A 112565-nucleotide genomic window follows, 5' to 3' on the forward strand; every position below is an offset into this window, starting at 1 on the left:
TTCAATAGTAACCCGGATACCAGGGTTGATGGGGTTGGTAATCCACCTCATAAATATATATAAATACACACATATATTTACACATACACATAGCCTATAGAATATAATACATATAAGGAAAATAAGAAAAACACTTTCCAAGTTAAGCCTGCAGGAAAATCGCCTTCATTCTTATTTTTATTGTTGTTGAAATACTCATTTAAATCATAAAATTCCCGACTTCGTAACTCTGTTTTCGAAGTAAGTTCTTCGAATAATTACCTATATTTTCCAAAGTGAAAACTCATGTTCACAATTCGTGGCCAGCCAAGGGCGTAAAATAGCGCCCAGCCCTTACGTCAAATTAGGCGCTAATAAAAATTAAAAATAGAGTCACGACCCCAGGCGTGATTCTGTCAAGGGCAAAAAATTGAGGTAGGTAAAGTAGGTCACATTGATATTCGTAAGCTCACCCTCTTCATCCCTAATGGTGTGGACAGAGCCGAAAGTAATCAAAAGATAACTTGGTAATGAAGTTCGAAGTCAATTGGCCTATTAGACCATGGGTGGAGAATTTACCTTTGAACAGTTTTAAGACAGTAATTAAACAGAAACTTTGTAAAAAAGGTTAGTGATTATCTAAATTCTAGAAGATAAGAATGCATGGGATTAACTGTCTGAGAACTGAGACTAGGCAGCCAAATTACTAAATTGTATTTATAACCATATTTTATGTACAGTCATGAGCAATATAATGTACCCACTTTAGGACTCTGTCGCACTAACATTTGACATTTAGTGAGATTTACAGTTCAATTTGTCAAAAAAGTTAATGTGACATGGTACCAAAGTGTATACATATTAATGCTCGTTACCGTATATTTTTAAAAGAACGTCTAGGGCCCTGTGCCGAGGTTTTTCTTGCAGCTTCTTTTCCCCGGCTAAATACAGGTTGTGAGAAGCTGCAGTAGTTTTAGGCGGATGAGACGTTCGTTATGTAAAAAATGAAATTCAAAGTGTAACTATGTTACCTATTGAATTTTGAATTCGATTCTCAATTTGGTGATGTTGGATTGAACGCATCGTTTTTAACCAGTTTTTAACTGACAAAATGAGGACATGCTATTCGATAGTGTTTTTATTATCTTTAATTTTTTGAATAAGTACCTAATTTATCAAAGTAAATTTTATTTTCCCAGTAATAATTCTTCATAAGCTGTTTTATGTATCGACACGCATAACATTAATTAGTTGAAGAATGCGATATGGGTCACGTCGCATCAGCCATGCAACAGGTGTGGTATACCGCCATCTATGGGCTAGTAGTGCAATTAACTACGTAAAGTTACTACGTTTACATGAGTTATTGAAGTTCAGCTAATCGACGCTAGATGGCGCTGCTAATAATTTCCATCTCGCTCCTTTTTATAAGGAAAACGAGGCGAAGATATATGTGTTGTCCTTTTCTGTTTACATTTGTAAAAAAGAGATAGCGGATGTTAAAGGCTTGTGTTTTTCCTTCCCCCTTCAATCATCCTATTGTTTTGGTTTGAAGAAAATCGTGTTTCAAAGTGTATTGTCTTAAATATTGTGTTAAAATATTAATATCTTCGTTTACACATTATGGATTTATTGAATACAATGAACTTTATGTTCGTTTGCAGCCACAAAAGTGTGAAATGTGTTATTTTGTGTGAATTATTGATTTCTTCGTAAAGTGTTTGTGTTTTTTCGGTTACAAGCGATAATTTGTAAGTATCAGCGGTTTTATGTATCAATTTACTTTTGTAGCTTCGTAGATGACGAATAAATGAGTAATTTTGTATTTAATAAGTCAAAGTTGTTATGTAAAGCCTTTGTAAAACATTTTGTAAAGTTACCTAACTTAAGGTACCTAGCTACCTAATTTTATTTAAGTATGTTTAAAAAAATACACATCCAAAACTAGATCTGACGTACCTCCGTACATAAAAGGTACCTACTAACTATTGTTTATTCTGGGCCATAAAGCAACACAAGTGAATCTAGGCTAGGTACCTATATAGGTTACCTATTTTAAAAGAAAGTGTTTTTTTTATTACGAATTATTAAAAAAAAATGTCCCGACCGCGCGACGAAAAGGAGAGTAATGTGTTTATTATCGTAGAGCTGCTCTAACTCTATATTCTCATAGGTAGATCATAACTTTTCATAATTTAGGTATAATAGGTAATTTGTCAGAAATGCGGTAGGTAGGTACTACCTACTACCTACCTTGGTATTATAAATAAAAAAAATTGAGTTATAAAAGTAATACATACATAAACTCACGCCCGTAATCTTGCAACCACTGTTGATAGGTACGAATGTACGATGTCGTAAGATCAACCTATCGCCCATACCAGTAGGCCCTCATGTTAGTAAGGACAGAATTAGGGAATTCAATCCCGACTCGAGATCGCAAATTCGAGATTCCGCGGGATTGGAACTACCTATCAATCCCGCGAGATCCCGAAAATTCCGGGATCTCGTCTAGTTCATAAAAAATGTAAAGTTAGGTTCGCTGAAAACAATGAAAACTGCTTCTTTGTGATAGTGAGGTTAATGAAACCAGTGTTTTTTGAAAGAAAACAAATACGTACCTTTATTTTTCAATATTACTAACTAAATAATTTCATTTTCTTTGGAAATCAGCATAATCAAAACAAAAAGTATAACTCAAGGAGATTAGAAAGTAGTTACGGGTGATTTTGAAAGTTGCTCATCATCATCATCATCAGCCCATTAACGTCCCCACTGCTGGGGCACGGGCCTTCCCTATGGATGGATAGGGAGATCGGGTCTTAAACCACCACGCGGGCCCAGTGCGGATTGATGGTTATTAACGACTGCTAATGCAGCCGGGACCAACGGCTTAACGTGCCTTCCGAAGCACGGAGGAGCTCGAGATGAAAACTTTTTTTTTGTGGTCACCCATCCTATGACCGGGCTTTGCGAAAGTTGCTTAACTTCAACAATCGCAGACCGAGCGCGTTTACCGCTGCGCTACCGAGCTCCTCAAAGTGAAAGTAGGTAGCTACCTACGTAAAAAACAAAGCTAGGTATCTACCTAAAAAGACTACTGCCGCCCAATACCGTCAATCTCGAACGGGATCTCGTCATATTGTGCTTCGGGATTGATCCCGAAATATTAGACGAGATCCCGGATCCCGATCCCGAGATCGGGATTGCATTCCCTAGACACGATCCCTCTGTCGAATTTTACGACACATTATTCGCTCCCAGAATAGCATAAAAGTAAAAAATATATAATTATATAAAATCGTCTCATCGGGGCTGCGGGGGATGCTAGGGCTGGTAGTTATTTCTGTCAGAGAATTAGCCTGGCGATTCAGAGGGGTAATGCTGCCAGCCTGTTGGGCTCCTTGCCTCGTTGTGACGCATTGGAGGAGGTGTTTTATTTATAAGATGTGTTTGTTATGCTTTTAATTGTGCAATAAAGAATTATAGATTATATAAAATATAAAAAGTTCAATAGTTTCGGATATCCAGCGCTCCCCATTTGCCCGGCCGTCTAGTTGATGCGGCAAATCTACAACATGTCACGACACAAGCTGCTTATGAAGGGATACACTTCCTCTGTCTTGTCCCTGAAGAGACATACCGTGATGGTGTTACGTAATATTTTTTAAAGTTTTTTATCTTTTCAATTGTTATTTTAAGTTAGGTAGCAGAGACGCCGTTTCCGGGAATGTTACCAAAGTGGGAATGTTCTTACAAAGAGAAGAAATAGTTTACACGCTCGTCTCGGCTTTACAAGCTGCGGGTTCAAGTCCCGCCCGAGTCAGAACTTTTTTGATCAAAATTTTCTCATTATCAAATCAAATCATCATTTATTTCAGACATGATGGTCCATATTACATTAATTAATTACACACTTAAAAAAAAATAAAAAAATAATAATAATAATATATAAATAATTGTGAGTTTCCCTAAGCAAGGGTAAGTGTTATAAAAACAAAGAATATTTGGAAATGTTCTTGTTATAAAAACTCTTTCGTAGTAAGACACTGGCTGGATTTTCTTTGCAAATTGTTCCTTCTTGTATTCTGGTTTTATCTGCATCATCATCATCAATAGTAGTTGGTATAGTTGTGTGTTACTCTGTGTTTTATATTATATATTTGTTATTTGTTTTGTATTTGTTACTGTGGTGTCCCTTTATAATAAACGTTTCTTTCTTTCTTTCTTTCTTTCAATATAAGAGCCACGCTCTTGTCGGTGCAGCATTTCACATGCTACTTTTTTAGGTAAAAATAGGGCAGTGGTTTCCCTTTTGCCTTCCGCCCCGCAGTACTCTGTCTGACGCGAGTGGGATGGCGGCCAGAGTAGAAAAAAAAGCTCTCCAAAAAAAAAACTGCCTAAAGGTTAGGTAATAAAGCTCTTTTTATATACTTTTGCACCTTTTTATTGCCGAACACATTCCCAAAGTCGGAACGTTCACGAGAAGGGCACTCCACTATTAAGTTGGTAAGCAGGTTGAGGTATTGTGTGTAAGTTAATATTTGCTCGCTAATTCGCGCTTTTTACGTCAAGGCTACAAAGTATCGTTAGCTAAGAGCTCTGGCCAAGAGAATCTGTTTATTATTGTAAGTTTACAATCATCGCCTCCCTAGCATTGTCCCGTTTTTCACAGAGTCCGCTTACCAAACCTGAAGATTTGACAGGTCCGGTTTTTATAGAAGCGACTGCCTGTCTGACCTTCCAACCCGTAAAGGGAAAAACAAACCGAAAATGCATTCCTCGGGAATGTGGGTTTCCTCACGATGTTATCCTTCACCGCTGAGCAAGTTATAATCTTTTTTGAACATGAATTCGAAAACAAATTCGACTGTCATTGATTTAGGCCTGTGCTGGATTCGAACCTGCGACCTCAAAGTGAGAGGTAAGCGTTCTACCAACTGGGCTACCACGGCTCATTGTAAGTTTATAATACGATTCAATAATAATATTGAGGAGCTCGGTGGCGCAGCGGTTAATGCGCTCTGCGAAAGTTGCTTGACTTCAACAATTGTTGAAGCCAAGCAACTTTCGCAAAGGCCGGTCATAGGATGGGTGACCACAAAAAAAAGTTTTCATCTCGAGCTCCTCCGTGCTTCGGAAGGCACGTTAAGCCGTTGGTCCCGACTGCAGTAGCAGTCGTTAATAACCATCAATCCGCACTGGGCCCGCGTGATGGTTTAAGGCCCGATCTCCCTATCCATCCATAGGGAAGGCCCGTGCCCCAGCAGTGGGGACGTTAATGGGCTGATGATGATGATGAATAATATTACATTTATAAGACGCAGTAAGATATAAATTGGTGCTGTTTCCAGTATGCTCACGAGCATTAATACTATGTATACACTTTGGTACCATGTCATATTAACTTTTTTGACTAATTGAACTGTAAGTCTCACTAAATGTCAAATATGTTAGTGCGACAGAGTCCTAAAGTGGGTACATTATATTGCTCATGACTGTACACACCGTCCAATTTTATTTTAAGTTATACCTGTCTTTTTCTTATCCGCCGAAAGGGAAAGGAACAGGTAATCCACATGCATAAAAATGGAACACACGTCAATTTTATGCAGAAATTTAAAAGCCCCAATAAATTATATTGACCAAATAACCCGGCAGAATTAAGTTGACAGCACACGTCAAACGGGTTGCATATCGGCGAGATGCCTATTTTATTCGCCCGGATTACTCACTCATTCATTTAAAAATTAACTGTTGCCAATCTTCCGTCTCTTGCATCATTGTGTATTTATTGTGGAATAAATATTTTCTTTCTTTTCCTTTCCTTTACGGCAGATAAGAAAATGACGGGTATCATAACTTAAAATACTTCCGAGCCGGGGTTTCGGTTAATACTTACTGACGTACGTAGCCATTACATAAGCCATGCCAGGGGGCCTTTGGCGGCTCAACAGTAACCCTGATATTTGAGTTGATGGGGTTGATATACAACCCACACGATAGAAGAAGAATGTTTCTAATCGTGACGTCTTTCTTCCAGCAGCACCCATCCATCATGAAGACCAAGTTGACTTCTGTGACCTACCTGGGCTTCACGGCTATGGACAAACGCTTCTCCAATGCCATGCTGCCCTGGTTGCTGAAGGAGATTCGAGCCACTGGAACTCGGGATAAGGTAAGTTTTCGCTTAAAAGCCCTGAATAAGGGGGAATCGTTGACCACGCCGGCAAGGTCGGTATGGGGACGTCCACTTACTGACATCTTTTTTGTGGCATCCTGAGAAATGTGTTTCGAAAGTATATGGTCTAACCAGTATTGGGCTGGTTTTCCCTTCGCGGGTTGGAAGGTCAGACAGGCAGTCGCTTCTGTAAAAAAACAGGACCTGTCAAATCTTCAGGTTAGGTGAGTGGACCCTGTGAACACAGGATAAAGCTAGGAAGATGATGATGAGTTGTGGCGTCCTATTTTCTGGTGCTGATTCACACCATCTAATTTTAAGTTATACCTCTCATTTTCTTATCCACCGAAAAGGTAAGGGACGGGTAATCGTCACTCATAAAATTTATGGAACACCCGCTACACGTCAATTTTCAGAAGAAATTTCAAAAACCCTCTCGAGATTTTATATTGGCCAAATAACCCGACAGAATTAACTTGGTAGCACACGTCAAACGGGTTGCATACCGGCGAGATGACTATCTTATTCGCCCGGGTTATTATTCACTCATTCATTCTAAACTTAACTGCAGTCAATTATTTTTCTATCGTGTGGGTTGTGAGGTGGATTACCAACCTCGTCAACCCTGGTGTCAAGGTTAGTATTGAGCCGCCAAAGACCTGACATTGCTCATATAACGATCACGTACTTATATCAGTAAGTAGTAACGGGGACCAACGGCTTAACGTGCCTAGCACGGATCATCTTACTTTCGAACTATCAGGTGATTAGCCTGTAATGTCCTAACCAAACAAGGGATCACATAGTGATTTTTGTGATATATCCCCACCGGGATTCGACAGTTGTCAATCATCCGTCCCTTTCTTTTTTGGCGGGTAAGAAAATGACGGGTATAACTTAAAATAAAATTAGGAGGTGTCTACAGGAATCGGGGCCTCTTTCTTTCTTAATAATATGTCTATCGATATTATTTCTTGTCAACAGCTAAGCGTAGCCGTAGAAGAAGGCTGCTTCAAGGCATATAACGAAAACTTTGAACCAACAATAGTGCACCGATTAGTCGATATTGTAAGGTAATTTTGTATATACTTTTTATTGATGATTTTGTATAATTTTAGCCCAATTGGTAGATCGCCACCAATCCGCACTGGGCCCGCGTGGTGGTTTAAGGCCCGATCTCCCTATCCATCCATAGAGAAGGCCCGTGCCCCAGCAGTGGGGACGTTAATGGGCTGGTGATGATGGTAGATCGCTTGCCTCTCACTTCGAGGTCGCAGTTTCGAAACCAGCACAGGCCTAAACCAATGATTGTCGAATTTCTTTTCGAATTCATGTTTGGATCATAAATGATTATCACGTGCTCAGCGGTGAAGGAAAACATCGTGAGGAAACCCACATACCCGAGAAATGCATTTTCGGAGGTATGTGACCTAACCGGTATTGGGCTGGTTTTCCCATCGCGGGTAGGAAGGTCAGACAGGCAGTCGCTTGTGTAAAAAACCAGACCTGTCAAATCTTCAGGGTAGGTAAGCGGACCCTGTGAAAAACGGGATAATGCTAAGATGACTTTCTTATTCTCTCCAGGGCCAGTCAAGTCCCCGGCAAACCTGAAGAGTTGTTCTATATACTACTCAATGAGAAGGAGGGTTTGCTGAACTGCTACCTGTTTCGAGCCGGGAGTGACGTTGAGGTGAGTGCGCTAAGATTAAGGAATGCAATCCCGACTCGAGATCGCAAATTCGAGATCTCGCGGGATTGGTAATATCAATCCCGCGAGATCCCGTAATTTTCGGGAAAACGTGAAACGTCACGAAACGTCGAAACGAAAGTTCTCTTTAAAGTTTGTATGGAAATACTGCCCTGTAACGTAACGGTCAATAAAAACGGTCAAACGTCGTACTCTTCATCCATAAATAAAATTCGAAAATACATTGCTTATATTTCTAAATTGGCGTTTTATAATTTATCTTTAATCCCGTCAAATGCTCGATTGACATAATTTTGTACCGGGTAGGAAGCCCTCGGTGCTCCCCATTTGCCCGGCCAAGTAGTTAATGCCATCCATGCCATAGATGTACCTCTGACTACCCCAATTACGATATAGTTTGAGCTTATGTTATTTCTCAAAATGTATACAATATGTCGCCTCCGAAAAATATTTTCTAACTTTTTTCTAGTGAAACTCAGTTTGCGAGTGGTTTATGTTAGCGTTGATAATTATGATAATTTATCATTGTCATCTTGTGATAACAGAATGTGGATTAGACAAATATTTTGAACATTGTTACGTTATAGCACAATGTTACGCATTGTTTTAAGTCTTTTAGTTTTTTAAACGTGCTTTATTGCATGGTATAAGAAGACGATTCATCTAAGAAAGCAATATTGCAATTTGACATTTGCGCATATAAAAGTAAGTGCGCAATGCAAACAAATGTCAAATAGCAATATTTGCTTTCTTAGATGAATCGTCTTCTTATACCATGCAATAAAGCACGTTTAAAAAACTAAAAGACTTAAAACAATGCGTAACATTGTGCTATAACGTAACAATGTTCAAAATATTTGTCTAATCCACATTCTGTTATCACAAGATGACAATGATAAATTATCATAATTATCAACGCTAACATAAACCACTCGCAAACTGAGTTTCACTAGAAAAAAGTTAGAAAATATTTTTCGGAGGCGACATATTGTATACATTTTGAGAAATAACATAAGCTCAAACTATATCGTAATTGGGGTAGTCAGAGGTACATCTATGGCATGGATGGCATTAACTACTTGGCCGGGCAAATGGGGAGCACCGAGGGCTTCCTACCCGGTACAAAATTATGTCAATCGAGCATTTGACGGGATTAAAGATAAATTATAAAACGCCAATTTAGAAATATAAGCAATGTATTTTCGAATTTTATTTATGGATGAAGAGTACGACGTTTGACCGTTTTTATTGACCGTTACGTTACAGGGCAGTATTTCCATACAAACTTTAAAGAGAACTTTCGTTTCGACGTTTCGTGACGTTTCACCATTGTTTTAAGTCTTTTAGTTTTTTAAACGTGCTTTATTGCATGGTATAAGAAGACGATTCATCTAAGAAAGCAATATTGCAATTTGACATTTGCGCATATAAAAGTAAGTGCGCAATGCAAACAAATGTCAAATAGCAATATTTGCTTTCTTAGATGAATTGCTTCGATGTGGCCATTTTAACTCCTCAGGTAAGCTCAAAAGTGACAGCTAACATTTCAAGCTTAGCCCAGCTGACGTCATCCCGCCCTGTGTTGCCATTTTGTAAGAAATAATTTTCCCACGGCCAATGTTTTTATATTTACTTTCCAAGGAAATTTTAAATTTTTAGTAAAAGATTTACGTACTTACAGTTTTAATGACTTTTATATATGTGACAAGTAATGGTTAATTAAATACATTAGTCAGTGGCCCCGATTCCTGCAGACACCGCCTAATTTTATTTTAAGTTATATCCGTCATTTTCATATCCGTCGAAAAGGAAAGGGACGGAAGATTCACAGCTCTTAATTTTAGCAAGAATGAGTAAATGAATGAATAACCCGGGCGAATCAAAAGGTACGTCGCTGGTATGCAATCCGTTTGACGTGCTGTCTACTTAACTGTGTCGGGTTATTGGCGGATGTAAAATTTTTAGACGGTTGGTTTAGATTTGTGCCAAAAATTGAGGTGTGTTCCATAAATTTTATGCTTGTCGATTACCCGTCCCTTTCCTTTTCGGCGGATAAGAAAATGACAGATATAACTTAAAATAAAATTAGATGGTATTTACAGGAATTAGCACCAGTAATTCACTTAATTTTCAATAATAAAATTTACGGCCTTAGAATGTTGGAGATACCAATTTAATGGTAACACTTACGTCATCAATGGGCTAGCAATGGCGGCTTGTCATAGGATTGAGTATACCTGGTCTTCTTATACTATGCTTTATTGTAGAATTACCGCATATTGCAAGGGCCCCGATTCCTGCAGACGCCTTCTAATTTTATTTTAAGTTATACCTGTCACTTTCTTCTTCGCCAAAAAGAAAAGGGACGGATGATTGACAACAGTAACTGTTAATCTTAAAAGCCCCGAGTAACTTTCTGGTGACATGGCTCTGCCCACTCCGTTAGGGATTAAAGGCGTGAGTTTGTAACATACACATGTTTCGTAATAATTACGTTTAAAATCTTATTGTTTGACATTTTAAATAAAATCTTTTTCGTCACAAGTTCACAACTCATGCATAATCTATAGCATTAAATAAGTGTGGACCTTGGACGAATTTAAATTTAGAATTAGAATATATTCGCACTCAGTTCAGCCAGTGCGTCCGAGACTTAAGTTCGATTTTAAAAAATTAAAGGAGAATATCATTTTATTAATTAAAAAGTTTAATTTTAAAATTATTGGCGCGAATTTTGTTTTTGGAAACGTGTATGTGAAAATACCTTTTTATTTTAGTGTGGTTAAAAAGTTGTTCTTAAAAAGTGTAACATAATTACTTATACATATTACTCAAAACCCACTGTTGGGCACAGGTTTCCTATTAATCAACCGGAAGTGTGGAACCAAAAGACAGTTTAAAAAAAAAAATAATTGTGTTGTGTGGACATTTAAAAATAGTATTTTTTTTATCACATGTGTTATTTCACGTGTTCAAATTTTCCGGGGTTCAACGCGTTACATTTTCTTTAAAATTACTCTGTTTATTACACTTATTTACAACAAATATTTCAAATTAGAATTCAATAATATCTTTATTCAGTCGGTAACATAGTTACACTTTGAATCGTCATTTTCTACATATTTAACGAACGTCTCATCCGCCTAAAACTACTGCAGCTTCTCACAACCTGTATAGCCGGGGAAAAGAAGCTGCAAGAAAAACCTCAGCACGTAGATGTATTATACTTGACCCTTTATGATAAAAAAAAAAAACTAACAAAATAATTCTGTTTGGCCTTCGATAGACAAGAATGGAGAATGTTACACCGACAAGAGCGTGGCTCTTAAATTAATGATGGTGAATCTTCTATCGTGTGGGTTGTGAGGTGAATTACCAACCTCATCAACCCTGGTGTCAGGGTTATTATTCAGCCGCCAAAGGCCCCTGACATGGCTGGCATGTAACGACTACTTACTTACATCAGTAAGTAGTAACCGGGACCAACGGCTTAACGTGCCGAATAATGCCGTGATGGTGAATAAGAACTAAACATAAATATTTATTTTTTTAATAACCTACCTCATCACTAATTTTAAAGCCACACTCTTGTCGGTGTTCTCATTCTCCATGCTATTTTTTTAGGGAAAAATAGGGCAGTGGTTTCCCTCTTGCCTTCCGCCCCGCAGTACTCTGTCTGACGCGAGTGTGATGGCGCCCAGAGTAGTCTATTTCAAAGCCGTACTAGGACTCCTGTCCTCCGCCTCTGAATAGTACAATGACCTTAATATTAGTTTATAGTAAGGTCATTGTTAAGTTGCACTTTTATCTACCTGAAGTTGGCACCTACTAAAACAGAAAAAATAAAACTTTAAAAAAAGTTTAAGTACAGTAAGGTACAATGCGGAGGAATTTTTGTCTGCTTCCAACTTAAATGGGATTTGCAATAAAACATAACACATAAACAGTCTATATACACGTCCCACTGCTGGGCACAGGCCTGCCCTCAATCAACCGGAGGTAAGGAGCATACTCCACCACGCTGCTCCACTGCGAGTTGGTGGAAGTGTTTCGGCTAGTAGCTCGGGACCAACGGCTTAATGAAAACTCCTAACGGTTCCCATTTTAAATTACTAATTTATGTAAATTCATTATAAGTACCTTCTATTTATATAAAAATGTGTTTTGTTCTAAGTGTAATAAATTCAAATTACAATTTTAAATTAGTTTAAAAATACATAGTTTATTATTAAACTCGATATTGTAGTAAAAAAAACCTTACCGTTATTTTCGCGCGTAAAAACCCCGGAAAAGCGCACCGAAAAACACCTACTGGTTTCAGAACGTGTAGTGACGTTTGAAAAAAGAAAAACAAGATGCTGAGTTCAGTGTGGTGGCCGCTCGCCTCGCATATAGACGTCTATAGAACCGTCTCGCAGATTTCAAATTTGGAATTCTGGCTCGGCGCTGTACTAATACTTTTTGCTTGTGAAATGGACCTCCTATACTTCCACGTTTTCCACGGCCTGAACATAAACTTCCTTTGACATTTAAAACTAAGTTTTTTTTTTAAAAAAAGTGTTGTGTTTGAAAATAGAACCCAATCGTCTGCCAAGTGCGAGATTCGACGTACGAAGTGTAAACAAAAAACATATGGTACTGGCGGGTTTTGTTTTATTTAATGTCAAGTTTGAATTTGGAATTATTATAATTTTGGGTATTTTCAAGTGTTAATTTGTGTTCCGTGAACGTGTAAATCGATCGATTTGCATTTGAATCGATTAAGTACTTGTTAATGTTTTTATAATGGATTGACGTAACGTTTTATATATGTTTTTAATTGTTTGTGACAATGAATTCAAGCAGTTGTTCACCAGTTGGCGCGGAGATGGAATTTTAATATAAATTGTAAGTATCTAGAATTTAAAAGTTTTTAAATACCCTAACATAAATAAACAGTCTATATACGTCCCACTGCTGGGCACAGGCCTCCCCTCAATAGGACATGGAGCATACTCAACCACGCTGCTCCACTGCGGGCTGGTGGAGCTGTTCTTTACGGCTAATAGCCGGGACCAACAGCCTAACGTGCCATTCGACGCACGGAATCACCTTACTTTTAGAATAGAATAGAAATAATTTATTTTAGATATAAGTATTAGTATAACAGTAGAAGTGAACATTGTAATTACAAACTTATTTCTTAAAAGGGACGCCAGCTCAGCAATATGTTGTGACACTCCGACATTGAGGGAGTGCCACAACGCTGATTTTCAGCTGTGCCCCAAAAAAAAAACACTAAAAAATAAAATATAAATGCTTAAATCTAGATAATCAAAACAAATTAAAATTCAAGCCTGCAATGTTCAAACAAAGGACAGTCTCACAAAGTGATTTCAACAATGTCCTCATCGGGAATCGAACCCGGACCTCCAGATCGTGAGCCCGACGCTCTAACCACTAGACCACGGAGGCTGTTTAAATACCATGTTTATTATAATGTATGCAATCACGCAATCATTGGTACCAAGAGGTTTCCGGGATTTGTACCCGGTTAATGGCAATAGGCTCGTCCCCTGTTACATGGGAGTTAAACATAGCTGGCGAGGAGTGGATGTATTACCATACATCCACTCATCATCATCAGCCCATTAACGTCCCCACTGCTGGGGCACGGGCCTTCCCTATGGATGGATAGGGAGATCGGGCCTTAAACCACCACGCGGGCCCAGTGCGGATTGATGGTTATTAACGACTGCTAATGCAGCCGGGACCAACGGCTTAACGTGCCTTCCGAAGCACGGAGGAGCTCGAGATGAAAACTTTTTTTTTGTGGTCACCCATCCTATGACCGGCCTTTGCGATAGTTGCTTTACTTCAACTATCGCAGACCGAGCGCGTTTACCGCTGCGCCACCGAGCTCCTCAATACATCCACTCCTAACCTGTATACTAAGTAGGTACACTTAGTATACATATACGTATGCGTCTGCCTACCCCTTCAAGGATACAGGCGTGTTGCTTTGTTATATTATACCTACATAAATGATTATCACGTGCTCAGCGGTGAAGGAAAACGTCGTGAGGAAACCCACATTCCCGAGAAATGCATTTTCGGAGGTATGTGACCTAACCTGTATTGGGCTGGTTTTCCCTTCGCGGGTTGGGAGGTCAGGCGGGCAGTCGTGTCTGTGAAAAACCGGACCTGTCTAATCTTCAGGTTAGGTAAGCGGACCCTGTGAGAAACGGGATAATGCTAGGGGGATGATTCAGTTACAGACTGACTCCAGTGAGTTGTGGCTGTTCTGCCTACCTCAATACGGATTGCGGGCGTGAAGTAAGTCTGTCTGTGACTTACTATACAAACAACAGCACTTAACATATCAAACAGACGTTGTAATTTATAAATAAACTTCAGTAATTGAGTTTTACAAAACATAATTACTTAATAAGGAAAAATACTTAACATAAACAGCCTATATACGTCCCACTGCTGGGCACAGGGCTCCCCTCAATCAACCGGAGGGGGTATGGGGGTATGGAGCATACTCCACCACGCTGCTCCAATACGGGTTGGTGGAGGTGTTTTTACGGCTAATAGCCGGGACCAACGCCTTAACGTGTCCTCCGAAGCAAGGAATCATCGTACTTTTTGGACAATCGGGTGATTCAAGCCTGAAAAGTCCTTACCAAACAAAGGGCAGTCTCACAAAGTGATTTCGACAATGTCCCCATCGGGAATCGAACCCGGACCTCCAGATCGTGAGCCTAACGCTTTAACAACTAGACCACAGTGGCTGTTATAATAAGGAAAAATACTTTACCTTAATTATTGAATCAACACAACACAAGCTCACGTCTATATTGTCAATTAACATACCTACATACATAAACTCACGCCTGTTTCCAACCGGGGTGAACAAAAACTATGGAGTTCCATTTGCTTCGATCCTACCTGCATTTGACAGCAGTTTATCTAAACAAGCAATATTGCGATTTGTCATTTGCGCAATGCAAACAAATGTCAATTAATTATAGCACATTATAACGGGTTCTTACCGCGTTTAAATGGGGATATCGGGAGTCTCATATCCCCATTTAAACGCGGTAAGAACCCGTTATTATGTGCTTTAATTATGATAATTACCGCGTAAACTTAAAACAATGTATAAATGTCAAATAAGTAGCAATGTTGCTTTAATGTGGCCTTTTTAACCCCCCCTCTCGTCCCCATTTGTTGATTCCTTCACATTCATCAATCGTTTCACACACAGAAGCCATTCATCAAGAATTGAATTGAATCAATCGTTTCATACACGCACGCCGGATCAGAGTAGTTCGTAAATCGTAATAAACCTTTTCTAAGGACATCTCCTTGATCAATGGTAACTTCTAGGTCCACAAATAATAACTAAAAAATGAATATGTCATTATCTCCGTAGCGTTTTCCCTGTTTCACAGGGTCCGATTACCTAACCTGAAAACTTGACAGGTCCGGTTTACAGAAACGACCGCCTGTCTGACCTTCCAACCCGCAGAGAAAACCAGCCCAATACAGATTAGGTCACATACTTCCGAAAATGCATTTCGCTGGTATATGGGTTATTTCACATGATCCAATCATGAATTCGAAAACAAATTCGACAATCATTAGTTTAGGCCTGTGCTGGATTCGAACCTGCAACCTCAAAGTGAGAGGCAACTTATACCAACTGAGCACTTGTAGTTTCTGAGGTATCGCAATTACCGAGTCAATTACGTATCGCTTTAATTCTATTGATTAGGCGTCCTCTCAATCAAGGGGTATGGAGCATACTCCACCATGCTATATTTTTGACGTGTCTTATTGTAGATTTGCCGCAGATGGCATTAACTACTTGGCCGGACAAATGGGGAGCGCTGAAGGCTCTCTGTACAACGTTTAAGACAACAGGCCTGAGGGTGCCCAGTTGGGCGAACCTCGGTTCAGGGCGTCGTCTGAAACGAAAAATATTTGAAAGAATTAATTGACCATAGTGGGTCTACAGCGATAAGCGCTGATTGAGGGAAATCGTCGACCACGCCGGCGGGGTCGGTATTAGGGTACTTCACCACGCTGAGAACAAACAGTATATCTGGAAAATTTACAAAATGCACGTGTCATTTCGAGGACAAAGAATTAGGAAGTAATTTTGAATTCGATTAATACTTTACACTCAGGAAGTCTCTTGTAAACTGAAATAGTTATTAATGAAATGTTCTAAGACTCTGGGACTTCCCGTTTGTATAGAATTTTGGCTCCTGTCCAGTTACTTCGGGCCATACAATTCTCTTGCGCCAATGTTATTGGGATCATCGTTTTCCTTATATAATACGTATTCATACAACATTTATATTGTTACTATTAATTTATTTATAAAGGTACATACAACATTACAGTGTAACCCAATGTGTTGTATGATGAAAAATCAATATACCTAAATAAAAAATACCGTTAGATATTAGACAATGGTGCTAATTCCTGCAGACGCCATCTAATTTTATTTTAAGTTATACCTGTCATTTTCTTATCCGCCGAAAATGAAAGGGACTGGTAATCGACAAGCATAAAATTGAAAGAACACACGTCAATTTTAAGCACAAATCTAAAACAACCGTCTAAAAATTTTACATTGGCCAATAACCCGACAGAATTATGTTGACAGCACACGTCAAACGGTTTGCATACCAGCGAGATACCTTTTTAATTCGCCCGGGTTATTCATTAATTTACTCATTCTACCTAAAATTAAGAGCTGTCAATCATCCGTCCCTTTCCTTTTCGACGGATATGAAAATGACGGGTATAACTTAAAGTAAAATTAGGAGGCGTCTGCAGGAATCTGGGCCAATATCAATATCAAGAATTTTTCGTCATTCTTCCCTACTCTCTTTTACTCCTGCAAACAGATAAGTACGAGAGCTCTACTGCTTCTAAAAATCCATAGTCCCTTTACCGGCAATGTATATTTTATGTGGCTGCAATTTTATCATTACTTTTCGTAAGATACTGCATACAAAAGTATTTTTTTGATAAATAGCTGATCATATAAATGTTTTTAGCTTTCGCGTGATAAGGAGATCTCTTTGCATGATGGTCGATATGTATTTTATGTGTTATTGTATATTTTATGTTTATTTTTATTTTTTTAAAGAACGTCTAGGGCCCTGTGCCGAGGTTTTTCTTGCAGCTTCTTTTCCCCGGCTATACAGGTTGTGAGAAGCTGCAGTAGTTTTAGGCGGATGAGACGTTCGTTATGTAAAAATTGACGATTCAAAGTGTAACTATGTTACCTATTGTAAACTCTTTCTTCTATTCTGTGCTCACCACGATAAAGGCTTAGCCTAGAGTGGATAAATTTTTAAGTATGTTTAGTCTTAATTAACGTATTCTTTAACAATTTATTGTTATTATAAGTCAAAGCTGCCATGTGTCTTTCATCCCTAATTTAAGAGCCACGCTCTTGTCGGTGTAGCATTCTCCATTCTTGTCTATCAAAGGCCAATTCTTTCACTTCCTTATAAGACACGACGTTCGCCTTCTCTTTAATCTGTTCCATGTAAGCTCTTCTTGGTCTTTCTCTTTCCTTGTAGCTTCCTTTCTATGATGTTTTTAATAAATTCGTCGTGTCTTATTAAGTCTCCAATCATCTTGCCTCTTCTGTCCTCAATGACTCTCAATATTTGTCTCTTTTCCCTTACTCTTACTAGCACTTCCTCATTAGTAACCCTTTCAGTCCAGGACAGTCTTTCCGTCCTCCTCCAACACCACATTCTCATCATTCATTCATTTTGTGTCTTTTTAAAGAAAAAGAAAAATTCATCACCTCCCTAGCGTTATCCCGTTTCCACGTGGTCCGCTTACCTAACCTGAAGATTTGACAGGTCCAGTTTTTTACAGAAGCGACTGCCTGTCTGACCTTCCAACGCGCGAAGGGAAACCAGCCCAATACAGGTTAGGTCACATACCTCCGCGCATTTCTCGGGTATGTGGGTTTCCTCACATGTTTTCCTTCATTTACGATTCAAACATGAATTTGAAAAACAATTTCGATAAACATAGGTTCAAGCGAGAGTCATACGTTTCGACTGGGCTACCACGACTGGGTGAAATAAATAAATGCATAAACGTACTTTTTATAAGTACATCATCAGCCTATTTACGTCCCCACTGCTGGGGCACGGACCTTCCCTATAGATGGATAGGGAGATCGGGCCTTAAACCACCACGCGGGCCCAGTGCGGATTGGTGGTTATTAACGACTGCTAATGCAGCCGGGACCAACGGCTTAACGTGCCTTCCGAAGCATGGAACATTTTAAAAAACTTTTTTTGCCATCCTATGACCGGCCTTTGCGAAAGTTGCTTAACTTCAACAATCGCAGACCGACCGCGTTAAACGCTGCGCCACCGAGCTCCTTCTTATACGGGGTGTAAGTGACATCGTAACGAATACTGAGGGGGAAGATTCAGACCATGATTCTGAGTTGATATCAAGTGGAATTTTCCGTCGCAAAATTCATGATTTTTTTTTTAGTTTTTTTAAATTATTTTAAATTCTATACTTTTGCGATGAAAAATTCCACTTGATATTAACTCAGAATAATCAGCTGTTTCATCCCCCTCAGTATTCGTTACGATGTCACTTACACCCCGCACAAGTACATACTGTACCCATACAAGTAGGTATGGGTGTTAGTGACACCGTAACAAATACTGAGGGGGATGAAACAGCTGATTATTCTGAGTTAATATCAAGTGGAATTTTCCGTCGGAAAAGTCATGAAAATTTTTGTTTTTCTTTTTATTACTTTCTGTTCCATACTTTTGCGACGGAAAATTCTACTTCATATCATCTCAGAATCATGGTCTCAATCATCCCTCAAAGTTTTCGTTACGACGTCACTAACACCCTGTATTTATAAGTACAATAGGTACAATACAAAAACTCTTTAATGCACTTAAATCATATTAAAATATATTAGGTATTATAATTAGATTCCTAGTACAACAGGTGGCCTTATTGCTAAGGTAGCAATCTCTTCCAGGCAACCTTTATGTGTAGGAAACCTACCTATACCTAGGTACCTATTTATTGTTGATATTTTTTTCATTCCACTAGGTACCACATTTTATGATATAAACGAATATTCTATTCTGTTCTTTGTTGATTTTGTAAGTCGTTTTCCTTAGTAACTCACACAGAGGGCGAGGTACTTATGTTAACCTGTCTAATAGAGGTTAGCCCTTAGATCAAACGACCTTTTCGGACTTCAACCTTCATTCTGGTTTACTTGGTTGACCTTCCGCGATGGAAACTATGCAAGTAGGTATAATCGAGGCGTTTTGTTGCGACAAACAGCCTCCGTGGTCCAGTTGAGCGTTGGGCTCACGATCCGGAGGCCCCGGGTTTGAATCCCGGTGGGGACATATCAGAAATATCACTTTGTGATGCCTAGTTTGGTTAGGACATTACAGGTTAGGTCATTACAGGATGATCACCTGATTGTCCAAAAGTAAGATGATCCGTGCTTCGGAAGGCACGTTAAACCCTGGTGTCAAGGTTATTATTGAGCCGCCAAAGGCCCCTGACATGACTCATGTAACGACTACGTACTTATCGTAAGTAATAACCGGGACTAACGGCTGCAATGTCCTAACAAAAGTCACAAAGTGATTTTTGTGATTTGTCCCCATCGGGATTCGAACCCGGGACCTCCGGATCGTAGGTGTGCTCAACCACTGGACCATGGAGGCCGTTACGTCATAATTGACGTCATAATTGAAAATGAAAGACGGTGTTATGAAAATAGATAACTTGGCCGACGCGATTATGATGTAAATGTTAAACAAACACGTCTTACTCGTGGATTCGTATGACAGACATACAAATATTTTTATGTAACATAACATAACCGCACGACTATGTCCCAATTGGGGTAGTCAGAGAAAGAAAGAAAGAAATAAACATTTATTATTCACAGACAGCTCGGTGGCGCAGCGGTAAACGCGCTCGGTCTGCGATTGTTGAAGTTAAGCAACTTTCGCAAAGGCCGGTCATAGGATGGGTGACCACAAAAAAAAGTTTTCATCTCGAGCTCCTCCGTGCTTCGGAAGGCACGTTTAGCCGTTGGTCCCGGCTGCATTAGCAGTCGTTAATAACCATCAATCCGCACTGGGCCCGCGTGGTGGTTTAAGGCCCGATCTCCCTATCCATCCATAGAGAAGGCCCGTGCCCCAGCAGGGGGGACGTTAATGGGTTGATGATGATGATTCACAGACAGACAGACAGGTACATTACATTCAACACAGGACAGAAACCACACGGAAATCAATACACAGAAAAAAAAACAAAACAAAAAGAAAAACAAACCAAAATCATCAAAAAAATAATAAAAAATAAAAATAATATCGCCTTTGGTTTTGGTTTCATACAAGACTATTAACCTCTCATATGCCGAGATACCAGACACAATAGATTTTACATTGTGTCTGGTCGAGATCCGCGTTCCGGTGTTTAAGGGGTTAACCCGGCCCTGACTATTAACCCGGCCCTAAGCGAAGGCGGAGATGGGAGCCATCGGTACGGCAATGCAGGATGGAAGAGGCGAGTCACAGGGACTGTAACCTGGAACCTGACAAGGCAGCAGTAACTGTCAGTACTATTCAGAGGCGGAGGACAGGAGTCCTAGTACGGCTTTGAAATAGACTGCTCTGAGCTTACTTGGCCAATGCGATTATGGTGTAAATGTTAAACAAACACGCGTTACTCGTGGACACATACAAATAAAATAATGTAACATAACATAACCTCACGACTATGTCCCAATTGGGGTAGTCAGAGGTGCTATAACCTGCAAAAGTCTAATCAGTTTCTTGCAAAGTAATAGATTAACAGACTGGTTAATTACATCCGCGGTCCAGTGGTTGAGCGTTGGGCTCACGATCCGGAGGTCCCGAGTTCGAATCCCGGTGGGGACAAATCACAAAAATCACTTTATGATCCCTGGTTTGGTTAGGACATTACAGGCTGATCACCTGATTGTTCGAAAGTAAGGTGATCCGTGCTTCGGAAAGCTCGTGAAGCCGTCGGTCCCGGTTACTTAATGATGTAAGTGAGTCGTCGTGTAAGTGAATGTCAGGGGCCTTTGGCGGCTCAATAATAACCCTGACACCAGGGTTGATGAGGCTGGTATTCCACCTCGCAACCACGTTGCGAATATTCTCGTTGTAAAAACTCTTTAATAGTAAAAAACACTGGCTGCTTATTTTTGCGAATTGTTCTTTCTTTTACGGTCACGAGCATTAATCTGTATACACTTTGGTACCATGTCACATTAACTTTTTTGACAAATTGAACTGTAAGTCTCACTAAATGTCAAATATGTTAGTGCGACAGAGTCCTAAAGTGGGTACATTACATTGCTCATGACTGTACTCTGATTCTATCTGTCTTTAGGCTAGGGTATTAAAGCTCTATTTACATAAGCTTTGCGCATTTTTACTGCGGGGAACTTTCCCAAAGCGGGAACATTCCCGTAAACGGAACATTACTGGTCGTGTGGCCTCGCTCTTGTCTAAACCGGAATAGAACCGGCCACCTACGTCACCTGACTACCGCCTGTTTTGACCCGTGGATCAAGCCACGTCGTTTGACATTCAATGTTGTTTTTGCCTTATTATAGAATAGAATAGAATAGAAAAAGTTTATTATAAAAGGACGCCACACACAAAAAAAAGTCAACAACATCATATCAAATTTCCACTAAAACAATTACAAAAAAGCAAGACGGATGTTTGTCGAAATGACCATAAGGTGGTGGTGGACGTCCTGAGATAAAAGGGCCTCACTCAGCACAAGTCGCGGCGTGAACCACGACGACGCTGGTATTATGTGGACCCTGTTAGGTGACGCACGAACATCGTATTCCATAAACATGTGTTAATGGTGTGTATATTCAAATTCAATTCAAAAATATACATTATTTATTTATTTATTTATTTATTTATTTACTATGGTACATCAATTATTTTAATAGAATTAGAGTGTACATAGACAAATATTATCGCAAAGATGTATACGTAAATACTTAAGGTTAGAATAAAAAAGAAAGTTATTAATATAGGTAAAACTAGTAAACAAATGTAATAATATAAACAAATACTATTATATTAATAAATATTACGTAACATAATAAACAATAACATAACATGGCATCACGCCTGCGTCCCCAAAGGGGTAGGTAGAGGTGTATAGTATCAATATACTTGACATACATCCACTCCTCGCCAGCTATGTCTAACTCCCATGTAATAGGAGGCAAGCGTATTGCCATTTTTTTTAACGTGACTTATTGTAGATTTGCCGCAGATGGCATTAACTACTTGGCCGGACAAATGGGGAGCGCTGAAGGCTCTCTGTACAACGTTTAAGACAACAGGCCTGAGGGTGCCCAGTTGGGCGCGAACCAATCAGGGCGTCGTCTGAGAGGAAAAATATTTGAAAGAATTAATCGACCCTAGTGGGTCGATAGCGATAAGCGGTGAATGAGGGAAATCGTCGACCATGCCGGCGGGGTCGGTATGCCTATTGCCATTAACCGGACACAAATCCAGGAAACCACGTGATATCAATTATCTATGATCCAAACATGAATTCAAACTCATAAAGTCCAATTCTTTTTATCGTGTGGATTGTGAGGTGGAATACCAACCTCATCAGCCCTGGTGTCAGGGTTACTATTGAGCCGCCAAACGCCCCTGACATGGCTCATGTAACGACTACTTACATCAGTAAGGTAGTAACCGGGACCAACGGCTTATCATGCCTTCCGAAGCACGGATCATCTTACTTTCGGACAATCAGGCGATCAGCCTGTAATGTCCTAACCAAACTAGGGATCACAAAGTGGTTTTTGTGATATGTCCTAACCGGGATTCGAACCCGGGACCTCCGGATCGTGAGCCCATCGCTCAACCACTGGACCACGGAGGCTGTGACGTCGTATAACTGCAATGAGTAATGATGATCATAGAGTCAAGATTACGTTGATTATAATTTCCTGACTCACTACAGAGTTCCTAGAGTTACCTACGATAGAGATCAGACTTGAATCCCACTTCTGGGCATAGTAATAAACTAGACATAGAATAAGGAATAATACTAGGTATAGAACGGCAACTCTCCGCTCCCAGCGTCTGAGCTAGGTTTACCTCACCCCCCTCGGTCTTACTTTAGTCTTCAATCGTATGGCGTCAGACGTCACACACACAGATGCGCGTGTACGATATTGTCAATGTGTAGTGTGTGTCAAACGAGTTGTTTTGTATCAAGTGTTTAATAAGAAAAAGAAAGAAAGGGTTACAAATGAGGAAGTGTTAGTAAGAATAAGGGAAAAAAGAGAAATACTGAGAATTATTGCTTCTATGCTGTTCTGGGAGCAAATAAAAAACATAGAAAACGTTCAGCTGCTTGTCTTCCCGGGCATGTCGTAAAAACCGACAGAGGGATTGTGTCCTCTAACATGATGGACTAATGTTATGGGCGATAGGCTGATCCCTTATCACCATAAGGTTCATCATATCCAGCTTACGACATCGTATCAACAGTGGCTGCAAGTTGTCTTTGATTACTTGTGGCTCTGCCCACCCCACTAGGGATTACGGGCGTGAGTTTATGTATGTATGTATGTATGTACTGAGAATTATTGAGGACAGAAGAGGCAAGATGTTTACCAATATTTTATTTTTATTTTTTTAAAGAACGTCTAGGGCCCTGTGCCGAGGTTTTTCTTGCGGCTTCTTTTCCCCGGCTATACAGGTTGTGAGAAGCTGCAGTAGTTTTAGGCGGATGAGACGTTCGTTATGTAAAAATTGACGATTCAAAGTGTAACTATAACTATGTTACCAACTGAATAAAGATATTTTTGAATTTGAATTTGATGATTGGACACCTAATAAGACACGACGAATTCATTAAAAACATCATAGAAGGAAAGCTAGAAGGAAAGAGAGGAAGGGGAAGACCAAGAAGAGCTTACATAGAACAGATTAAAGAAAAGGTTAACGTAGTCTTATAGGGAAGTCAAGGAATTGGCCTTTGATAGACTGGAATGGAAAATGCTACACCGACAAGAGCATGGGTCTTACATTGACGATGATGCTTAATAAGTGTAAACAGAATTTAGTCAATATTTTCGAATATGTTAGAATATATTTACTTCATAACTACTCATGTCTCGCAGATTTGTGTTCAAATCTAATACAATTATGCTAATGAATGATAATAGTACATAAACTGGTTTGACGCCGATTGACAGCGTCGTAAAACATTATTAAATATTTATTTATTGTCTTATAAACATGTTTAGGTAATCGGATTTATTTACGAAAAGAAAATTAAACCAAAAAAAAATTCCGACGAGGACGGGATTTGAATCCGCAACTTTTGCCAAGCCGGGACGAGCGTGTTAACCACCACCGGGGCCTCCCCCTGTCCATGCGAAATTCTTTCCATCTATGTATAATAATAATAATAAAAAAGTTTATTCAGGTAAAATCTACGACACACATATACATTTACAACATGAAAATATACACACATTAACATTAATATTTAGTTGAAAAACATAAAGGTATATGGGTGCCGCAGTTCACCAAAAAAGGCCAGGGTTCAGTGGAAATTTACCCAGAGGGCAACACTGATTTTCAACCCACGCCGATCGGTGAAACGCGAGTACCCGCACAATAGATGTATCATCATTAAGCATTTATTTATATTGTGTTAAATTAATAATCTTGTTTGAATCACTTGATTTTACTCTGGGCGCCATCCCACTCGCGTCAGAGTACTGCGGGGCGGAAGGCAAGAGGGAAACCACTGCTCTATTTTTCCCTAAATAAGTAGCATGGAGAATGCTGCACCGACAAGAGCGTGGCTCTTAAATTGATGATGATGATGATGAATCACCTGATTGTCCGAAAAAGTAAGATAATTCCAAGCTTCGGAGGGCACGCTAAGCCGTTGGTCCCGGCTGTTAGCCGTTAAAACACCTCCACCAACCCGCATTGGAGCAGCGTGGTGGAGTATGCTCCATACCCCCTCCAGTTGATTGAGGGCAGGCCTGTGCCCAGCAGTGGGACGTATATAGGCTGTTTATGTTATGTATGTTATACTAGATACACTGTACAGCTGGAAATTCATATACTGACTGACTGACTTCTCCCTGACATAGTTGTTGTCCCAGAAGGAGCGTCGAAAGAAAATGATGTATGGGGGTGTGATCGGGACCTCCCAGTGAATATGGGAAACATTCCAGATCTTGGAAAACTGCTCCGCATCAGGGAGACACCCTACGGCCTGGCGCAACTATTATACCTGGTTCAATTTTTTTTTCACAAAACCTATTCAAATCCTGGTCAAATTCAATCGCCGGCGAAAAAAACTAAATGGCGGAAAAACAAGATGGCCGTCATACAGTTTCGTACAAATACAGAATGCTTTTAGTATAAACGTCAAAACAAGAAATTAAAAAGTATTAAAAAGAAATTACTCAAATGTAAGTGTTGTTGATGGGCGGGTTTTTTTTATACATAAATAAATAAATCTTATTATCATTCACACACGTAGGCATACGATTAAAATACATGTTTTAAATTGCTTTTTTTCTTTTTAAACAGATTAAAAACAAGAAAACATGAGTCATAGTCCAAACCGGCCGCCATTTGGCTCGCATTCTGATACGTCTGCCATCAATATCAAACAATTGGTAAGGGCGCATGATGTGACCTGAAGGGTGCTGGATCCCTCGCTCATCACCAATAGATGGCGTAAGTGGAGCGGCGATCAAAACCATATAATTTTGTCATAGATAAACTAAACCAAATGAGCTCTATAACCTCCGTGGTCTTGTGGTTAGAGCGTTAGGCTCACGATCTGGAGGTCCGGGTTCGATTCCCGATGGGGACATTGTCGAAGTCACTTTGTGAGACTGTCCTTTGTTTGGTAAAGACTTTTCAGGCTTGAATCACCTGATTGTCCGAAAAAGTAAGATGATTACGTGCTTCGGAGGCACGTTAAGCAGTAACCACTAGACTGACGCTCTAACCACTAGACCATGGAGGCTGTAGAGCTTATTTAGTTTAGGTTATCTATGACAAAAATAATGATTTCGATCACCGAATGGTGTGGCTACACTAACGCCATCTATTGTCGCCGAGCTGAAGTCCCAACATCCTGAAAGATAATGTTTTGAGCATGCTATGAACTAACTTTCTTTCTGAACTCTATTTTTCTATTAAGTTTTATTGCTTTAGAGTGGAACTGCCTCATCGCTCTTATTCCTTGTCTGTCACTCAGAACCGACTGAGGTGAATTACCAACCTCATCAACCCTGGTGTCAGGGTTACCATTGAGCCGCCAAAGGCCCCTGACATGACTCATATAACGACTACGTACTTACATCAGTAAGTAGTAACCGGGACCAACGGCTTAACGTGCCTTCCGAAGCACGGATCGTCTTACTTTCGGACAATCAGGTGATCAGCCTGTAATGTCCTAACCAAACTGGGGACCACAAAGTGATTTTTGTGATATGTCCCCACCGGGAATCGAACCCAGGACCTCCGGATTTTGAGCCTAACGCTCAACCACAAGACCACGGAGGCCGTTTTAACTTTTGTCTGTTTATTTATCATAACATGGTGTTGCCAGTAAGAATAATTGGTGGAATTATTAGATCACGTGTAACACAATGGTTGTATGGACGCGATTTCAATTGCAGTTAGGGTTGCCACTTACAAAACAAAGCATAAAGAATCTATATCCAAAGAAGAATGAATGAATGGCGGTGTACAGTTTTTCTTCGTTTAACCCCCTGATTTCATGGATAACAGACATATAAATCTTTCATCTTTGTTTTTACCCACGACGGAACGGAGCAGGTATATGCGTTTAGGGTGAGAGATGTTTGTGTGTGCGTTTGTGCAAAGAAATGTTACTAATTATCTTCTAAACTAATAATCCGATTTTGATGCGGTTTTCAATAACGGGTTTGTTTGAGTATAAATGATGACCCTTTTTATTACACACAGGCACAATTACATCTTCCACCCATTATTATTCTGATCAAAATAAAGAGAAGCAATATAGGTAGCAACATAATTCTATACATAATCTGATCCAAATATCAAGCAACAATTATTTTTATATATGCTTCTGCCATTACATTGTATTTTGGAAAAATTATGTACTCGAGTAATGACAAAATAGGTAATTAACGGCCTCCTTGGTCCAGTGGTTGAGCGTTGGGCTCACGATCCGGAAGTCCCGGGTTTGAATCCCGGTGGGGACATTTCACAAATCACTTTGTGATCCCTAGTTTGGTTAGGACATTACAGGCTGATCACCTGATTGTCCAAAAAAGTAAGATGATCAGTGCTTCGGAAGGCACGTTAAGCCGTTGGTCCCGGTTACTATTTACTGATGTAAGTAAGTTGTCGTTACATGAGCCATGTCAGGGGCCTTTGGCGGCTCATTATCACATTTAAACTGAACAACGCCATCTATTTTGTTTTTGAAAAACGTAGCCTGGAAAGTTTCTCATTAGTTTTTTATAGTAACCTGACTCAGCATCACAACAAGAACAACATGAAACATCGCCGGAAGGGTTTCCGGGTTTTATTGGGCTGGTTTTCCCTCCGCGGGTTGGAAGCCCAGGCAGACATGAGCTGAATCATTCCCTCCAGTATTCGTTACGATGTCACTAACACGCTGTATTTATAATAATAATAATAATAAAAAAGTTTATTCAGGTAAAATCTACGACACACATATACATTTACAACATGAAGATATCATAAAATATGATTCATGAAGATATGATTTATCTTTAATGAATACCTAAGCGGGCAGCCCTAATGCAACATGTGATCGTCAAAGCATGCGTCTGCGCATCTGTTAATGAAAATGATATGTCGCGATAATGTGCGGGTAGGCACGACATTGCTATTCATTATAGTCGAGTACATGCGTATGAGTTGAAAACAAAACATTTATCTATCATGTACACTTAAAATCACGCCCGTCATCCCTAATGCGGTGGACAGACATAGATAACCATTTGCAACGTGCGGCTTTTAAGTTTTTTTTACAAACACAAACATAACATAAACAGCCTATATTATACGTCCCACTGCTGGGCACAGGCCTCCTCTCAATCAACCGGAGAGGAAAGTTTTTTATTCTTCTTAAATTTTATAGAGGATTTTCTTACTGGAAAGCTCATACTCATATTGCTATAAAGGAAATTTATTAATTTTATCTATTTATTTAGGTACGGTCACGAGCATTAATATGTATACACTTCGGTACTACGTCACATTAACTTTTTTCACAAACTGAACTGTAAATCTCACTAAATGTCAAATATGTTAGTGCGACAGAGTCCTAAAGTGGGTACATTATATTGCTCATGACTGTACACATACAGCAATACATATAAAACTTTTACAGACAGCATTATAAATAGAAAGACTTACTATATATGCTTGCAGAGAAACATAAATACTGGCAGAATATCAGTGTTGCTAAGAGTGGTATTTCTACTATCCTTCGCAACAACATGCTGAGTCAGTCCCTTTTCCCTGGCAGTGTATTTTTTGATTTGTATACTTATCTTTATCTTCTCTACTATTGTACTGCACTGTTTTGGGAATAAAGTTATTCTATTCTATTCTAAATAACAATTTGGTAGCGTACTTTACAACCCCTTCTTCATCATCATTAAGAGCCACGCTCTTGTCGGTGCAGCATTTTCCATGCTACTTTTTTAGGGAAAAATAGGGCAGTGGTTTCCCACTTGCCTTCCGCCCCGCAGTACTCTGACGCGAGTGGGATGGCGCCCAGAGTAGAAGTTACAAAGCCATACTAGGACTCCTGTCCTCCGCCTCTGAATAGTACTGACAGTTGCTGCTGCCCTGTCAGGTTCCAGGTTACAGTCCCTGTGACTTGCCCCTTCCGTCCTGCATTGCCGTACCGATGGCTCCCATCTCCGCCTCTGCAACCGTTGAGGTCTTCACCCGTATCCCTGGGCAAGGGACGCCATTTATTGGCGCCGGAAATTATAAAGCGTGGGTCCCAACATCCTTAAAGACACCACAACACGTATAACGTACGCATGCGCTGCACGGTGCACGCATACACTGCTGCCCTCTGTCAGGTTCCAGGTTACAGTCCCTGTGACTTACCCCTTCCCCCCCCCCCCCCCCATTAACAATTTTAAATAATTCTCGTGTGTTCTCGCTTAGCGGAGAAGAAAAGAAGCTATCTGGGAATCTAAATCGCGTGAGTGTGAGTGGGACAGGCAGTTCGCGTATCCCCCTTCCTCCTTAGCGACTTTCGGCCATTTTGTATCAAGCACACCCCGGACACTTCATACAAACAACCTCGGTTTACACAGACACTACACATTGACATTATTAACACGCGCATCTGTGTGTGTGACGTCTGAGGGTTGCCAATTAATACTTAATTGAACCGCCTTTTTTTGACGTGACTTATTGTAGATTTGCCGCAGATGGCATTAACTACTTGGCCGTACAAATGGGGAGCGCTGAAGGCTCTCACTCGGTACAACGTTTAAGACAACAGGCCTGAGGCTGCCCAGTTGGGCGCGAACCTCGGCTCAGGGCGTCGTCTGAGAGGGAAAATATTTGAAAGAATTAATCGACCCTAGTGGGTCGATAGCGATAAGCGCTGATTGAGGGAAGTCGTCGACCACGCCGGCGGGGTCGGTATCGTGGTCCTTTTGACTAAAGCACACCGCGGACACTTCATACATACAACCTCGTTTCACACAGACACTACACATACACATTATCAACACGCGCATCTGTGTGTGTGACGTCTGAGGGTTGCCAATTACAATACCTCATTGAACCGTCATTACTTACTTTTTTTTTCTCTCCCCATTTGTCATGATGTATTTTGGCCAGATCAATGAACACAAAACGTTTAACGATATGAGCAACTAAATGCATGATTACTTTATGATATGGCCAAACGTTGGCAATCAAATCGAAAAATTAGTAATATTGTCCACCGATAGTGGCGCTGGTGTCGATTATATTTAAAACTTGATTGATATTATAATCGATGAATCAATGTTATTGTACAATTTTCCATATTGAATAGGTACATAGTTTTAAACCTGAGAAATTAATCGACTATTCGATTTTTTATTACACCACATAGCATGGACACCGCCAACATTAACAATATGGCCAAACGTTGATTGATATATTTATTTATTTATTTAGTACTACTACATCATATATATAAAACATTAAAAACTAAGACAAATACTAAAGTTAAGATTTATTATATGACAATTACAGTGTACATAGTATCTACAAATTAGTAATTAAATTAACAAAGCAGTCTCTATTTAACCTTAACTGACAAATATGAATAAAATATGAAATTAAAGTAGAATAATATAAAAAAAATGATTTGTTTCGAGTCCACAGAACAGCCTCTGTGGTCTAGTGGTTAGAGCGTTAGGCTCACGATCTGGAGGTCCGGGTTCGATTCCCGATGGGGACATTGTCGAAATCACTTTGTGAGACTGTCCTTTGTTTGGCAAGGACTTTTCAGGCTTGAATCACCTGATTGTCCGAAAAAGTAAGATGATTCCGTGCTTCGGAGGGCACGTTAAGCCGTTGGTCCCGGCTATTAGCCGTAAAAACACCTCCACCAATCCGCATTGGAGCAGCGTGGTGGAGTATGCTCCATACCCCCTCCGGTTGATTGAGGGGAGGCCTGTGCCCAGCAGTGGGACGTATATAGGCTGTTGATGATGATGATGATGAATATAAAAAAAAAATATGAATTTACTTATTACTTACATCACTTACATTACTTACTTAGATATATCATTAAACGTTGACGTTTCAACGATATGGTCAACTTAAGTTGGCCATTTCATGCAATGGTCAAACACATCATGAAATGATCAATTTTACGATCTGGCCACGACAAAAAAATACGAATGGTGCGGGCAGAGAGTTACCGTTCTATATGTATTTTTATTCATTACTCTATGACGGGTCTGCAGCCTTGACTTTGCGCCTTTTGACGTCAATGATAGTGTGGCATTTAATAGATACTTACTGTTGATGTTTTGATTAGAACTTATTGACTGCAGGGCTTCGGTTACAATTGGGACGAATGGATTGTTGTTACTGTTATCGTCCTGCGTAGTCCAGTGTGTGGCGAGTGTTGGGCTCGCGATCCGGAGGTCCCGGGTTCGAATACCGGTGGGGACATATCACAAAAATTACTTTGTGGTCCCTAGTTTGGTTAGCACATTACTGGCTGATCACCAGACTGTCCGAAAGTAAGATGATCCGTGATTCGGAAGGCACGTTAAGCCGTTGGTCCCGGTTACTACCTACTGATGTAAGTAGTAGTGGTTTTCTCTTCGCTGGTTAGAAGGTCAGACAGGCAGTCGCTTCTGTAAAAAAACCCGGACCTGTCAAATCTTCAGGTTAGGGAAGCGGACCTTTGAAACTTACACCCCGTGTAAGTACATACAAGTACATTGGGTGTTAGTGACATCGTAACAAATACTGAGGGGAATGATTCAGACTATGATTCTGAGTTGATATCAAGTGGAATTTCCGTTCAGAAAACTCAAGTGTTTTTTTAAATTATTAATTTATTTATAAAGGTACATACAGCACTACAATGTAACCCAATACGCTGTATGACATGAAAAATAATATAAAAAACACTATAAAATACAACAAAAATAAACAATGAATGAAAAAGAACCAAAAATAATATAAAAAAATACTAATAAAAATACAATTTCAAAATTAAAAGGTAAATAAAAATATTTTAACAAATTATTTTCAGGTCCATACTTTTCCGACGGAAAATATCAAAATACTACTTGATATCAACTCAGAATCCTAGTCTGAATCATACCTCAAAATTTCATTACGATGTCGCTAACACCTGTATAAAGATCTTAGGACTTCGTATCAACAGTGGCTGCAAGTTGTCTCAGAGAGAGAGAGAGAGAGAGAGAGAGAAACACCTTTTTTTAAGTGATTTATTGTAGATTTGCCGCAGATGGCATTAACTACTTGGCCGGACAAATGGGGAGCGCTGAAGGCTCTCACCCGGTAAAGAGAAACACCACCCCTATAAGGAATACAAGGGTTTTTTTATGCTTATGTAAACATTGTTGAATGCCCCCAGGTGTCAGAACTCTTCACCCAGATGCGTGAGCCGTCAGCGGGGGCGGGGTCTCCGCGCGGCTCCAACAGCTCCCTGGCCGTTACCAGGAATGTCGGCTTCCAGCAGACCAGCAGCGCAGACCACCTCCCATGGACACCTCCCGCCATGCCCAGAGCCGCCAATACTAACCTGTGAGTCTCCAGAGGTTCCCAACCTTTTAACCTGCTAAGACCGAATGTTCCTTATAAATCCAAACCCCATTGTTTAACTATTGTGTCTGGAAATCTCGGTCTTAAGAGGTTAATGCTCAGGGTTCAGTTGAATAATAACTAACTAATAACTTTATTGCACAAAATAAAAGAAATACAAAAATATAATGTTTACTTAGAACTAAAGGTGTACTTATAAACTAATTAGAATTCAGGAGTTGTACAGGGGTCCCCAAACTAGGCAATGCCTGAATCGTGGGAAACCAGATTTTTTTTTATTAGAAACTAGCCTTAGTGTTACTTACAATGTAGAATTATAACTTAAAAAGAAATTAAAACAAAAATAAACATTACAAAATAAACTGTAGCATAGGTATAAATTGAGGAAGAGGTAAATAGAAAATTTAAAATGAATTTAAAATTTTAAATGAGGGAATTTCGAGGCTACGTTCCTTAAAACCATTATCATCATCATCACCAGCCCATTAACGTCCCCACTGCTGGGGCACGGGCCTTCCCTATGGATGGATAGGGAGATCGGGCCTTAAACCACCACGCGGGCCCATTGCGGATTGATGGTTATTAACGACTGCTAATGCAGCCCGGACCAACGGCTTAACGTGCCTTCCGAAGCATGGAGGAACTCGAGCTGAAAACTAATACCATTATAATAAATAATAATAATATAAACACTTTATTGCACACAAATTTACAAGACATATACAGGATAAACTTATTCTAAGGTGGGCTAAGGCCTTATCACTAAGAGCGATCTCTTCCAGACAACTTTCGGCAGAGGATACAGTACACTTGTGCAGCGGCAGTGTAGCGCGTAAAAAAGTAAAATAAAATAAGAAAAAAAAAACATTATAGATGGCGCTGTAAAGATTTTCCTTCTAATTGACAGACATATGCATCTTTTATCTTTATTTTTGGGTATAAAAAGGGGAGGAGCTCGGTGGCGCAGCGGTAAACGCGCTCGGTCTGCGATTGTTGAAGTAAAGCAACTTTCGCAAAGGCCGGTCATAGGATGGGTGACCACAAAAAAAGTTTTCATCTCGAGCTCATCCGTGCTTCAGAAGGCACGTTAAGCCGTTGGTCCCGGCTGCATTAGCAGTCGTTAATAACCACCAATCCGCACTGGGCCCACGTGATGGTTTAAGGCCCGATCTCCCTATCCATCCATAGGGAAGGCCCGTGCCCCAGCAGTGGGGACGTTAATGGGCTGATGATGATGAATTGTTTGGTTTTGGGATTCGAACCTGAGACGTCGCAGCGACTCAAGCGTTCTTCCAACCGAGCTTTATTAACATTAGCAGGTAATATAAACAGCGAAGTTATTTTAGTTCAAAACAAGCGTGTGACCTTGCCACGGGCAGAGATCTACAGATCTACAGTTGTATTGTTCTATATAACGTCGCCTTATATTCTTCTATCTTCTATCGTAACAGCCTCCGTGGTCTAGTGGTTAGAGCGTTAGGCTCACGATCTGGAGGTCCGGGTTCGATTCCCGATGGGGACGTCGTCGAAATCACTTTGTGAGACTGTCCTTTGTTTGGTAAGGACTTTTGAGGCTTGAATCACCTGATTGTCTGAAAAAGTAAGATGATTCCGTGCTTCGGAGGGCACGTTAAGCCGTTGGTCCCGGCTATTAGCCGTAAAAACACCTCCACCAACCCGCATTGGAGCAGCGTGGTGGAGTATGCTCCATACCCCCTCCGGTTGATTGAGGGGAGGCCTGTGCCCAGCAGTGGGACGTATATAGGCAGTTTATGTTATGTATTTGTATGTCATTTCCATATATCGGGACTATGGAGTCCCTATTATTATTATTAGAAGTTCAAAATTTCCTCGCACTACATTTCATGAGACTTACGGATTAATTTGTCAAAAAAGTTAATGTGACATGGTTTCAAAGTGTTTACATACTCGTGACCGTACATAAGTATAACCAGATCAAATAGATCTTAACCTCACTCATTTAGCTAATTTAGATCCATCTCTGCACATGTTCTACCTAAGGTCATAGATATAAATATCTCAATACCACTTACTTATAGTTATAGTATAGTTAGTTGGAATATTTCCAAAACGTTTACACTTTGTACAGACGACTGTGGTTATGCTAAATATATTCTTTTTACACTAATATTATGGCGCGCTCCACTTCGAACCCAGGTAGACCCGATACCGACCCCGGCGGCGTGGTCGACGATTTCACCCAATCAGCGCTTATCGCCATCGACCCACTAGGGTCGATTTATTCTTTCAAATATTTTTCCTCTCAGACGACGCCCTGAGCCAAGGTTCGCGCCCAACTGGGCACCCTCATGCCTGTTGTCTTAAACGTTTTACCGGGTGAGAGCCTTCAGCGCTCCCCATTTGTCCGGCCAAGTAGTTAATGCCTTCTGCGTCAAATCTACAATAAGCCACGTCAAAAAAAAAGTACCCAGGTAGCCGACTTGCACCAATGAGTTATTAATTTATCTCAAGTGCAGTTTTCACTAATACACTTGGCTCGATTATAGACGGCGATACGGCTCACCTATCACATCGGTATAACATTTTTTTATTTGCTTTTTTTATTTTGACGTGACTTATTGTAGATTTGCCGCAGATGGCATTAACTACTTGGCCGGACAAATGGGGAGCGCTGAAGGCTCTCACCCGGTACAACGTTTAAGACAACAGGCCTGAGGGTGCCCAGTTGGGCGCGAACCTCGGCTCAGGGCGTCGTCTGAGAGGAAGAATATTTGAAAGAATTAATCGACCCTAGTGGGTCGATAGCGATAAGCGCTGAATGAGGGAAATCGTCGACCACGCCGGCGGGGTCGGTATCGGGGTCCTGAAGTGTTTGGTGTCGCGAGCTGATTGGCCGCCTCTATGGCTAGAGTAATCGGGTCGTCGGGATCGTATATTACGTCCTTCGGACACCGATACTTTTCAGTACCGTCTCTGAGCGGGAATCCTGAAACTAAACCTATCCATAACGAAAAATAATAATTTTATGTTTGTTTCAGAGCAAGTGAGTCCCAATCCGGCCTTGTGAGGAGTATCAGCAATGCTTCAGCCCTCACATCACTCTGTGCGGACCTCTCGCCCTCCGACTCACACTTCTTTGAGGTAATAAATGTTATATACAGGATGTTAGTGACATCGTAACGAATACTCAGGGGGATGATTCAGGTCATGATTCTGAGTTGATATCAAGTGGAATTTTCCGTCGCAAAAGTATGGAACGAAAAATAACTTAAAAAAATATAAAAAAAAAAAACATGAATTTTCCGACAGGGAATTCCATTTAATATCAACTCAGAATCATGGTCTGAACTATCCCAGACAGTATTCGTTACGGTGTCACTAACACCCACACCTACTTGTATGGCTACATGTATGTACTGGTAAGGGGTGTAAGTGACATCCTAACGAATACTGAGAGGGCTGATTTAGCTCATTATTCAATTATATACTTTTGCGATTGAAATTCCACTTGATATTAACTCAGAATCATGGTCTGAATCATCCTCCTCAGTATTCGTTACGATGTCACTGACACCTTGTATAAAATTCGACAGTCAGTCGAAGTCACCAGTATGTCGGTATTATACAGACTCCACTTCGGGAAGTGTGCCCGCGATCTACACGAGCTCATTCCACCATCCCCCTTTTATCTTCGGACTTCCAGACGTACGGTCGGGTTCCATCCCTATTTGGTGGATATCCCAACTATTCGCGCAAAGCGCTTCGCATCGTCCTTCATTATGCGCACTGCTAAGGAGTGGAATTCTCTGCCGTCTTCTGTATTTCCGAATGCATGTAACACGGGTGCTTTCAAGGCCAGAGTGAACAGGCACCTTCTGGGCGAGCTCCATTTTAGGCCTCGTCAGTGCCTTCGGGCAAGTCTGGAGCCAAGAGCAACCCCATCAAAAGTAAAAAAAATACTGTTCAGAGGCGGAGGACAGGAGTCCTAGTACGGCTTTGAAATAGACTACTCTAAGCGCCATCCCACTCGCGTCAGAGTACTGCGGGGCGAAACGCCAGAGGGAAACCACTGCCCTATATTTCCCTAAAAAAGTAGCATGGAAAATGTTACACTGACTCTTGTGGCTCTTAAATTAGTGGTGAATTATGTATCTTAAATCTGTACATCGCCATCTGTATATTTTTTGGAGAACGTAACCTGAAAAGACGCTAATTATTAGAGATACGCCGAGTAACACTTTTGCCGAGTAACGAGTACCGAGTTTTACTCGGCTCAATTTTTTTCCAACCAAGTACTCGGCCGAGTAACTCGGTTCAATCAAATTCGCATTTCGCGCGCGTAAACAAGTAATTCAATTCAATTATTTATTGCATTCCATGTAGTACAATGGGGTGTTACATAGGCATAGGAACTATAACATGGACCCTGTAGGGCACAGCAACGTTGAAGGGAAGAGAGGAAGTGTGTATTAAAATTATAACTTATCATTTAAAAGACAAACAGGTTTGCGCCGGTCAAAACGTCGGCTCGCGTTGATATACCTCCCGACGACCCGATTACTCTAGCCATAGAGGCAGCCAATCAGCTCGCGACAACAAACACTTCAGGACCCCGATACCGACCCCGCCGGCGTGGGCGACGATTTCCCTCATTCAGCGCTTATCGCTATCGACCCACTAGGGTTGATTAATTCTTTCAAATATTTTTCCTCTCAGACGACGCCCTGAGCCGAGGTTCGCGCCCAACTGGGCACCCTCAGGCCTGTTGTCTTAAACGTTGTACCGGGTGAGAGCCTTCAGCGCTCCCCATTTGTCCGGACAAGTAGTTAATGCCATCTGCGGCAAATATACAATAAGTCACGTCAAAAAAAAAGTTGATACACCCCTCACCCCGCCCACGCCTTTCAACTACTAGTCACTTGATTGTTTGCAAACAAACACGTCACCTTGCGCGTCATAGTAGATAAATAATTGAAAAAGTTTGTTATTTACCAATGGCTGTATACTCGTTACTCGTTATCAAATAACCGAGTTATTCGGCCGAGTACGAGTATCAAAAAACCCGCCGAGTACGCAGAGTACCGAGTATCAAACGAGTACTCGGCCCATCTCTACTAATTATGTTTCGCTATTCCAGGTGCTATACATCGGCAAAGTGCGGATATCCCAGCGCAAAGTACCAGAGTCCCTGATAGACGATGCTCTGAACAAATTCGCCCAACACGAAGCTGAAAAGGCTTTGACTCGACGTCGACACAGCCTTCTATCTTCCACCGGGGTAAGTTGTTATGGGTCAGGGCAATGATGGAACATAATGGCCCCGATTCCTGCAGACACCGCCTAATTTTATTTTAAGTTATATCCGTCATTTTCATATCCGTCGAAAAGGAAAGGGACGGATGATTCACAGCTCTTAATTTTAGGAAGAATGAGTAAATGAATGAATAACCCGGGCGAATCAACAGGTACGTCGCTGGTATGCAATCCGTTTGACGTGCTGTCTACTTAACTGTGTCGGGTTAATGACGGATGTAAAATTTTTAGACGGTTGGTTTAGATTTGTGCTTAAAATTGACGCGTGTTCCATAAATTTTATGCTTGTCGATTACCCGTCCCTTTCCTTTTCGGCGGATAAGAAAATGACAGATATAACTTAAAATAAAATTAGATGGTATTTACAGGAATTAGCACCAATATAAGATATGTGTTAGCAACACAAGTCAATCATAAAATTATTGGTTTGACGTTTATTTATTTCAAATCGGGAAACAAACAGCTTATTAAATAACAATTTAAAAATGCAAATTGTTTGTACATTAGCCAATGAAGTCTCCACTTATAACTATTACATGCATCACAGAGAAGTAGACAGAAGTAATAAATTAATAATTAACAATAACTAAGTGCAGGTGGAAGTGTTTTTACGGCTAATAGCCGGGACCAACGGCTTAACGTGCCCTCCGAAGTACGGAATCATCTTACTCTTTCGGACAATCAGGTGATTCAAACCTGAAAAGTCCTTCCCAAACAAAGGACAGTCTCACAAAGTGATTTCGACAATGTCCCCATCGGGAATCGAACCCGGACCTCCAGATCGTGAGCCTAACGCTCTAACCACTAGACCACTAAGACTAAGTAAGTAATACTAAAAAGAATAGAAAAGTACGTTGGTTGACGTTTAGATTTTTTGTAATTTTACTATTTATTTTAAATTGAATTGTTATTATTTCTTTATTTCGAAAACACTAATATATTTATTTTAATATGGAATGTTATACTTATACTATTAATTTTGGAAGATTTCTGGTAAAATATTGTTAAAAATAGGGTAACATTGACATTGTTTATTATTCCTAAGACAAAAACGAATTTAAAAGAATACAAGCAAACCAAAGGAAATAAATTAAAGATCTAAAAACTTAACTTAAACTTACTTAATTAATTTAGTTAATGCCTATTAACTAGGCTACTTGACAACCTAGTCCAATGAAATACATTTTACGAAACGTCAAAACGAAAGTTTTCTTTAGAATTTGTATGGAAACACTGTCTTGTGACGTCATCAATAAAAGCGGTCAAACGTCGTACTCATTGTTACTTAAATCATAAACCATCACCTTCCCAGCACTATCCTGTTTTTCACAGGGTCCGCTTACCTAACCTGAAGATTTGACTGGTCCGGCTTTTTACAGAAGCGACTGCTTGTCTGACCTTCCAACCCGCGAAGGGAAAACCAGCCCAATACAGGTTAGGTTACATACCTCCGAATATGGGTTTCCTCACGATGTTTTCCTTCACCGTTGAGCACTTAAACATTTATGATCCAAACATGACTGCGAAATTCGACAATCATTGGTTTAGGCCTGTGCTGGATTCGAACCTGCGACCTCAAAGAGGCAAGCGTTCTACCAAAAATTGATGAGTGTATTTCCCTTCCTTTCACAGACGTCAGTTTACAGCAACGATTCAACGGAGAATATTGATGACAAGAAGATTGATGATGTCACAAGCAGAAAGCTCAATTTGCAACCAAGCACTACACCTCTGGAAGAAAAAAATCAAGCGTGGAACAGCACAGAAAACATAAGAGTGAAAGGGAAGGACAATATTGATAAGGAGTTCGATTTGTTCACCAAGGAAAGGATCAAGAAGCCACAGCCGTTAGAACCTAACGTGCTGGTCATTAACGTGCCTTCGAAGAACAATTTGGGTGAGTGTTTTGCTAATAATAAAAATAACATAATAACACAAAAAAAAATAAAAAAAAATATATTATCGAACAACTTTAAAAACTATGTTAGTAAATTCAAAAATAAAAAACACAATAATAACAATAATAATAAAATTCATAAATAACTGGTGTAATTCATATTCAAATTTAAATTCAAAAATATCTTTATTCAGTAGGTAACATAGTTACACTTTGAAACGTCAATTTTTACATAACGAACGTCTCGTCCGCCTAAAACTACTGCAGCTGGATGTTAGTTATACCGCGCCAAAAACTGAGGGGGATGATTCAATCCATGGTACAATATAAGAACAGGTATGCTCAAAAGTGACAGCTAACATTTCAAGGTTAGCCCAGCTGACGTCATCCCACCCCGCGTTGCCATTTCGTAAGAAATAAATTACCCACGTCCAATGTTTTTATATTTACAAAAACACTGGCAATTTTGAAATTTTTATTAAGAGCTTGACTTGCAGTTTTATTGACGTTTTTTTAAATTTTTTGAAGTCTAGTTTCCAATTAGTCAAATCAGTTACTTTTTTACTAATTTAACTATTTAAAATGTAGCATTAAATTGTATCTATGATAAATAAATAAATAAATCAATAAATAAAACGTCAAAACACGAAATTACTATAGAATTTGTATGAGAAACACTAGGTCGTCATAGAAAAACGTAATAAAATTTTGGACCTATTATTACGTTTTTCTTGATTAAAATTCATAAATAAGTTAATAAATAGAAAAAAGAAAATGTTTTTCATTAGTCTTTATTTAATAATCAGAATGTCATAATTTATCTTGAGCCTAGTACAGTCATGAGCAATATAATGTACCCACATTAGGACTCTGTCGCACTAACATATTTGACATTTAGTGAGACTTACAGTTCAATTTGTCAAAAAAGTAAATCTGACATGGTACCAAAGTGTATACATATTAATGCTCGTGACCGTACACGACCAGATTATCTTATAAATAACACGACACATCAAATGTACTTCATTATTCCAGGCACAGTGAGCGAAGATGAAGAAAAACTCCACAGCCATGAAGAAATTAGAACCGGCATATCCGAAACTGCATCCTCCATTACAGAGTTCTGCCAACAAACTGTACTTAACGATAACAATATAACAAAAAATAACAACAGAACAGTCAGTAACACTGACAACAGAAGTGACGATAACACTAACAACAATCCATTCTTTGACGAATTCGCGAAAAACAACTCTGATCCTTTGTTACAAATACCATTGAAGATCGACGAAGGCGAAAAAGACACAAATCTAAACGCGAAAAGTTCAACAAACAAAACAATTAAAACCGATAATAAAAACACAGAGAATGTAACAGAAATAAATATGAATACACAGAGAAATGTACATGTAATTAAAAATGATGCTAAAATCACAGAAAACGTAGAAAAAACAGACGTTAAGCAGGAGCACATGAATTTTGAAGAGATACAAAGGAAACCAACATCGGCGGTTCAAAATAAACTGGACAGTAATGAAGGCAGGAGAAACTCGCCTATGCCGGAGAATAAACCATTCTTGAGAGACCGCTCGGCGTCTATAGGGTCGTTGAACTTGAAGACTCCAATTACACAGCTGATTGGGGAACAGAATCGGACGATGCTATTTCAAGTAAGTTAAAGTTGAAATAATATGAGATATATCGGGTGTTAGTGACATCGTAACGAACACTGAGGGGGATGATTCAGCTCATGATTCTGAGTTAATATCAAGTGGGATTTTCCGTCGCAAAATTCATGTCTTTTTAACCCTTTCACGGGCAGAGACCATGGGTCATTGATGGTTCATAATAGATAGTATGACACCTTGGAATCAGAACGTCATTAGACGTTCTGTCCTTGAAAGTGTTAAATTATTTTTATTTCTGTAGGTATAGAATAGAACAGTTAGTGACATTGTAACGTAGACCATAATTCTGAGGTGATATCAAGTGGAATTTTCCGTCGCAAAATTCATGTTTTTTTTTAAATTATTTTCAATTCCATGAGCTGAATCATCCCCCTCAGTATTCGTTACGATGTCACTTACACCACGTGCAAGTACGTACAGGTAGCCATACGGGTACGTATGGGTGTTAGTGACACCGTAATAAAATCTTTGAGGATGAGTCAGACCATGATTCTGAGTTGATATCAAATGGAATTTCCTGTCGAAAAAAGTTTTTTTTATTGTAAGCAGAGTCTATGGAATTCCATTTCCTTCGATCCTGACACACTTCTCTTCCTCCACATTCATCAATCGTTTCATACACGCGCGCCGGTTCGGAGTAGATCTTACTGAACTTTTTCTAAAGACATCTTCAATTTGGTCAATGTACGTCCTTCTAGGTGGCAAGGAAATAGGCGTGAGTTTATGTATGTGTGTTTTTTTATTGTTTTTCAGTACTGTATACAGTTCAGGGGGGTTAAAATGGCCACATCGAAGCAATTCATCTAAGAAAGCAATACTGCTATTTGACATTTATTTGCATTGCGCACTTACTTTTATATGCGCAAATGTCAAATTGCAACATTGCTTTCTTAGATGAATTGCTTCGATGTGGCCATTTTAATCCACGTGTCGGACGACGCGCAGTGGGTAGGCCCGCTGCAAGGTGGACCGACGATCTGGTGAAGGTCGCGGGAAGCCGCTGGATGCGGGCAGCGCAGGACCGATCGTCGTGGAGATCCTTGGGGGAGGCCTATGCTCAGCAGTGAGCGTCGTACGGCTGATGATGATAGCCATTTTAACCCCCCTGAACTGTATTATAGTTAGACATGGAATGGTATTTTCCATCACAAAAGTCCCTTAAGACTTTTTTTTTTCTCCAGGTGGGCCGATCAGAGCTCCGCCTCATAAGTCCGGACAGAAAACAGATTTTGCTGCATCGAGCTTTCAAAGATGTCGCTAGCTGTGTTCTTGGACGCACTAATAAGTAAGTCATACCATATTTGACTACTTGACGCTAATTTTCTACCTCTTAAAATATTTTATTAAAAGAATATGATTTTTACTGTCTCTTCTTCTATCTTCTATCGTGTGGGTTGTGAGGTGGAGTACCAACCTCATCAACCCTGGTGTCAGGGTTACTATTGAGCCGCCAAAGGCCCCTGACATGACTCATGTAACGACTATTTACTATGATGATGAATATTCTTATTTCCAGGAATCATTTCGGCTTCGTATGCCGAGAGAACGTGAACGATGCGTACGCATGCTACGTGTTCAAATGTGAGAGTGACTCCGTCGCTTTGGAGGTCATTAATGGTAAAAAACACATTATCATCATCTCTTCTTCTTCTATTCTGTGGGTTGATGAGGTTGGTAATCCACCTAACAACCCACACGATAGTCTGGTGTCAGGGCTATTATTGAGCCGCCAAAGGCCCCTGACATGGCTCATGTAACAACAACTTACTTACATCAGTAAGTAGCAACCGGAACCAACGGCTTAACGTGCCTTTCGAAGCACGAATCATTTTACTTTTTGGACAATCAGGGGATCAGCCTGTAATTTCTTAACCAAACTGGGGATCACAAAGAGATTTTTGTGTTATGTCCCCACCGGGATTCAAACCCGGGACCTCCGGATCGTGAGCCCAATGCTCAGCAACTAGACCACGGTGGCCGTTAATTACCTATTTTCTCATTGCTGGGGTAAATCATCATCATCAGCCCATTAACGTCCCCACTGCTGGGGCACGGGCCTTCCCTATGGATGGATAGGGAGATCGGGCCTTAAACCACCACGCGCTTATTAACGACTGCTAATGCAGCCGGGACCAACGGCTTAACGTGCCTTCCGAAGCACGGAGGAGCTCGAGATGAAAACTTTTTTTTTCGTGGTCACCCAGCTGGAGTACATAATTATTCAAAAATGTAATGTAATGGCAGAAGCATATATAAAAGTTATTATTGTTTGATATTTGGATCACATTATGTATAGAATGATGTTGCTACCTATATTGCTTCTCTTTATTTCGATCTGTATAATAATGGCTGGAAGTTGTAATTGTACCTTGGTGTAATAAAAAGGGTCATCATTTATCCATAAACAATTACGTAAGTTTAAAAGAAGAAAAAACTTAACTACGCCATCTATCGAGTTTTTGGAGAACGCCGATTGGAAAGTTCCTCATTGTTCTAAAACTTCTAAATAGTCGTATTTTTTTTTCCAGCCATAAAACAAGCGTTCGTGGCTCACGCCGAGCTACTGAAGAAGTCCCGGGAGAAATCACCGAACATGACGTGTGAACACTGCCCCATGCTGTGGTATCACCGACTGTGCCATGATGTTGAAGGTAGGTGAGAGAAAGAGAGAGAGAGAGAGTGAGAGAGAGATAGAGAATGAGATAGATGGATAGAGAGGGATATCTATGGGGAAAGGGGAGGAGAGAGAGAGAGATGGGGATAGATAGAGGGATAGCGGGAGAGGGGGGGAGGGACAGCGAGAGATGCAGAGAGAGAGCGGGATAGAGAGAGATGGGGCGAGAGAGGGATAAAAAGACAAAAGGAGAAAGAGCACGTGACGTGTGAACACTGCACCATGCTGTGGCACCACCATGATGTTGAAGTGAGAGAGGTGAGAGACCGAGAGAAAGAGAGAGATGGATACAGAGGGGAAAGTGAAGAAAAGAAAGCGAGAGAGAGAGAGAGTGGGATAGAGAGAGCACATGACGTGTCAACACTGCACCATGCTGTTGTAACACCGACTGTGCCTTGATTTTGAAGTGAGAGAGAGTATGATGATATAAAAACAAAAATCACTGATGTTTCAGGCATGAACGAAAAAAAGACACACGCGTTCATCCTGCGTCGTATCGAGCAGCTGCCTGATGATGAACAGGACCTCATCATCACCAAGTACCAGGGCGGCACCAACCATATGTACGAGGTATGTATTCCAGGGTCGATGACCGACCTCACCAACCCTGCGTTGCATCGAATTACTATATAACAATTGAGTCGTGTACAGTCATGAGCAATATAATGTACCCACTTTAGGACTCTGTCGCACTAACATATTTGACATTTAGTGAGACTTACAGTTCAATTTGTCAAAAAAGTTAATGTGACATGGTACCAAAGTGTATACATATTAATGCTCGTGACCGTACTAGGTTCAAGATAAGTTATGAAATCCTGATTACTAAATAAAGACAGATCGAAACCTAATGTAAATCATTTTTTTTTTCGATTTAACTTAGTTTTGAATTTTAATCAAGAAAAACGTTATAATAAGTTCGACATAGAAGAACAGTAGGCTAAACTAAATTTTTCATTAATTTTTCGACAGGAAATTCCATTTGATATCAACTCAGAATCATGGTCTGACTCATCCCCCAAAGTTTTTATTACGGTGTCACTAACACATATAGGCGTGAGTTTATGTATGTATGTATACTTCATCTTTTACTGTGTGAGTCAGGATGTACAGTCATGAGCAATATAACGTATCCACTTTAGAACCCTGTCGCACTATCATATTTGACATTTAATGAGGCTTACGGTTTAAATTGTCAAAAAAGTTAATGTGACATGGTTGCAAAGTGTATACATTAGTACTCGTGACCGTAGATGACAAACCTTATCAACCCTGGTGTCAGTCACGGTTATTATGGAGCCTTGTTGAGTCATGTAACAACTACGTACTCACATTAGTAAGTAGTAACCGGAACCAACGGCCTATCGGGCCTTCCAAACGCAATTACTTATTATTATAATCATTTTCAGGTGACGGAACATAACGCATTTCTCATGATGTTATTACGGGCACACTGCGAAGCGAAGCAACAGAGACATGTCCATGACACCGCAGAAAACAGGTGAGACCTAGCAGAGGGCAGGGGGAGCAGTAAGGGGGAGGGGGCAGTAGGTAGGCGAAGAGGGGGGAAGGTCTACGCTGAACTGGGAGCTAATAGAAAACAGAACACGTTCAGCTGCCCAACAGTTTTTTTTTTTTTATTTTTGACATGACTTATTGTAGATTTGCCGCAGATGGCATTAACTATAGCGATAAGCGCTGAATGAGGGAAATCGTCGACTACGCCGGCGGGGTCGGTATCGGGGACCTGAAGTGTTTGGTGTCGCGAACTGATTGGCTGTCTCTATGGCTAGAGTAATCGGGTCGTCGGGATCGTATATTACGTACTTCAGACGCCGATACTTTTCAGTACCGTCTCTAAGCGGAATGTACTCGGAAGCCGCAACTACCAGGGGATTTGGGTGGTGCGGAGCAGAAGCGAAAAAACGTTTGGAAGCTAATTTGAGCCATTGGGCAATGGATTCCCGATGGGGACATTGTCGAAATCACTTTGTGAGACTGTCCTTTGTTTGGTAAGGACTTTTGAGGCTTGAATCACCTGATTGTCCGAAAAAGTAAGATGATTCCGTGTTTCGGAGGGCACGTTAAGCCGTTGGTCCTGGCTATTAGCCGTAAAAACACCTCCACCAACCCGCATTGGAGCAGCGTGGTGGAGTATGCTCCATACCCCCTCCGGTTGATTGAGGGGAGGCCTGTGCCCAGCAGTGGGACGTATATAGGCAGTTTATGTATTCTATGCCGTAAGGTTTCCAAGCGGCGACCGTTGATCGGAGAGCGATCGAAGACTTTCTGAAGGTCGCGGGAAGACGATGCGGGAAGTAGAAGATCAGTTATGGCCTCCTTGGAAGAGGCCTATGTCTAGCAGAAGACGATTTCAGGCTGATGATGATGAGGCTAAAGCCGTGGTAGCCCAGTAGGTAGAACGCTTGCCTCTCACTTTGAGGTCGCAGTTTCGAATCCAGCACAGGCCTAAACCGATGATTATCGAATTTGTTTTCGAATTCATGTTTGCATCATAAATGATTATCACGTGCTCAGCGGTGAAGGAAAACATCGTGAGGAAACCCACATTCACGAGAAATGCATTTTCGGAGGTATGTGACTTAACCTGTATTGGGCTGGTTTTCCCTTCGCGGGTTGGAAGGTCAGACAGGCAGTCGCTTCTGTAAAAACCCGGACCTGGCAAATCTTCAGGTTAGGTGAGCGGACACTGAAAAACGGGATAATGCTAGGGAGATGACTGATGACGTTTGGTATTTTATTTCAGATCAGAGTTCCTGAACCAGTACCTAGGTGGCAGCACAATCTTCATGAAAGCCAAGAGATCTCTGTCTAGTGGGTTCGATCACCTGTTGAAGAGGAGAGCTAGCAGAGATGATGGTACACTGCCGCCTTTGATCAAGAAGGTAAACTGTAGTATAAGAATGAGGAACTTTCCAGAATCATCATCAATTTAAGAGCCACGCTCTTGTCGGCGTAGCATTTTCCATTCCAGTCTATCAAAGGCCAATGCCTTGACTTCCCTATAAGACACGACGTTAACCTTTTCTTTAATCTGTTCCATGTAAGCTCTTCTTGGTCTTCCCCTTCCTCTCTTTCCTTCTAGCTTTCCTTCTATGCTTGCTTTCTTTCTGTCACTTTTTTCTTCTTTTTTTTCTACGTCCCCCAACAAAATATAGATGGCGCTGTGCAGAGTTGCCTTCGTTTAACCTTCTAATTTCATGAATAACAGACATATGCATCTTTTATCTTTGTTTTTGGGTATCAATGATGACCCTTGTTATTACACCCAGGCACAACACATCTTCCACCCATTATTATTCTGGTCAAAATAAAGAGAAGCAAATATAGGTAGCAACTCAATTCTATACATAATGCGATCCAAATATCAAGCAACAATTATTTTATATACAGGGTGTAAGTGACATCGTAACGAATGTTGAGAGGCGTCGCAAAATTCATGTTTATTTTTGTGTTTTATTTTCAATTCTATACTTTTGCGATGGAAAAATCCACTTGATATTAACTTAAAATAATGAGGTGAATTGCCCCCCTCAGTATTCGTTACGATGTCACTTTCACCCCGTACAAGTACGTACAGGTAGCCATACAAGCCACTAACAATGCCGTAAGCGTGGCCAATTATTGGTCACCAAAAATTTTGTTTCGATCGCCATCGACTCGCAAAGAAGAAGAATAATTGACGACCTCCGTGGTCCAGTGGTTGAGCTTTAGGCTCACGATCCGGAAGTCCCGGGTTCGAATCCCGGTGGGGAAATATCGACACTACAGGCTGATCACGTGATTGTCCGAAAGTAAGATGATCCGTGCTTCGGAAGACACGTTAAGCCGTTGGTCCCGGTTACTACTTACTGATGTAAGTAAGTAGTCGTTACAAGAGTCATGTCAGGGGCCTTTGGCATCTCAATAGTAACCCTGACACCAGGGTTGATGAGGTTGGTACTCCACCTCACAACCCACACGAGAGGAGAAGATGCATGTACGGTCACGAGCATTAATATTTATACACTTTGGTACCATGTCACATTAACTTTTTTGACAAATTGAACTGTAAGTCTGACTAAATGTCAAATATGTTAGTGCGACAGAGTCCTAAAGTGGATACATTATATTGCTCATGACTGTATGTACCTCGGATTGCCCCAACTGGGATTATAGTCGTGAGCTTATGTTGTCTTTGACCTTCCAGGAGGCGTCACCTGCACCTCCAGTAGACTCGCTGTCAGAGTCAACTCCTGAACTCCTCACTCCTGAGTTCATTCGCAGCAAGTCCTTGTCACCAGCTATCATAAGTGGTGAGTCACGTTGGCACAGCCTGAACACTACAAAAATCTGCCCCGGGTTCGAATCCAGGGACCCGGGTAAGACCGGGTAACGACCTCCGTGGTCCAGTGGTTGAGCGCTGGGCTCACGATCCGGAAGTCCCGGGTTCGATTCCTAATATCACTAAAATCACTTCGTGATCCTTTGGTAAGGACATTACTGGCTGATCACCAGATTGTTCGAAAGTAAGATGATCCATGCTTCGGAATGCACGTTAAGCCGTTGGTCCCGGTTACTGTGTAAACTTCGATATCGCGTTTCACGACTGGTTGAAGACTGCATTTTTTAATGTGGCGCCATCTGTTGCATGTGGGCGGAACTAGGTGACCAACTAGTTGGGTCCGCCACAGGTCAATATGTACTTGTCTATTCAGGACCAGGGCTAGGCCAGGGTCTAGTCAGGGTTTATTTTGGACCAGTGAAATTCTTGACAGTATGTAAGTTGTTTGTTACATTGCAGATAATCCACCATCTCCACTGGTGGAGTCTGTGGTGGAGGAGGAAGCTGAGGACTTGAAGGACGAAGCCGGGACGCCTGTCAACTCGCCCATGATGGACATGTGAGTTACACTTTCACTGAGCAGCTGATGGGGTTGGTAATCGACCTCACAACCCACACGATAGAAGAAGAAGAAGACTGAGCAGCCTGGCCGACCAGTTGCGGCTTCCGAAGACATCCCGCTTAGGGACGGTACTGACAAGTATCGGCGTCCGAAGGACGTAATATACGATCCCGAAGACCCGATTACTCTAGCCATAGAGGCAGCCAATCAGCTCGCGACACCAAATACTTCAGTACCTCGATACCGACCCCGCCGGCGTGGTTGACGATTTCCCTCAATCAGCGCTTATCGCTATCGACACACTAGGGTCGATTAATTCTTTCAAATATTTTTCCTCTCAGACGACGCCCTGAGCCGAGGTTCACCCTGTTGTATGAAATTTTACCCAAATCGTTCATTTCTGACTTTTACTGGCAGATAGATGGTTAGCCCAACACCACAAAGCAAAGAAAGGCTATCTTCTTCTATCGTGTGGATTCTCAAGTGGATTACCAACCTCATCAACCCTGGTGTCAGGGTTACTATTGAGGCGCCAAAGGCCCCTGACATGACTCATGTAACTACGTCAGTAAGTAGTAACCGCGACCAACGGCTTAACGTGCCTTCCGAAGCACGGGTCGTCTTAGTTTCGGACAATCAGGTGATCAGCCTGTAGTGTCCTAACAAAACTAGGGATGACAAGGTGATTTTTGTGATATGTCCCCACCGGGATTCGATCCCGGGGCCTCCGGATCGTGAGCCCAACGCTCAACCACTTGACCACGGAGGCCGTCAGAACAGATCAGTATGGTTATGATTGTTTCCTAAAGGGTAAATAATCCAATTTATTTGTCTCCTCAGCTTCCTCAAAGTAAGCGACAATCGACCATCAATTTCGGAGCCAGGAGTCGAACCTGACGCCACGTGGCGCCAGGCCATATATGAGAAGGTGGTCCACGATCAAGTCGAAGGTAAAGTCGCGTTTCAAATATTATCCTCTCAGACGACGCCCTGAGCCGAGGTTCGCGCCCACCTGGGCACCCTCAGGCCTGTTGTCTTAAATTTTGTACCGGGTGAGAGCCCCCAGCGCTCCCCATTTGTCCGGCCAAGTAGTTAATGCCATTTAAATCTACAATATATATAAAATATTATGAGCTTTAGTACTCGCTTGATAGATTAGTCAAGCTTCTCAAACGGGAAGTGTCGGTTCAAACCCCGGTACCGGACTTGCACCAATGAGTTATTAATTTATCTCAAGTGCAGTTTTCATTAGCTCGATCATTATAGACGGCGATACGGCTCACCACCTGTCACGTTGCTCTAACAGAAAGCTCGGCGGATACGTACCTCGATCATCTTACGTCGTGAGTTTATGTGTGTTTTGCTTCTTCCAGGAGAGTTAACCCCAAAGGTCCTCCTCGGTAGACCATCAGCTCCTCGAGGCCGGAGGAACAAGGAAGAGCTACGACAGCTGTGGAAGCTGGCCATCGACCAGACCATACTGCTGGTTCGAATGGAAAAGGAAAACGATAAGCTTAGAGGTACGTCTGGGTAATCCTTAATGCCTGTTAACGGTTTCCAGGGTTCAGAGCTTGAGCGTTGGGCTCACGACCCGGTGGTGTCACAAAAATCACTGTGATCCCTGGTTTGATTAGGACATTACAGGCTGATCACCCGATTGTCTAAAAGTAAGATTGCTACTTGCTATTTGACATTTGTTTGCATTCCGCACTTACTTTTATATGCGCAAATGTCAAATTGCAATATTGCTTTCTCAGATGAATTGCTTCGATGTGGCCATTTTAACTCTCCAGGTGTGAGTTATGTCTTCTTTAATAACACATAACATACAGGCGCTAAGTATACACAAACGCGTATTATGTATTCCCGAAGGTAGTAAAAGGAAGGTCATCATCATCATCAGCCCATTAACGTCCCCACAACTGGGGCACGGGCCTTCCCTATGGTTGGATGGAGAGATCGGGCCTTAAACCATCACGCGGGCCCAGTGCGGATTGATGGTTATTAACGACTGCTATTGCAGCCGGGAACAACGGTTTAACGTGCCTTCCGAAGCACGGAGGAACTCTAGATGAAAACTTTTTTTGTGGTTACCCATCCTATGACCGGCCTTTGCGAAAGTTGCTTAACTTCAACAATCGCAGACCGAGCGCGTTTACCGCTGCGCCACCGAGCTCCTCAAATTTTCCTCCTCTGATTTTTATATAAGAAGGAAGGTAGGAATTAATATTTTTTTGTCTTAACATCCCCAGAAAGCGAGGAGTCGTCGGCAGTCCGCCGCATCAAGCTGGAGTACACGGAGCTGGGCGCGTGTGATACCGGCATCAGCAGCATGTGGGAGAGCCTGCTGTCATGCCGCAACACCTGCCAGCCCGCAGCCAAGGTCGACCGGCATATGCTCACCCAGGCCGTCAAACAAGGTACACAGCCTTTCCCACCCTACCACGCATTTCTCCACCCTTCAACACATATATCCACCTTTCCATAAACTTCACCTGTCCCACCCCACCACACATTACCTCTCTCTCTCTCTATTTAAGAGCTGCGCTCTTGTCGGTGGAGTAACCGCCATTCCTCTCTTCTTCCCGCCAAAACCTTCACCTCCCGATACGACACGACCTGCACCTTCTCTTTTATTTGTTTCATAAATGTTATCCTAGGTCTACCCCTTCCTCTCTTCCCTTCAATTTTTCCTTCTATAATGTTTGTTATAAATGAATCGTGTCGTATCAGGTGGCCAATCATATTTCCTCTCCGGTTCTCTATAGTCTTCAATATGGTTCTCTTTTCTTCAACTCTTTCCAGCACTTTTTCATTTGACACCATTTCAGTCCAGCTTATACCCTCCATCCTTCGCCAACACCACATCTCAAACGCTTCCAATCTCTCTCTGTCTCTCTGTGTCATAGTCCACGTTTCACTTCCATAGAGTGCAATGCTCCAAATATATGATTTAATAAACCGTTACACACACACACCCATTACCTACCCTTCCACAAAATTCACCTATCCATAGCCTTCATAACTTAGCACACTCTTCTCCACCCTCCCACAAACTTCACCCTTCCAAACACTTCTCCACCCTTCAACATTTATTTCCGCCCTTCTATAAATTTCACCTTTCCACAGCCTTTCCCACCCTATTACATATATCTCCACCCTGCCACACACTTCTCCACCCTTCAACACTATTTTCCAGCCTTCCAGAAACTTCACCTTTCCACAGCGTAGGTTACCACAGCTTTTCCCACCCTTCTACACACTTCACCTTTCCAAAGCCTTCCCCACCCTAGGACACTCTTCTTCACCACTCTTTCACACACATCTACACCTTTGTGTATATAAGCTGTGTGTGTTATTGTGAACGGGAATTAACGTACTTTCTATCCCCCCAGGTGTACCGCGAATGTCCCGGGGCGGCGTGTGGTACTTCCTAGCGGAGCAGTACTGCCTGCGGGCTCCGCCCCCTGACGTGCGGGCGTTCCCCCACTACCACGAGAACTACCGCACATTGCTATCAGGGTTGACCAAACACCAGCACGCCATACTTATTGATTTGGGTGAGTTGTATAGTCACATTATCTTTACAAATAAACACATACATACATAATTTCACGCCTATTTCCCACCAGGGTAAGCAGAGACTAACCCAGACGTGATAGCCCAGTTGGAAGAACGCTAAACCTATGTTTATCGAAATTTTCGAATTCATGTTTGGACCAAAAATGATTATCACGTGCTCAGCAGTGAAGGAAAACATCGTGGGGAAACCCATATACCCGAGAAATGCGTTTCGGGGGGTACGTGACCTAACCTGTATTGGGCTGGTTTTCTTTACCGGGTTGGAAGGTCAGACAGGCAGTCGTTTCTGTAAAAAACCGGACCTGTAAAGCTTCAGGTTAGGCAAGCGGACCCTGTGAAAACGTGATAACTACTATGGAATTCCATTTGCTTCGATCCTGGCACACTTCTCTTGCTTCCTCCGCATTCATCAATTGTTTCATAAAGGCACGCCGGTTCAGAGTAGACTGACGAGTACCCGATCGTCAGTCGTTTAGACCAACGGCTTAGCGTGCCTTCCGAAGTACGGATCATCTTTCTTTCGGACAATCAGGTGATCAACCTGTAATTTCCTAAGCAAACTAGGGATCACAGAGTGATTTTCGTGATGTGTCCTTACCGGGATTTGAACGCGGGACCTCCGGATCGGGAGCCCAACGCTCAAACCACTGGACCACGAAGGCCGTTACGTTATGTCACCTGAGCTTATGGTATGTGAATCCCTCTTCCAGGCCGAACCTTCCCAAAGCACGGTTACTTCGCCGTGGCGTTGGGACCTGGCCAGCTGTCTCTATACAACATACTGAAAGCATACTCCCTGCTGGACCCCGACGTCGGGTACTGCCAGGGGCTGAGCTTCGTCGCCGGCGTGCTGCTCCTGCACGTGAGTACACTTGGCCGGCCTAGTAGTGAACGCTATATGAGGCCGATTATAAAATTGATCAAGAAAAATGTCATCATCATCAGCCGTACGACGCCCACTGCTGGGCATAGGCCTCCCCCAAGGATCTCCACGACGATCGGTCCCGCGCTACCCGCATCCAACGGCTTCCCGCGACCTTTACCAGATCGTCTGTCCACCTTGTAGCGGGCCTACCCACTGAGCGTCGTCCGACACGTGGTCGCCATTCCAGAACCCTTCCGCCCCAGCGGCCATCGGTTCTCCTCGCTATGTGTCCTGCCCACTGCCACTTCAGCTTTGCAATTCTCCGAGCTATGTCGGTGACTTTAGTTCTCCTGCGGATCTCCTCATTTCTGATTCGATCCAGCAGGGCAGGCAAGAAAAATGTAATTTTAAAAAATAAATCGACTTCAAAGAATGTCTAATAAAAAAATAAAAAGTAGGTACATACATATGTAAACCCTAATCCCTAATGGGGCGGGCAGAGCCACGAGTAATCAAAGACAACTTGCAGCCAGTGTTGACACGATGGTATAAGAAGACCAGGTATGCTCAATCCTATGACAAGCCGCCATTGCTAGCCCATTGATGACGTAGTGTTACCATTCAATTGGTATCTCCAACATTCCAAGGACGCGAATTATGTTATTGAAAATTAAGTGAATTACTGATTAATGTATTTTATTACTATTAGGTACTTGTCACACATAAAAATCATTAAAACTGTAAGTAAGTAAATCTTTTAGTAAAAGTTCATTTCCTTGCAAAGTAATATATAAACATTGGTCGTGGGTAATTTCTCTCTCTCTCTCTCTCTCTCTCTCTCTCTCTCTCTCTCTCTCTCTATTTAAGAGCTGCGCTCTTGTCGGTGGAAAAATCGCCATTCCTCTCTTCTTCCCGCCAAAACCTTCACCTCCCGATACGACACGACCTGCACATTCTCTTTTAGTTGTGTCGTGGGTAATTTATTTTTTACAAAATGGCAACGCAGGTGGGATGACGTCAGCTGGGGTAACCTTGAAACGATAACTGTTTTTACGGCTAATAGCCGGAACCAACGGCTTAACGTGCCCTCCGAAGCACGGAATCATCTTATTTATTCGGACAATCAGGTGATTCAAGCCTGAAAAGTCCTTACCAAACAACGGACAGTCTCACAAAGTGATTTTGACAATGTCCTCGGAATCGTACCCGGACGTCCAGATCATGAGCCTAACGCTCTAACCACTAGACCACAGAGGCTGTTAATCTATGACAAAAATAAAAATTTCGTTCACCGAATGGCGTGGCTACACTAACACCGTCTATTGTCTCCGAGCTATGGTCCTAACACCCTTCATGATCGTGAGCCTAATGCTCTAACCACTAGACCTGTTTGTTTGGGAGGCTGTTTACAATAAACAGTGGGCCCGATTCCTGCAGACACCTTCTAATTTTACTTTAAGTTATACCCGTCATTTTCTTATTCGCCGAAATGGAATGAGACGGATAATTGACAGTCGCAAATTTTAGGAAGAAGGAGTAAATGGATGAATAACAAGGTATCTCGTAAAAATAATAAAAAGGTGTCTCGCTGGTATGCAAACCGTTTGACGTGTGCTGTCAACTTAATTCTGTCGGGTTATTGGCGGATGTAAAATTTTTAGACCGTTGTTTTGGATTTCTACTTAAAATTGACGAGTGTTCCATAAATTTTATGCCTGTCGATTACCCGTCCCTTTCTTTTTCAGCGGATAAGAAACTAACAGGTATAACTTAAAATAAAATTGGATGGCGTCTGCAGGAATTAGCACCAGTATGTAAAATGTCTTATTCTAGATGGAAGAGGCGGAAGCCTTCGTTCTTCTCAGGCACCTGATGTTCCGGCGTGGTCTACGCAAGCAGTATCTACCCGACATGAGTGCCTTACAAGTTCAGGTAATATGATCACCATCCCCCTTCTTCTATCGAACAAAAAACAACAAAAAACAAAAACTTTACAAAAAAGGTTATTATAAAGTAAGTAATTATTTAGAAGATATGAATGCATGGGATTAAATGTCTGAGAACTGATATTAGGCAGCTAAATTACTCAATTGTATACCAATATTTTATGTTTTTTTTTTTTTTTTAAAGAACGTCTAGGGCCCTGTGCCGAGATTTTTCTTGCAGCTTCTTTTCCCCGGCTATACAGGTTGTGAGAAGCTGCAGTAGTTTTAGGCGGATGAGACGTTCGTTATGTAAAAATTGACGATTCAAAGTGTAACTATGTTACCTACTGAATAAAGATATATTTGAATTTGAATCGTGTAGGTTGTGAGGTGGAGTACCAACCTCATCAACCCTGGTGTCAGGGTTACTACTGAGCGGCCAAAGGCCCCTGACATGGCTCATGTAACGACTACTTATTTACATCAGTAAGTTAACCGGGACCAACAGCTTAACATGCCTTCCGAAGCACGGCTCATCTTACTTTCGGACAATGTGGTGATGGTGTGGTGACAGGGTTGATGAGGTTGTTATTCCACCTCACAACCCACACGATAAGAAGAATAATAAATAATAAAATAATTTCCCATGTCAGCTGTACCAACTGTCCCGGCTGTTGCGTGACCATGAACCCGAGCTGCACGCCAAGCTGGAGTATCTGGACATCTCGCCCGCGCTGTACGCCGCGCCCTGGATGCTGACTCTCTTCACCAGCCAGTTCCCGCTCGGCTTCGTCGTCAGGGTCTTTGGTAGGTCACTGGTGCTAATTCCTGCAAACACCATCTAATTTTATTTCATGTTATTACCTGTCATTTTCTTATCCGCCGAAAAGGAAAGGGACGGGTCTTCGACAAGCATATTATGGATCACACGTCAATTTTAGGCACGAATCTAAAACAACCGCCTAAAAATGTTACATTGATCAATAACCCGACCTAATTAAGTTGACAACACACATCAAAAGGTTTGCATACCAATAAGATACCTCTTTGATTCGTTCGGATTATTCATTCATCCACTCATTCATTTTAAAATTATCAGTTGTTAATTATCCGTCCCTTTCCTTTTCGGCGGATAAGAAAATGACGGGTATAACTTAAAATAAAATTAGGAGGTGTCTGCAGGAATCGGGGCCATTGTTTGAAGCATCATCAATTTAAGAGCCACGCTCTTGGCGATGTAGCTTCTCCATTCTTGTCTTGCGTGTTGCTCTCCTTCTTTCTTCCTTCCTTGCCAAAAGCATAGAATAAGGAATATAGATCGGCAACTTCCTGCTCCCCACCAGCGGCTGAGCTAGCACCAATTCAGTCCAATCACAAGCAGAATTTCTTAATTTATCTTCGACCCCTAAAGTACCCAGTTCATTGGTGCAAGTCCGTTTCCTGGGTTCGAAGCGCCCCTCCATGTTTAAGAAGCAAACCGGTGTACCACAAAACCACAGCGACTATACAATACAATACAAATACACTTTATTGCACCAAAATAAAAAGAAATAATTACAAAAAGTCTCTTAACTAAGTACATGGCAAATGGCGGCCTTATCGCTTAAAGCGATTTCCTCCAGACAACCATAAGGTGAGGAAAAAGGTAAAAAAAAAAATTGAAAGATTGCGATACAACTAAACAACAAATACATGCAAATAAATATATAACATACTTACAAATATAATATATACCTAACCTATATACATACCCTAGCATATATACCTACTTATATAAATAGTACACACAAAATACCTAATAATAAGCAACTCAAGAGATTCAGACGATGACACTTCATTATAAAAACAGAACCATTAACAACTATCCCCACAGTACAGATATAAAACTGACGTGTATTTAATTGTGCAGTTGTTAGTAGCCAATGTATCTCGCAAGATGCGAGGATGGCTGTTCACAGATTAGATTAGATTCATTTATTTCACATTTAGTTATACAACACATTTTAGACACAATATAAAACGGTAACAACATAAATATGATCGTCGAAAATGATAATAAAAGAATGTCAACAAAGAAGATAATAAATTAAATCAAAATGTCAAAAGATAATAAATCAATTACAATGTCATGGCTAATAATAATTATAAATTAATTATGTATAAAATAAAATTACATTCAAGTAATTACAATAAAATATAATGTCAATTTTTAATAAAATTGTCCACAGAATATAGCTCCATATCCAACAAAAGGTTTTGTCACAATGCAGTGCTTGTCCCTACGCTGAAGTACGGTAGTGAATGTTGGGTATGGCAGAAGAAGCATGAAAGTAGGATCAATGCCGTAGAAATGAGGTCTTTGCGTAGCATCTGCGGTGTGAAGTTGAGTGATAGAGTGAGAAACAGTGTGATAAAACAGAGATGTGGTGTAAAAACGATATAGTGACTAGGATTGAGAAGGGAATGTTAGGTTGGTTTGGACACGTAGAGCGGATGAAGGATAATAGAATTGCAAAAGCGGTATATAAAGCGAAAGTTGATGGTAGGGCTGGCAGAGGAAGAGCGAGAAGGATTTACGATGACCAAATTGGAGATGTCCTTAGAAAAGGTTCAATACGATCTACTCTGAACCGGCGTGCGTGTATGAAGCGATTGATGAATGTGGAGAAAGCAAGAGAAGTGTGTCAGGATCGAAGCAAATGGAATTCTATAGTCTCTGCTTACCCCGGTGGGAAATAGGCGTGAGTTTATGTATGTATGTATGTATTTAATTGTTTCCAGACCTGATCTTCTTGGAATCCTTGGACGTGGTGTTTTCTGTTTCCCTGGCGCTGCTGTCAGCTCACAAAGACGGGCTGATGCTGTGCGAGAGCTGCGAGGAGGCGGCCGAGTACCTGAAACACAAGCTGCCCGACATGGGCCAGCAAATGTACCACAAAGTCATGAAGAAGGTGAGTGGCTTCAAAAACTTCTTTTCCTTGAATTTTGCCAATTTGCCTTCCGTGGCAGTAGTATCTTCCAACCAAGTAGGTAGTGAATTCCGGTCTATTACTGTCTTTCAGCTTTCTTTTACTGTTTTTGAGGAGCTCGGTGGCGCAGCGGTAATTCGTGCTTCGGAAGGCACGTTAAGCCGTTGGTCCCGGCTGCGTTAGCAGTCGTTAATAACCATCAATCCGCACTGGGCCCGCGTGATGGTTTAACCCCTTAAACGCCGGAACGCGGATCTCGACCAGACACAATGTAAAATCTATTGTGTCTGGTATCTCGGCATATGAGAGGTTAAGGCCCGATCTCCCTATCCATCCATAAGGAAGGCCCGTGCCCCAGCAGTGGGGACGTTAATGGGCTGATGATGATGATGATGACTGTATTTCAGCCAAGTAGGTAATGTCTTCCACTTAAGTAGTGTATAGGCCTGATGCTTATTCTATGACCGTGCTGCTTCCCAGGTGCACTCTCTGGACATATCCCGTCAGCTCAGCGACTACGCCATAGAGTACGCTGTGCTGAGGGAGGAGATGCCTCGCATGGCAGCACTGACTGACGACAATAGGAAGCTTAACGCGGACAAGATAAGGATGACCAACGAACTTGACGTGAGTATTCATCATCATCAATTTAAGAGCCACGCTCTTGTCGCTGCAGCATTTTCCATGCTACTTGTTTAGGGAAAAATAGGGCAGTGGTTTCCCTCTTGCCTTCCGCCCCGCAGTACTGTCTGACGCAAGTGGGATGGCGCCCAGAGTAGTCTATTACAAAGCCATACTAGGACTCCTGTCCTGCGCCTCTGAATAGTACTGACAGTTACTGCTGCCCTCTGTCAGGTTTCGGGTTACAGTCCCTGTGACTTGCCTCTTCCATCCTGCATTGCCGTACCATTTGTACCGTTTTGTGCATTGGACGTGAGTATTGATAGTTCTTTATAAAGAGAAGGTGCAGGTCGTGTCGTATCAGGAGGTGAAGGATTTGGCGGGAAGAAGAGAGGAATGGCGATTACTCCACCGACAAGAGTGCAGCTCTTAGATAAAGAGAGAGAAACAAAAATGATAATTTTGCGACGGAAAATTCCACTTGATATCAACTCAGAATCATGGTCTGAATTAGTCCCCTTAATATTCGTTATGATGTCACTAACACAATGTAATTTCTGTTATTTTGTTACAGGCTGCAATGGACGCGATAACCAACTACCAAAAGACGGTGTCCCGCCTCGAATCCCAGAACAAAATGTTAGAACAGCAGCTGACCTTACTGAGCCGCTATCTCACCGCCCATCACAAGCAAGAACTCCCCTTGGAAATCAAGAAAATCATCCAGAACTACAGCAAGAAGATATCCTTCAGCTCGAAGATCTTAAAATTCGGTAACAATGATGAGGATGAAGAGAGTCCGAAGAATAAGTTCAAAACGGGACAGAGCGCACCGAATTTGTTCGCCAAAATCTCCCGTGAGGAAGTCTTGAACGCTGTTAACAAGGAGAAGAACAGAGTATCCCCAGAAACAGATAGGAAACATTTCCTGATGAAGAAATCTCAATCCGTGCATTCCGGGCTTATCGCTAACAATTTAAAACAATACCCATTGAAAGTTTTAGAGGAAAAGTCGGAAAATAGATCCGATACTTTCCGCACGGAGATTTTGACAGAATCTCTGAAGGAAATCGGTAAGAGGAACACGGGATTCTTCGCCAATACTCACGAGCAAATACGGCAGGAGAGGTTATTTGAACAACAGTTAAAGCACGATTTTGATCAGAACTTGAAGAAATTAGACTCTAAAATAACACCGACCTCATACATTGACGATGTGAACATATTTCAAAGTCGGAAATCAATGTCTCTTAACTTAAGGCCTACGAATGAGAACTCTAGGGTTGAAAACAAAGGTGATAGTGGATTTGTGACCCCCTTAAGTCCTAAAGATGATAAAATCGATACTAGTTCTATAATATCGCATCCGCTGAGCGATTGTGATGTAGATATTAAGTTCGACGGTCAATCTACAAAATTGAAACAGATTAGACCCATCAGAGGTAACGGCGGGCAAACTATTGGTAGTAAAAATGCATAGTGTTCATAGAAAAATCATGATATAAGAACATCAGGGGAGTTGAAAACGCCACATCGGAGCAATTTGACATTTGCGCATATAAAAGTAAGTGCGCAATGCAGACAAATGTCAAATAGCAATATTGCTTTCGTAGATGAATTGCTTCGATGTGGCCTTTTTAACTCCCCAGGTATGCTCAAAAGTGACAGCTAACATTTTAAGGTTAGCCCAGCTGACGTCATCCCGCCCTGTGTTGCCATTTCTTAGAAAATAGATTACCCACGACCAATCTTTTTATATTTACTTTCCAAGGAAATTTTGAACTTTTAGCAAAAGATTTTCTTACAGTTTTAATGTTTTTTTATATATGTGACAAGTAACAGTAATTAAATAGATTAGTCAGTAATTTAATTAACATTCAATAATAAAATTTACGTCCTTGGAATGTTGGAGATACCAATTTAATGGTAACACTTACGTCATCAATGGGCTAGCAATGGCGGCTTGTCATAGGATTGAGCATATCTGGTTTTCTTATACCATGAAGTAAGTTACCAATTTAACTATACAGAGTGTTAGTGACACCGTAACGAAAACTTTGGAGTATAATTCAGACCATGATTCTGAGTTGATTTCAAGTGGAATTTCCTGTCGAAATATTCATGTGTTTTTTTATTATTATTTTCGGTCACTAACATCCTGTATGTATGTTTATATAGATATATATTATATATAATAGTAATATGAGATATTTCTTAAAAAGATAGATAGATAAAAGTGCTTTTAGAATGAAAAAGAAAATGTGTTTTGTATTGTTATTCCAAAGCTGTGCAAAAACTAAAATGCTATAGAATTTACACCACGATTCAATGTTTCGAGAGGACTAGAGCTTTGATAAATGACTTTTCTATAAGTGTCTGTGTAGTTTCTGTGTAATAGTACACAGGGTGTTAGTGACAATTAAAAATGCACCTGTCGCCTAGCAAGCCTTTCAACAAGAGAGATGTTTTTTTCCCCCGAAGGGTAAGGCAAAGGGAACTATGCCCATACAGCCATGTCTTACGTATTTTTATTTCTTGATGATTAATGAAATGATGAAAGGTGATGATGATGAAACCTAAGCCCCCGCCCTCGGAGCAGACTCCTACTCCGAACCCCAAACGAATTAACTCAAAAGTCCGCATAAACTTTCGAGTTATGAAGCGGCTTGTTGGTACGAAGCGAAAATAGGTCTCAACAAGAGAGAGGTGAGGTACGGAGGTGAGCGGTGTGACGTATGGCCAAGCGTGAGTCGATTTTATTCGGCACTGACTTCAACATTATTCAGTCTTGTCATACGCCACAAACGTAACTTAAAAATAGCTATGAAGTAAACAAAATAAGTAAGTAATACATAGAATAGAAAATATAATAACTAAATATTTGCCTGTAACAAAATTCGTATTTGAAAAGTATTACAAGATACATAAGGTGGTATTAATAAACGAATCTCAACTGAGACTGCTCTCAAGATCACGATCAAGTCCCTGTTTTTATATAAGAACTGTCACAAATTCAAATACAAAAATATATTTATTCAGTAGGTAACATAGTTACACTTTGAATCGTCAATTTTTACATACCTAACGAACGTCTCATCCGCCTAAAACTACTTGCAGCTTCTCACAACCTTTATAGCCGGGGAAATGTAACTGCAAGAAAAGCCTTGGCACAGGGCCCTAGACGTTCTTTAAAAAAATAAATAAACATGAAATACTGTTATACAAATTGAGTAATTTAGCTGCCTAATATCAGTTCTCAGACAGTTAATTCCATGCATTCATATCTTCTAAATAATCGCTAACTTTATAATAATAACCTTTTTTTGTATGATACATTGACATGATCTTGAGAGCAGTCTCGAAGCTGAGATTAGTTTATTAATACCATCCATAGATCGAAAGAATTTCGCATGGTCAGGAGGAGGAGCCGGTGGTGTAGATATTATTAACACGCTCGGCTTGTCAAGAGTTGTGGGTTCAAGTCCCGTCCGAGTTAGATTTTTTTTCAATTTAAGTTTGCCTAAGCACATGTGAGTGTTATAAAAACAAAAATCAGGAAAAGTATTGTTAAGTAAATGGCTTATATTATAAGTAAGTACTATAAATATTATATTCAAGTATTAATTATAAGCTCAAACTTGTAGTTACCGTTAGGGTATTTTATGGATTAAACGAATATTATTTTGCGAATTTTGTAGTCTTATTCTATCTCTATAACCCGTCCTTCTCTAATGGACTATCGTTCAAGTTCAACGTGATAACTACATAATTATTCCAAAATACCATGTAATAGCAGAAGCATATTTTATATAAAAATAATTGTTGCTTGATATTTGGATTATCAGTAGTTCCTTATCACAGGATCTCTAAAAACCTTAGTATGTTCGTTTATTTAATATACCTAACATAACACACATAAACAGCCTATACCTACACGTCCCACCACTGGGCACAGGCCTCCCCTCAATCAACCGGAGGGGGTATAGGTATGGAGCATACTCCACCACGCTGCTCCAATGCGGGTTGGTCGAGGTATTTTTACGGATAATAGCCTGGACCAACGGCTTAACGTGCCCTCCGAAGCACGGAATCATCTTACTTTTTCGGACAATCAGGTGATTCAAGCCTCAAAAGTCCTTACCAAAGAAAGGACAGTCTCACAAACTGATTTCGACAATGTCCCCATCGGGAATCGAACCCGGACCTCCAGATCGTGAGCCTAACGCTCTAACCACTAGACCACGGAGGTTATAGAGCTCATTTGGTTTAGTTTATCTATGACAAAAATAATGGTTTCGATCACCGCTACGCTTAACGGCTTAACGTGCCCTCCGAAGCACGGAAATAAGAAAAAAATACTTTTGTATGCAGTATCCTATTTAATGCCGGTAAAGTGGTTATGGAATTTGAGAAGCAGTAGCTAGTAGGGTACTTATCTGTTTGCAGGAGTAGAGAAGAAAAGAGAGCGGGGTTGAACCGGCGACAACGGGTCTCATACAAATGCGCGTTAGGGCCTTTCCAACTTCTTTCTTCTATTTCGTGGCTTGAAATTAAGAAGACGAAAGAGACCGAAATTCAAAAACCGAACTGCCAAACCTTCAAAACAAAAGACAGTTGACAACTGTCAAAATACCAAAAATCTTCGGAAGCAACAACGCGATTCTTCCTGGTCTTTTTCTGGTGTTATGGTGGAAACGATCGATCCAGAATGAGTTACTGCAAGAACTACAGTCAGAGCAGTATCGACCTGCGTGACAGCGACCTGGTGTCGTATCATGAGGCTCACAGGAGCCGCAGTGTGGCCGGGATACAGCTGCAGGACCCAATCGACGACATCGGCTACGGGTATCAGGGCAAGAAGCCTTTGCCGAGTACGTATCATTTCATTATTGTAGAGTACACCTTTTGCATACTGCCATGATTTAGCTCGCCAACATACCATCACTCTGTACAGGCAGACCATCCTGCTGTCTGACTGTCTTGCTCTGTATTCAGATGACGTATGCGCCCGAGACAAGGATAGCAATATCAATACACTACAATTATACTTAGACGACCCGGGTGCCTATTCTAAGGACATCTCCAATTTGGTCAATATACGCCCCTCTAGGTTTTCCTCTACCAGCCCTACCAATCCTACCTTCGCTCGCTTCAGTGGTCCAGTGATTGAGCTCTGGGCTCACGATTCGGAGATGGCATTAACTACTTGACCGGAAAAATGGGGAGCGCTGAAAACTGACCCGGTACAACGTTTGAGACAACAGGCCTGAGGGTGCCCAGTTGGGCGTGAACCTCGGCTCAGGGCGTCGTCTGAGAGGAAAAATATTTGAAAGAATTAATCGACCCTAGTAGGTCGATAGCGATAAGCGCTGGTTGAAGGAAATCGTCGACCACGCCGGCGGGGTCGGTATCGGGGACCTGAAGTGTTTGGTGTCGCGAGCTGATTGGCCGCTTCTATGGCTTGACTGTCACTAACTGTTTGCTGCTGACTGTATGTGTTTTGCAGAAAAGTTTCCATACGAACTGGCCGCTACGATTGGGAACCCAATCATCGCGCAAGCATATGCTGAGAGGTATGAGAGGGGAGACAAAGCGCCGTGGTTGGAGAGAATGGAGCCTTACTGGCTGGAGTTTAGGTAACATTTGATTGATTTTGTATATACATTTAAGTCACTGTGAAGTGAACAGCACGTCAAACGGATTGCATACCAGGGACGTACCTTTTGATTCGCCCGGGTTATTCATTCATTGACTCATTCTTCCTAAAATTAAGAGCTGTGAATCATCCGTCCATTTCCTTTTCGGCGGATAAGAAAATGACAGATATAACTTAAAATAAAATTACATACATACATAAACTCACGCCCGTAATCCCAAATGGGGTGGGCAGAGCCACAAGTGATCAAAGACAACTTGCAGCCACTGTTGATACGAAGTCCTAAGATGGATATGATGAACCTTATGGTGATAAGGTAAAATAAAATTAGATGGTATTTACAGGAATTACCACCAATGACTACCTAAATAAATGATAAAACTGTCTGGTATTGAATGTGTTCCTCTAGTTATTAAATAACTTGTAATGTATACCCTCATTGGTTTTTAAAAGATGTGTTGCTGTTGCAGTTTCTTGTCATTTCTTCTCCTCAGCCATAATACCTTGCGAAATGACGTAAATTCAGAAATGTTACAATGCCAGTCGTGCGGCCGCTACTGTCGCTCTCGCATTGGACTTTACAGCCATTTTAAAAGCTGCCACAGAAACGCTGTTTGAATCATCTGATAAAGATGTAAAGGCCTGTGAATGAATGAATGAATAAATTATTCTGATTTCTGATTTCATGGTTCATCTTGCGATGGATGTACCTCTGACAACCCCGATTGGGATATAGTTGTATGTGCCTACCTTAACTTAGGTTAGATAGGGTCATAGAATAAAGATTAATGAGGTATCTGACGTACTTACCGTCCGACAACTGTTCATTCTTCATACTATACTTATGCAACACTCCCAGACTCCCGTTGACATCGACGTTACATATACAAGGCGTAACCACTTAGTCGCAAAATCTTCCTTCTTCAATACCAGTTGTAGCCATAGATTCTTCTGCTTTTTGGGTCCCTTTCTGTACAACACGCTTCAACGTAATCTTTCCATTCACTCCCAATCAACACTACTTTGCAAAAAGGCTGTTACCAAATGGTTACAAGGACTATCATACGATGACACGGAGAATTTACTTAAACCTGTTGGTTGATTATCTTTAGTAAACATAATAATATTCAAGAAGATACACCTCACACAACACACACACACACACACACTCACACACACACACTCACACACACACACACACACACACACACACACACACACGCACATAGCAAGTTGCATTTTACCTTAACTATTAATTATTATTTTCTCTTTTTATTGATAACTTGATATCGTTCAAATTTTAAATATTATAACAATATTCATTGTCAGCACCCTCACTTTTGGCTTTTGCATACAACTTTTGGATGGTAGCTGGTATCCTTAGCTCAGTTTTAAAAACTTTTAGGGATAACAGCCGACTCATATCAATTATGTTCACAGCCTGTAACTACACATTTATAAATGTAAACAAATATTGTCATATATTTAAGGCTTTAATGGTACGAAATAAAGATATATTATTATTATTATTATTATTATTATTATTATTAAACTACGTATAGAACGGTAACTCCTCGCCCCGCGCCCATTCGTACCGGGCGCCGACCTCACCCCCTATGAGTCTTACTTTAGACAAAATGGCCGTAAGTCGCTAAAGAGTAAGGGAGAGCGCGCATTGTCTGTCTCTCTCTCGCACTTACGCGATACTTAATGTTTTTGTTTGTTTGTTTGTAGGAGGAGATGCGGTCCAGCGGTACGTATCATTATTATTCTTTACACTTTTAGGGATTATGAGCCCCAGATCTTAACGTGCCTTCCGAAGCTCGGAATCATTCTACTTTTTCCGACAATCATGTGATAGAAACCTGCAAAAACCAACCCGTAGTGGAGTATGCTCCATACCTCCTTTGGAATTTTTCATCGCATAGTATCGAACTCATAAACACTTACTTAATTTAAAAAAACAGATTAATGCTGATGATTGGCTTTTTATTTTCTGTCTGAGAACTGATATTAGGCAGCTAAATTACTCAATTGTATACCAATATTTTATATTTATTTTTATTTTTTTAAAGAACGTCTAGGGCCCAGTTCCGAGGTTTTTCTTGCAGCTTCTTTTCCCCGGCTATACAGGTTGTGAGAAGCTGCAGTAGTTTTAGGCGGATGAGACGTTCGTTATGTAAAAATTGACGATTCAAAGTGCAGCTATGTTACCTACTGAATAAATAATATATTTTTGAATTTGAATTTGAATTTCAGCAACAAATGGTAGCAATGGCCGTGTTTAAGATACTCCTGGTGTGTTTCTGGTTCTGGGTGGGGCTGTCACTCATCAACCTCTTCAAGTCTGCCGAGCTGGTCTTCGACAAGAGGCACTGCGTCATCCCGAAGACCATTCGCTTGGATAACTATGCTTGTAAGTTAATGATCAAATATACTTTATTGCACAGAACTAAATTTCAACAAATTCAAACCAAACACCTCCACCAACCCGCATTGGAGCAGCGTGGTGTCCTAAGAATATTTGCAAAAGGATTCAAAACGACCTCGTAACTGGTTTTGGAATTATGTTATACATACATACATATTTACTTGTTATTGAACTGTGGTTTTGCTACAGCCTCTGTGGTCTAGTGGTTAGAGCGTTGGTCTCACGACGCGGAGGTCCGGGTTCGCTTCCCGTTAGGGACATTGTTGGAATCACTTTGTGAGACCGTCCTTTGTTTGGTTACGACATAGCAGGCTTGGATCACCTGGTTGTCTGAAAAAAGGAAGATGATTCCGTGCTTCGGAGTATAATATGCTTACTCCACAAAAAAAAGAGCTAAAGAAAAAAACAAAAATAAATATGAAAAAAAAAACTCTACTCTTTTATTAAGAGTATTTCTATTTCTATTTCACCGCGCTGCTTCATTAAGGGTGGAGGTATTTTTGCGCCTAATAGCCGAGGCCAAGCGGCTTAACGTGCCCTCCGAAGCACGGAATCATCGGAACTAATGCACGAAAAGATGTGTTATTTATGGTATTAGCTTATAATCAATTATAAGCTAAAAAAAAACAAACTAAGCTAAGCTAAACAAACTCTAACTAAGCTAAAACTAAGCAAGCTAGCTTAGCGCTAGCTAAGTTAAGCTTTATTAGTTATTATTATTTGTAAGCTTACACTATAAATATTTATTATATTATAATTATAATATATATATGTGTGTGTATATATGCATTTGCATTATTAGTAGTCATAAATGCCTATGTATTTAAGTTTTTATGTACCACTTTTTAAGTTATATTGCATCGTTTACTTACATGTAGCAATTTCATTCAACCTTAAGGTTGCCCGGAAGAAATTGCTATTTAGCAATAAGGCCGCCGATTGTACTTATCTAGTCACATTTGTAATTGTTTTAGCTTTGTGTTTATATGTGCTATGAAGCGTATTTTTATTGTATTGTATCTTTAAGATATTTATTGCAGACTACCTAACCCAATTGGACGCTGAGGAGGTGGCCGTAAACTTGAAGCTGCATGGTCCCTTCATCCCGTTCCTGCAGCAGAACAGGGAGTATAATGAGGATCTGATGAGGAGCGCCGCACAAAAGAAGTAATTGTTATTTTAACTCACTTAGAGTAGAATAGAATGAGGAGCTCGGTGGCGCAGCGGTTAACGCGCTCGGCATTCGATTGTTGAAGTAAAGCAACTTTCGAAAAGGCCGGTCATAGGATGGGTGAATCCAAAAAAGAAAGTTTTCATCTCGAGCTCCTCCGTGCTTCGGAAGGCACGTTAAGCCGTTGGTCCCGGCTGCATTAGCAGTCGTATTAACGACTGCTTTATTATGGTTATTAAACCATCAATCCGTACTGGGCCCGCGTGATGGTCTAAGGCCCGATCTCCCTATCCATTCATAGGGAAGGCCCGTGCCCCAGCAGTGGGGACGTTAATGGGCTGATGATGATAGAATAGAATAAGAGGAAGACCAAGAAGGACTTACATTGACCAAATTGGAGATGTCCTTAGAAAGGGTTTAGTACGATGTACTCTGAACGGGGTGCGTGTATGCAGCGATTGATGAATGTGGAGGAAGCAAGAGAAGTGTGTCAGGATTGAAGCAAATGGAATTTTATAGTCTCTGCTTACCCCCGTGGGAAATAGGCGTGAGTTTATGTATGTATGTATGTAGAATAGAATAGAATATCTCTTTATTTAAGACCTGCGCTCTTGTCGGTGGAGTAATCGCCATTACTACATAGATAGGGCGTGTAGAACGGTGGTTGCCCCAATCGCCTTCAGAATAGAATAGAAATAATTTATTATAAAAGGGAGCCACACACAAAAAAAAATGTAACAAAAAAAACCGACTTCAAACGCAAAACTAAAAAGCCATAAATAAATTTACTTCGCACATAGTACTTAGCACATTTTATAATTCTGAACTCGGTGCCAAGTCAATGCTACGGTCGAATTGAGAACCACCTCCTTTTTTGAAGTCGGTTCTTCTTCTATCGTGTGGGTTGTGAGGTGGATTACCAGCCCCATCAACCCTGGTGTCAGGGTTATTATTGAGCCGCCATGGGCCCCTGACATGACTCATGTAACGACTACGTACTTACATCAGTAAGTAATAACCGGGACCAACGGCTTAACGTGCCTTCCGAAGCACGGATCATTTTACTTTTTGGACAATCAGGTGATCAGCCTGTATTGTCCTAACCAAACTAGGGATCACAAAGTGATTTTTTGTGATTTGTCCCCACCGGGATTCGAACCCGGGACCTCCGGATCGTGAGCCCAACGCTCAACCACTGGACCACGGAGGCCGTTGAAGTCGGTAAAAAGACAACAACATCGCATCAAATTTCCACTAAAACAATTACAAAAAAGCAAGACGGATGTTTGTCGAAATGATCATAAGGTTTTGAGGTCGACGACCGACCACAAAAAAATGATTAAAATAAGTTATATTTTCTCGTGAAGTTCCTGCGCACACTCACTGAAAAGTATCCTATCAAACAACAATAATGAAGGTACATAATAACGGGTTCTTACCGCGTTTAAATGGGGATATGAGACTCCCGATATTTCGACACTGTTGCAAGTGCCATGATTTCGACACTGTTGCAAGTGCCATGTAAAAACGTGAGGACACAGTGAGTGCGGTTTGTCATAGTGAGTTTGGTGCGAGTTCAGATGGTTCCGAACATTCCGATATCAAAAACATAAACAAGCGGCAAAGAAAGAGGGTAGACAGATATGTCTGCCCGTAGAAAATTATGGATCTACCTACTCCACTCCAATCTCATCAGTCATCCCGTGATCATGGCACTTGCAACAGTGTCGAAATATCAGGAGTCTCATATCCCCATTTAAACGCGGTAAGAACCCGTTATTATGTGCTTTAATTATGATAATAACCGCGTAAACTTAAAACAATGAATAATGAAGTTATCTGGGCGCACGGGAGTGCACCCGCCAAGTCGAGCAAGGCGTATACAACACGGTTTTAAAGCTTTTTTGAAAAATCTATTAAGCGAATGGGAGTGTTTGTTTATGGGATATCAGTTTTTAAATAAAGCACTTAAATCTCCAGGTACGTGTTCCAATGTGCGCTTGAGCGATGGATCTACAAGCCAGCCATCCCCAACCCTAACCTTCGGCGACTGAAGAGGGACGCCGCTACTCATTATGATGTAAGCGTTTATTTATTGTTTGCATATCCCCCATCGACCCACTAGGGTCGATTAATTCTTTCAAATATTTTTCCTCTCAGACGACGCCCTGAGCCGAGGTTCGCGCCCAACTGGGCACCCTCAGGCATGTTGTCTTAAACGTTGTACCGGGTGAGAGCCTTCAGCGCTCCCCATTTGTCCGGCCAAGTAGTTAATGCCATCTGCGGCAAATCTACAATAAGTCACGTCAAAAAAAAATGCATATCCCCCTCCTTGAAGGGGATGGGAGCAGGTTTTAAAAAAAAATGTTGCACGATTTTCTGTTACTCAGAAATACCTACCTTGAAATGTTCCATATTTTTTTTACTTATTTTTTTTTGACGTGACTTATTGTAGAATCGTGTCGTATCAGGTGGCCAATCATATTTCCTCTCCGGTTCTCTATAGTCTTGAAGGGAAGAGAGGAAGGGGTAGACCTAGGATAACATTTATGAAACAAATAAAAGAGAAGGTGCAGGTCGTGTCGTATCGGGAGGTGAAGGTTTTGGCGGGAAGAAGAGAGGAATGGCGATTACTCTCCGACAAGAGCGCAGCTCTTAAATAGAGAGAGAGAGAGATACTTATTGTAGATTTGCCGCAGATGGCATTAACTACTTGGCCGGACAAATGGGGAGCGCTGAAGGCTCTCACCCGGTACCTTGAAATGCTCCATACAAACTTCCACTTTCTTCAGGTTAGGTAAACAAATACACTAACTGCCAACAAGACTGAAACAAATTTAAAACACTAACGAAATGGCTTATGAACAAATGTTATTATAATTTGAAGGAATATTTTGAACATAAAAATAATTAAATATTGTATTTTTTTAATAATAAGTATCATCATTGCCACGGGCCTTCCCTATGGATGGATAGGGAGATCAAGCCTTAAACCACCACGCGGGCCCAGTGCGGATTGATGGTTATTAACGACTGCTAATGCAGCCGGGACCAACGGCTTAACGTGCTTTCCGAAGCACAGAGGAGCTCGAGATGAAAACTTTTTTTTTTGTGGTCACCCATCCTATGACCGGCCTTTGCGAAAGTTGCTTAACTTCAACAATCGCAGACCGAGCGCGTTTACCGCTGCGCCACCGAGCTCCTCAATAATAAGTATAATTAATAAAATATTTTTTATTATTAATAAAAATAAGTATAATTTTCAATAATTTCCTTTTCAATGTACCATTTCTTTATTTATTTATTTTTTATGTATATTTGTACGCCTGCATGCGGGCGAACACATCACAACATTATTTGAATTATTTTACCACCTTTTTGTATTCTATGTTCTCGCAAATAAATTGATTTGATTTGATTTTTGGTAAACGGACCCTATGACAGACGGGATAATGATGATGGGAAAGTATTCTATTGGTTTTAATAAACACTAGAATACTTGTATTTCCATACACCGGATAACGTACTGTTCATTTAAGTTTTGTTATTGTTTTCTGTTAATTTCGGTTCAATAGTTAACGCAATCTATGATATCCTGTTATTGGCTAAGACACACTATGTAATTTCGATACTTTAACTATACCTGTAAAACTGCTGTTGGATATCTTATGAATAAAATAAAAAAATAAAAATAGTGAGCTCAACCCTCGACCAAACGCGGTGGCTAAGCTTATGTTATGAATGATGATGAGAATGTGTTTTCTGTTGCAGATATCCCCCACTGGATACGCGAAGATAATGATGACAAATAAAACAGGAGACACGCATAGAGAACCCCTCGATTACAACAACTACCCACGCCAAGCTCGACTTTCCTTATCTAAGACATCCTTTAGAAACACTACAGGTAGGTAAAATAGTTGTCACTTCACTCAACTTCACTTCACTTCACTCAACTTCACTTCACTTCACTCTACTTCACTTCTTCACTTAACTTCGTCACTTCACTCAACTTCACATCACTTCACTTCACTTCACTCCACTTCAATCTACTTCACTTCACTTACCTTCACTCCACTTCACTTCACTCTACTTCACTTACCTTCACTCTACTTCACTTACCTTCACTCCACTTCACTTACCTTCACTCCACTTCACTCTACTTCACTACACTTCACTCAACTTCACTACACTTCACTTTTATTTTACAGGAGCTTCTATTTTCTACGCACTCGGCTTCGGCGTCGACGGTTCGCAGAAAAAATCGGTACCTTTCAGCTTGGAGTACAATGTGGACCCTATCAGTATGAAGACTAGAGTTCTTATTGGAATGATTGCTCTGATCGTGCTGGGTACTCTAGTCACCATGAAGGTAAGATTTTAATACAAAAAAGACAAAAAAAAAACATAAATAAAAGAAAATCGAATTCAAATTCAAAAATATCTTCATTCAGTAGGTAACATAGTTACATTTTGAATCGTCATTTTTTACATAACAAAATGTCTCATCCACCTAAAACTACTGCAGCTTCTCACAACATGTACACAGCCTACGTATAGGCATTTTCAGTTCTAAAACTTAGCATCACGCCCATGTGCTCAAAAGGGTAGACAAATGTGTATAGTATGTACAGTCATGAGCAATATCATGTACCCACTTTAGAACCCTGTCGCATATTTGACATTTAATGAGACTTAACAGCCTCCGTGGTCTAGTGGCTAGAACGTTAGGCTCACGATCTGGAGGTCCGGGTTCGATTCCCGATGGGGACATTGTCGAAATCACTTTGTGAGACTGTCCTTTGTTTGGTAAGGACTTTCCAGGATTGAATCACCTGATTGACCGAAAAAGTAAGATGATTCCGTGCTTCGGAGGGCACGTTAAGCCGTTGGTCCCGGCTATAAGCCGTAAAAACACCTCCACCAACCCGCAGTGGAGCAGCGCGATGGAGTATGCTCCATACCCCCTCCGGTTGATTGAGGGGAGGCCTGTGCCCAGCAGTGGGACGTATATAGGCTGTTTATGTATGTATGAGACTGACGGTTCAATTTGTCAAAAAAGTTGATGTGACATGGTTTGAAAGTGACACATATTGGTACTCGTGTCCGTACACCCATTCCTCACCATCTATGTTAAAGTCCCATGTAATCCATTGCCTCCTAGGCAAGCCTATTGCCATTAACCAAGCACAATTCTTGGAAACCACCGGGAGAGAGCCCTCAGCGGTCCCCACTTATTCGGCCGATGCCATATGCGGCAAATTTGAAATAGGTGCTAATTCCTGTAAATACCATCTAATTTTATTTTAAGTTATATCTGTCATTTTCTTATCCGCCGAAAAGGAAAGGGACGGGTAATCGACAAGCATAAAATTTATGGAACACACGTCAATTTTAAGCACAAATCTAAACCAACCGTCTAAAAATTTTACGTCCGTCAATAACCCGACACAGTTAAGTAGACAGCACGTCAAACGGATTTCATACCAGGGACGTACCTTTTGATTCGCCCGGGTTATTTAATTCATTTACTCATTCTTCCTAAAATTAAGAGCTGTGAATCATCCGTCCCTTTCCTTTTCGACGGATATGAAAATGACGGATACCTATAACTTAAAATAAAATTAGGCGGTGTCTGCAGGAATCGGGGCCATAAGCCTTTTTTTTTTGACGTGACTTATTGTAGATTTGCCGCAGATGGCATTAACTACTTGGCCGGACAAATGGGGAGCGCTGAAGGCTCTCACCCGATACAATGTTTAATACAACATGCCTGAGGGTGCCCAGTTACAGTTACAATAAGTCATGAGCAAAAAAAACTTATTTACGTTGTACTCGAAGGTTGCCAGGAAGAGATTTCTACTTAGCAATAAGTCCGCCTATTGTACCCTTCCTATTTGTCTTGTATTTTGTATTTCTCGTGTGTGCAATAAAGTATTTGTTACGTTCATCATCATCAATTTAAGAGCCACGCTCTTGTCGGTACAGCGTTTTCCATGCTATGTTTTTAGGGAATTTGTTAGATTTTTCATACAAAAGGATTTTCCCGCTAATTCCCGTTCCCGTGGGATTTCCGGGAATTCCTTTCTTAGTGCACCTCTACGGTGCCTAAGCTACGTCCCTTCCAAATTTAAAGTGCCTACGTTTAGCCGTTTAGGCTGTGCGTTGATATGTCAGCCAGTCAGTTTCTCCTTTTATATAGTATTTAGATTAATAAAAATAGTGTTATTTTTCAGATAAACTGTGGCGTAGCGGCATTTGTAGCGATGTGTACCGCGCTGGCGGGGTATGTGAAGACTGGGCGAGATCTCGAGGTTCACATTACTTTTACATTAAGTACTTCATCATCATCATCACCAGCCCATTAACGTCCCTAAACGGTAACGGCTTGGGTACGGGCCTTCCTTGATAGATGGACAGGGAGATCGGGCCTTAAACCACCACGCGGGCCCAGTGCGGATTGGTGGTTATTAACGACTGCTAATGCAGCCGGGACAGACAGCTTAACGTGCCTTCCGAAGCACGGAGGAGCTCGAGATGAAAACTTTTTTTTGCAAAATGTCCAGTGGTGAAAAATGATCATTTTGCATAATTTCCAGTTTGCATAATGTCCAGTTTGCAAAATGTCCAATATTTATCTTTTATCTTTTGTGTTGAATGTCAGGTTATGGAGATGGGCCAGTGGCTGAATGCGGACCTCATCCTGTACCTGTTCTTCATCATGCTGCTGGTGTCAGTGCTCGTGGAAACGAGGATCTACTCCTGTATAGCTTACCACTTCGTCATGGTAAGACAATATATGCTCACACGGCACGCTCAATGGCAGACCATAATTATTTTTATGTCCATCAAAATTTATAATAAACTACCTAACATATTAAAAGATTTTTTTTATGTTTCGGATTCTGAATAAGTTCCTTAGTAATTATTACTATTGTTATGGTAGACAAAAAATAAAATATCCTGCGTGGATCATATATCTAGCTTAAGCTTCCTCAACAAATGTCTCTGCCGCTTCCGTCACACAATGCACCCCGGCTATGCCACCTGGGAACCGGTGCAGAGGGCACTCGTTCACTATGTGTGTGTGTGTGTGCGTGCGTGCGTGCGTGCGTGCGTGCGTGTGTGCTTGCGTGCATGCGTGCATGATTGCGTGCGTGCGTGCGTGCGTGCGTGCGTGCGTGATTACCAATGTAATGTTTTGTAATGCGTTGTTTCAGTTGACGCAACTAAGTGTTGGAACCGCCATTGTGCTGATCAATGTCCTGCCAGCCGTCCTCTGCATATATTTCAACAACATGTTTATTGCTTTGTTGTGTGCTCCTTTGGCGATCAGGTAACGTAAAATACACCAATACGCACGCAATAAAAATAAAGTTTAAGTATTTAGTTAGTTTAGTTATTTAGCTAGTAGTCGCAATGCACACACGCACGACTTCAGGACCCCGATACAAACCCCGCCGGCGTGGTCGAAGATTTCCCTCAATCAGAGCTTATCGCTATCGACCCGCTAGGGTCGATTAATTCTTTCAAATATGATCGTCTCTGACGACGCCTTGAGCCGAGGTTTCCGGCCAACTAGGTACCCTTATGAGGAGCTCGGTGGCGCAGCGGTAAACGCGCTCGGTCTGCGATTGTTGAAGTTAAGCAACTTTCGCAAAGGCCGGTCATAGGATGGGTGACCACAAAAAAAAGTTTTCATCTCGAGCTCTTCCGTGCTTCGGAAGGCACGTTAAGCCGTTGGTCCCGGCTGCATTGGCAGTTAATAACCATCAATCCGCACTGGGCCCGCGTGGTGGTTTAAGGCCCGATTTCCCTATCCATCCATAGGGAAGGCCCGTACCCCAGCAGTGGGGACGTTAATGGGCTGGTGATGATGAGGTACCCTTAGGCCTGTTGTCTTAAACGTTGTACCGGGTGTTTTTTTCAGGTTGATGGAACTCCTGGATCGGAACCCGTTCCCGGTGTTAATAAACCTGATGATGATCTGCAACATCTGTGGCAAGGCTTACGTCGGCACCTTCATTGTCAAGGACATCCTGATGCATATTGAAGCTAAGAACGCTGTAAGTGTGACGAGTCACTATTATCATAGAATAAGGAATAATACTACGTACAGAACAGCAACTCTCCGCTCCCCACCAGCGGCTGAGCCAGGTTTACCTCACCCCCTCGGACTTACTTGAGTCTTGAATCGTATGGGCGTCATACGTCACATATGCGCGTGTCACATCATAAACAGCCTATATACGTCCCACTGCTGGGCACAGGCCTCCCCTCAATCAACCGGAGGGGGTATGGAGCATGCGCGTGTACGATAACGTCAATGTGTAGTGTCTGTGTAAAAGGAGTTTTTTTTTGTATGAAGTGTCCGGGATGTGCTTCCTATGTAAAAGCAAGGAATAAAGAAGATTTTTCTTCGCATAACTTATCTAAATCTTGGTCAAATTCTGCTGCCCGTAAAAAAAAAACATAACGACGGAAAAACAAGATGGCCGCGGTACAAAGTGTCAGCGTGAAAGTGTATCTTTTTTTTATTTATTTACTTAATTAAACTTTTGAGTATACAGTTTTGACGCATAGCATCGCTAAACCAGAAACGGTTTGTCTCGATGCTAGGTACCCTGTATCTGTTCTATACAGGGTGTTAGTGACATCGAAACGAATGTTTGCACGCCGTCTCTTGTGAAGATGCGCCGCGAATACTTTTTTAGAGATTAGGTGGTCTATTTGTTATATACGAGGTATATGGTCATAGCACTTGTAGTTACTGAAATTTCGTGACGAGCTGAGTCAGTTCTGTATATACTTTAGACCAGCCTGTATATAGACCTTTCGCTTTTATATACAGGGTGTTAGTGACATCGTATCGAATACTGAGGGGGGTGATTCAGACCATGATTCAGAGCTAATATCAGGCGAAATTTCCGTCGCAACATCCATGTTTTTTTTATATTTTTATATTATTACTTTTACGACGGAAAATTCCACTTGATATCAACACTCAGAATCGTCTGAATCACCGATATAACTGTTCGTTAGAATGTCACTATCACTCTGTATGTATACTTAATTTTTTAATAATAATAAAACTTTATTGCACTCAAATTCACAAAACATTTACAGGATATACTTATTCTAAGGTGGGCAAAGGCGCTAAGAGCGATCTCTTCCAAACAACCTTCGGCAGAGGATATAGTACACTTGTACAGCTGCAGTGTAGCGTAAAATAATAATATATATATATATTCTAATCTAATCTAGCCTACTAGATCCCACTGCTGGGCAAAGGCCTAAATAAAAAAAAAATATTTAATTTAAATACATAGGCACTCTTAGAAGCCCGTGGGCTTATGTTTTATCTCTTTCACTCTCGTCTAACTCCATTTCTCAGAATTTGTAATGGTCCAACCAAAGAAGCGGTCCAACGATGGCAACTTTACCCTATTACTATAAATATATACATACAATAATACATATAAGTAAAAATAGAATATTAGTTGCAAGGCGATGATTTAGCCAAGAAATAATAGTGTAATTTAATGTTATATTTTATATTTATAAGTTATATTTTTGAGGAGCTCGGTGGCGCAGCGATAAACGCGCTCGGTCTGCGATTGTTGAAGTTAAGCAACTTTCGCAAAGGCTGGTCATAGGATGGGTGACCACAAAAAAAAAGTTTTCATCTCGAGCTCCTCCGTGCTTCGGAAAGCCGTTGGTCCCGGCTGCGTTAGCAGTCGTTAATAACCATCAATCGGCACTGGGCCCGCGTGATGGTTTAAGGCCCGATCTCCCTATCCATCCATAGGGAAGGCCCGTGCCCCAGCAGTGGGGACGTTAATGGGCTGGTGATGATGATGATGAATGTTATATTTCAGTTGATAGATTTGAAGAAAATTATGGATGTCTGCCTTAACCCATGCCTGACCATAGCCGCGATCAACGGAGTGGTTTGGTATCTGATCTACACTTTCATAAAACCACACGAATACAGGAAACGGTTGGATGTGGCAGGTTTGTGGACATTGATTTGTTGATTGATGCACAGTCCATTTCGACTACCCGTAGGACGTAATATACGATCCCGACGACCCGATTGCTCTAGCCATAGAAGCGGTCAATCAGCTCGCAACGTCAAACACTTCAGAACCCCGATACCGACCCCGCCGCCGTGGTCGACGATTTCCCTCATTCAACGCTTACCGCTATCGACCCCCTAGGGTCGATTAATTCTTTCAAATATTGTTCCTCTCAGACGACGCCCTGAGTCGAGGTTCGCGCCCAACTGGGCACCCTCAGGCCTGTTGTCTTAAACGTTGTACCGAGTGAGATCCTTCAGCGCTCCCCATTTGTCCGGCCAAGTAGTTAATGCCATTTGCGGCAAACCTTAAATCAACAACCCGATAACGATAAGCGCTGAATGAGAGAAATCGTCGACCACGCCAGCGAGGTCGGTTTCGGGGTTCCGAAATTCAAACGCTGTGTGATACGTAATTTGTTCACAGAAACTGAGCACCTGATGGGCCTATGGAACAGACTGTCCCAATCCATCCCCGACGTGAGCCTCCACTGGCACCACATCAGGCTGAAGATCAGAAGGAAGAGGTTCCAGCTAAACGAGAGACTGGAAGCCCTGAAAGAACAGGACATTCCAGAGTACAAGGAGACGCGAACACATGCCTACTACAAGGAGCTGCGCTTGGATGTAAGTCCGGCCAAATAATTAATGCCACCGGCCAAGTAGTTAATGCCATCAGCCGGAAAATTAATGCCATCAGCCGGAAAATTAATGCCATCGGCCATATAATTAATACCATCGGCCAATTAATTAATGCTATCGACCATATAATTAAAGCCACCGGCCAAATAGTTAATGCCTTCAGCCAATTAATAATCAATGCCACCTACCAAGTAATCAATACCACTGGCCAAGTAGTGAATGCCACCGGCCAAGTAATGAATGCCACCGGCCAAATAATTAATACCATCGGCCTTGTAATTAATGCCATTGGCCAAATAATTAATAAAATGATTGAATTGAATAAAGTATTATTTGATTTGATTTGATTTTGTTGTTGGAATATGACTATCCGCCTCTATCTGTATCTTGTGTCCATTGTGCTCAGTAAAGCATTTTATCTATCTGGCTTCTGTAAAAAACCGGACCTGTCAAATCTTCTGGGGGGTTAAAATGGCCTAATCGAAGCAATTCATCAAAGAAAGCAATACTGCAGTTTGGCATTTGTTTGTATTGTGCACTTACTCATATGCGCAAATGTCAAATCAAATCAATTTATTTGCGAGAACACATAGAATACACAAAAGATATCAAATCAAAAAAACAAATCAAATTCAATATTGTCAAATTTCAATATTGTTTTTTCGAATAAATTGCTTCGATGTTGCTTTTTTAACCCCTCAGGATAAGTAAGCTGAGGAAAATGGAATAATGCTAGGGACATGATAATAGGTAATCTATCTATCCACAGAACAGTGTCTACAACTGGTACCTGGTGGCGAAATGTGCTGTCGCTGCAACTGCCTTCATCATTCTAATGAACATTTACATGTACAACTATTACTTCAAGAGCATTCATGAGCATAGTTAGTACAATTTCTATTGACATTCATGATTTACATTTTTGTTTTTGGCATTTTTTTGTATGCTACTTTAAGCGAAATGTGTGAAACTATATTTTTTACTACTTTTACTACCATATATCATCATCATCAATTTAAGAGCCACGCTCTTGTCGGTGTAGCATTTTCCATTCCAGTCTATCAAGACCTCAACGGCTGCAGAGGCGGAGATGGGAGCCATCGGTACGGCAATGCAGGACGGAAGGGGCATGTCACAGGGACTGTAACCTGGAACCTGACAAAGGGCAGCAGTAACTGTCAGTACTATTCAGAGGCAGAGGACAGGAGTCCTAGTATGGCTTTGTAATAGACTACTCTGGGCGCCATCCCACTCGCGTCATACAGAGTACTGCGGGGTGGAAGGCAAGAGGGAAACCACTGCCCTATTTTTCCCTAAAAAAGTAGCATGGAGAGTATTTTACCATATATGAACCACATTTTTTGCAATAAACGAATTTTGAATTTGAATTAGTGACAGTTTTAAGATAGTGATTAAACCTGTGCCGCGCTTTTTCTTGTAGCTTCTTCAATGTTTTAAATTTCCATATTCTTCCAGGCCCCTTGAGACTGGGCTTCATCGCTCTGTTCTGTATACTCCTGCTGCTCCTCCTGCTCCACTCCAGAGACTACGAGCTGCTGATGAAGAGGGTCGATTGGCAGACCATCGTGATCTTCCTGTCGCTCGGAGTCATCACCTCGGTTAGTTAGACTCGTCTTCATGTCTTCTTCTTCTTCGTGTGGGCTAACCTCATCAACCCTGATGACAGGGTTATTGAGCTGCCAAGACCACAGATATGTCTCATGTAGTGACTACGTACTTAGTAAGTAGTAACCAGGACTAACGGTTTTGCCAGACTTCCGAAGCACTGATCATCTTACTTTCAGACAATCGGGGGATCAACCTGCAATGTCCTAACCAAACCAGGGCTCAGAAAGTGATTTTTGTGGTATGTCCCCACCGGGTTTCTGTACCCGGGACCTTCGGATCGTGAGCCCGTGAGGACCACTGAGGCGTTGCGGGTGTCCAAATCTTGAACACTAGAGAGAAGGCCGAACCTTCAGAGCGTCCCTTTTTGAATTGTCTACAACTGTGTACAGGAGCGGACTCAGCTAGTATGCCAGGGGGGGGGGGTCACTAGGGGGGAGGGTCACCAGGTCGCAGACTCAATCTGTCGCCAACCTATCGCAGGGGGGCGACTCTGGATCCGCCCATGACTATGTATTGATTGATGATGTCTGTTATTTGTCCAGGTGTTCACCATACTGACTGCGCACATGGATGACTACCTCTGGAAGTTGTACGGGACCACGATGACGGGGTCCCGCAGGAGGAAGGTCCATAAAGTGTTCGCGCAAATGTTATCTGTGAGTAGATTCTATCTGACTAAGAGAAAATTGAATTGGAGAAATTCTGACTCGGAGGGTACTGGAACCCGCAGATGTTAATTCTTTCAAATTAAATACAGGGTGTTAGTGACATCGTAACGAACACTTTGATGGGTGATTCTGACGAATTTTCCGTCGCAAAATAAAGTCGCAGATTAAAGATATATATTTGAATACATACTTACTGATATATATTACAAGATCCGAAACACATGTCACATGACCTGACCTGTATTGGGCTGGTTTTCCTTTCGCGGGTTGGAAGGTCAGACAGGCAGTCGCTTCTGTATAAAACTGGACCTGTCAAATCTTCAGGTTAGGTAAGCGGACCCTGTGAAAAACGGGATAATGCTACGGAGATGATGATTTAAGATTATTCTCTTCGATCCAAAGTGACATCAACTAGTTTACCAAGTTTCCTCACCTCACCATATGACACTAAGGGAGGTATTAATAAATGAATCTCAGCTGACTGCTCTGAAAATCATGCTCAAGTCTCTGTTTTTATATGAGAACTGTCACATTGACTTGATCTTGAGGGCTGTCTCGAAGCTGAGATTGTTTTATTAATACCACCCTAACTTTCCAGGTAATCAGTTTAATAACAATAGCGAGGCAGACATTGCAAAATATTTATAACATTTTCTTTTTTTTTCCAGTACTGCACAGTGTCCGGGATAGCCAATGAGTATACCATGTCTAAGTTCTTCCTGGACACGGTGCTGACGTTCTCCATCTTCAGAGGTCTGGACGCGGTCGGGGAGCTCCTGGGAGGGTTCATAATGGCTACCGGCTTTTGGGGTAAGTCCGACATAATATAGTACAATAACTGTTTACTGTACGGTCACGAGCATTAATATGTATACACTTTGGTACCATGTCACATTAACTTTTTTGACAAATTGAACTGTAAGTGTCACTAAATGTCAAATATGTTGGTGCGACAGAGTCCTAAAGTGGGTACTACTGCTCATGACTGTACCTACACAAAGAAAAAGTTATACAAACTGCGGCCGACGCAGACGACGCCCTGAGCCCCCTCCGGCGCCAGTGGTCTACTTCTAAAACTGTCTATTTCGCATCATTACCCACTTCTCTGTTTGACTACTTCGCTAACTGCCTACTTAGCAAACAGTCTGTTTCGCATTCCGCCTACTTTTCAATTGAACTACTTCGCAAACTGACTACTTTTTTCTTTAATGTCATCTTCGGACAGTTAATAACATAATAGCAATAGAATGCACATTCGTTACCTCCTTGCTAGAGGAAATTACTGGCCACTTTATTTTTGATATATCCTTCATTTATTTTCCTTTAATGACAAATAAGATAACAGCCTCCGTGGTCTAGTGGTTAGAGCATTAGGCTCAAGATCTGGAGGTCCGGGTTCGATTCCCGATGGGGACATTGTCGAAATCACTTTGTGAGACTGTCCTTTGTTTGGTAAGGACTTTTCAGGCTTGAATCACCTGATTGTCCGAAAAAGTAAGATGATTCCGTGCTTCGGAAGGCACGTTAAGCCGTTGGTCCCGGCTATTAGCCGTAAAAACACCTCCACCAACCCGCAGTGGAGCAGCGTGGTGGAGTATGCTCCATACCCCCTCCGGTTGATTGAGGGGAGGCCTGTGCCCAGCAGTGGGACGTATATAGGCAGTTTATGTTATGTTATGTAAGATGAAATAATGTCATATCAATGTCATTGTGTATTCAGTGCGTTAGTTTAAACACGTGTGCCAATTAGAAGCTAACGAAATAACAATTATAGAATATTTACAAAAAACTGTTTATATGCGATTAAAATTTAATTAGTGTTTTTAAGTTTTTCTTTGTTATTACATTACAATTTAAGTTTAATTTCATTTTAAGTTTGTTTGGTTAATAAAAATAATATAATACAAAACGTAATGAATAATTTTCTATTTATCAGTACTTTGTTCGTTCTTTGACAAGTAGGTAGTTTGCGAAGTGGTCTCTTTGAGAGTAGGCGGAATGCGAAATAGACTGTTTGATAAGTAGGCGATTTGCGAAGTTGTCTCCACGAAAAGTAGTCAAAATGAGAAATAGACTGTTTGAGAAGTAGACCCCTGAGGTTCGCGGCCAGCTGGGCACCCTCAGGCCTGTTGTCTTAGACGTTGCACCGGGTGAGAGCCTTCAGCGCTCCCTATTTGTCCAAGTAGTTCAAATCCGCAATAAAAAGGCGGTTCAATTAAGTATTGTAGGTAATTGGCAACCCTCAGACGTCACACACACAGTTGCGCGTGTTGATAATGTCAATTTGTAGTGTCTGTGTGAAACGATCTTGTTTGTATCAAGTGTCCAAAGTGTACAAAGTGACCAAATCAAGTCAAAACAAATGTCATATATGCGTTACTTCTTTTTTCAGGTACAGCCACGATTCTGGGCACAGGAGCTAACCTCTTGATTGCAGGACTGGCTGTCACCAACGGGTATCAGATTAGGTTCATTAAGCACATTTGGTACGGCGTACCCTTTGCCTTTATGTCCATCATACTTCTTTACATCTACATCTCCTACAAATATTTGATCTAAAATTTAGTACTTAATGAAAAAAAAAATGTGTCTCCATAGAATTTGAACCCACAACTACACCAAGAAGGAGACACAGATTAAGAAATAGTTATTGTACTGTCAAATTGATTTAAAATTAATTGATTTTTCTTATATCAGTAAAGTTTATAATAAGTAATAAAAATACTTACATACAACTATGAATTATAAAAATCATTACAATGTAATACCAGAACTTACACCAGTAGGTACTTAAGTATCCATAAGTTAACATGTTAGTTTTACACATACATAAACTCACGCCCGTAATCCCAAATGGGGTGGGCAGAGCCACAAGTAATCAAAGACAACTTGCAGCCACTGTTGATACGAAGTCCTAAGATGGATATGATGAACCTTATGGTGATAAGGGATCAGCCTATCGCCCATAACATTAGTCCATCATATTGGAGGATGTTAGTTTTAAGTTAAAATAAATACAAGGTGTTAGTGACATCGTAACTTATACTCAGGGGGACTCAGACCATGATACTGAGTTGATATCAAGTGGAATTTTCCGTCGGAAAATGCATATATTTTTTGTTTTTTATTATTTTCGATTCTATACTTTTGCGATGGAAAATTCCAATTGGTATCAACTCAGAATGAGCTGAATCATCCCCCTCAGTATTCGTTATGATGTCACTAACACCCTGTATTTGTTTCGTTCTTAGAATTAAGTGGTACCTATTTGTTTTCTTTCGATTTAAGTGTTTAACTAATGCTGTGTTTATCACTATGAGTTAGTAAGTAAGTGAAGGAATAATTTTAAAGTTCAGTAAGTTTGAGTAATATTACTTAATATACTTAACCTCTCATCTGCCGAGATACCAGACACAATAGATTTTACATTGTGTCTGGTCGAGATCCGCGTTCCGGCAGATGAGAGGTTAATGAGTAATTAAAAAGAAGATCCCTGGGCCTGTGCCCAGCAGTGGGACGTATATAGGCAGTTTATGTTATGTTATGTAAAAAGAAGATCATTAATTCGTCATTAGTTAGAAATTATGTAAGTAGGTATCCTAAGAAACATATTTTTATATTCATAGATAAAGTGTATGACACTAAGTTTTAATCTAAGTTATAAGTAAGAAAACGTTTAAATAGTTTTGTTTTTAAGTGAAGTTTTGTAGGTATAATGTTTGTTACTTAGAAGTTAAGTTATAATTTTGTTGATTTTCAATTACCTACTTACAAATAAATGGCGTTTATTCATAAGTAAAGTTTTATTTATCAAGGTCTTTGTTTTATACTTTTTAATTTTATAACCTTAAAATAAGTATTAACTAAGTACTTGATTAAGACGATCTGTTGCAACGAAACCTGTAAATTCACAGACATACAATATAACAAATCATACTCAGCCTATAAGTAAGACAGTTTTTTTTTGCGGCGATTGTTTTCCCTTCGTTTTTATTTCTAAGTAAAAGGTACATTTACTTTACATAAAAATGAAAAGAGGTTTAATATCCATAAAAACTTTTTAATCCATTCAAAAAAGGAAATTCTTCTCAAACAAAAGACGATGAACTGTCAAAGAAGGAAAATTTTTACTCGGGTGTTGGTTCTGGAAAATTAAGTTGTAAATTGTTGGACACAATGGAGGGCTGTAAAAATTACAGTCAGAGCAGCATAGATCTCTACCGCAGGGCGCTGGTGGAGTCCAGCATAGAGTTGGAAGAGAGGAGCCGGAGTATGCCATTGGCTGACCGCGGAGACAACTGCGGATATGGATACAAGGGGCGAAGTCTTCCACGTAAGCATAGTGTAGTATTCGCCTCAACCATCATCTTCCTAGCATTATCCCGTTTTTCACAGGGTCCGCTTACCTAACCTGATGATTTGACAGGTCGGACCGGCTACTAAAGGGTTTTTATACAGAAGCGGCCTCTGTGGTCCAGTGGTTGAGCGTTGGACTCAGAATCCGGAGGCCCCGGGTTCGAATCCCGGTGGGGCATATCACTAAAATCACTTTGTGATCTCTAGTTTGGTAAGGACATTACAGGCTGATCACCTGATTGTCCGAAAGTAAGATGATCCGTGCTTCGGAAGGCACTTTAAGCCGTTGGTCCCGGTTACTATTTACTGATGTACCTAAGTGAATAATCGTTACGTGAGTCATGTCAGGGGCCTTTAGCGACCCAATTATAACCCTGACACCAGGGTTGATGAGGTTAGTATTCTACCTCACAACCCACACGATAAGAAGAATACAGAAGCGACTGCCTGTCTGACCTTCCAACCCGCGAAGGGAAAACCAGCCCAATACAGGTTAGTTAGGTTACATACCTCCGAAAACGCATTTCTCGGGAATGTGGGTTTCCTCACGATGTTTTCCTTCACCGTTGAGCACGTGATAATCATTTATGATCCAAACATGAATTCGAAAACAGGATCTTTTTCAGAATAAGTAATTGTACGAATAGGTCTTTTTTTAGGGGAAAGGCGTACTGCGAATAAGTCCATTGTCTACTAAACCATTATTTCAGATACATTCCCCTACACACTGGAATCTACGGTCGGTAATGAGATGGCTATGAAAAGATTTGTGACGACGCAAATAAAAAAAGGCATTATCAAAAGACCTGCAACCTCCTGCTTGGGGCGGATGAGACCATGGTTGGACAACTGCAGGTATTCAATCAAATTCAAATTCAAAAATATCTTTATTCAGTGAGTAACATAGCTACACTTTGAATCGTCATTATTTACATAACGAACGTCTCGTCCGCCTAAAACTACTGCAGCTTCTCACAACCTGTATAGCTGGGGAAATGAAGCTGCAAGAAAAACCTAGGTACAGGGCCCTAGACGTTCTTTAAAAATACATCCACGCGGGCCCAGTGCGGATTGATGGTTATTAACTACTGCAAATGCAGCCGGGACCAACGGCTTATTTCCGAAGCTTGGAGGAGCTCGAGATGAAAACTTTTTTTTGTGTTCACCCATCCTATGACCGGCCTTTACGCAAGTTTCTTAACTTCAACAATCGCAGACCGAGCGCGTTTACCGCTGCGCCACCGAGCTCCTCAAGGCGTGAGGCTATTACCGTGAAATCACGCGATATAAAGATATTTTCGTAAGATAGGTACAGTCATGAGCAATATAATGTACCCACTTTAGGAGTCTGTCGCACTAACATATTTGACATTTAGTGAGACTTACAGTTCAATTTGTCAAAAAAGTTAAGTTGACATGGTACAGTCATGAGCAATATAATGTACCCACTTTAGGACTCTGTCGCACTAACATATTTGACATTTAGTGAGACTTACAGTTCAATTTGTCAAAAAAGTTAATGTGACATGGTACCAAAGTGTATACATAAGTATTAATGCTCGTGACCGTACTGCGTACAAAAGTATTCAGAGTGGATCGTACTTAACGTTGTATTAGGCGGCCCAGTAAATAACAGCTAGTGGGTAATTTTTTTACACTAATCTAATCTAGCCTACAAGATCCCACTGCTGGGCAAAGGCCTCCCCTTCCTCTTCTCAATCTCCCCTTCTTCTTTTTTATTTTCTTTCTTTCTTTTTCACACATTTTTTCTTTTTTTTATTCACAGATATACCTGCACAAGATTCGTAAGTACAATAATAATTCATAATTAAACCGTGGTAATTATGGATCTACCTACTCCACTCCAATCTCATCAGTCATCCCGTGATCATGGCACTTGCAACAGTGTCGAAATATCGGGAGTCTCATATCCCTACCTTAAACGCGGTAAGAACCCGTTATTATGTGTTTTAATTATGATAATAACCGCGTAAACTTAAAACAATGAATAATACGCAAGAACGCGAGTTCGTTTACGTGAAACCCTACAAGTAAAACTATAGAAGTTTCACACAAACTTTTCCACCCCTTAGGGGATGAATTTCGCAAAATCTTTTCGTCGGTCGATTTGATTTTTGATTTGATTTTTATTTGATTTTGGTTTTTATTCTTAATTCTTGGAGCCGTGGTAGCCCAGTTGGTAGAATGCTTGCCTCTCACTTTGAAGTTGCAGGTTCGAATCCAGCACAGGCCTAAACCAATGATTGACGAATTTGTTTTCGAATTCATGTTTGGATCATAAATTATTATCACGTGCTCAGCGGTGAAGGAAAACGTCGTGAGGAAACCCACATTCCCGAGAAATGCATTTTCGGAGGTGTCTGACCTAACCTGTATTGCGCTGTCTCTTCGCGGGTTGCAAGGTCAGACAGCCAGTCGCTTTTGTAAAAAACCGGACCTGTCAATTCTTCAGGTTTTTGATTTGTTGTGTTTGTAATTTTTTTATTTAATTCTTGATTTGATTTTTGATTTGATTTGTTTCAGTTTCGGTGCATGGTGTATGTCGTTCAGAGAGCTATTCTGTTCGGCTTCTGGTCTTGGATCTGCATCTCCCTCATCAATCTGTTCAAGACTGCAGAAATTTCCTTCGTGAAGAGACATGCTGTCATCCCGAGGAGTATCCGAATGCCTGACTTGGCGTGTAAGTTATGTATCGTGTGGGTTGTGAGGTGGATTACCAACCTCATCAACCCTGGTGTCTAGGTTACTATTGAGCCGCCAAAGGCCCCTGACATGACTCATGCAACGATTACGTACGCACATCAATAAATAGTAACGGGGACCAACGGCTTAACGTGCCTTCCGAAGCATGGATCGTCTTACTTTCGGACAATCAGGTGATCAGCCTGTAATGTCCTAACCAAACTAGGGATCACAAGGTGATTTTTGTGATTTGTCCCCACCGGGATTCGAAACCGGGACCTCCGGGTCGTGAGCCCAACGCTCAACCACTGGACCACGGAGGCCGTTGACATTACTTACTAATTACAACATAAACTGTCTATATACGTCCCACTGCTGGGCACAGGCCTTCCCTCAATCAACCGGAGGGGGTATGGAGCATACTCCACCACGCTGCTCCACTGCGGGTTGGTGGAGGTGTTTTCACGGCTAATAGCCGGGACCAACGGCTTAACGTGCCCTCCGAAGCACGGAATCATCTTACTTTTTCGGACAATCAGGTGATGCAATCCTGAAAAGTCCTTACAAAACAAAGGACAGTCTCACAAAGTGATTTCCATAATGTCCCCATCGGGAATCGAACCCGGACCTCCAGATCGTGAGCCTAACGCTCTAACCACTAGACCACGGAGGCTGTTACTTACTTATTTAAAACATAACGATTTGTTTTTATACACGTTCAACATCACCAGTCGGCAGTGGTATGGTTACATAAAAAAAATGTAAACGCCACCACAGTGTTGACAATAAATGTTTTTAAACCCCCCAAGATCACCTAATCCAAGTGGACGCTGAGGAGCTGACCATAAAACTCAAGTTGTACGGCCCGTTCATACCTTATCTGCAGCAGAATAGGGAGTACAATGACGTGATGATGGCTGGAGACCACAAGCAGTATGTCTTCCATTGTTACCTGGAGAGGTGGATCTACCAACCTTCTTTGCTGAACCCAAACTTGTACAAACTGCTCAAGCAAGACACCGTTTATGTTGACGTAAGTGATTAATGGCCCCGATTCCTAATTTTATTTTAAGTTATACCCGTTATTTTCTTATCCGCCGAAAAGGAAAGGGACGGATAATCGGCAATTGATAATTTTAAATTGAATAACCTGAGCGAACTAAATAGGCAGCTCGCTGATATGCACGTGTGCTGTCTACTTAATTCTGTCGGTTTTTGAGCCAATATAAAAATTTGGGAGGGTTTTTAAAATGCGTGCCTAAAATTGACGTGTTCCATAAATGTTATGCCTGTCGATTACCCGTCCCTTTCCTTTTCGGCGGATAAAAAAATGACAGGTATAACTTAAAATAAAATTAGATGGTGTGTACAGGAATCAGTCATGTGAATGCATATACTTACCCCCAATAGGGGACGACCCCAGAAAGTGTATCTACACTTTCACTCAACACACTCGCTCACTTTCACTTTAACTCAGAGTCATGAGCTGAATCATTCCCCTCAGTATTAGGTACGGTGTTGCGTTGAGACTGTCCTTAGTATGTTGAACAGTCATGAGCAATATAATGTACCCACTTTAGGACTCTGTCGCACTAACATATTTGAGATTTAGTGAGACTTAAAGTTAAATTTGTCAAAAAAGTTAATGTGACATGGTACCAAAGTGTAACATATTAATGCTCGTGACCGAACATGATCTTGAGGGCAGTCTTAGCTGGGATTTTTTATTAATACCGCCCTGATTCTTCGTTTGACAGTACGCGAAAACAGCGGTTGCCAAGATAATGATGACGAATGATAGCGGGACCACGCACAAAGAACCCTTAGACTATAACAACTACCCCAGGAATGCCAGGTGAGCAATGATATCACTTCATCATCATCAGCCCATTAACGTCCCCACTGCTGGGGCACGGGCCTTCCCTATTGATGAATAGGGAGATCGGGCCTTAAACCAACACGCAGGCCCATTGCGGATTGATGGTTATTAACGACTGCTAATGCAGCAATTATTATGCAATGCAGATATTACTTACTAGCTTATATTCCCAGTCGCCACCATATGGATTGCCCCCAGGTGGCAATCGGGAATAAAATTTGCACCAATTTCCAGTTGCCACTTGGCGGTGTATAATTTTATAATACATTTTTGCACATAACATTCTCTCGCCAAACTGACACCAGTTTGCTGTCGAGTACGCTCTGATTGGTTTGACATTTAGATATTCCTGTCATAGACAAGCGCCATCTTTAAATTAAAATAATAATAATAGATACAAAATGGAGTAAGTACTTAACAAGAACGACGCCGTTTTATTTTCCCGCTCCTTATATTCATATAATCAACAAAGTTATACCAACCTACATTCTAATTTCTTCATATTTCTTCAATTCCTTGTTCAATGCTGCAGGTTGGCTTTGCCAACAACGACGTATGAAGGCATAACTGGGAACGCAACGGCGTCAATATTCTACGCCCTTGGTTTTGGAGTGGACACTACACAGGAAGCGTCAGTTCCGTTTAGTATGGAATACAAAATCGACCCGATCAACATGAGAACCAGGGTTCTGATCGGCATGATTCCCCTGCTGGTGTTCTGCGCCCTGCTTATTTTACAAGTAAGTAAGTTAAAAGAAGTAAATAGAATAGAATAGAATAACTTTATTCCCAAAACAGTGCAGTACAATAGTAGAGAAGATAAAGATAAGTAAGTATACAAATCAAAAATACACTGCCAGGGAAAAGGGACTGACTCAGCATATTGTTGCGAAGGATAGTAGAAATACCACTCTTAGCAACACTGATATTCTGCCAGTACCTAAGTTACGCTTATAAATACTTTGAACTATCGTGCCAACAAAAAGTTTTGGGATTTACTTACAATAAATAAGAAAATAAGCAAATATGAAGAAAATATATGAATTAAGGGATTACGAAAAATATGAAAGTATTAGTCAAAGGTAGATAGTATGCCAAGGGGTTAAATATCGAGGGTTAGTGACATCGTAACGAATACTCAGGGGGATTCTTCTTCTTCTATCGTGTGGGTTGTGAGGTGGTTTACCAACCTCATCAACCCTGGTGTCAGGGTCATTATTGAGCCGCGAAAGGCCCCTGACTTGGCTCACTCAGGGGGGGGGGGGGGATGATTCAGCTCATGATTCTGAGTTTATATCAAGTGGAATTTTCCATCGCAAAATTTATGTTTGTTTTAGTTTTCTTAAGTTATTTTCGCTTCTGTACTTTTGCGATGGAAAATTCAACTTGATATTTACTCAGAATCATGATTTGAATCATTCCCCTGAGAATTCGTTACGATGTCACTTACACCCCGTACAAGTACATACGGTAGCCATACAAGTAGGTATGGGTGTGATACTCGTATCAAGTGGAATTTTCTGTCGGAATGAATATTCATTGATGAAAATATTACTGTTATTTTGAATTATTTTCAGTTAAAAAATAAAAATAATAATAATAAAAAAGTTTATTTAGGTAAAAGTTTATTTAGGCAGTTCTATACTTTTGCGACGGAAAATTCCAGTTGATAATTACTCAGCTGATCATGGACTGAATCATTCCTCAAAGTTTTCGTTACGATGACACTTACACCCTGTATAGCAATCATTGACCTCGTAACGGCTTCTGAGGTCCAATGTTTGAGCGTTGGGCTCACGATCCGGAGGACCGAGTTCGAATCCCGGTGGGGACATATCACAAAAATCACTTTGTGATCCCTAGTTTGGTTAGGGCGTTACAGGCTGATCACCTGATTTTCCGAAAGTAAAATGATCCGTGTTTCGGGAGGCACGTTAAGCCATTCGTCCCGATTGTTACTTCCTAATGTATTATGTTATCATAAGTGCAGTTTTCACTAACACAGTTGGCTCGACCATTATAGCCGGCGACACGGCTCACCACCTATCACGTTGGTCTAACAAAAAGCTCAGCGAGCCGTGGGTAGTATCTTCCGATGGATGTATCTCTGACTACCCCAATTGGGATATAGTCGTGAAGTTATGTTTAGGTACCTATTTATGTATTTTTTTTCGCAGGTAAACCGTGGCGTGGCCGCTTATATAGCTATGTGTACTGCGTTGGCTGGTTTCGTCAAAACTGGAGAGGAAATTCTGGTATGTTCTCCTGCATCACGCCTATATCCCCGAAGGGGTAGGCAGAGTATAGTAATTCAATACTCCCACTCCTTGCTAGCTATGTTTAAGGTGATGCGTTTCAGTCGGCTAGGACGTTACCTTGCGTCAATAGATGGCGTTACTTCTGAAGTACTTATTCGTATTTTTTCCATTTATTCGTTTAGTGTTGAGTTCTGACCCTATGAAATGTTAATTGTGCTGTATTGGGCTGGTATTCCCTTCGCGGGTTGGAAGGTCAGACATGCAGTCGCTTCTGTGCGAATCACACAAATCCCCTGGTAGTTGCGGCTTCCGAATACTTAGATCCCGCTTAGGGACGGTACTGAAAAGTATCGGCGTCCGAAGTACGTAATGTACGATCCCGACGACCCGATTACTCTAGCCATAGAGGCGGCCAATCAGCTCGCGACACCAAACACTTCAGGACCCCGATACCGACCCCGCCGGCGTGGTCGACGATTTCCCCCTAGGGTCGATTAATTCTTTCAAATATTTTTCCTCTCAGACGACGCCCTGAGCCGAGGTTCGCGCCCAACTGGGCACCCTCAGGCCTGTTGTCTTAAACGTCGTACTGGGTGAGAGCCTTCAACGCTCCCCATTTCTCCGGCCAAGTAGTTAATGCCATCTGCGGCAAATCTGCAATAAGTCAAGTCAAAAAAAGTCGCTTCTGTAAAAAAGCGGACCTGTCAAATCTTCAGGTTAGGTAAGCGGACCCTGTGAGAAACGAGATAATGCTAGGGAGATGATGATTGTTTGAAGTGTTTTTTTTTTTTCAGGTGAGCGAGACAGGACAGTGGCTGAATACAGATATCGTGTTGTACGTTTTTGCCGCCATGATGCTCGTTTCCATCTTATCTGAAACCAGGCTCTACTCTTGCATCGGATATCATTTTTTAAGGGTAAGACCACAGGAGGAACTTTCCAGGTTCCAGTTTCCACAGGAATGTTCCTTAAAATCACAGCCTCCGTGGTTTAGTGGTTAGAGCGTTGGGCTCACGATCTGGAGGTCTGGGTTCGATTCCCGATGGGGACATTGTCGAAATCACTTTGTGAGACTGTCCTTTGTTTGGTAAGGACTTTTCACCTGATTGTCCGAAAAAGTAAGATGATTCCGTGCTTCGGATGGCACGTTAAGGCGTTGGTCCCGGCTATTAGCCGTAAAAAAACACCTCCACCAACCCGCATTAGCGCAGCGTGGAGTATGCTCCATATCCCCTCCGGTTGATTGAGGAGAGGCCTGTGCCCAGCAGTGGGACGTATATAGGCTGTTTATGTGTTCCTCAGAATCACTATAGATAGCGCTGGACAGATTTTTTCTCCGTTTAACGTTCTAATTTCATGGATAACAGACATATTATGCATCTTTCTTTGTTTTTGGGTATAAATGATGACCTTTGACATTTGATTTGTCTTGATAAGCTTTCTGATAATGATATCCACGGTCTGAAGATGGAGCTGGAAGGTGGTCGAAGGATCTCTGTTATTCTCTCTCTCATACTTTCTCGCTCTAAACGTTCCTTTTCGTGCATCATCTTACCTCTCCATTCCCACACGTTATGTTTGTTAGTTAAGCGGGTGAGAGCCTTCAGCGCTCCCCATTTGTCCGGCCAAGTAGTTAATACCATCTGCGGAAAATCTACAATAAGTCACGTCAAAAAAATAAAAAATAAATAAATGTCAACGTGTTAAAAAGAAGTTTAACAAAAATACCTAATATAAATTTTCTATTATTTCTTTTCATATTTTTTTTGTCTCTGCTTACCCCGGTGGGAAATGGGCGTGAGTTTGTGTATGTATGTGTGTACCTATTTACATTTTGTTTCCAGCTGACCAACCGTGATGTGAGCATGACCCTCATTCTGTTGAACCTACTTACCGGTTTCTTCTCAATATTCTTCAATAACATGTTCATTGCGATATTAATGGCGCCTCTGGCAATCAGGTAATTATAATTGCTTCCATACTACATACATACATACATAAACTCACGCCCGTAATCCCAAATGGGGTGGGCAGAGCCACAAGTAATCAAAGACAACTTGCAGCCACTGTTGATACGAAGTCCTAAGATGGATATGATGAAACTTATGGTGATAAGGGATCAGCCTATCGCCCATAACATTAGTCCATCATGTTAGAGGACACAATCCCTCTGTCGGTTTTTACGACATGCCCGGGAAGACAAGCAGCTGAACGCGTTCTTTGTTTTTTATTTGCTCCCAGAACAGCATAGAAGCTTCCATACTAACACCATAGAATAAGGCCTCCGTGGCCCAGTGGTTGAGCGTTGGGCTCACGATCCTTAGGCCCCGGGTTTGAACCCCAGTGGGGGCATGTCACAAAAATCACTTCGAGATCCCTAGTTTGATTAGGACATTACAGGCTGATCACCTGATTGTCCGAAGGAAGATGATCTGTGCTTCGGAAGGCACGTTAAGCCGTTAGTCCCGGTTACTACTTGCTGATTTAAGTATGTAGTCGTTACACGAGTCATGTTAGGGGTCTTTGGCGGCTTAATAATAACCCTGACACCAGGGTTGAAGGGGTTGGTATTCCACCTCATAACCCACACGATAAGAAAAACTCATGAAACGACTACGTACTTACTTAAATTCAGTAAGTAGTAACCGGGACCAACGGCATAACGTGCCTTTCGAAGCACGGATCTCACTTTCGGACAATCAGGTGATCAGCCTGTAATGTCCTAACGAAACGAGGGATCACAAAGTGAATTTTGAGATTTGTCCCATCCAGGGTTCGAACCTGGGACCTCCGGATCGTGAGTACAGTCATGAGCAATATAATGTATCCACTTTAGGACTCTGTCGCACTAACATATTTGACATTTAGTGAGACTTACAGTTCAATTTGTCAAAAAAGTTAATGTGACATGGTACCAAAGTGTATACATATTAACGCTCGTGACCGTACAACGCTCAACCGCTGGACCACGGAGGCCCATAGCCTTTCATTCAGCCTACCATTCCTGCATTGTTATTGTCTAAATGCGCGCAGGATGATGGAGTTCCTAGACCGAAATCCGTACCCTGTGCTCATCAACCTGATGATGATTTGCAACATATGTGGGAAGGCGTACGTTGGAACGTTTATCGTGAGGGAAATCCTGCAACACATCGAGGCCATAAACACTGTGAGTTACCCTGTTACTACCACGGAATAGGATAATGAAAGCATAGACCTCGCAATAATAATTGAGTCGTGTACTACGGTTTTTGTAGTAGGCTGAGCTGTAGGCCATCTGCGGGATCCATAGGTGGCCGATAGTGGAACAGCCATCAGATATGATGGTTAGCTGCGAATATAAAAATAAGCAGCCCCCGACCAAACATCGACAGGATTAGCAGAACGTAGTGGGTAGCTCGCTAGGACGGGCTAGCCTATAAAATGCTACTTAGGTTCTATGACGATCTTTTGACGTAGCGAGTAGGCGCCGCTACTTCAAAAGCGCACCCCTGATGCCGGGCAGCAACGGTATCAGTACTGGTTGAAGGCCGAGGAAATGGATTCTGGTAGGGCTCTAGCTAGAACATCACCGATTGAGAAATTGGTCGGTGTACTGCGGAACGGAAGGCGATTGGGGCAACCACCGTTCTACACGCCCTATCTATGGAGCATTGAAGACGATTACTCCACCGACAAGAGCGCAGCTCTTAAATAAAGAGAGAGAGCACTAGGTTCAAGATAATTTATGAAATTGTGGTTACTAAATAAAGACAGATGTAAAACTAACGAAAAACCTTTTCCTTTTTCTATTTAACTTATTTGTGAATTTAAATTAACACTTAAAATCGTAATAATAAGTCGGACATTTTATCACGTTTTTCTATGACGTCACAGTGTGGTTTTTCATACAAATTCCATAGTAATTTCGTATTTTGACGATTACATTTTTCTTTATTAAAATTTATAAATGAGTTAAGTAAATAGGAAAAAGAAAATGTTTTTCTATAGTTTTCGATCTGTCTTTATTTAGTAATCAGAATTTCATAATTTATATTTGAACTAGGAAGTTACCTTTAGTCGTGAGATTGTTATGTTATTTTTTCAAGGGTATAACTTTGAAGAGGATCATGAACGTGTGCATGGTACCTTCGCTTATCGTCGCGGGCGCAACCGGCGTGGTTTGGTTCCTCATCTATTCCTTCCTCAAACCACATGAATACAGGAAGAGGATTGATATAGCAGGTTCGTGGCTAACTTCATTCAAAACAATTCAAAAATATTTATTTTTCAAAATTGGCTTACATCATAGTCAGCGCTTTTTGAACGTCAAAAATTAAATTACACTAACTAGCTGTAAAACTGTAACTACCTAGTAACTGTAACACAGTAACTAGCTGTAAAACTAACTAGCTAGTAACTCTAACACAGTAACTAGCTGTAAAACTAACTAGCTAGTAACTCTAACACAGTAACTAGCTTTAAAACTAACTAGCTAGTAACTCTAACACAGTAACTAGCTGTAAAACTAACTAGCTAGTAACTCTAACACAGTAACTAGCTGTAAAACTAACTAGCTAGTAACTCTAACACAGTAACTAGCTGTAAAACTAACTAGCTAGTAACTCTAACACAGTAACTAGCTGTAAAACTAACTAGCTAGTAACTCTAACACAGTAATTAGCTGCAAAACTAACTAGCTAGTAACTCTAACACAGTAACTAGCTGTAAAACTAACTAGCTAGTAACTCTAACACAGTAACTAGCTGTAAAACTAACTAGCTAGTAACTCTAACACAGTAACTAGCTGTAAAACTAACTAGCTAGTAACTCTAACACAGTAACTAGCTGTAAAACTAACTAGCTAGTAACTCTAACACAGTAATTAGCTGCAAAACTAACTAGCTAGTAACTCTAACACAGTAATTAGCTGTGAAACTACTATCACATCGGAATCTGTAACGCTGTGGGAAAGACGTGGCCAGAAAACCTCCCAGCACAGGGCCCTAGTCCTACTGCTTCGTGTTTTCCTTTTTTCTTTCGTTACACTGAGGGACTTTCCAGGACACTTTCCCCAAAATATACACAGATGGCGCTGTCCAACTCTTAAGTGATTATTACCTATTTTCTCATTGCTCGGGTAAATAGTGTAATTCAAAAATATAATGTAATTAATGGCAGAGGAATATAGAAAAATAAATGTTTCTGAATATTTCGATCAGATTTGTACATACATCTCTGCCTACCCTTTCGGGGATACAGGCGTGACGCTGTCTCTCTTCTTATCGTGTGGGTTGTGAGGTGGAATACCAACCTCATCAACCCTGGTGTCAGGGTTATTATTGAACCGCTAAACGCCCCTGACATGACTCATGTAACCAACCTCATCAACCCTGGTGTCAGGGTTATTATTGAACCGCTAAACGCCCCTGACATGACTCATGTAACCAACCTCATCAACCCTGGTGTCAGGGTTATTATTGAACCGCTAAACGCCCCTGACATGACTCATGTAACCAACCTCATCAACCCTGGTGTCAGGGTTATTATTGAACCGCTAAACGCCCCTGACATGACTCATGTAACCAACCTCATCAACCCTGGTGTCAGGGTTATTATTGAACCGCTAAACGCCCCTGATATGACTCATGTAACCAACCTCATCAACCCTGGTGTCAGGGTTATTATTGAACCGCTAAACGCCCCTGACATGACTCATGTAACCAACCTCATCAACCCTAGTGTCAGGATTATTACTGAGCCGCCAAAGGCGCCTTACACGACTCATGTAACGACTACATACTTGCATCAGCCAAAATGAGCCATCTGAAGCACGGATCATCTTACTTTCGGACAATCAGGTGATCAGTCTGTAATGTCCTAACCAAACTAGGGACCTCAAAGTAATTTTTGTGAAGTCCCCACCGGGAATCGAACCCGGGGCCTCTCTAACCACTGGACCACAGAGGCCGTGTTATTTTCAGACTTGGAACACCAGTTGATACTGTGGAAGAGAATGTACAATGAGATCCCAAACGTGAGTTACAATTGGCATGTGATCCGCAAGAAGATTCAAGATAAACGGACAGCATTGAAGGCGGAACTTGTGAGGCTCAAGGCGCTGCCTACCCCGGACTACATGGAGATGAAGACTGATGCTTACTTCAGGGAGCTGTACTATGACGTAAGTCCGTTCGTGGGTCATCATCACCAGTTCATTAGCGTCCCCACTGCAGGGGCACGGGCCTTCCCTATGGATGGATACGGAGATCGGGCCTTAAACCACCGCGCTGGCCCAGTGCGGATTGGTGGTTATTAACGACTGCTAATGCAGCCGGGACCAAAACGGCTTAACGTGCCTTCCGAAGCACGGAGGAGCTCGAGATGAAATCTTTTTTTTTATGGTCACCCATCCTAAGATCGGCCTTTGCGAAAGTTGCTTAACTTCAACAATCGCAGACCGAGCGCGTTTACCGCTGCGCCACCGAGCTCCTCGTTCGTGGTTACGGGACCATAACCAGCAACAACACAACGACAGATGGGCGCAGTTGCTCGCCTGCACACAGTCGCAGGATTATCATTCCAATGTGATGTCCGAGAGCTTAACTCGTCGACTGCTTCGCTTAAACCGTAAGGATCTCTCTCTCTTTATTTAAGAGCTGCGCTCTTGTCGCTGGAGTAATCGCCATTCCTTTCTTCCCGCCAAATCCTTCACCTCCTGATGCGACACGACCTGCACCTTCTCTTTTATTTGTTTCATAAATGTTCTCCTAGGTCTACCACATTACTACTGGTGGTGGTACTTACCACATTTATGACAATACATTTTCATTTCATTTCATTTTCCCCTATGCCCACTTAATAAACATCTATCCAATTTAGGGTTAACAGACAGCCCACTCTGTAGTAGCTGTCTGGACGCAGAAGAAACTGTCTCCCATATACTCATGGAACCATGGTCTGAATCATCCTCAAAGTTTTTGTTACCATGACATTAACACCCTGTATATTTCAGGCCCGTGTCTACAACTGGTTTCTGGTGGTGAAGGTGGCTGTGGCGGCGATCGGGTTCATGGGACTGGTGATCATTTACATTTACAATGTGTACATCGAACAATTCCATGGGAAAGGTGAGTTTCCGATGTTGCTGGCTGTCAGCCCTCAGCGCTCCCCATTTGTCCGGCCAAGTAGTAAGAGTCACATTTACATGTGGCAAATTGTACTATTTACCTAAAGTAATGACGGTTAAATTAGGTATTGTAATTGGCAGCCCTCAGACATCACACACACAGATGCGCGTGTTGATAATGTCAATGTGTAGTGTCTGTGTAAAACGAGGTTGTTTGTATGAAGTGTTCGGGGTGTAACAGGACCACAGTTTTTTTCCAAATGTTTTTTTTAGGAAGCCGTGGTAGTCTAGTTGGGAATACGCTTGCCTTTTGCTTCTACTTTGAAATCGCAGGTTCGAATCCAGCACAGGCCTAAACCAATGATTGTCGAATTTGTTTTCGAATTTATGTTTGGATCATAAATCATTATCACGTGCTCAGCGGTGAAGGAAAACATCGTGAAGAAACCCACATTCCCGAGAAATGCATTTTCAGAGGTATGTGACCTAACCTGTATTGGGCTGGTCTTCCCTTCGCTGGTTGGAAGATCAGACAGGCAGTCGCTTCTGTAAAAAACCGCACCTGTCAAATCGTCAGGTTAGGTAAGCGGACCCTGTGAATAACGGGATAATGTTAGGGAGGCTTTATTTTATTCTAGGTGACATAAAGCTGGGGTACATTGGTCTTTACGCGGTGCTACTTCTGTTCCTCCTTCTCCATTCGAGGGACTTCGGCCTCCTCCTCAAGAGGATGGACTGGCAGGCCATTGTGATATTCGTGGCATTCGGCATTATTATTGCGGTAAGTAAGTGGAAGACCAAGAACCAATTTAAGAGCCACTCTCTTGTCGGTGCACCATTTTAGGGCAGTGGTTTCCCTCTTGCCTTCCGCCCCGCAGTACTCTGTCTGACGCAAGTGGGATGGCGCCCAGAGTAGTCTATTACAAAGCCGTACTAGGACTCCTGTCCTCCGCCTCTGAATAGTACTGACAGTTACTACACAATTACAATACAAATATACTTTATTGCACTAAAATAAAAGGAAAATATGACTTAATTACAGGGTGTTCTACTCAGAATCATGGTCTGAATCATCCCCCTCAGAATTCGTTACGGTGTCACTATATGTACTTCTATGGTCCTGTACGTAGTTATACAGGGTGTAAGTGACATCGTAACGAATACTGAAGGGGATGATTCAGCTCATTATTCTGAGTTAAGTAGCATGGAGAATACTACACCGACAAGAGTGTGGCTCTTAAATTAGTGATGATGACAATAAAGTAGGTAATGGCCCCGATTCCTGCAGACACATCTTAATTTTATTTTAAGTTATACCAGTCATTTTCTTATCCGCCGAAAAGGAAAGGGACGGATGATTGACAGCTGTTAATTTTAGGATGAATGAGTAAATGAATGAATAACCCGGGCGAATAAAATGGTATCTCGCTCATATATTATGCAACCCGTTTGACGCGTACTGTCAACCTAAATCTGTCGGGTTATTGGCCGATGTAAAATTTTTAGACGTGTAACGCGGGATATTACTCGAATAATACCCGAGGCGCCATCTATTGGCCAATCGGGGAACAACGCGGCTCAGCCCGCGCCGCCCGCGCCCCCGCAGAGGGACGCGAGATTGAGAAAACAGTATGGCGTTTTACCGGCTCGATTTCGCGACTATATTTAATGTTTAATTTTGTTTAAGCTAGATTTACGCGAATTATTAGTACTAAGTGTGTGACAAACTGGTTGTGACTTAAAAATAAAGTGTTTTCTCAGTGATTGCGACCACTTTTCTTGAACTTTACAAAACACAACAAAATAAATACACCCCACGGCACCCCGCCGTATCAATGGCGCCCTTCCCGTGTGTCTTGTGAGAATTTGGAACTGTGATCGTGTTTTCCTGTGAAAAAGACTGTTCTACACAATCATGATGACTAGTAGATCCCCGATGCAAACTCGTTCTTCACGTCGGAGGACTCGCACACAATCGCCTCAGCGCGAACCACACTTAGATATTTCTGTCGCCGCGCCGCCGCCATTATCAAACGACGCCGTAACTCCGTCGCAACACCGCGCACGGCCATCCGAGGATGGAAGAAGAAGCCCTAATCCTAATCAGGTGACGATGTCAATGGATAATCTATCGGTGTTACTTCAATCGATTCAACAATCAAACGCCGATATGTTCCAAAGGTTATTACATGAGGTACGTGCATCGACGCCGGTGCCCGCCGCGCCCGGTGATCATTCAAATTACTACACGGCCTCCGCCTCTGTCTCCGTGCCTAATGGGAACTTCTCTAAGTGCAAAGCTACATATAGCGGTGGTCCCGACGAGAGCCTTGAAGGGTTTATCGACGCCGTTTTATCATACAAAGACTGTTGCCATGTGACCGATGAGAACGCCGTTCGTGGATTTTCACAGCTACTTACACACTCCGCAGCTGCTTGGTGGCAAGGTGTAAAATCGACCGTAAGTTCGTGGGATGACGCTCTAGATAATCTACGCAGTGCATTCGGTGACCGCCGCCCGCCGCACAGGGTATACCGTGATCTATTCGCTAATGAACAAGGTACTGAAAACACGGATATGTTTGTGGCGAGAGCGCAAGCCCTATTCGCGCGCATCCCCCCTTCGGACATTAGTGAGAAAGCTAAATTAGACATGATCTATGGCTTGCTTCATCCGCGTATCCGCATGCGTCTCAAACGGGAGGAGTTTCATTCATTCAAGGAATTACTGAAACTAGCACGTTCAGTAGAGGACTCCATCAAGGTAGCAGAACCATCATCAGCGCGTGCTGTTAGTGGAGTAGCGCCCGGTGCCACCCGTCGGTCACCGGTAGGCGCCACATCGCAGCATTCGCAGCGCGCTACGCAGCCGCCGGCGCAGTCGACGCAGGCCTCTTCCTCCGCGCCGACCCCCGCGCCCTTCTCGCTGTCAGTGCCCCCATCACAGCCCCCGCCGCCACAAAATGATACAAACGCGGGTGCTGCCACAACTAAGAAGAAACGCATATACTGTTCCTATTGCAAGAAACCTAATCATTCCGTTGATAAATGTTATAAACTAGCTAATAAGAATATGTCTAGTAATAATGATAATAATTTAAGTTCTAACTTGAATTCATGCTTGAATGTTGATAACGGAATTTATTGCTATGGTTGTGGTGAGAAAAATGTTATTAGGGCAGATTGTACAAAATGTAATTCACAATTTTCGAGTGTAAATTTTGAGTCTATTCCGTGTGACCTTGAGTCATCGAACTTTGACATACATTCAAACGTCAAGGTTGTCACTCGGTACAGGGAGTGCATGACTGCGGTTTCACCTCCAAATTTTGATAAGTGCATGACTCCAGCTTTCCCATGCTTGAATGATGATTTATTTTTGAATTTTTTATTTGATGAATCATTGTCCACATTTGATACTAAAATAAATTCTGATTGCTTACCTAACACTAGGGGGAGTACCGAAGTTGAGATTAGTAAACCAAGTGTGTACTTACCTGACATTGGAGTGTCCACGATGACCGATGACGCTAGGGTGACCACGATGACCGATGACGCTAGGGTGTCCACGATGACCGATGACGCTAGGGTGTTCACGATGAACGATGACGCTAGGGTGTCCACGACGACTCATGACGTTGGAGTATCCACGATGACTAATGATGTTGCAGTGTCCATGACCGACGTTAGGGTAACCATGTCCGACGTTGACGTGACCAGGTCAGAAGCTGTTTCTGCGACTGCCGCTGAATTGTTCGCTTCGAATTCTACTGGTTTATATGATGCTTCCTGTGACTTGTCATCAACTGATTTAGATACCTTTCAATCAGCGAAACGTTCAGTGCAGCAAAGGCCAATATTAGGTATTTCTATTTTAGGTGTTCAGGGTAGGGCACTTATAGACACAGCTGCCAAACGTTCTATTGTGGGTTCTAGCCTTTTTGATATACTAAAAAGTAAAAGACAAAAATTTTTAAAATGTAATATGTCTGTTAAATTGGCAGATGGGTCCGTGCAGGCTAGAGATGTGCTCACTACGACCTTAGGTGTTGTAGTAAAACATAAAACTGTGTCACTTGAGCTTATTATTTTACCAGATGCTACGGGTAATGACACCCTCCTGGGCATTGACTTTCTGGTACAGGCAGGTATTGCTCTTGACTTCGCTGCCTCCAAATGGCATTTTTCTGGGGAAAATGTTTTCTACCCTATAGAGTTCGAGTCGCCGAGTAAACACATGTCGTGTTCTGCTGCCGATATGCTGCGTGACAATGAAGGTATTATGCTGCACTCTACCCAACGAGACAAATTAGCTAGTCTTTTGGCTGCCAACCAAGACATTTTCAGTCCAGGGGGAGACCCAACAAATTTTGCGGAACATCACATCGATACAGGTAATCATCCGCCTATATCATCACCACCTTATCGTATTACTCCTGCTAAGAAGGATTTGATGAAACAGGAGCTGGATAAGATGCTGCATGACGGCGTAATTGAAGAGTGTGAATCTGCGTGGTCCTTCCCGGCTGTGCTCGTTCCGAAAAAGGATGGTACAATACGATTTTGTATTGATTATCGTAAGTTAAATCGTGTAACTAAAACTGACTCTTATCCCATCCCGGTTATTGACGAGTTATTGCAATCAACAAAGCAAAATTGTTATATGTCGACAATCGATTTAAAATCAGGGTATTGGCAGGTGAGCGTAGCGCCGCAAGATCGTGACAAAACAGCGTTCGTCACGCCTTTTGGTACGTATAGATTTACAAGGATGCCTTTCGGACTCAAAAACGCTCCTTCTACGTTCCAACGCCTCATGGATCGTTTCCGTTCAGGTAATAGTCTCAAAGATGTAACCCTGCTTTGTTATTTAGATGACCTCTGCATCATCTCCGAAAGTTTCGAGAAACACGTAGATGATTTACAGAAGGTATTCAATCGTCTTCGCGTGTTCAACCTGCGAGCTAATAGGGACAAATGTTCTTTTGCTAGGGAAAATGTGACTTACCTCGGTCACGTGGTTGCTCCAGATGGTATCAAGCCAGATCCTTCCAAAATTGACGCCATCTTGAAAATGAGGGAGCCCACGAATTTAAAAGGTCTGAAGTCGTTTATCCAAACATGCTCCTGGTTTCGTAAGTTTATCCCTAATTTTGCCCAAACAGCTCAACCCTTAACTAAACTCACGCGCAAAAATTATCCGTGGGTGTGGGCAGACGAACAACGCGACGCATTTAATTTGCTCAAGCAAAAGCTTACTTCCGCTCCAGTGCTCATTCAGGCAGATTATAGTCAACCCTTTGTAATTCGTGCCGACGCGAGTAATTATGCTCTTGGTGCCGCTCTACTTCAAGGCGAAGGTCACGAAGAACGTCCTATCGGGTACGTAAGTCGGTTATTGTTGCCTGCGGAGCGTAACTACACTACAACGGAGAGGGAAGCTCTTGCTGTAGTGTGGGCTGTAGAAAAATTTCGACCATATATTGACGGACATACTATTATAGTGAAGACAGATCATCAACCGCTTCGCTGGCTGTTGACTGTCAAATCTCCGAACGGACGCTTAATTCGTTGGGCTCTCAAACTCCAAAGTTTCGATATCAGGTACGAGTATACCCCCGGTAAACTTAATGTTTTAGCGGACATGTTGAGCCGTCCTTGCGGTGATGAATGCTCCGATGGTGAATATGGAGTGTCATCCATCACTGTGGACTTACCTCGGATTAACCCAGCAGTTCTACGCGATGCTCAATTGCAGGATCCTGAAATAGAAAAGATTATTAAAGATATAGAAAATACTGACCTGCTTGCTGCAAACCGTTGGCTCGAACGTGGCTACATCATGTCTCAAGGTGTATTATATCGCTTAAGTCCTGACTCTGATTCGGAAGATCCACAACTTGTTGTACCGTCGTCTATGGTAAGTGAGATTCTCACTCAATTTCATGATACTCCTACCGCTGGTCACCAGGGTATTGAAAGGACCTTGTACCGTATTAAGAACCTCTATTACTTCACCGGTATGCGGAAAAAGGTAACTGACTATCTTAAAAATTGCCCTGAGTGTCAGAAATATAAAATTTCCAACCAGAAACCGGCAGGACTGCTCCAGACTCCTGTTCTTCAACAGCGTGGAGAGGTATTGTCTATAGACCTCTTTGGTCCGCTGCCAAAAGGAGATAATGGCGAGACTTGGGTACTTGCGGTCGAAGACACGGCCACTCGTTGGCTGGAATTATACGCGCTTCAAGATGCTACGGCTGAAACATGTGCCCCAGTGCTGATCAACGAATATTTTTTGAGGTTTGGTTTCCCACGCCGTATCATATCCGACAACGGTGTACAATTTGTTGCTGCTGCTATGCAACAATGTATGTTTGTTCTTGGAATTAAACAGAACCTTACTCCATTTTATCATCCACAAGCGAACCCAGTGGAACGCAAAAATCGCGATTTAAAAATGCAGCTGTCAATTCTTGTCAAGAACGAACATACATCGTGGCCCAAATACTTGCCTCAAATTAGGTTTGCGATGAACAGTGCTGTTTGCTCGTCGACTGGCGTTACTCCGGCTTACCTTATGTTCGGTAGAGAGATGAGGACTCCTTTCGAAAATCATACGGACTTAAGATCCATTCTCGATAAAGAAAATTTCTTACCTCAGTTCACCCCTTTCCTGAGGAACTTTATTGATAAAATGTGCTTGATTAGAGAACGTGTTGAATCCGCACAAGATAAAGCAAAGGATATTGCTGACAGGAAACGTCGGCCTGGTCCTACTTATAAGGTCGGTGACTTGGTTCTTATTACTACTACGTCTCTTAGTAACGCCTCTAAAGGTATAACCAGAAAGTTAATGCCCAAAAGGGATGGTCCCTATAGAATTACTAAGCAGGTGACTCCTACTACATTCGAGGTTTCAAATGTGGATAATGATGTTAGCATAGGTAAATATCACACTGCGGATTTGTCTCCCTTCGTTACTAGGCAGGATGAAGTCTCTGTTCCGATACAACCTCGACGTCCACGTGGCCGTCCTCCTAAGGATAAGGATGTTGATGGGCAAATTTCGGCCAAGCCACTTACGGGACGTTGTCGTAGCTTGGAGGGGGAGGGTGTAACGCGGGATATTACTCGAATAATACCCGAGGCGCCATCTATTGGCCAATCGGGGAACAACGCGGCTCAGCCCGCGCCGCCCGCGCCCCCGCAGAGGGACGCGAGATTGAGAAAACAGTATGGCGTTTTACCGGCTCGATTTCGCGACTATATTTAATGTTTAATTTTGTTTAAGCTAGATTTACGCGAATTATTAGTACTAAGTGTGTGACAAACTGGTTGTGACTTAAAAATAAAGTGTTTTCTCAGTGATTGCGACCACTTTTCTTGAACTTTACAAAACACAACAAAATAAATACACCCCACGGCACCCCGCCGTATCAGACGGTTGTTTTAGATTTTTTCTTAAAATTGACGTGTATTCCATAAATTTTATACCCGTCCCTTTCTTTTTCAATGGATAAGAAAATGATAGGTGTAACTTAAAATAAAATTAGATGGCGTCTTCAGTGGGCACTCAATCAATCAATCAATCCGCACTGGGCCCGCGTGATGGTTTAAGGCCCGATCTCCCTATCCATCCATAGGGAAGGCCCGTGCCCCAGCAGTGGGGAGGTTAATGGGCTGATGATGATGATGGCGTCTGCAGGAATCAGCACCAATGGCACAAAAAAGAATGAGTAAATGAATGAATCACCCGGGCGAATAAAATAGGTATCTCGCTCATTATGCAACCCGTTTGACGCGTGCTGTAAATAATTCTGTCGGGTTATTATAAATTGTAAATTAATAAATATGTTTCTCAGGTTTTTATACGCCTGACCGGCCATATGGACGACTTTTTGTGGAAGATGTACGGTACATACGACCATACTGTGATGTCGCGAAAAAGAAAAATACACATGATATTCGCTCAGATGCTCTCTGTAAGTATCATAAAGCCGTGGTAGCCTAGTTGGTAGAACGCTTGCCTCTCACTTTCAGATCGCAAGTTCGAATCCAGCACAAACCTTAACCAGTGACTGTCGAATTTGTTTTCGAATGCATGTTTGGATCTGAAATTATCACGTGCTCAGCGGTGAAGGAAAACATAGTGATGAAACCCGCATTCTCGGAGGTATTTGACCTAACCTGTATTGGGCTGGTTTTCCCTTCCCGGGTTGGAAGGTCAGACAGGCAGTCGCTTCTGTAAAAATCCGGACCTGTCAAAATCTTCAGGTTACACCGACAAGAGCGTGGCTCTTAACAGGCCTGAGGGTGCCCAGTGGGCGCGAACTTCGGCTCAAACGTCGTCTGAGAGAATTATATTTGAAAGATGTAATCGACTCTAATGGGTGATAGCGATAAGCGCTGAATAAGGGAAATCGTCGACCACGTCGGCAGAGTCGGAATCGGGTTTTGAATTGTTGTTGTCGCGAGCTAATTGGCCGCCTCTGTGACTAGAATAATCAGGTCGTCGGGATCGTATATTACGTCCTTAGGGCGCCGATTGTTTTCAGCTTAACATCCTGTATTTAGTGAATGAAATTTTGAAAAATGTAAAATTGCTCGTTTGTGTTAGTGAGGTTAATTAAAACAAAATATTTTTGAAAGAAAACAAAACCTTTATTCTTCAATATTACTAACTGAATAATTAAGTTTTCTTTCGAAATCAGCATCTTAATCGAATCAAAAAGCATAAATCAAGGAGATAAGAAAGTAGTTACGGGTGATTTTGAAAGTAGCTACGTAAAAAGCAACGCTACCTACGTAAAAAGACTACTGCCGTCCTATCCTGACAATCTCGAACGGGATCTTGTCATTTTATGTGAGATCCGGATTGCATTCTCTAGCTGTATTCCGTCATCAGCAGCCCATTAACGTCCCCACTGCTGGGGCACGGACCTTCCCTATGGATGGATAGGGAGATCGGGCCTTAAACCATCACGCAGGCCCAGTGTGGTTATTAACGACTGCTAATGCAGCCGGGACCAACGGCTTAACGTGCCGGCCGAAGCACGGAGGAGCTCGAGATGAAAACTTTTTTTTTTTGTGATCACCCATCCTATGACCGGCCTTTGCGAAAGTTGCTTAACTTCAACAATCGCAGACCGAGCGCGTTTACCGCTGCGCCACCGAGCTCCTGTATTCCATAGCTCACCATAATATTTAATACATTTCAGTACACCTCCATATCTGGCGTTTGCAACGAGCACGTGGTATCCATGTTTTTCCTCGACACGATTCTGCAGTTTTCCATCTTTCGAGGATTGAACGCCATCGGAGAATTGCTGGGTGGATTCATCATGGCTACTGGATTTTGGGGTAAGACAGATAGGTAGATTTTTCTTTTTTGACGTGACTTATGACAAGGATAATGGTGCTAATCCAAAACACATCATCTAAATTTATTTTAAGTTATACCTGTCATTTTCTTATCCGCCGAAAAGGCATTATATGTTATTTTTTACTTTCAAACCAACTGAGAAGATTATATATAAGTATTAATGTTATTGTTAGGAAGTCAATTCAATCAAGCGTCATTCAAATGAAACAAAAAATATGACAGTAGACATTACATAAAAATATATAGGTACACATACATACATAAACAGCCTATGTACGTCCCACTGCTGGTACACACCATCTAAATTTATTTTAAGTTATACCTGTCATTTTCTTATCCGCCGAATAGGAAGGGGATGGGTAATCGACAGGCATAAAATTTATGGTTCACACGCTACACTTCAATTTTAGCCAGAAATTTATAAAGCCCTCCCAAGTTTCTTTTTTATTTAGCCAATAACCCGACAGAACTAAGTTGACAGCACACGTCAAACCCGGATTCAAACCCGGGATCTCAGGATCGTGAGCCCAACGCTCAGCCACAAGATAACGGAGGACATGTCTCTAAATGTCAAAATATGGCCTTTGCCCGTTACCCCCTGGTGATAAAGAATTGAAAATAGGATTCGATTTTTAGATTTTAATACTTTTTAAATTATTTTTTACTTTTTCTTTTTACCTTTTTTTAGATTGTTTTTACTTCTTTACTTTTTTTTTACAATTTCAGGTAATGCAACGATTCTGGGCACGGGAGCCAGTATCCTGATAGCAGGTGTGTCGGATGACCAGGGTTATTCTATAAAGTTCATCAACCACATGTGGTACGGCATACCCGTAGCTATCATGAATGTTCTCCTTCTCTATGTCTATGTTGGGTTCACTTATTTAATTTAATTTCCGGTACACATCATCTAAGTTTATTAAAAGTTATACCTGTCATTTTCTTATAAGTACACCGAAAAGGAAAGGGACGGGTAATCGACAGGCATAAAATTGAACACACGTCAGTTTTAGGTAGACTTTAAAACAACCCTCCCATATAACAACTTTATAACTAAGAAAATTTAAATCATTTTTAAAAGGTCGTTGTTCAATCGGGAAAGTTGTCGAACTGGGAAATGGGCAAATTGGGAAAATGGTCGAATAGGGAAATAGGTGAACTGGGAAAGTGGTCGAATTGGGAAATAGGTGAACTGGGAAAGTGATCGTATTGGGAAACTTGGCGAATTGGGAAATTTATCCAATTGAACCGGAAGGTTATATTTATTTTTATATATTGGCCAATAACCCGACAAATTAAGTTGACAGCACACGTGAAACGGATTGCATTAGAGCGAGATACTTATTTTATTCGCCTGGTTACGCATTCATTTTCAAAATTAACAGTTGTCAATCATCCGTCCCTTTCCTTTTCGGCAGAAAGTGATGGGTATAACTTAAAATAAATTTAAGTGTCTGCAGGAATCAACATATGTTCATGAGTATGTTCCAATGAGGGTTTTTCCAGGCCATGTTCCCCAAAAAAAAAAAGAAAACGCTGTTGAGATTTGACGTGATACCTATTTTCTCATTACTCGGCAAAGACCTTTTGTTACTCGGGTACAGTCATGAGCAATATAATGTACCCACTTTAGGACCCTGTCGCACTAACATATTTGACATTTAGTGAGACTTAAGTACAGTTCAATTTGTCAATAAAGTTAATGTGACATGGTACCAAAGTGTATACATATTAGTGCTCGTGACCGTACATAGTTAATCAAAAATACAATGCAATATAAAAATAATTGTTGCTTGATGTTTTGATCACGTCATCATGTATAGAATTATGTTGCTACCTATATTGCTTCTCTTTATTTTGATCAGAATAATACTGGATGGAACATTTTATACCCGAAAACAAAGATAAAAGATGCATATGTCCGTTATCCATGAAATTAAAAGTTTAAATGAAGAAAAAACTTCATAACGCCATCTATCGTGTTTTTGGGGAACGCCGATTGGAAAGTCCTTCATCACGTGCATACACATATAAACTCACGCCTATTTCCCACCGGAGTAAGCAGAGACTATGGAATTCAATTAGCTTCGATCCTGACACACTTCTCTTGCTTCCTCCACATTCATCAACTAATAATTAATTAATTTAAGTTTAAGTATTTTAAGTTCAAATATATTTAGGTAAGTATACTTAGGTAGAAATAAGCAAAGGTTCAATCATCAAACCTATTTTTTTTAACTGTAGCTAGTAAGCAGTAACTTTGAAACAACTTTAAAAGGTGACCTACTTATAAAAATGTTTTTTTTCTTTTTTTATTATTTTTGTGTACTTACAAATTAAGAATAATTTTGTTAATTGTCTAGAACAGCTGAGAGGCTCAATTCGATGATAAATATAATTTTCTGTAATTTTCTATTCGTAAGGAATAAGTAGGTACTTATATAAAAATAACTAAGACGCTGTTTTTTTTTTTGTTTATTAGCAACATGTTACAAGTAATATTATTAGATACGTACTTAATAAGAAATAAATAAATTTCTTATTTTTAGATTTTTTAATTTCTATTATTCCCAATTCCCACCCGCCAACCTTGTACAATAATACTTAGTATTGGTTGCGGTTAGGTACCTAAACTTGGCAACCGCAACCAATACTCCAAGTGTACCTCCCCTCAAGTATACCTCCCCTCAAGTGTACCTCCCCTCAAGTGTACCTCCCCTCAAGTGTACCTCCCCTCAAGTGAACCTCCCCCTCAAGTGTACCTCCCCTCAAGTGTACCTCCCCTCAAGTGTACCTCCCCTCAAGTGTACCTCCCCTCAAGTACCTCCCCTCAAGTGTACCTCCCCTCAAGTGAACCTCCCCTCAAGTGTACCTCCCCTCAAGTGTACCTCCCCTCAAGTGTACCTCCCCTCAAGTGTACCTCCCCTCAAGTGTACCTCCCCTCAAGTGTACCTCCCCTCAAGTGTAGCTCCCCTCAAGTGTACCTCCCCTCAAGTGTACCTCCCCTCAAGTGTACCTCCCCTCAAGTGTACCTCCCCTCAAGTGTACCTCCCCTCAAGTGTACCTCCCCTCAAGTGTAGCTCCCCTCAAGTGTACCTCCCCTCAAGTGTACTTCCCCTCAAGTGTACCTCCCCTCAAGTGTACCTCCCCTCAAGTGAACCTCCCCTCAAGTGTACCTCCCCTCAAGTGAACCTCCCCTCAAGTCCTTTAGGTAGTTAACGACCATTTCCTTATTTGTCATTTTCTAGATTTGACTATTTCCGGATTTGACAACATTTTGCTGTGACCAGTTGGTAAGAGGCCCATTTCCTGTTATGACCACTTTTTTATCCGTCCACTCTTAGTACAGTATACAAACTAGGTAATTCTAAAAAAATATTAATTGTTAATTATTTAAATAAGTTTAAAGTTAAATTTACTTCGCAAGTGGCTTACCTACTATGCTACTAGTGGTTAAAAAAAAGTACGGTATGAAACCTCTTCCTTGAATGCTGGCCACTTATAAATCTTTAAATAAATATGAGTCATAAATTGACATGTTTCTATTAGTCATTGCATTGTTTGTGCGTTTGTGCTTTGTGATTATAAAATATGTTACCCACATTTCTTTTGTTTACCTTTGTTTAATAAATTATTTTAAGTACTTAACTACTTTTTTTAACCACTAGTAGCATATGCTATTCAATAATTAACAATTAATATTTTTTTAGAATTACCTAGTTTGTATACTGTACTAAGAGTGGACGGATAAAAAAGTGGTCATAACAGGAAATGGGCCTCTTACCACCTGGTCACAGCAAAATGTTGTCAAATCCGGAAATAGTCAAATCTAGAAAATGACAAATAAGGAAATGGTCGTTA

The 112565-nt window shown here is 41.4% G+C and overlaps 3 protein-coding genes and 1 non-coding gene across 7 annotated transcripts; all 4 read left to right on the forward strand.

Moving 5' to 3' along the window:
- The first annotated feature begins 1538 nt into the window (after window positions 1-1538).
- LOC126379103 (TBC1 domain family member 4) lies at window positions 1539-62430 on the forward strand. 4 transcript variants are annotated; one of them, XM_050027689.1, is made up of 27 exons: window positions 1539-1730; window positions 6023-6157; window positions 7145-7233; window positions 7745-7850; window positions 32130-32299; window positions 35338-35440; window positions 37437-37577; window positions 39245-39509; window positions 40545-41179; window positions 42379-42482; window positions 42714-42814; window positions 43726-43848; window positions 44326-44441; window positions 45281-45372; window positions 46639-46777; window positions 48082-48187; window positions 48676-48775; window positions 49619-49728; window positions 50152-50298; window positions 51031-51198; window positions 52174-52338; window positions 53071-53222; window positions 55059-55157; window positions 55804-55957; window positions 57932-58101; window positions 58600-58746; window positions 59315-62430. In XM_050027689.1, the coding sequence occupies exons 2-27, from the start codon at window positions 6038-6040 to the stop codon at window positions 60218-60220; spliced, it is 4728 nt and encodes a 1575-aa protein (XP_049883646.1). In that variant the 5' UTR covers window positions 1539-1730; window positions 6023-6037; the 3' UTR covers window positions 60221-62430. The 4 variants fall into 4 exon arrangements, with proteins under 4 accessions (XP_049883646.1, XP_049883647.1, XP_049883648.1 ...); XM_050027690.1 differs by having other exon boundaries at window positions 6026-6157; XM_050027691.1 differs by lacking the exons at window positions 1539-1730; window positions 6023-6157; window positions 7145-7233; window positions 7745-7850 and adding exons at window positions 12225-12755; window positions 25544-25632.
- A 15475-nt stretch (window positions 62431-77905) lies between these two features.
- On the forward strand, window positions 77906-83574 carry LOC126379087 (uncharacterized). Its single transcript, XM_050027650.1, has 6 exons — window positions 77906-78012; window positions 78504-78703; window positions 80195-80337; window positions 80890-81003; window positions 81684-81825; window positions 83408-83574. Exons 2-6 carry the CDS (start codon window positions 78526-78528, stop codon window positions 83572-83574), a joined length of 744 nt encoding a protein of 247 aa, XP_049883607.1. The 5' UTR covers window positions 77906-78012; window positions 78504-78525.
- A 1617-nt stretch (window positions 83575-85191) lies between these two features.
- LOC126379088 (uncharacterized) lies at window positions 85192-111179 on the forward strand. The gene is made up of 18 exons (XM_050027651.1): window positions 85192-85348; window positions 86082-86226; window positions 87158-87176; window positions 87916-88072; window positions 88884-89107; window positions 89832-89929; window positions 90486-90693; window positions 92131-92208; window positions 93006-93128; window positions 94056-94171; window positions 95245-95380; window positions 96300-96435; window positions 98175-98374; window positions 99206-99320; window positions 99958-100100; window positions 107185-107304; window positions 108541-108682; window positions 109431-111179. Exons 1-18 carry the CDS (start codon window positions 85192-85194, stop codon window positions 109595-109597), a joined length of 2484 nt encoding a protein of 827 aa, XP_049883608.1. The 3' UTR covers window positions 109598-111179.
- On the forward strand, window positions 85479-85549 carry Trnal-cag (transfer RNA leucine (anticodon CAG)). The gene has a single exon. It is a non-coding gene; the product is annotated as a tRNA-Leu (tRNA).
- Window positions 111180-112565: the final 1386 nt, after the last annotated feature.

Source organism: Pectinophora gossypiella, chromosome 28 (genome assembly GCF_024362695.1).
Source record: "Pectinophora gossypiella chromosome 28, ilPecGoss1.1, whole genome shotgun sequence".
Taxonomy (NCBI): domain Eukaryota; kingdom Metazoa; phylum Arthropoda; class Insecta; order Lepidoptera; family Gelechiidae; genus Pectinophora; species Pectinophora gossypiella.

What these genes read in the sequence shown, in the direction of transcription:
- LOC126379103 (XM_050027689.1), top strand. Translation starts at nt 6,038, where the DNA reads ATGAAGACCAAGTTGACTTCTGTGACCTACCTGGGCTTCACGGCTATG. An exon ending in AGAGCCGCCAATACTAACCT is followed by an intron (nt 32,300 to 35,337) that starts GTGAGTCTCCAG and finishes TGTTTGTTTCAG; the next exon opens with AGCAAGTGAGTCCCAATCCG. An exon ending in GTCACCAGCTATCATAAGTG is followed by an intron (nt 48,188 to 48,675) that starts GTGAGTCACGTT and finishes GTTACATTGCAG; the next exon opens with ATAATCCACCATCTCCACTG.
- LOC126379087 (XM_050027650.1), top strand. Translation starts at nt 78,526, where the DNA reads ATGGAACAGACTGTCCCAATCCATCCCCGACGTGAGCCTCCACTGGCA. An exon ending in ACAAGGAGCTGCGCTTGGAT is followed by an intron (nt 78,704 to 80,194) that starts GTAAGTCCGGCC and finishes ATATTCTTCCAG; the next exon opens with GCCCCTTGAGACTGGGCTTC. An exon ending in TGTTCGCGCAAATGTTATCT is followed by an intron (nt 81,004 to 81,683) that starts GTGAGTAGATTC and finishes TTTTTTTTCCAG; the next exon opens with TACTGCACAGTGTCCGGGAT.
- LOC126379088 (XM_050027651.1), top strand. Translation starts at nt 85,192, where the DNA reads ATGGAGGGCTGTAAAAATTACAGTCAGAGCAGCATAGATCTCTACCGC. An exon ending in GCGCCCTGCTTATTTTACAA is followed by an intron (nt 90,694 to 92,130) that starts GTAAGTAAGTTA and finishes TTTTTTTCGCAG; the next exon opens with GTAAACCGTGGCGTGGCCGC. An exon ending in CATTCGGCATTATTATTGCG is followed by an intron (nt 100,101 to 107,184) that starts GTAAGTAAGTGG and finishes TATGTTTCTCAG; the next exon opens with GTTTTTATACGCCTGACCGG.